This window comes from Monodelphis domestica, chromosome 2, assembly GCF_027887165.1.
Source record: "Monodelphis domestica isolate mMonDom1 chromosome 2, mMonDom1.pri, whole genome shotgun sequence".
Taxonomy (NCBI): domain Eukaryota; kingdom Metazoa; phylum Chordata; class Mammalia; order Didelphimorphia; family Didelphidae; genus Monodelphis; species Monodelphis domestica.
The window spans coordinates 486,480,423-486,624,601 of NC_077228.1; the positions used below are offsets into that span (position 1 = coordinate 486,480,423).

The 144,179-nt window shown below is 40.0% G+C and overlaps 1 protein-coding gene and 1 long non-coding RNA gene across 2 annotated transcripts; one reads left to right on the plus strand and one right to left on the minus strand.

Moving 5' to 3' along the window:
• Window positions 1-23,937: 23,937 nt before the first annotated feature.
• On the minus strand, window positions 23,938-116,679 carry NGF (nerve growth factor). The gene is made up of 3 exons (XM_007485243.2): window positions 116,450-116,679; window positions 38,343-38,483; window positions 23,938-24,822 (listed from the first exon to the last, which is right to left on the minus strand). The coding sequence occupies exon 3, from the start codon at window positions 24,808-24,810 to the stop codon at window positions 24,094-24,096; it is 717 nt and encodes a 238-aa protein (XP_007485305.1). The 5' UTR covers window positions 24,811-24,822; window positions 38,343-38,483; window positions 116,450-116,679; the 3' UTR covers window positions 23,938-24,093.
• On the plus strand, window positions 100,028-105,576 carry LOC103093726 (uncharacterized). The gene is made up of 4 exons (XR_001627309.2): window positions 100,028-100,270; window positions 100,458-100,536; window positions 102,202-102,270; window positions 104,027-105,576. It is a non-coding gene; the product is annotated as an uncharacterized LOC103093726 (long non-coding RNA).
• Window positions 116,680-144,179: the final 27,500 nt, after the last annotated feature.

Sequence of the window (144,179 nt, forward strand, 5' to 3'; positions counted from 1 at the left end):
AGGGAGAGAGAGAGATAGAGAGAGGAGAGAGGAGAGAGAGGAGAGGGAGAGAGGGAGAGAGAAAGAGAGGAAAGAGAGGGAGAGATAGAAAGAAAGAGGGAGAGGGGAGAGAGAGTGAGAAAGAAAGAGAGACAGAGAGAGGAGAGAGAGGAGAGGGAGAGAGAAGAGAGATAAGGAGAGAGGGAAAGGGGAGAGAGAGGGAGAGGGAGAGAGAAAAGAGAGAGGAAAAAGAAGAGAGAAGAGAGAGAAGGAGAGGGAGAGAGAGGGAGAGAGAAGGAGAGAGAAGAGAGAGAGAAGAGAGAGAGAAGGAAAGAGGAAGGGGGAGAGAGTGAGAAAGAGACAGAGAGAGGAGAGAGAGAGAGAGAGAGAGAGAGAGAGAGAGAGAGAGAGAGAGAGAGAGAGAGAGAGGGAGAGAGAAGAGAGAGAAGGAGAGAGGGAAAGGGGAGAGAGAGGGAGAGAGAGAGGAGGAGAGAGGGGGGAAAGATAGAGGGAGGGAGAGAGGGGAAGAGATAGAGGAAGGGAAATAGAGGAAGATAGAGGGGGGAGAGAGGGGAAGAGATAGAGGAAGGGAAATAGAGGAAGATAGAGGGGAGAGAGAGATGGAGGGATGGGGAAGGAGAGAGAAAGAGAGAGAGAGACTGAGAGAGAGAGAGAGAGAGAGAGAGTTGAAAAGAGTTAGTTGACATATTGCCTGTTAGTTAACTGACATAACCTGTGCAACTTTTTTTCTATCTAGTTTGGATAGTTAAACCAACTTCTTTAGCATGGATCTCAATGAAGAGGCTTGCTAAAATTTTGGTGCTCCATTCACTTCAGTGTTAAATACAATCTCTTTTTCTACAGCATCTCTACTGTATGTCTGCCCTCCAACTCATACAACAGCCATCCCTGTTCAAGGTCTTATCTCTTCTCACCTGGATTCCTGCCTCGTTTCTCCTCATTCCCCATCATATTCTAGAGGCACTAATGTGATATTCTTTTGATGCAGATTTTGTGAAGTCATGACTACTACTACACACCCTAAAACACCAGTGGTCTATTACCCCTAGAATAAAATACAAACTGTTTATCATTTAAAGTACTTCATACTGGGGTCTTCCTATCTTGCCAGTGTTTTTACACCTCCCCCTCCCTCTTCAAAGCCTGTACACCAACCATATTAATCTATTGACTGTTCCCTATACATGATGTTCCATCTCCCAAGTCTGTGTTTTGCTTGAATTCAGCACCATGTTGGAATGCATTCCATTCTCACCTCTTCTTCAAGCAATTTCTCATTTCTAGACTCAAATGAAGAACTGCTTTCTTCATAAATCCTTTCTCGGAGGCTCTTCCCTCCTCTGTGTTCAAGTGGCTGTCTACCTCCCCTTAAACTACTGTGTATTAATTTAGTCTGCATTCTCTAGATAATTGTATAGGTGTATATTGATTGCCTTGCCCATTAGAATGTAAACTCCTTAAGGGCATGGATGATTTCATTCAAGAATGCCTCCTCAGCACTTAGCAGGGTTCTTACAATAGTGATGGCTTAACAAATGTTTGCTGATTGATTGATTAAGCTAATGTCTGATTAATGGAAACATATTGTCCCATTCAAGAGAGGTGCCAGTCCTGCCTCTCTGGGCAAAGACCACATCTGGACCACTCTGCTAGAGTTGGGGACACCAAGGATGCTGGCGCACTACATTGAGTTGAAAGGAAGGTGACCAAGATAGTGAGGGATCTGAACATCATCCCTTATGAAGGTCAATTGCAAGGTCTGTGAATGTTTCAGTTGGTAATACATATTACACATTTTTTGATGGTGCTTCAAGTTTTAAGTCTTCCAAATATATTGGCTCATTTAATCTTCAAAGCAGCCATGTTAAAGAGGGATTCAAATAGTGTTATCCTTTCACAAATGAGGAAGTTGAGTCCTAAGGAAGTTATGTGCCTTGGCTAAGTAGCCAAGTTTAGCATCAAATGTAGGTCTAGTTCCAAATGATTCTCAGGCACCCTCAGAAAGAGAATAAAAAAGGAAGGGATAATGAGAGGAAATGTGGGGACTATCTTCAGATTTTGGAGTGGTCACTGTAGAAGAGGGAATAAAATGAGAAAGCTGAACTTCGAACGAGTAAGTAAAGTTCCAGAAAGATTTGGGGTCAATATAAGGAAAAATTACTTTTCCCTTTGTTGTATTTAATTGTTTCAGTTATATGCAATGGTTTGTAACCCCATTTGGAGTCTCCTTGGCAAAGATGGTGGAATGGTTTGCCATTCCTTGTCATTTTATAGATGAGGAACTGAGCAAACAAAGTTAAGCAACTTACCAGGTTTTACACAGCTAATAAGTATCCGAGGCAAGATTTGAAATCATGAAGATGAATCTGGCATTCTATCCAATGTACCACCTAGATGTCTCTACTTTGCAGTCAGGATTCCAAAAATCTCAGAACTGGAATGATTCTCAGAAGTCATTGAGACCGCCAATACTGGAACAAGAATCCCTTCTATATTCTATCCAATGAAGTGATCATGTAGCTTTAGAAAGAAAGTCTATTGAGGGAAACCATGAATACTTCAAGGTAATCCCTGCCAAGGGTACATAACTATAATTGTTAGGAAATTTTTTTCTTATGTAAAACCTAAATCTTCCTTCTAGTTTTGCCCTCTGGAAACTTTTGGGAAAACCTCTATTGAAGAAAACAAATAGAAAGAGAAACTCTATGAAGAACTTCATTCAATTCATGCCCACATTTATTAAGGACCTACTATGTGCCAAGAATTGTGATAAGCACTGAGGGAACAAAGAAAAGTAAAAGGCAATACCTGTGCTCTAGAGGCTTACAGTCTATAAGATAAGGCTATATCCAGGAGAACTAAGGAATGTTCAACAGAGGGAAGACATTACTCACTAGTCCTTAGTTTAGCTTTCTAAAAGAAAACATACCAATTTTTATTCCCTCTTCTACAATGGGCATTCAAAAATATGAAGATAGTTACCATGTTCCCTCTCATTACCCCTTCTTCTTGTTATTCTCTTTTCCAGGTTCATGGATATGTACACTGGAAATCAATCAAGAAGGGTTAAGAAAACTTTCCTTCAGGCTCCCTTGCTTTCCCTTCTGTTTTTCAGTTCCCTTTTGTTTGTTGTCTTCCCCCTTCACAAAGTTCTTTTTGCTTGTATTTATATCCTCAGGGCTTACTAAAGAGCCTGGCCCATAGTATATCCTTAATAAAGCTTGTTGCCTCTATAAGAACCTCCTAATTGTTTCTCCTGCCTCTAGTCTCTTCCACCCCCAGCCCATTCTCCACAGAGTTATCAAAATATTTTGCTGAGGCTCATGTCTGACTATGTCTCTTTTCTTCATAAGAATTTTCAGTGGTTCCATGTGGCCCATAGAATAAAATGCAAACTCCTCATCTTGGCATTTAAAGTCCTTTATGGTTTGGCTCCAGTCAACCTTCCTAGATTTATTTCCCATAACTTCCCTTCACTCATTCTATGTTTTGTCCAAATTATCCTATTTGAGATTTCTCAAACCCAGGATTTCATTTCTCTTTCCCTTGCCTTTGCACAGTCTATCCCACATATTTGGAATATATTCCTTCTCCTATTCTGCCTCTTAGGAAGGAAGGAAACAAGGATTTATTAAGCACTTACTACATTCCTGGCTCTGTCTATGTGTGTGTGTGTGTGTGTGTGTGTGTGTGTGTGCACGTCCATGTATGCACATGTTGTACAAATATTATCTTATTTTGTGTTCTAAAAAAACCAGGCATGTAGGTGATATTATTGTCCCCATTTTACAGTTGAGAAAACTGAGGCAGACAGAGGTTAAATGACTTACCCAGAGTCACACAACTAATCAGCATCCAAGGTTGGATTTGAACTTGGGTTTTGGTGACTCCAGGTCCATTGCTTCATGCAGCTTCTCAGAATAGCTCTTAGTTTGCCTTCAAGGCTCACAAGGACCTCTCCTGATCCTTGGCTTGTTCATACTCTTTCTTCTGTCTCAAATCGTAATTTATTTTGTTTTCCTTTAAAAGAATGTAAGCTTCCCAAGGACAGGAACTGTGTTCTCTTTCATTTTTCTATCCTTAGCAGCTAGTACAGAGTCTTGTACACAGCAGCATTTCAAAATACATGCAGAACTGAGGATGACCTCTCTCACCTTGGAAAAACTATTAAAGTTGATCTGCCTTACCTTTTCAAAACTGTCTCTTCCTCCACAATTTTTTCTGCCTTTGCTCTCTTTCTCTCTTGGTGTGTCTGCATTTTCCCAGTTCCTTTCCTGGTTCTTTTGTTCTGCAGCCCATTAAATATGGGCTTAATCCAAGTATCTCCATGCTTCCTCCTCTCTAATCCATCCATTTACTTCCAGACACCAAGGTAGTTGGAAGATGCAGAGAATTAAGAACTTGAGTCAACTGGGACCAGAGAGAGACCAAGCAAAATATTTTTATTCCTTTCAATTTGATTCACTTAAATTCAGCAAAATAGCCACTAAGTCCCTCCTACTGTCTGCAAGGAATTTTACTGGTGTTGGGGTTACAAATATAAAACTAAAACAGTTCATGGGCATAAGGGATTTATCAATCATTTTCTTCCTCCTACTCTTAGCCCTTGATGGTAAGGAACTTCGATTACTGAGGAAGGTATGGGGCTAGTTGAAATGTGTACAAAAATGATGGAGATCACTTAAAGATCCTCCAGGTGGGTTGTGGGTAAGGGTGCCTAATTCGGGATCCTGGACTTGTCACCATGGTGCTGAATTGGAGTCAGAACACCTAGTTTGTTCGAGTCCCTGCCTTGCCATTTAGTAGCCATAGAAGCTTGAGCAATTTTTGAGCCTCCATTTTCCCCATCTGGAAAATGAGGATGGTAATAATTATAATACCCAATGCACAGGTTCATTTTCAGGACCAACTGTCCCCTAGTGGTTGTATGACATTGGCCAAGTCATTCATCCTCCTTGGGTCTCAGCATGCTCATTTTAAAATTGAAGTGGTTGGGACAGATGACTACTGAGGTCCCTTTCATCTCTAGACATGTGGTCCAATGAGTCTATGAAATCAGTTAATACATGGAAAGGGCTTTATAACTAGAAAGTGCCATGTAAATAGAAGCTATTGTTGTTTTTGTCACTCTTCTATAGACTTGATATATGATCCCATGAGTCTATGAAATAAGTGAAAAGCCTGGAAAACACTTTGTAACTAGAAAGCGCCATGTAAATAGAAGCCATTGTTGTTTGAAAGGACCCTGTTGTTTTTGCCACTCTTCTATACACTTGAAATGGGCACTTGTCTTGGTTCAAAGGAAGCAGAGTTATGATGTTTACCATACTGAGTAGGGACTGGCGGTCCAACTCATGCCCCAGATGGCCTCCATATGCTAACAGTCTGATCTGTCTCAGTTCCATTGTGTATTCGGGATGCAGATTTGAAGAGCCCGATGGGTTTTTTTTACCCCCTTTCTTTATGCTTATACTCGCTCCATTCAGGATGTGTGTTCTGTATTAATTGTATCTTTATTGCTTTTCTTTGGACAAAGCTTCATTCAATCCACAAAACATTGGGGATGACTTTCTTTTTTTTTTTGACTCACCAAGTACACACAAAACCACAGGCCAATAAGGCGGTGATTAAAGGTCTTTATAGAATAAATCTCTCATTGACTAGAGCTTCACTTTCTGTTACCACAAGTCATCAAATCCCTTTGATGTGTGTTGGGCCCTCTTGCTCATAGACCTCAGCATTATCATCACTTAGCAGAGCTATGAATCTTAATACCAGTGTGAATGTTAAGTTTAGAAGAGGTCATGTCCAACAGGAGATACATAGAGAAGTCAACTTGGAGTTCAGGCTGAACAATAAGAAGATGAAGGGGAAAAAAGGAGCCTAAGTGAAGGGTAAGTCCAGAAGAGAGGAAAAGAAAATCAGCAAAGACTGGGAAATCTTTCCCAGCTGGATCTATGCTGAATTCCTGGACCAATGTCTGTAGCTGAGGTCATCCCTACCTTGAGAGGCAGCAGGAGATGCAAGGAAAATAGAACACATCTGACTTAGGGGCAGCCATGCACACACTTTGGCCCTTTGGTGCTTATTCAGTGCTGAATTATGGGGCAGGCTCCGAAAAACTGCCCAGTGATACATGTTTTCCAGAAATATATTTGTATGCCCTGACTCAAGATTGAGTTTATTGAGCGCCAGATTTCTGGGTGCAAATGCAAGCAATTCATTCCATCATCTGCATATTTGGTCTCACACAGGCAGACAAAAGAGTTGCTTTGAGCAATTATTATTGAGAGGGAAACTAGCTGTCCATCAGTTCTGATGTTAGGTGGTTTGAGTTCTTAGCAACAGTTTTCTAGCGAAGTTCCCCCTGGAGCAATATTAAGTCTCATTTTTCATGGTTTTCATAATCTTCCTCCCAAAATAGACCAATATTTTTTATTTAATGGATGAAATAGAGATGGTAATTTTGACAACAACTCTTATAGCCTCAGAGCTGAGCCAGTTAAAGAAAGAGCAAAGGAATGGAGATGGATTTTTTTTTCTTTTAAAGCCACATTCTTCAAATATGACAAACTGTAAATAAACCCTATAGTGTCGTCCGAGCCTGAGTAGAGTGTTGGAAACACCACATATGGGCACTGGAGAGCTCCAGTTTGAGTTTTTCAAAATGTTTCTGATCACTCCTGACATGGCCTGGCTGTTGGAAGCCATGTGCTTAAAAAGGAATGAAGACAATCTCTTGGCGGTTGGTGAAGGCTGCCAGTTTTACGCGCTTTATTTCGAAACCTCTCATTCGTCACGCCAGCAATTGCCCATTTTCAGATCAAGAGTTAGCATTTAGGAAGAGATTCTTGGGTCCTGGATAAATTGCTCCAGTTAGGGTGAAGCATTTTATTGTCTTTTAGTTGTTCGCAGTTGTGCCCAACTCTTTTTGAGTCCATTTGGGGTTTTCTTGGCAAAGATTCTAGAGTGGTTTGCACTCTCCAGCTCATTTTCCATATGAGGAAACTGTGGCAAAACAGGAGTGACTTACCTACCTACGATCACACAGCTAGTAAATGTTTGAGTTCAGATTTGAACTCAGGTCTTCTTGACTCTAGGTCTAGCACTCTATCCACTTTGCCACTTCGCTGCCCTTAGTTTTATTGGGCACAGGTTAAGGTTTATGTCAATTTAGAAGGGGATAAGGGCTTTGAGGGGGTTTTCTTGGTTCCCTTCTCATCTTTCAGGAGTGGAAATGAATCTTTATCCTCTAGTGAGCTCATATTGTCTTTTCCCCATAGAATATAAGTGCTCTGAGGGCTGGGACAGTTTTCCATTTTGTCTCTGTATCACCAGAACCTTGTAAATAATATGGAATTGTTGGAGGAATGCTTGTTGGGTTGGAAGGGACTTGCTCAAGTTCATATGAAGAATGAAATATCCTGACCTATGAGTTCTCCAGCTACTGCTTAGCTGTTCCTCTAAACCACTCATTCTCACCTCCACTAACAGAACACACTTTTCTAGGCCAACATCTATTACTAGAAACCGGGCTCACCTCCATAGCTCAGATGTATGAAAATGGAAGGAAGGAATTGGTTAATTCTGTTAAGAGTCTTTCTCTATCACTGAAGCATGCCTTGATGACATTTTGGCATTTTCTCCTGAGGACAGAGCACCACATTAGGTAGGAGACCTGTCACAGCCCCAAAGGACTAATGCAATTGTCCTTCTACAACATTTTGTAAGAAAATTAAGTTGAAATACTAATTATGGCATGGTGATGTTTTTCTTAGTATGTGTAAAGTAACAATAAATCATTTACATACTGTTTCCCATTCCCAAAACCATTACTTTCTATCTTAGACTCAATACTGTGTATTGGTTCCAAGGAGAAGAGCAGTAGGAAGTAGGCAATGGAGGTCAAGTGACTCACCCACAGTCACATAGCTAGGAAGTGTATGAGGCTTGATTTGAACCCTGGACCTCTCATCTCTAGGCTTGGCTGTCAATCCACTAAGCCATATAGCTGCCCCTATTCATGTACTATTTTCAGGTTTACAAAGTATCTACTTCAGGACTTTCTTTATGAGATACACACTTATTTGGAGGACCAAATTCTCCTATGACCATTAAGACATGATTCCTTACTTCACAGTAGCCATGTTACCATCTTCATAGCACATTAAGGTTGGCAAAACCCTTTGAATTCTTTAAAAATTTTTAAATTAATTGATTAATTAAGAGTATTTTTCCAGGATTACAAAAATCATGTTCTTTCCCTCCCCTTCCCCTAACCCCCTCCCATAGTCGACATAAAATTCCACTGGGTTTTACATGTATCTTTGGTCAAGACTTTTTTCCATATTATTGATAATTGCAGTAGGGTGATAATTTAGGGTTTACCATCCCAATCATATCCCCCATCAACTCTTGGAATCAAACAGTTGTTTTCTTCTGTGTTTCTACTCCCACAGATCTTCCTCTGAATTTGGATAGTGTCCTTTCTCATAAGTCCTTCAGAATTGTCCTGGATCATTGCATTGCTGCTAGTAGAGAAGTTCAATTACATTCAATTGTGCCACAGTGTATCCATCTCTGTGTACAATGTTCTCCTGATTCTGCTCCTTTCACTCTGCATCAATTCCTGGAGGTTGTTCCAGTTCACATGGAATTCTTCCAGTTCATTGTTTCTTTGATAGTATTCCATCCAGTAGTATTCCATCACCAACATATACCACAATTTGTTCAGCATTCCCTAGTTGAAGGGCATCTCCTCATTTTCCAATTCTTTTCCACCACGAAGAGTATAGCTATGAATATTCTTGTATAAGCCTTTTTCCTTATTATCTCTTTGGGGTACAAACCCAGCAGTCCTATGGCTGGATCAAAAGGTAGTCAGGCATTTAAAGTCTTTGGGCCTAGTTCCAAATTGCCTTCCAGAATGGTTGGATCAATTCACAACTCCACCAGCAATGCATTAGTGTCCCAATTTTGCCTCATCCCCTCCAACATTTATTACTTTCCTTTGCTGTCATGTTAGCCAATTTGCTAGGTATGAGGTGATACCTCAGAGTTGTTTTGATTTGCATTTCTCTGATTATAAGAGATTTGGAGCACTTTTTCATGTGCTTATTAATAGTTTTGATTTCTTTATCTGAAAATTGCCTATTCATGTCCCTTGCCCATTTATCAATTGGAGAATGGCTTGATTTTTTTTGTACAATTGACATAGCGCTTTATAAATTTGAATAATTAGACCTTTGTCAGAGGTTTTTGTTATGAAGATTTTTCCCAATTTGTTGCTTCCCTTCTAATTTTGATTGCATTGGTTTTATTTGTACAAAACCTTTTTAATTTAATGTAATCACAATTATTTATTTTACATTTTGTAATTTTTTCTAACTCTTGCTTGATCTTAATCTTAAATCTTTCCCTTCCTAAAGAGATGACATGTATCCTATTCTGTGTTCATCTAATTTACTTAGATTTTCTTTCTTTATATTCAAGCCATTCACCTATTCTGAGTTTATCTTGGTGTAGGGTGTGAGGTGTTGATCCAAGCATAATCTCTCCCACACTGTTTTCCAATTTTCCCAGCAGTTTTTGTCAAATAGTGGATTTTTGTCCCAAAAGCTGGGATCTCTGGGTTTGTCATAGACTGTTTTGCTGAGGTCATTTACGCCAAGTCTATTCCACTGATCCTCCTTCTGTCTCTTATTCAGTACCATATTGTTCTGATGATCACTGCTTTATAGTAGAGTTCGAGGTTTGGTACTGCTAGGCCATCTTCCTTCATATTTTTTTTTCAATATTTCCCTGGATATTCTTGATTTTTTTTGTTCTTCCAAATGAACTTTGTTATAGTTTTTTCTAATTCAGTAAAAAAGTTTCTTGGTAGTTTGATGGGTATGGCACTAAATAAGTAAATTAGTTTGGGTAGGATTGTCATTTTTATTATATTAGATTGTCCCACCCATGAGCAATTAATGTTTTTCCAATTATTTAGAACTAGTTTTAATTGTGTGGAGAGTGTTTTGTAGTTGTGTTCAAAGAGTTCCTGTGTTTGTCTTGGCAGATAGATTCCTAAGTATTTTATATTGTCTAGGGTGATTTTAAATGGAATTTCTCTTTCTAACTCTTGCTGCTGAGATGTGTTGGAGATATATAGAAATTCTATGACTTATGCGGGTTTATTTTGTAACTGGCAATTTTGCTAAAGTTAATTATTTCCACTAGCTTTTTGTTGGATTCTCTAGGATTCTTTAAGTAGACCATCATATTATCTGCAAAGAGTGGTAGCTTGATCTCCTCATCACCTATTTTAACACTTTCAGTTTCTTTTTCTTCTCTAATTGCTACTGCTAGTGTTTCTAGTACCACTTTGCATTCTTTTTCTCATTTCATCTTGGTGATCTGTGAAGTAGGTGTCTGCATTTTATAGATGAAAAAATGGATACTCAGGGAGACAGAAGTGATTTGTCAAGGATGATATAGATTTAGTAAATGTCTAAGGCAAAATTTGCAACCAGATCTTCCTCTTCAAAGTGAGTATTGCTTAATAAATTCTTGTTTCTTTTTTAATTCAGAGGACAAGTCACTTAAACTTATTTTGTTCTCAGTTTCTTCATTTGTAAAATGATGGAGTTGGACCACCTGGCCTCTGAGTTTTCTTCAACTATAGACCTATTAAAATACAATCCTAAAGTGAACACTATTCACCTTTCCAGGCTGCTATTGTTTTGAATTTTTATTTATTCTCTATTTAAAAATTTTCTTTCTTGTATTAACTTGTATAAATACTTCAGACTGACAACTGTTCAAGATGGCAACCATAATTGGCATAAAGGACTATGAGTGAATAAGAGGAGAAAAGGGGGCATATTTGAGAGATGTTGCATTGATGAAAGAGTACTATAGACAGAGATTTGTACACTCTAAACGATCACCCTAGTGCAAATATCAATAATATGAAATAGATCTTGATCAATGACATATGTAAAACCCAAGGGAATTGCACATTGGCTATGGGAGGGGGCGGGAGGGAGGGAAAGAGCACAAATCATGTAACTATGGGAAAATATTCTAAATTAATTAATTAAATACAATTTTCCAAATTAAAAAAATAAGTCTTACAGATATTACAGATAAGTAATAGTACAGGTAAGTCTTACAGGATGATACATAAGATGATAGCTCATATCATCTCTGTGATAGTAGACAAGTCCCTCTTTGGACCTCAGTTTCTTTATCAGTAAAATGAGAGGATTTCTCTACAGTGTATTTAAGATTCTTTGTGACTCTAAATTCCTCTGTAAGTAGTATTATTATGTCCATTTGGTAGATGAAGAAACTGAGGCCCAGAGACCAAAAAAAAAGTGGTTGTCCAGACAGTATGTATCCAAGTCCCAATTCTCAGCCAGGTCCCCAGGCACCAGATTTAGCCCACTTTCCACAGAGCCACGCTCCTTGTCAGCAGCCTCACTGAGCATTTGGCGAATTATCATTAGTGTCTCCAGGCCCTGAAGAATGAGTTTTTGCCTTAAGTAATCTCCTGGCAAGAGTTAAATCTAAGGTGCAGTCGATGGAATCTGGAGTGGGCTGGATCCAACAGGAGGGGCCGCCCGACTGGACTCAGACTCGGAGTATTGCTATTGCAATCAAAAGACAGCCTCAGTCCGAGTTCCAGAGCCCTTTGAGGGGGTGCCAGGGCTGACACATGTTTCCAATTACCAAATGGGATCTTGAGACAGTGAAAAGTTGCACTTTCATTCTGTCAAAAGGAAAGGAATGGTGAGGGCACCATCAAGGGAGAGGCATCTCTGGTCTGAAGGCTGTGTCCAGTAGGGGCAGCCAATGCCAGCCAAGAACAAGGACCCAGTTCTAGCCCCAAAGCCTCACCTTGGGAGAACTGGTCCCAGAGAGCATGCATGCCCCTCTCCCCTTGAGCTTTCTCCTAGGTGGGCTCTCTTTGCCAGCCCTTTGGGGACTGGGGATGTGCATGGAGGAGTCTGTTCCTGATATGTTTATTGTGGTCATTGTGTTTTTGGTAGCATCTTTATGTGTTCAGCCTGGAAATATCACGCATCTTAATGCAGGAGAATGTGACCTGCAGTTTAAAATGGAGGAGAGATCTAAGCCCTGACTGTTCAATGGTATTCATTAAGTTTTGGACCAAATGTTTCCGAGCTGATCAAGGACATAAGGTTGCCTTTTATCCATCCAGTGGAATTAGGTTATTAGGGAATATGTTGGAAAGACAACTAACACTGGAGTCAAGGGACCTTGGTTCAAATCTAATCCCTACTGCTTAGAGCTCATGTGACTTTAGGGAAGTCACTTTCAGTCAAGAGGACCTGGATTTAAATCCCACTTCCAATATTTCTTAGCTATGTGACCCTTAATCTCTCTCAAACTCATTTTCCCCAAGCTACAAAATGAAAGGGTTGGAGTACATTGCTCCTGAGGCTCCCTCTAACTATAGATCCACAGTACAACTATTCTCATGAACATAATCTATACTTACTTAAAAAAACAAAACAGCACTTACCTTCCATCTTGGAATCAATTCTGTGCATCGGTTCCAAGGTAGAGGAGTGGTGAGGGCTAGGCAATTGGGAGTTAACTGACTTGCTCAGGGTCACACAGCTAGGAAGTGTCTGAGATTAGATTTGAACCCAGAACCTTTCATCTCTAAGTCTGTCTCTCAATCCACATAGCTGGAGCTACCTAGTTGCCCCCATACTGACATATTAGTAATTATCGTTAATATTTCTATAACTCTTTGGGGTTTGTAATGAACTCATCAAACCTTGTCTCATTCGAACCTCAGTATAACACCATGATGTAGGTGTCATTATCCTCATTTTACAGACGAACAAATCAAGTCTGAACAGTTAGAACAAGAACCCAGTCCCAGCCCCAAAGCTTCATCTTTGAAGATGTGACCACAGAGAGCATGCATGCTCTTCTCCCCTTGGGCTTTCTCCTAGGTGGGCTCTCTTTGCCAGACCTTTGGGGACTGGAGAGGATGGAGCTGATGTGCATGAGGATCAGTGCTAAGGATTGCTAAGGATCAGTCATTATTACTGAGTGTCTGACATTCGAATTCAGGTTTTCCTGACCCTAAGTTTACCCATCCATCCACTATATCATACTGTTCCCATTACAAGGAGTATCTAGAGACTCAGGCTGGAAAGAGACTGTTCCCTACTTTCATACTCAGCAGATTACTAAATGATATAAATAACTTATGTTTCTCTAGTGATTTTCTCACAAGTCTGAAAGGCATGTAATTCAAATATTATTATCATTGTGATTATTCATGATAAGTGATATAATACTATAAGATATGAAGAGCATTTTAAGTACTGAGCCTCCCAACAACATAGTGAGATTGATGTAATGAAGAAAACGAGGACCATAGAGATGAAAGGACTTGCCTAGAATCACAATAAATATCTGAGGTAAAATCCAAATCCAAATCTTCCTGATTTTAGGTTCATCAATCTCTCCATGTTGCCTTGCCAAGCAGGGTTATTTCCAAATAGCAGATAAGGAAACTGAGGTTTAAAAAACTGTAGGAACATGTTTATGAATATTTACTAGCTTTGTGTCCTTGGACAAGTCACTTTACCCTATTTGCCTCAGTCTCCTTATCTGTCAAATGAGCTGGAAAAGGAAATGCCAAACCACTTCAGTGTCTTCACCAAGAAAACCCCAAATTGGGGCATTGGACATGACTGAAATGACTAACAACAACATGGCCCTAGGAAATTTTAGAGCTAATGCTAACACTCTGGATTTTGCACTCAAAATAAAGCACTATTTACAGAATGCCACAGTGTACTGACTGCTTGTTATATGTAAGAACTATAGGATCCCCAGAAGATCCCTTTGAGGCCATCTAGGGCAGGCCCTGTCACTGGACAGATAAGAAAACTAGGTTCCAAAGAGATCAGTTGAGTTGTTCAAACTCTGTGCTAGGTCCTATGGAAGACACAGCATGGTCTGTATTCTCAAGAAGTTTCCAGCTTAGTTCACCTGTCTCCTGGCTTGGGGTGGTGGTGGTGGTGGTATGGGGAATGAGGACAAGTTCTACCTAATGAGGAGAATTGGCTGGTGTGAGCAGGTCCATCCATTTTATTACTGAACATTTGCCAAGGAAAGAGAGCTACCCTGAGAGTTGTTCCCATGAACCCAGGTGAACTTGGGAAGTTGAGGACTTGTCAGCATCAGACTGGAGTATATTGGAGCAAAACAAATTCCGCGTGTTGGACACGTGGAACCTCTCAGAGCCAGTGGTTTATAAATCTGCCAAGTGGCCAGGGAGTAAACACATCAGGGAAGAAACATGGTACAGCTCCCCAGCAGCCGATGCACGCAAACCGAAAACAGACCCTTAGCAGCCATTTGCCTCATGGGAGCCATATGACTAGATTCAAGAAACATGCTTGAGGTGCCGAATAAGATGGGACATCTCAGCAGAGGCTTGTGGGAACAGTCCAAGCATTTCTTCCCTGGGGGAAGGAGCACTAGCTTTGGAGTCAGGAAGACATTCTTCATCACCCACTAATGATCCTATGTTTGAGCAAGGCTAATTAGCTGTTTGGTCCCTGCTGAAAATCTGTATCTACGTTATAGGTCTTCTGTTTTTAGGGGAAGCAGATTGCAGCAAAGTCTGGTCCTTTAGCAGAGGGGAGGTCAGAAGGACAAGCATGGGATATTAGTCAGAGTCAGGCAGCATATTCTTCTCATCTCTGGAAACCAGAAGTTTTGACTAAAGCTGAGAAAGGTTAAGAATTGTTTAATTTGGGAGAGTGAGAAGGGATTTGGATGCATTTATTTGAGCATTGGGGGAGATGCTTTTGAGGAAAGATGGGAAAAGAAGAAGAGAGGAATGGGTATTAAACTTTCAGAATTTTGGGAGAAAGTAGAGAGAAAGTGCCCAATGGAGCTGTTATTGGGAAAATTCCCTTTGTAGTGTAGTCGCTCTTTTCCACAGAATAATGTGAGATTTTGGGGTATTTTTCTAATATGGTTTGGACCCTGCACATTGCTGGTCTGTGTCTCCCAGGAGGTAGCCTGGGGTAGGTCTATAAACCAGAGCTCCTTCTAGTAAGTGGGAGCAAAAGACCAGGCAGCTGAAACCACCAGACCAGCAATTGTTCTTGGAATTCTCCAAATGGGGTACAGCCAAACTGATATCCTTCTGTGTTGTGTGAAAACATTTGCTCCCACGCTGGGACTCCAAGTTTCAGCTCAGGGCAAATTTTGCATTTGGGAAAGGTGGGGGAGTGGGGAGAGTCAGGGACCAGATGTTGCTCAGATCCTTTCACACCTGGTGGTGCTGGAATGATAGCCAAAGCTGAGGCCCTGGCAAAAATAGCTTCTTCCCTAAAATATACTTCTAGGGAAGGCCCAGGTAAATTCTTCTCTAACCTTTCACTCCAGGTGTTTCTGGAATTGTCTAGTTTAATTTTTTAAAAATACCTTTGAGAACTTTTTTTTTCAAAAGTCCCAATTGCCTTGGGTGCAAGACATATCCTTCTACAGCAGTGTGTGATAGTGTGACAGCTTGCAAGTGAAACCTGTCCCAGCCAGGAGCCTCCTGAGTGGGATTTCTCCCTGGGCCCCTTTAACCTTCTCCAGGATTTGTTAGGGCATGTCAATGCTACACAGGAAAGAGGCCCCAGCAGCTAAAACTGGGAAGGCCAGATCATTTGATGCTGAGAATCCCAGTTGCTTCTTACAAGCTGCAAGAAAAGGGGAAGTGAGATCTTAAAGTACTATGGAGTTCTCATTCTCTCTCTCCATGGTCCCTATCTCAATTAGTATCTCAGCACGGAATGTTCTTGGGTCTCTTTCACATAAATCTTTATTCTGGTTGCAGTAGCTTTGATAGAAAAAACAGGGCACATTTCATCATGTCTCTCAGACCAAGATCCCTGTTTCTCATCTGCCCAATTTAGTTCTGGGGTAGGGAAAGAGAAAGTTACAGAAAATATGAACAATTCAATGCATATATTTCTTGGGAAGATTTTGGCCAATTTTCATGGGAGAAAAATTGGTAAAAGAATTTCACTTAGGGAAAAAATAAGGAAGAATTGAAATGTTAATTATCAGTTTGTGTATTGTAAAAGTGATTTTAGGGTAAGGGCAGGAGAAATGAAAGGCACTTGGGCAAAATATTGCCTAAGGGGAAAGATACTGGCTGTTGTTTTGTCATTTTTCAGTTGTGTCTGACTCTTTGTGACCTCTTTTGTGGTTTTCTTGGCAAAGATACTAGGTGGAAGTTGGAGCCAAGATATCAGAATAAGTCAGAAACTCTCTGAGCTCTCCCAAATTTATCTCCAAATAATTATTTAAAATGCTTCAATATGAATTCTGGAGTGGCAGAATAAACAAAAGACTGAGGTGAAACAAATTTACTGGCTAAGACAATTTAGGAAGTTAGCAGGAAAAGTCACTAGAGTAAAGGAAGAGCAGAGTCCAGTGTAGATAGAAGAATCGAGTAATACCCTAGCAAACTAGACTGCCTTCTTTTCCCAACACAGCCCAGACCTATAGCTGGCCAGACCCCCTCACCCTGGCACAAAGTCCATGAGTGTCCAGTGCAAGAAACTTGGGACAGTGTTCCCTCCATCTCAGGAACTGAACTTAACTTTAGCATAAAGTTAAAAGTCATGAAACAAGCTTGAAAAATGAGCAAAAACTAAAAATGAAAAAAGAATCTGACTATAGAATGTTTCTGTGGTGACAGGAAAGATCAAAACACAAACTAAGAAGAGGACAACAATGTCAAAATAGCTACATGCAAAATGTCAAAGAAAGATGTGAAATAGTGTCAGTGCCAGAAAGAAATATTTGCAGATCTCAAAAAAAAGATTTTGAAAATAAATTAAGAGAGGTAGAAGAAAAATTAGAAAAAGAAATGAGAATGATGCAAGAGAATCATAAGAAAAAAAGTCAAAAGCTTGGTAAAGGAAACACACATAAAAAAGGAAAACAAGATGTATTAAAAAAGAACTCCTAAAAAAGTAGAATTGGCAAAATGGAAAATGAGGTACAAAAGCTCACTGTAGGAAATAATTTCTTAAAATTAGAACTGGGCAAGTGGAAGCTAATGATTCCATGACACATCAAGAAACAATGAAACAGAATGAAAAAAATGAATAAATAGAAGAAAATATGAAATATCTCAGTGGAAAAATAATTTACCTGGAAAATAAAGGAGAGTTAGTTTAAGAATTATTGGATTACCTGAAAACCATGGTCAAAACAAAAACCTAGACATGTGCCATTGTTTGGTTATTTTTTTGGTTAGATTTATCTAGTTCTGAGAGGGGAAAATTGAGGTCTCCCACTAGTATAATTAGAGCAGAGAGACACACATAGAGTAAAGATAATGGATTAAAGAAATATCTGCTATGCTTCAGCTGAAGTAAAAAAAAAAAAGATCATGGGTAGCAATTATGACTTCAGATAAAACAAAAGCAAAAACAGATCTAATTTTTGGGATGCAACCAAAACAGTACTTAGGGGAAACTATATCTCTAAATACAGATATCAATAAGACAGAGAAAAATCAGGTCAATGGAACATGGTGGACATGGAACTAAAAAAAAAACTAGAAAAAGAACAAATAAACACTAAATTGGAAATCCTGAAAATCAAAGGAGAGATTAATAAAATTGAGAGTAAGAAAGCCATTGAAATAATAAATAAGACTAAGAGCTGTTTATATGATAAAGACCAATAAGACAGATCAACCACTGGTTAATCTGATTTTTTTAAAAAAGAAAGAAAAACAAATTACCAGTAACAAAAATGAAAAGGTTGAATTCACCACCAAAGAAGAGGAAATTAAAGCAATCATTAGGAGCTTATTTTTTTGCCCAATTATATGCCAATAAGCCTGACAATCTAGGTGAAATGGATGAATATTTTAAAAATACGTAAATTGTCCAGATTAACAAAAGAGGAAAAATAATACTTAAATAACCCTACCTTAGAAAAAGAAATTTAACAAGCTATCAATGAATTCCCTAACAAAAAATCACCAGGACCATAGTGGTTTAACAAGTGAATTCCACCAAACATATAAAGAACAATTAATTTCAATATTAAATAAGTTATTTGGAAAAATCTCAATAGATACAGAAAAAGTTTATGACAAAAGACAACATCCATTCCTACTAAAAAATTCTAGGATATAGGAATAAATGAAGAATTCCTTAAAATGATAAATAGTATCTCTCTAAAACTATCAGAAAGCATTGTAATGGGGATAAAATAGAAATCTTCCCAATAAAATCAGGATGAACCATTATCACTTCTATTATTCAATTCTGTACTAGAAATATCAGCTGTAGCAATAAGAGATGAAAAGGAAATGGAAGGCATTAAAATAGGCAAAGAGGAATTATAACCAACACTTGTGGCAGAGGATATGATAGTATACTTTAGGAATCCTATAGAATTAACTTAAAACTAGTTGAAATAATTAGCATCTTTAGCAAAGTTGCAGGACATACAATAAACCCACACAAATCATCAATGTTTCTATACTTTACCAACAAACTCCAGCAGCAAGACCTAGAAAGAGAAATTCCATTTAAAATAACTGCGAACAATATAAAATACCTGGGAGTCTACCTGCCAAGACAAACCTACAAACTATCTGAGCACAATTACAAAACACTTTCTCCCCAAATTAAATCAGATCTAAACAACTGGAAAAAATGTTAATTGCTCATGGGTAGGCCAACCCAATATATTAAAATGATAATTCTAATTAAATTTATTTACTTAGTGCCATACCAATCAAAGTACAAAAAATTATTTTGCAGAGAGAGAAAAAAATAATAACAAAATTCATCTGGAAGAACAAATGGTAAAAAATTTCAAGGAAATTCATGAGAAAAAAATGTGCAGGCCTAACTGTACCAGATCTCAACTATTCTATAAAGCAGTAGTCATCAAAACAATCTAGTACTGGCTATGAAGTAGAGTGGTTTACTATTAGAACAGATTAGGTACACAGTACACAGAAGTAAATTTAGTATTTGATGAACCCAAAGATCTACATTTTGGGGACAAGAACTCACCATTTAACAAAAATCACTAGGAAAACTGGAAAATAGTATGGCAGAGACTAGGTTTGGACTAACATTTCACATTTTATACCAAGATAAGATCAAAATGAGAACATGATTTAGACATAAAAGGTGAGATACCATAAGCAAATTAGGGGAGCATTGAAAAGATTACCTGTCAGATCTATGGATAAGGGGAAAAATATGGCCAAACAAGAGATAGGGAACATTATGAGTTATAAAATGGATTATTTTGATTATATTAAATTAAAAGGCTTTGCACAAATAAAACTCATGCAATTTAGAAAAGAAGGAAAGTAGAAACCTGGGGGAAATTTACACAAAGCATTTCTTATAAAGGCTTCATTTCTGAAATATATAGAAAACGGAGTCAAATTTATGACTTCAAGTCACTTATGAGTACAAGTTGAGTAATTTTTAGGTGACAAAATCAAAGCTATCAATAGTCATATAAAATGCTCTAAAGCACTATTGATTAGAGCAATGCAAATTAAAGCAATTCTGGACATACCTATCAGATTGATTAATATAACAGAAAATGAAAATAACAAATGTTGAAGGGAATGTAGGAAAACTGGGACACTAGGATACTATTGGTGGAGTTATGAACTGATCTAACCCTTCTGGAAGGCAATTTGGAACTATAACCAAAGGACTATAAAACTATATATATATCCTTTGATCCAGAAATACTACTAAGACAACTATGTCAGTATTCCCAAGAGAAGAGGATCTATTTGTACAAAAATATTTATTGCAGCTCTTTTTTTTTTTTTAAAACCTTTACCTTCCATCTTAGAATCAGTACTGGGTATTGTTTCTAAGGCAGAAGAATGCTAAGGGGTAGGCAATGGGGGTTAAGTGACTTGCCCAGGGTCACACAGCTAGGAAGTGTCTGAGGCCAGATTTTAACCCAGGATCTCCTATCTCTGAGCCTGACTCTCAATCCATTGAGCCACCCAGCTGCCCCCTGCAGCTCTTTTAATGCAAAGAATTGGAAATTGAGGGGATGTCCATCAGTTAGGGAATGGCTGAAGAAGTTGTGGCATATGGTTGTAATGGAATACTATTGTGATATTAAAAAATGACAAGTAGGATGTTTTCAGAAAAACCTGGAAAGACTTACATGAAGTGATGCAAAATGAAGTGAGCAGAACCAGAACATTGTACACAAATAGCAATATTGTATGATGCTCAACTGTGAATGACATAGCTATTTGCATCAATACAACGATACAAGACAATTCCAAAGGACTCAAGATGAAAAATTCTATCCATCTCCAGGGAAGGAACTCATGGTGTCTAAATGTTGGTTTGAAGTATACTATTTTTCATTTTATTTTTTCTTCTTTGGTTTTTTTAATGTTCTTTCCACAACATGGCCAATATGGAAATATATTTTGCACAATATTACATGTATAATCTATATCAAACTGCTTACTGTCTTAGGGAAGGTGGAGAGGGAGGGAGAAGAAAGAATTTGGAACTCAAAATTTTAGAAAACAAATATTAAAATTTTTATATGTAATTGGGAAAAATAAAATATTATATGAAATATTAAGTGGCTTTCCTTCACCAGCTCATTTTACAGTTGAGAAAACCAAGACAAGCAGGGTGAAATGACTTGCCCAGGATCACACAGCTAGCAGGTGTCTGAGGCTGAATTTGAACTCAGATCTTCCTTACTCCAGGGCTCAGAACTTTATCCACTGTGCCATCTAGCTGCCTCAAGATTCTGGCTAGTCTGCTCTTCATCTTCCCATTCATTGGCTCCACAGGAATTATAGAGAGGTATTAGTGGTTTGTCTATGGTCAGACAGCTAGTATCTCAAACTCAGATCTTCTTGATGCCAGTTTCAGCATTCTACCTATTAAACTAAAATGCTCTGTGAATTTGGTTTCCCTACAATGTTCACTTTTGCTGCCACAAGTACTGTAACGTAGTGGCAAGAGCCCCAGATAAAGTATCTGGAGCCCTGAATTCTTGTCTTTACTCTTGTCTCCTGTTTATTTTTAAACAAAAAGAGCACAAAATCATTTTTAAGAAAACTCTGCCTTATTTTCTTGATTTTTTTTTTGCAATGGCTTTCCCCTTATCTACACAGGGGAATTGCTAGTTGTGTAACTCAGGACAAAAGAAAAAGGTTACTTGGACTTTCTTGGTTTTCTCATTTGGAAAATAGGGTAGTAATACCTGCCCCTGCTACACCACTGGATTGTGGAAAGAACAAGAAGAGCTTTAATAATGAAATAGCCAATTCTGACTTGTGAGCTCCAAGTCTGGTCAGATGCTCCCTATGTGACCCTGAGTAAGTCACTTTTATATCTAGGTGTCTGTGGCAACCTCACAGAGCTTATCTCCTAAGTTACTGGTGGATTAGAGATTCATGGAAGGAGTTAACCTTATGAAATTTCAGATCTTTTCTGGGACTGTAAAATGAGACGATGAGTATGAAAACATTTTTGCTCATCTGTTATACATTACACACGTAAGGGATTAGTTTGATCTGAAAAAAACGGGAAGGGGAAAACTTTGAATTTATTGGGGGACAAGAGAGCAGAATAGCCCCCCGGTGCTATCCTGGGATGAGTTTCCTCTTTTTTCCCTTCTCTTTTTCCTTCCTCTTCTCAGGGTCTTCCCCCCACCCCCACCCCTTCTTAACAGAAGCAGAGCCTGCTGCCATTTTTGTTACTTACTATCTCTTGAATGAGAGAAACTAGCTCAAGTATCTTATTTTATTATATGCCCATCAAGTCTCCAAAGAACTTATGTTACTACTGTTACAGGGATGATCTTTTGGTGGCAAGACAGTAACTACTGGAAGACTGGGATATTTGTAAGGATTTTTAGAGAGAGGTGAATTTTGATAGCTTTCTATAGCTAGGAAGACCTTTAAGGTCAAATGGTTTTTGTTGGATCTGAAGTTCCATAAAAAGTCACCAAAGGATAGGTTGAGAACCAAAGACAAGTCATAATAATCAAGGCGACTTTACCAAGATCTCAGGTCAACTGAGGTAATTTATATAACCTGAAAAAAATTTTTTTAACCTGAAAATCCTATAAATAAAAAGCTACATTATTATTATTATTATTAAAAATGTGACAAATCTAATCTGATGGAGGGTGGTTACTTTCATGTTTGGGCAGCTTTTCAGCAAAAAACTAAATTATTCTGCTTTTTCACTCCTTCTTTCTCCTCTCCCATGACTCTGGAAGAGAGTGAGGCTGATGACTTTGTGCAACTCTGCCTCACTTAAATGCAATTTGTGTGTGTGTCAAAACATCACTTTGTGATGTCATTGGTCCTCTTCAAAAATGAAGGAATAACAACATCTCCTTTCCCATTAGTTGTCTCTTAAATTTCTCTTTTAACTAGGTTGTACATTCCTTGGAGGTGTGGTTTAGTGAAAAAGGACTGGATTTGGAATCAGTGAATGTGTGTGAGTTTTTAAATCCTACATCTGTTACCTACTAGGGAGTGTGTGTGTGTGTGTGTGTGTGCGTGTGTTTGTGTGTGCCTAAAAATTAATTTAATCTACCTAGACTTTAGTTTACTTGTCTGCAAAATGAAGGAGTTTGCTTATAGCTGAGATGTTGAACATTCTTTGACTGTAGCACAAATCAGATTAAAATGCAATTAGAAAATGATTAATGAAATAAACAAAAAGACAATAGAATATAATGTTAAGATATGGTTTTCTAAGTCATTAGATTGGATGCAAGGATTTTTATGTATAGTTTAGGAGGCTCCTATTTCTATTTGAGTTTATCACCAAACCAGTTGCTCACCAAGATCCCTTTCACCTCTAAATCTGCGATTCTTCCAGGAATACATCATCCACAGTTACAGAAATATTGTCGAATGATCAAATGTGATGGATTTAGCTACTCTCAGCATACAATGATCCAAAACAATTCTGAAGGACTTATGATAAAGAATGCTGTCCACCTCCAGAGAAAGAGCTGTTGGAGTAAGATGGATGCAGATAGATCAAAGCCTGAAATTTTTCACTTGTTTATTTGGGTTTGTGTTTTGGGGTAAATGAACAATATGGAAATGTGTTTTGTGTGATGATACATGTAAAACCAAGATGGAATTGCTTGCCAGATCTGGGAAGGGGGAAGGAAGGAGACAATTTGGATCATATAACTTCAGGAAATTTATGTGGAAATTTGTTATTACATGTAATTGGTAAAAAAAAAAAAAAACCAATCCGTGATTCTTAGGGACAGAAACCTTTCTCTTCTCCTGACCTCTGACCATCTCTTCAGCACCCAGGATAGCGTTGTCTTCCTATGAGAAGCTTCACAGACATTCAGACATACTACAGTAAAGTCACTATTATCCATCCTGTAGCTTTGTGAGCACAAGAATGCAAAAACCTCAGATTATTTGATTTTTTTAGGAAATCACAAATGAATATAGATTTTTCTTCCAAATTATAACTTTCTGAAGCTGATAACTAGTTATTTACATTCTCTGTGTTCCTAACAGCTCAAAGGGGGAGAAGAGTTGGATTGGACCTTTTTTGGAAAAGCAAATTAAGGATTGTTTAGTTGTCCTAGTTATGTGACTCTACTAGCTAGAGTGGTTTGCCATTTCCTTCTCCAGCTTGTTTGACAGATGAGAAACTGAAACAGAGTTAAGTGACTTGCCCAGGGTCATAAGCTTCTAAGTGTCTCAACTCAGGTCTTTCTGACTCCAAGTCCTGTGTTACATCTTCTGAGGCACTTAGGATTAGAAAACAGAAAATCAGAAGAATCTGTCAATGATAACTCACTCGGGGAAAACTGGAAATTGACTACAATATGGTGATTGAAGCAACTGACATGGAGGATGTTTCCAAAATTTTTAATAAATAATGTTTTTAACTGTATAAACTATAAATACACCATGCAGTTTTTATAATTTAAAATAATTTACAGGCTGAGGTAGGGAGGGGCCTAGGAGAGTGTTGGAGGGCAGGGGGCCAAGGGCTCTCTCTGTCCAGGTCAGGGTCTGCCGGTCTTCCTGCTGAGCACACACACACAGGCGGTGTCGATTCGGATGAAGCGCCAAGCCGCCTGCTTGCCCTCCATGGTCAGGGCTTTGACGAAGGTGTGTGTGGTGGTACAGTATGAGTTCCAGTGCTTGGAGTCAATGCCTCGACACCCGCTGGACACGGGTTTGGGGTCCCTGCACTTTGTCTCAAAAAAATACTGTTTGAAGACGTTGTTGTTGATGTTGACCTCCGGGAGCACCGTCACCTCCTTGCCCTTGATGTCGGTGGCAGTGTTCTTGTCCCCGACCCACACGCTGACGCTGTCACACACCGAGAACTCGCCCCGGTGGAAGACAGGGTGGGCTGACCGCTTGCCCCGGTGAGTCCGGTTGAGGGGGGTGCTGTCATCGGCAAAGTCCATGTCCTGAGCATCCGCAATGACAGGTGGGGGCTGGGTGCTAAACAGCACCCGGGGTGAACGCAGCCGCCTCTTTTTAAAAAGCTTGGGGTCCACAGTGATGTTGAAAGTCTGCCCAGCTGCCCTGCTACCTACTGTCCCAGCTGGGGAGCTGTGGGTTGTGTGAGGAGCTGTGTTGGGGTCGTGTGGGGGCTTAGTCCGGTGGGGTTGGGGGATGGAGTGCCCTGCTGAACCATTGTCTTCTGTCTGGGGTGTTGCCTGTATGCCGATCAAGAAAGCTGTGATCAGAGCGTAGAACAACATGGACATCACTCTGTGCACCTGGGATAGAACAAAAGAGATTGTTACATGCATCGCCCTGGAGACTCCAGGTACCATTTCAGCATCCATGAGGAGCTGCCTCCCCCAAAGGGATGCTGTCTCAGTAGCCTGTGGAATGATCTGAGCTTTGCCCTTTTCTAGGGCAAACTCCCCACTTCATCCCCCTCCTCCCTGCCATGTCTCAGAACAGATTACATTCTAAATCTTGGCTGAATTTCATCCTCACCTCCAGGTCTCAGAATTTCTTGCTTCCTTCAAGGCTTACTTTATATGCCTTCTCCTATGGAAATCTATTCCTGATCCCTCTAGTAATAATAACCACTAACATTTATAGACTATTTTAAGGCTTGCAAAGCACTTTACAAATTTACTCTCATTTTTTTCAATTATACATTGAAACAATTTTTGACAACCACTTTCTGACATTTTGCAATTCAAATTTTCTCCCTCCCTCCCTCCCTCTCTGAGGTGGTAAAGAATCTGATCTGGGTTATGCTAGTGTTTTCATGCAGTACATACTTCCATATTTCCTATGCCATGACAGAAGACACATTAGATTCCTATTATTTTTTATGTAAGTGAATTCCAGCTACAAAACATAAATGGCAGATTTGGATGAATGCAGGTCAGGGGCTTCATAATTAGCATTGATTCTTGCCAATGGGTTCCATTAGCCACCTGTAAAGTTTTGTCAATTGTTTTAATTTTCTAAATAATAATAAAGCATGAAGCAAATAAAGTGAAAGATGTCATGCTTTGATCTGCAATCTGATCCCAACAGTTCCTTCTTTGGCTGGGGGAAGCATTTTTTTTAAATCATGAGTCCCTTGGGGTTATCTTGGAACCTTGTTTTGCTGATAATAGTTGAGTCCTTCACAGCTGATCATCATATAATATTTCTAATATTGTATATTTTGTTCTCCTTGTTCTGTTCACTTCACTTTGCATCAGTTCATATAAGTCTTTCCAGGTTTTTCTGAACTCATCCTATTCATCATTTCTTATGCTGCCATAATAGTATTCCATTACAACTTGTTCAGCCATTCCCCAATTGATGGACACCCCATCAGTTTCTAATTCTTTGACACTATAAAAAGAGTTGTTAAAATATTTTTTGACAAGTACATCCTTTCCCCTTTCTCTGCTCTCCTTGAGTTATAGACCCAGTAGTGGTATTGCTGAGTCAAAGTATGTATAATTTTATGGCCATTTGGGCAAATTTCCATATTGCTTTCCAGAATGGTTGCATCAGTTCATGGTTCCACTGACAGCCATTTCCTTTTAATCTTCACAATCCTATGCTACTATTTCCCCCATTTTACAGAGGAAGAAACTAAAGTAGAGGAAAGACTACCCAGAGTCACACAGCAAGCAAGTGTCTGAGGCAGGATTCAAACTCAGATCTTCCTAATTCTAAGTCCTGTTCTGTATCCATTGTACCACTTGGCTGCCTCTAGACCAGGCATTTATAAAAGTTTTTGTTATGTTCCCCTCTGACAGACTGATAAATCTATAGCTGTCTTCTCAGAATAATGCTTTTAAATGCACAAAATGCATGGGATCACAAAGGAAATTAATTATATTGGCAAAGAACTAGAAATTGAAGGGATGCTCATCAATTGGGGAATGGCTAAAGTTGTGCACATGATTGTGGTGGAATTACTACCGCTCTGTAAGAAATGATGAGCAGGTTCATTTTGGAAAAACATAGAAAACCAACATGAAATTATGAAGTGAAATGAGCAGAACCAAAAGAACATTATGTGGAACAACATAAATATTGTTTGAAGAATGCCTTGTGTATGTCTACTTCCAGAAAAGGAACTGATAAACAGAAATAAGCAAGACATAGTTTTATATATACATATATCTTTTTTGTCAAATGATGCCTTATCTAGTGTGAGGAGGGGAGGGAGGAAGGAAGTTACTTGGGCATTTTAATGTAATAAATGAATAAATAAATATATAAATTTAAATTTTAAAAGATAAATAGTTACCCCCAAGAAAAGCTCATAGACCCCAGATTACGAACACCTGCTCCAAAATGTAATATATACATATATATAGATATATAGATATGTAATTTTTAAACCCTTGCCATAGAATCAGTATTAAGTATTGATTCAAGTCAGAAGAGCAGAAGAGCTAGGCAATGAGAGTCAAGTGACTTGCCTAGGGTCACACAGCTAGGAGGTATCTGAGGTCACATTGCAACCCATGACCCCCTGTCTTCAGGCCTGGCTTTCTATTCACTGAGCCACCTAACTTCCCTGCTGTATATGCTTCTAATAATGACAGTTGACATTGAATAATACTTTAAGGATTGCAAGAAGATTTATAAACATTACTTTATTTGATCCTCACAAGCTGTAAGATAGGTTCTATTTGTATCCCCAATTAGTAGATGAGGAAACTGAGGCTCAGAGACATGATTTGCCCAATTCCACAACATTTTACATGAGGTAACATTTAAACCAAGGTCTTTCTGACTATAGGGACCTGCTTGTTTTGGGCCTTATTTTTGTTTCCCTAGAGCCTAGTACAGTGCCTTTCATATCATTGATTTTTAATAAAGACTTGTTAACTGTACCGGATTATTTAAAAAGGAAGGCATTTACCCAAAATCTTGGGGAAGACCATCATATTCTTATATATTCCAATTTCTTGGTCATCCCAAGGTCTACTGTAGGTCATTCCAGGAACAAGGGATGCTCCTAGTGGTCAGTGTAGACGGAGGAGTTGGGGACATTTCTGTGGCTTGTCGGCTGTGTTTCCAGCACTCTTCCCACAGACCATAAAAACTCTTAGACAACCAGTCACCAGATTGGGTTATTTGGGATTTGAGCTGTTTGCATTGAGAGCATTCATTTCCAGAGTTGGGACAAGGCTTGTGTGTTCTTGGGCAAAGTTTGAAACTCCATCTTCTCCCAACTCTTCAATGGAGGCTTTGAGCTTACATTGGCATATGTCTTCCTCACCTTATGATAAAACGAATGCCTGTCTGTTGTGGAGAGAGAAATTTTCTAGGGGCAAGAAAAGTGCATTTACTTTTTAAAAATTCCCCAAACCTGAGAAATGTCTTTCATTGTTCTCTTCTTCTCTGTTTGGTCCTAGGCAGCTAACTTGCCTGTCCTTCTAAGGCTGGCCCCTGCAGACGTGTGTGTCTTATGGGGCCAGCCGCCCTACCTCAGGGAGGATACCTGGCATTTTCCCACAGCCTCGAGCTGAGGATGTGACAGTGACTCCTTTTACTGTCTGTCTTTCTGTCTCTGGCCTCGTTTTACTCTAGGGCTCCAAAACCCTCATGGGAGGTAGATAAAGTCACTGGTTCCATCCATATTTCTGACCCTTAATACTAAAAGGGTCCTGTTCTCCTACCTGCCACTCTCAGGATAGAGCAGGGGTTCTTAATTTGGGGGGGGGATTGGGGTCATGGACTCTTCTAGCAGTCTGGTGAACCTCATGGGCCTCTTGGGAGGATAATTTATTGCCTGCATTCATAAACATTAGTTAGAGGCTGGTGAAAATAAAGCTGGGTCCAAGTTTCTAGACTCACCTTGCCCCTGAAATCTATACATGGAGTTCAGGTTAAGAAGCCCCAAGATAAAATTGCGCGCTAGATTGCAGAGCTGAAGTAACCATCAGCTTCAGAGATACATGCCCCCTTCTTCGGAGCACTTGGTCCACATCCCAAGAATCAGTTTCTATCTCTGTCATAACCGTCTTCCTGAACCGTACAATCTCAAGTTCAATCCATCCAGAACCCATCTAAACCCAGCTCAGAGACAGGATCATAGATTTAGAGATGGAACAGATTGTAGAGGTCATCCAGATTCAATCTTCTCCTTTATACAAGTGTGGAAACTGAGGACTACAGAGAATAAATGACTTGGTCAAAGTCAAATAGGTAGTAAATAACAGAGAAGAGATTATCAAAGGTCCTCTCCCTGGATCAGTCTCACAAGTGCTTTTAACTCTTCAAAGTACAGTACTTTTCACATGGATTTTCTCAATTAGAGTTGCAGAAACTGGGTTAGAAGCGACCTTCAAAGCTATCCTATTCATCTCATACCTGACTTAGGGAATCCTCTCTACAATAAAACTGACATCAACCAACCCTACCTGCCTGATTGGTAGGACAGTCAAGTGTTATTACTCCTGTTCGAAAGATGAAGGAGTTGATTCATGGAGAAATTAGGTAACTTGCTTAGAGTCATGCCCAGATAGAATGTGTCAGAACCTGAGAGACCATTCAGATCCCCTAGTGTTATTTCCACTGCACTACCCTGCCCTTCACAAGTCAGTAACCCTCTCCATTTATCAGTGACAAAGAAAGGATATGATCCACTCCCCCTCCTGCCCAGAGCAAACATCCGACTGCATTCAGAGTGGTTGTGAGCTTCCTGTTGGGAAGATTAACCAATCCTAGAGATAGATGTACCAGCTGAGCTCCAGGACTTCCGGTGGAGGGAGCAGATGCTATAGAGACACAGCTGGGCATACTTCTCCTGCCCAGCTACCCCTGTCCTTCTGACCACTCAGCCTCTTTTCATTTCACTCAGAAACTCTGCCTTCTCCTTCAGGGCTCAAACCCAATAGGCCATTCTTTATCACACCCTCCATAAAGAAGTTGGCTCATGCAGGAAGGGAACCTATCTCATAGCTCTGGGATGGGAATGGCCTGAGAAAATCTCCCTGGAATCCACTGGATTCCATTCCTTATTTATTTACATCCTCATGACCCAGTTCAGTTCATTGGCTTTTAGATATCAATAAGACTTTTAAATATATCAAATCATATATCAAAATGTCAGGATGCTGAAATTCCCCTTTGGGATTCAACTTTGTTCCTATATCCCAGCTTTATTGTTAGCTTTGTGACTACAGGAAAGTTCTTGAGTTCAAATCTGGTCTTGGACTCTTCCTAGCTGTGTGACCCTGGGCAAGTCACTTAACCCACATTGCCTAGTCCTTACTGCTCTTCTGCCTTAGAAATAATACACAGTATATATTCTAAGATGGAAAATAAGGGTTTGAAAAAAATAGCATCCTTCTGATTCATATTTTTCTTACATGCAAGATGCTTTCCCTAACTGACTCCTGGGACTGTTGTGAGGGAGTCATTTTGTAAACTTGAAAATATTACATAAATGCAATTATCTTATGACATCTAATAACAATAATCATAGCTAGGATTTATATATCACTTTGCAAAGTACTTCATATAGGTTCTCTTTAATGAAAACCCTGAAAGTTAGGTATTATCACCCCTGTCTTACAGATGAAGAAACTGAGGTGGAGAAAGGATAAGTAACTTACTCTGGGTTGCACAGCTAGTATATCTATGAAGTAGTATTTGAACTCAGATCTTCCTAACTTTGGGCAGCTAGGTAGCACAGTAGATGGAGAGCACTGGGCTTAGAATCAGAAAGATTCATTTTCCCGAGTTCAAATCTGATCTCAGACATTTATTAGTTGTCTGACCCTGGACATGTCACTTTACTTTCTTTGCCTTAGTTTCCTCATCTGTAAAATGAGCTGGAATACCAGTTCAGTATCTCTGCCAAGAAAACTTCAAATGGTGTCATGAAGAGTTGGACTTGACTGAAAATAATTAAATAGCAATTTCTTAACTTCATGTCTGGCATTCCATCTTCTATGACACCTATCATATATCGCCTTCATTGAATTCCTTCTGATGCTTTGCTTTTAGGAGTGGAGGTGACCCTGGGATCTTAGGGGCTGTGCCAGTGAACAGCAAATTCCAGTGGTTCCTACCAAGCTTGAAAGGTGTTGGGTTTGTGCCCAGGAACAGACTGTATTCTACAATCCAAGGGCCAGCTTGCTACGTCCAGAAAGACTCATCCCCAGGGACCTGGTCATTGCATGATGGACTCTCTTTATTTTTGCTCCAGCAACTCATGAAGATCATCTCCTAAGGGCATGGGGGTGGGTGGGTGGGTGGGGAGGGTGCAAACTGGCTGCAGGATATGCATTCTCATTCATGAAATTAGGGATCTTTAATTTTTATGGTCATGATTATAGGTTTCTCTCACCATACCTTCTCTTCCCTACTAAAAAAGCAGGGACTATGTCTTATTCACCAGATTACAAATTTAGAAGTAGAAGGGGCCTTGAAGGTCATTTAGTTCAACCTCTCCATTTTATTTAAGGAATCTGAGGCTAGAGAGATTAAGTGTCAGAGTCTCAGGTCACACAGGTAGAAATAAGAGAGGCAAAATTTAAACCCCAGACGTCTGATTTCAAAGCCACAAGGATTGGTATCAGAGGATGCAACTTGGTAGGTGCTCAATGAATATCCTTCAAATATATCAATGAATTGGAGATGGGTTTAGGGACTAAAATAAATCATTGCCTGATTTCTTTTTGGTCGTAATCTGATTACCTTCCAATTTCATCAGGGATGCAAATAATAATTTTGTAATAAGAATGCCCTAGAGACACCTGTGGTGGGCACAAAATTATGTAACTAGGGGCAAAGTGGAATGGGGTGGGGAGATTTTCAGATGGGGCCATGATGTCTGCAAAGAGGACAGTGAATGTCCCAGTGTGTGCACACATTCTGTGCAAGACACAGATTCTTATCTTGGGTAACTTGGGCAGATTTTTGGGAAAACAACATTCCAACCAGTCGTCCTTTTCCTTCTCCATTATCATTCTTCAAACAAGCCTGATTTGGCCTTGATACACTGACACACTGTCTGGAGTACAGTGTTCAGTTCTCTCCTTAAAAAAAAAAAAAGACATTGGCAAAAGGGACAGCATCTGAGGGAGGGGTCATTAATCTTTTTTTTTTTGTATCAGAGATTCCTTCAGCAGTTTGGTGAAGCTGAGGGACCTCATCTCAAAAATACTTTTTAAACACACAAAATGAAACACAGGATTACAAAGGAAACCAATTATGTTATGTTAATATAATATGCAATTCATATGTAATTAGTATGTAATTTTCTGCCATCCAAGCTCATGGACACTCCAAAATCAATCCGTGGGGACCAAATTCAGACTTTCTGACAGAACTGAGATGGTGAAGGGACTGAATTCCTACTATATGAAGTGCAGTTTGGGGAAGTTCTTAGGATAGGGTTTAGAGGTGTGTTTGTTTAATTTTCAGTGTGTTGGACTTGACACTATACAATCCCCAAACACTATAAATTGAAAGTAGATTTATTGTTTTGTTGATTGTCTAAAATTGAGAAAGTGATGAACAAAATAGTAATAATGCTGATTAAAATTGTGTGTTATACACACAATTTCTCTCCCCTACCCCAGGAGCTGGTTGTTAAACATTAACAACACATTTCTAGGTGACTGTTTTTGAGTATTTGAATGGTTTTTGTGTGGAATGGGGGTTAGATTACTCCTATTTGTCTCTTGAGGGCAGAATGGGCAATGGGTAGAAGTAATGTGGTTTAATGAATAGAGCACTGGCCTTGGCATCAGGAAGATCTAGGTTCAAATCCTGCCTTAGAAGTCCAATTGAATACCTGAGGGATATTAACATCTAGTTAGCAAAATTGGGACACTAATGCATTGCTGGTGGAGTTGTGAATTGATCCAACCATTCGGGAAGACAATTTGGAATTATGCCTAAAGGGCTTCAAATGACTGTCTGCCCTTTGATCCAGCCATACAACTGCTGGGTTTATATCCCAAAGTCATAATGAGGAAAAAGACTTGTACAAAAGCATTTATAGCCATGCTCTTTGTGGTAGCAAAAAATTGGAAAATGAGGGGATGCCTTTCGATTGGGGAATGGCTGAACAAATTGTGGTATTTGATGGTGATAGGATACTATTGTGCTATAAGGATTGATGATCTGAAGGGATTCCATGTGAACTGGAAAGAGCTTCAGGAATTGATGCAGAGTGCGAGGAGCAGAACCAGGAAAACATTGTACACAGAGACGGATACAATGTGGCACAATTGAATGTGATGGACTTCTCCATTAGTAGCAATGCAATGATCCAGGACAATTATGAGAAAGAATGATATCCACATCCAGGGGAAGAACTGTGGGAGCAGAAACACTGAAGAAAAACAACTGCTTGATCACATGGGTTGATGGGAATATGATTGGGGATGTATACTCTAAATGATCACCCTAGTGCAAATATCAATAATATGGAAATAGGTCTTGATCAATGATACATGTAAAACCCAGTGGAATTGCTCGTTGGCTATGTGTGTGTGGGGGGGGAGAAGGTGAGGGGAAAGAATATGAATCATGTAGCCATGGAAAAATATTCTAAATTAATTAATTAATTAAAAAATAGCTAGTTAGTAGATTATCCAGTTTTTGTGTATTTTCCCTTACTTTCTTCTTCCCTGCTTTGTTTTTGTTGGCCACATTCAACAGAAGTTGACCTTGGGATCCCAAGACATAGATCTCCTTCCCCAGTTTTAATAATAATGGCTAATATTTATAAGGTAGGTTGGTTGTTATACTTTGTTATGACTGCGGCTAATCATACTGACATGAGCTCAGAAGACTCTACCACCAGCCAGGCACAAATAACCTGAATAGGCACTCTCATGCTATCTCATTTTATCTTTACAATGACCCTGTGAAGTAGGTGCTGTTATTATCCCTATATTACAGATGAGGAACCTGAGGCTGAAAAAGATGAAGCAAAACTTGCTCAGGAAAGTTACTGAGGATGGGGGATCTGGGTGTCTTGGGGTATAGAAAGCCAGGTCTGGAGACAGGCAGTACTGGGTTCAAATCTAACCTCAGACACTTTCTAGCTGTGCAAACTTAGGCAAAATTTAACTTCCATTGCCTGGCCTCTACTGTTCTTCTGCCTTGGATAGTGTTAGTGTTCCAAGATATAAATAAGGTAAGGTAAGGTAAGGTAAGAAAGAAAAGAAAGAAAGAAAGGAAGGAAGGAAGGAAGGAAGGAAGGAAGGAAGGAAGGAAGGAAGGAAGGAAGGAAAGAAGGAAGGAAGGAAGGAAGGAAGGAAGGAAGGAAGGAAGGAAGGAAGGAAGGAAGGAAGGAAGGAAGGAAAGAGGGAAGGAAGGAAGAAAAGAGGGAAGGAAGGAAGGAAGGAAGGAAAGAAGGAAGGAAGGAAGGAAGGATTACAGAGGCAGGATTGGAACTCAGAACTTCCTAATTCTTAGGTTCTATCCATTTGACTTCACCTAGATTCTTACATCATATTGGCAACCTATAAAGGAGAAGCAATGAAACTCTTCATCATCCTGGTTTTATACTCATCAGCTTTGATCAGTTTTGACAGGGAGAAACTTGAAACTCTTAAAAGGTCAGTACAGCGCATTTAGCTTTGTTCTAGTCTTCCTAATTCCTGTTGTTGAGGATTCACTTCAATTCAATTCAACAATCAAGACAGTGACTGACTTTTATGGTGACCTTAAGAGAGAGAGAGAGGCCTTTAACCTCTGTGGGGCTTAGTTTTCTCACATATAAAATGAGAGCATTGTACTTGGCAATTGAGAAGGTCCCTTCTAATGCCAGATCTATGAGTCTGCGATCTCTCCATCATAAACAGCCATTGACTTGTCAGCACTCTATTCTACAGTTTAGGTTTTTAAGTCTTTACTGAAGACATCTACACATAGTTACAAGGGCTTAGTATTATATACTATATTTTGGCTTGCTGTTTCTATATGTTTATAATACATCCATTTGGTGCTTTAAATAAGACAACAGAAAATAGATATAATTCAAATATTATATTCAGATAACATTATAGATATGATATATAATATTATATATAATTTAATGGAAAATGATAATCCTGGATTTGTAGACATGCTAAAATTTAGAGTTTGATGACATCTAACCATAACAGAAACTTGTATAAAGTTAGGAATTTCTGACTAACACTTGCAATGCCCCGAGTATGTTTCTAATATGGAGGAAGTCAGAAGGAAGAGAGACTGGTTTTTACTTCTTACGTTAAAAGTTGGGATGGAAAAAGTTTTCTTGGGATAGTGACATTGTCCATTTGATATCCCTTATCTCTTTTTTCTGTTTACAACTACAAAAGATTCTTTAAAAAAAGAAGTCTGTGCCTTTATTCCAGAGATATTATTCAGAAGTCATGGTTGAAAAAGAAACATTCTCTCCTTGGCTGGTGGTAAACAATGGAAGGAATCATATTTGTTTGCTTATTCAAAGCAAAATAAGATGATGCACCAATGATTACTGGTCACCTGCTCCATCAATCAACCTGGGGCCTACCAAGACCTATCTGTGAGAGAAGCAGCTTGGACTATATTCAACACTGATTCTGGAGTCAGGAGATCTAGATTCAAATCTTATCTCTAGTATTTACTATCTTTGAGACATTGGACACAAAGAGGACCTGGGTTTCTTCATCTGGATAATGAGAAGGTTGGAAAAGATATCTACCTATGATCCTTCTAGTTCTAAAGCTATGATCCTATAAACATTGTGTTTACTTTGCCCCACCCTGGAATGGAAGAAAAGTGACCCAAAATGAAGAGGCAGGTCAGAATGCCCCAGTGGCCTGGTCCTACCTCCTTTGATCATCTCCTCATTATTCTGTCTGGAAGAGGCACCATCTCCCTAGCTTTGCAGCTGACTGGTCAGTTTAATCAGCCCACTCCAATCATTTACCTGCTCAAAAAGCCCTGGCAAAAAAAGTATTATCCTTCTAGAGAATCATGTCCAAAATCTACCTTACCTGACTAAGTCATGCAACAGCTGGATGGAACTAGGCAACTGGCCCACATATTTGTACAGGGCTTGTGGAGCTAATGGCACCAGAAGACTTGGCAAGGATGCTTAATGGGAAGGAGTTGTAAAAAGGAGTAAGAATTTCTGCTAAAAGAAGATAGGAACCAAGAACTATGTTAGTGATTCTCAGACCACAGATTGGACTAAAAAACCATAAAGATTAAGTGTTAGAGGGAGAGGAAATTCTTGCTATTAAATGCAGGTTTTTCTTCCTCTTCCTCTTCCTCCTATCTCTTCTTTTCTTCCTTTTTCTTCTTTTTCTGTCTTCCTTTCTCTTTCTCCATTTTAGAAAGGTTTGAATCACTTTTAAATCATTGTTCTCCTTCCTTCCCTCCTTCCTTCCCTCTTTCCTTCCTTCTCTTTCTTTCTTTCTTCCTTCCTTTCTCTCTCTCTCTCTCTCTCTCTCTCTCTCTCTCTCTCTCTCTCTCTCTCTCTCTCTTTCTCTCTCTCTCTCTCTCTCTCTCTCTCTCTCTCTCTCTCTCTCTCTCTCTCTCTCTCTCTCTCTCTCTCTCTCTCTCTCTCTTCTTTCCCTCAAAATTCCCTAATTCAATATTTCTATTTAAAAACCTAGGAATTAACCTGTGACAAAGGTTTAATTACTCAAATTTACAAAGAGCTAAATCAATTGTACAAAAAATCAAGCCATTCTCCAATTGATAAATGGGCAAGGGACATGAACAGGCAGTTCTCAGCCAAAGAAATCAAAACTATTAATAAGCACATGAAAAAGTGCTCTATATCTCTTATAATCAGAGAGATGCAAATCAAAACAACTCTGAGGTATCACCTCACACCTAGCAGATTGGCTAACATGACAGCTATGGAAAGTAATGAATGCTGGAGGGGATGTAGCAAAGTGGGGACACTAAGTCATTGCTGGTGGAGTTGTGAATTGATCCAACCATTCTGGAGGGCAATTTGGAACTATGCCCAAAGGGCTTCAAAGGACTGTCTGCCCTTTGATCCAGCTATAGCACTGCTGGGTTTGTACCCCAAAGAGATAATAAGGAAAAAGACTTGTACAAGAATATTCATAGCTGCGCTCTTTGTGGTGGCCAAAAATTGGAAAACGAGAGGATGCCCTTTGATTGGAGAATGGCTGAACAAATTGTGGTATATGTTGGTGATGGAATACTATTGTGCTCAAAGGAATAATAAAGTGGAGGAATTCCATGGAGACTGGAACAACCTCCAGGAAGTGATGCAGAGTGAAAGGAGCAGAACCAGGAGAACATTGTACACAGAGACTGATACATTGTGGTACAATCGAAGGTGATGGACTTCTCCATTAGTGGCAATGCAATGCCCCTGAACAATCTGCAGGGATCTAAAAAACACTATCCACAAGCAGAGGATAAACTGTGGGAGTAAAAACACCGATGAAAAGCAACTGCGTGACTACAGGGGTTGAGGGGATATGACTGAGGAGAGACTCTAAATGAACACTCTAATGCAAATACCAACAACAGGGAAATGGGTTCGAGTCAAGAATACATGTGATAACCAGTGGAATCGTGCATCGGCTATGGGAGAGGGAAAGGTGGTGGGAGGGGGGGAAGGGAAGGAAAAGAAAATGATCTTTGTTTCCAGTGAATAATGGATGGAAATGACCAAATAAAATAATGTTTAAAATAAAAAAAAAACCCTAGGAATTGACAGAGTAAAAGTGTGTCTACCTAGCCTCTGATAGCTGAATGAAAACTCAACCAAAGATGTATTTTTGTCTCCATGATGCCACCACATAAACAGATAGTTGAAAAATACGTAGATATTTCTGTTTACACCCAGCTTTTGTGCCCAATGTAAACATAGCTCAAATGCTCTCTGAGAAGAGCATTTATTTTTATTTTATTTTTTAAAATTTTATTTAATTAAGAAAAATTGCCCATAGTTACATGATTCATGTTCTTTCTCTCCCCTCTTCCCACCCCGCTCTCATAGCCAATGAGCAATTCCACTGGGTTTTACATGTGTCACTGATCAAGACCTATTTCTGTATTATTGATATTTGCCCTAGGGTGATCACTTAGAGTCTATATCCCCAATCATATCCCCATTGACCCATGTGATCAAGCAGTTGTTTTTCTTCTGTTTTTCTGCTCCCACAGTTATTTCTGTGGGTGTGGATAGCATCCCTTGAGAAAACCATTTAAATGCCTGGGAATTTAGTACAAGTGGCACAAATGCTCAGTTTGTATGTCCTTGGGCAGCTCCAACTCTATTGGTCCTCACCAGAACACATGTGTTCACTGAATTAATGGATGAAGAATCCATGATTTCAGTCTATAAGACATAAATCCTGAGATGGGTGAAGGGCAATGTTGGTGGGAGGGTTGGTTCTAGGTGATGTAAAGCTAAGAATCTCAAATTAGCCAAGTAAATCCTTTCCACCTGTCAAAGTCAGCTTTGAATGAATGAGGTGAATGAAATTGGGCTGTTTAAGAACAAAAAGCCCTGAATTCAGACACCAGGCCTGTGGGCTAGAAGTTTGAAGCTGGGATGGCTCAGCACCCTTGTGATGCTGAGAGATGTGGCCAAGAGAGAGTCTTCTCCCAGACAGTTTTGGAGACTTCTCCATGTGCTTGTGCTCATTATACAGACATGTCCTCTTACATCCAATTCATAATCTAGGCCCATGTTGAACAGCACTTGAGCTCAGAAACATTCCTTTTCCTCAGCCTGAGGCTCATTTCACAGCTAACCAGTCACCCTCTGGGGGTCTTCCCTGCAATGCCAGATGCTGGTGGTGTTTTGGATGATCCCATGAGCTCTTACCTCAGTGTGGCCTGGACAGAAAGCTGCTCCACAGGGAAAGCTTTTATTGGGTCCAGACGCTGAGCTGCGTTTGGGTCCAGCATGCCATCCAGCCCCCCCAGACTGCACAGCCAAGGGCCAGTGGAGCCACAGTCCAGGACTCTAAAGGAGGAAGAGCATCCATATCAGAAATAATATCTCATCAGAATCAGAAGTAAGAATTCCTAGTATTCTCAAACACCCAAATAAGGTTAGATTGCCCTCAAAGGACAATTGGACATTTAACTAGTGGCTTGGGATATTACCTAGAACTTTTTTTTCCCCTGGGGAGGAGTATGAGTAGAAGAGAGAAGAAGGAACAATTGGTGTTTTACTCCCAGAAACTCAATCCATTAGTCTGTGGATTGGCTTAGGCAATGTCCTTTGGAGGGAGGATTTGTCTGTGACCCTCGTGCCAGAATTAATTCCTACGGTTTGTTCTTGGGCATGGTCCATGAGTGCTTTTATACCCAACAAAACGAGTTCAAATCCAACAACAAATTCACATGACTGCAGACAGAGGCACCCTTATCAGATGACCAAAATGAAAATCATTTTGTACACTACACATTTGCAGAAATAGAGCCAACTTCGAAAAAACAGTAAAATGAGGGTAAATCAAACTGGAAAAAAATGCTCTGACAATTCAGAACAAGTCAGTGCTTTGAAGAAAACTCAGATGAGCAACAACAGCAAATTAAAACATGTGAGTTTTTGAGAGATAAGGGTAAAATTTTTACAGAAATATGACAGAAATCCCAGAGAATTGGGCCAAAGTTAAGTGTTAGTGATCTGGAGAGAGAGGGAAAGGAGAAAATGGATGAAGAAAAGGTAAGCATCATTTGGCTTTAAGTTGTAGCTACTGGAATGGAATGGGAGTTCTTGATGGGGAATTTTCCCCATAAATAATTATTGAAGGTTTAAATGGGGCTGGAGAATAGGAAGATATTAGAATAGCATTCATCTAGTCTCTGTTCTTTTCAGACCTGACAATGATCACCCCCTATCCTGCTTCTTTCATCATTACTTCTCCTCATTTGGGGGATTAATCTTTTCTCCCTGTTCTTAAGAAACCTGCTTGATACATATTTTTCCAATACCAACACATAAGAATAAAAAAAGGGATCTGAGAAGACTGTCCAGACACTATAATCATTTTTGTCCTTGGAAGCTACTATGGCGATTTCCTTTAAAAATTTTTAATTAAAAAAAAAAACACCTTACCTTTTATCTTAGAATTGGTACTAAGTATCAATTCCAAGGCAGAAGAGCTGTAAAGGCTAGGCAATTGGGGTTAAGTGAAGCCTCCATGTCTTCCAGACCCTCTCTCTGCCTTTTTGTCACCTTGCTGCCCCTATGGGGCTTTCCTTACAACACCTTAGGAGGCAGGTGATATTAGAGCTGCTGTTCCCATTTTACAGATAAGAAAACTGAAGAAATGAATGTCTTATAATCAGAAATTGGAATGCTTCCCTCCCCCTTTCTGCTTTAAGCTCTCAAATTTGGTTTGGCCTAAGGAAATGCCTCAAAACACCTCTGACTCTTAATTAGGTTTTAGGTCTAGAGAGAACATTTATCTGGCAGCCCTCAGAGAGAGTCAGATGCTCCTGGGGAAAGACATTGAATTCAGACTGTTCCAAGCTGGAGCTCGGTTTCTGGAGGAAGGCATGCTCTGGAGCCATGTGACTGGAACTATCAGGACTTATCGCCTCAAGAGAAATTGGATCTGGACAGTCATAGTTTAATGGACAAAAACCCAAACAGTTCCTCATTCAGAGTTCATGGTAGCCAAACCTGACAAAAGCATCCCCAGCTCTTCTACTCCTCAATCCAATAAGTTACTTCAGTGGGATGCTATTTTCTCGGTTCTGTTGCTGACCTTGGATGTCACCATGCAGTAAGATGAATCCAAGGCAGGATAGTAGAGTGAAATAGCATTAGAATCAGAGCCAGGATGCCTTGGGTCACTGCCAGCCTCTGACACTCAGGAGATGTGTGACTACAGCAAATTCCTTAACTTGCTCTTCAGTTCCTTCATTTCGAAAAAGAGGACCATAAATATCTCAGTAATTACCTCCACAGAATTGACTGAGAGGAACAGAGAGGATGATGGGCATCAAGCATGTTGTAAGCCATTAAAAGCTCTATAAATATCATCATTTCCCATGTCCCATCATCTATGCCTGGGATCTCAGTCTCCATCATTGGCTGATAGAACCCCTTGGAGGTAGAACTAGGGGATTCTACTTATGGTTGAATTTTCCACTCTTAACTATGTTTGCTCATTCTTGGAGGCATTTTCTGGTGGATGGCTTGATTCTAGCTGTGTCTCTCACTTCTCTGATTTGACTGCTTGGAGAGAGGAAGGGGTGTACAATCTCTGAGGGTTAGAGAGGCTGATTACTTAAATCCCCTGGGTCATGAGTAAGTTGAATAATCTGAATACTAACATCCTCTTTTGCCAGGGCATCTTTCCACCTATCATTGTACAAGGCTAGATTTGGCTTCAGTTTCTTTGATAAGGATCCTACAGAAGTTTGAATGTATTGACTGTGTGAACTTAGGTAAGTCACTTATCCATTCTGGGCTTCAGCTTCTTCAGCTGAAAAAGAAGGGGTTTGGAATAGATGATCTCTAAAGTCCATTTCAACTCTAGAGCCTATGAATTGTTAGGATGGAGCAAGGAGGTTGGAATTCCTGATCACTTAATCCTCCCAACACCTCACTGGTATAACACCTTAACCAGTGAGACAAACCATTTATTTTAACAAGAAGATTCTCCCTGATTTTTACAGAATGATCATGAAAAGGCTTTGAAAATGGCAAAATGCTCCATAAAGAAAGCAGTAGAGAGGGGAGTCGGGAAGAGCTGGGTTTGAATCCATCCTTCAACACTTTACTAGCTCTGGTCAAATCACTTAATCTCTCCAGGCTTCAGTTTCCTTCTCTGTAAAATGGGGCATGGTTGTAGTAAGGAACAAATGGTGTAACCTATGCAAAGTGCTTTGTAAAACTTACCAAGTTTTATATTTTCTGTTTACTGTTTCTGTTTACTACTACTACTACTACTACTACTACTACTACTACTACTACTACTACTACTACTACTACTACTACTGTTAATGGTTTCCCTGACATGGATCCTCAGTTCATCAGTGTAGTCCAGAACCCCAATAGTTGGTAGACCATAATTATGAGTCTCTGTTTTAATTTGCTAATATTTGTCTGGGTTATATTTTCAGACTATAGCATCCATTGGGGTTAAAGGAAAAACTAACAAAGCACATTGAATCTACCCTTCATTTTATAGATAAGAGAACTGAGGCCCAGAGAGGGAAAATAATTTGCCCAAGGTTACAAAGGCTGAGCAAGGATTTAAACCCAGAGCCCCTGATTCTAATTCCAGAGTTCTTTTCCAGGAAGGAGAAGGGGAAGCATTAATATAGAGCCCTATTTATATGCCAGACACTGTGCCAAGCTTTTAAAAATATTATCTTCAACAGTTTCTAATAATTATTAATATAATAAATACTATTTTAATATTAAAGAAAATTAATATTATTAAACTATAATTGGTGTTAATAATAATAATTAACACAATAACACTTTTAATTAATTGTTATCATTATAAATATTTAATTAAGGACCATTTAGTTCTTCTGACAATCCTAGGAAGTAAGCAGGGTAGAGATTGTTATGGTTATTTTACAGATAAAGAAACTGAGACTTAGAGAATTTGAATAATTGACCATAGACCACACCACTGGCAAATACTAGAGTCCAGAACCTGGAGCGTCTGTCTCCCAGGGCAGTATTCTACACACTCTTCTGTAAGAGAATGAAAACCACCCTGGCTTTACCTCTCCATCATACATATCCTTCCCTGTCCACATCTCACTGGGAAAGCAAGATTTTTTGCCTTGTGGTCCAAGAAACAAAGACTGAACTTTTTGGCAGCTAATCAGAATGCTGAGCTTTTTAGTGAGGCATTTAGTGGAGTTGTTTCCATCTTCTTACACCTTGCACTCTTCTCCCCAACACACATGCTCTGTGAATCAGGGACATTGACCTCCTTAATGCTTCTCAAATAAGACACTCCATTCTCTCCACTCTGGCCATTTTCACTGGCTGTCCCCATTCCTGGAACACTCTTCCTCCTCATCTCTGCCCTCCCGGTTTCCTTCAAGTCTCCCCTTAAATTCTACCTTATCCAGGAAGCCTTTTCCAATTCCCTTTCATGCTAGTGACTTCCCTCTGTTGATTGCTTCCTATTTATCCTTTCTATATTCTTTTTGTTGTTGTTGTTGTTGTTGTTGTTGTTGTACATAATTGTTTGCATGGTGTTTCCCCCATTACACTGAGTTCCTTGAAAGCAGAGACTGGCTTTTGCCTTTCTCTGCATCTCTAGAGCTTAGCACAATGCTTGGCACATAGTGAGGACTGACTATAAACACTGACAAATGAGCCCTTTGTGCAATAGTTGTTATCCTAAAAAATTGCGTGAGATTTGACTTCTAATTCATTCAGTTAAAAAATGTATTAAGCTTATTTTGACAGAGTGCTGGACCTGGATCAGGAAGACTTCTCAAGTTCAAATCTGACCTCAGACATTCAGTAGCTGTGTGACCCTGGGAAAGTCACTTAACCCTGTTTGCCTCAGTTTCTTCTTCTGTAAAATGATCTAGAGAAAGAAATGACAGACCACTCCACTATCTTTGCCAAGAAAAGCTTAAAGGGGATCATAAAGAGTCAGATATGATGGAAAACTGACTGAACCACATTAAGCCTATGATACCTGCTGTAAGGATTAATTAGTTAATTAGATTAAAGAACAGGTCCTGCTTAGAAGAAAGGTTTCCAGCTTAGGGAAGGAGTTTTAAAGAGAGTAGAATGTTCAGTGGGTTCCTTAAGAATTCCCAGAACCCCCTAGGAAAGGACAGCTAGAAAAAGGATCACTCTCTGGAGCTTCCTCTCTGGGAGAAAGTGTCTAGGGAGTTGGCTGGGATCAATCTTTGAAGATTTTGGTGATAGATTAATTAATCCTTACACTGCACAGCAGATGCTGGGGGGTAGATAATGAAGATAAACGAGACTTAAGGCAATTCAGAATGGCCTACTTGGTATTCTCTAAAAGGCACTGACTTGAGACCTTGCCATCAGCTGTATTACAAGATGAAGAGTATGAGTTCTGGGCTCTGACCTAGGATGGTACCTTGTACACAGTAGGCATTTAATAAATGCTCATTGACTGCCCAGAGTCAGAAAATTGTGGCCAGATCCTGCTTCTGATGATCTGTGTGTCCTTGGCCTTAATTTAGTCTCATTAGATCTCAGATTCCTCATCTGAAAATAAGGATGGTGGTGGAATAGAGGACCTCAGAAGTTCCTTCAAGTTCTAAATCAATGACCTTATGATCTCTGATCCTATCATCCCTCAAAAAGTCCATAATATAATCAGGAGAAGTAATAACAACAGAGAGAATTTGTAGAGAGAGAGTTGTAAGGGTTGCAAGGTACTTTACATATGACTCATTTGATCATCATCAATCTGTGAAGTAGATGCTATGATTATCTCCATTTTATAGATGAGGGAAAAAGGCACAGGGAGACCCTTTCCTAGGATCAAACTACTGGAGTCCGAGATAGAATCCAAACTCAGGTCTTCCTGTCTTCAAGCCCTGCACCCTTTCCACTCTGACCTCTCTCACCTGTCTCTATGAAGTACTATGAGAACAGATGTGAGAGAAATCAGTTCTCAGCTTTTAGGAAGGTGGTATTGGACCTGGGTTGACTGGAGCCAACTCCTCTCTTCCCCAACTGTTCACTCACCAGTTTCCTTTTTCCAGTGGTTCTCAAGTTGTGAAAGATAAATGGGATGTCAACAAATGGAGCTAGAGGTAGGTGGGAGAACACATTTCAGGTGGAGGGAACAGGTGTGGAGTTGGGAAAATGCAAGACATTTGGAGGACAACAATGTCATTTGCCTGACCTTTTCCTTCCCATTTTAAATGCACTAAGCCGACTTCTCAGTCACTTTAACAACTTCTAATGTGAATTTCTTAGTAGCATCTACAATTCTTTTGTAAAGTGATTTATGTAACCTAAATTTATCTCCTGGACAAATACTCTCTCTTTTTATAAAACCCCTATCTTCTGTCTTAGAATCAGTATTGTAAGGATTAATTTGTTAATTAGATTAATTAAATAATAGGTTCTGCTTAGAAGAAAGGTTTCCAGTTTAGGGAAAGAGAAAAAAAAAAGCAGAAAAGCAGTAAGGGCTAGGCAATGGAGGTTAAGTGACTTGCCCAGGGTCACACAGATAGGAAGTCTCTGAGGTCAGATTGGAACCCAGGACCTCCAAGCCTGTCTCTCTATCCACTGAGCCACTTCTCTGTATGAATGGGCAACTACAATCTTGTAGTCTTGGGTCTTCAGGGAGGTATGTTTGGTGGTTAAAAGAGCAAGCAAGAATGGAAATAATATTGACTCTGCCCAGTCTTAATAAAGGAATTGAGAATGAATTTAATACATCCCATCAACCAATGATGGCTATTCAACAAAGGCATTTGTTTTGGGAAGGTTCAAAGGGCCCACAATGGGTATGATTTCTTTCCTAGTGGTTTATGCTAGCAAAATATCTTCTCTGGCCTCTTTAGACAGATCAATCATCCAATCCAGGACTAGCAAGGCTTGCTGAAGATGAGAGAAAGGATGCAATAGGAGCAATTACATGTGAGGGCATGTGTGTGTTCACATATATATGTATATACACACACGTGGGGGTGATATATATATATATATATATATATATAGAGAGAGAGAGAGAGAGAGAGACAGACAGACAGACAGACAGACAGACAGACAAGCAGACAGAGAGCCAGAGACAGAGATAAAGCACCCTCTAGAAGGTAGACCAGTGGCTCCAGCGAAGTGTTAACTTGTTAACTCTAGGGATCATCCTGTTTTTTTATGGCATTATTAATGATGAAAAGCAAGAGCATGGGTTTGGAAAGGATTCAGGAAGGGTTCTAGTTTGGTCTCTGTGTTAATTAGCTGTGAAACCGTAAACCTAGCCACCTCTCCTTGCAAGACTTCTTGCTTCTCCCCATGTAATTGGGTATGGAGGAAAGGGTTAGTTGCAACAGCTGATCTCTATGTGAGGTTGGACTAACACTGACCCTTTAGCCTAGATGGGTCTTGATGATTTTATGTCAAGTTCAGCTAAGGGACTAAGACATATAGCAAATGTTTCAAAATGAATATCCCATTCAAGCCAGACCGTAATGGAAATATCAGGTTTTCTGCTAGTTGTTATATCCAAGGAATAATGGCCCTTTGACTGGAGCCAACTCCTCTCTTCCCCAACTGTTCACTCATCAGTTTCCTTTTTCCAGTGGTTCTCAAGTTATTTTTAGTCCAGATTGAAAGATCCTGCAGACCATCTCCCCTCTACTTTTTACCCCTTTCCTCTCAATGAATCCCATCCTTGCCCCTCCGATTCTCATTTGCCTTTCTGAGATATTCCTTAAAGGTATGATAGGAAGACTGATATTGCTTTTGATAAAGTCCTATTGGGAGGAATCTTGAGCAAATTGTTAATTTATTCCAGAAACACAAATAGGCATATGAGGATAGTCCCTGGAGTTATCTCAGAATTACCTAGACTGACATTTCCAACTCTTTTAAGACAGCACTGGATCAGAAGGGGGGTCTCATCATTAGAATAGAATTAGAATTTCTTTCTTTCTTTCTTTCTTTCTTTCTTTCTTTCTTTCTTTCTTTCTTTCTTTCTTTCTTTCTTTCTTTCTTTCTTTCTTTCTTTCTTTCTTTCTTTCTTTCTTTCTTTCTTTCTTTCTTTCTTTCTTTCTTTCTTCCTTTCTTCCTTTCTTTCTTCCTTTCTTTCTTTCTTCCTTCCTTTCTTTCTTCCTTCCTTCCTTTCTTTCTTCCTTCCTTCCTTTCTTCCTTTTCCTCCTCCTCTTCCCCCTCCTCCTCCTGTTTTGTTTTTAACCTTTCCTTGTATTCCTAGTGCTTATTTAGCACAATGCCTGGCACAGGGTAAGTGTTTAGTAAATGCCCTTTGATGGATTAATTTTTGTCAATTCAGAAGATTTGGGTTTGAATTCACACTCTGTCATCTGTTACCTGGGTTACTTATTAGCAATTTGGGCTATATAGGATCATAGATTTAAAGTGGAAGGGACCTTAGAGGATCCTTCATTTTACAGATGAGAAAACTGATTCCCAGAGAAGGAAGTGACTTGCCCAAGGTCACAATAGCACAGCAGCAGAATGGGATCTTAATCCGGGTCCTTTTCCTTCACATTTAGCATTGCACACAGCCTTCATTTCCTCATCTTCAAAAATGAGAATGTTATCCTAAGTGACCCCTAAATCCTATTTTCCTCAGATTAATTGTCTTTCTTTAATCTCTCTAGGAGGGTATATGTTAATGTACATGTTTGAAGATTACCATTGATGTGTATGATGCAATGTCAAAGGTTTAGGAAGACTTCACCAAAAAGACCCCCTTCAGGCTGTCCCTTTGTCTATTAACCTTTCTAGATGCATTTTTTAAAGTTAAACCCCTACCTTTTGTCTTGGAATCAAAACTGTGTATTGGCTCCAAGGCAGAAGAGTGGTGAGTGCTAGGCAATGGGGGTCAAGTGACTTGCCCAGGATTGCACAACTAAGAAGTGTCTGAATCCAGATTTGAACCCAGGACCTCCCATCTCTAGACTTGGCTCTCAATCCACTGAGCTCTCCAGCCCCTCTCTCTCATATGCCTTTGAAATGAATACTTGGGGGTAATGGCATAGTTCAGATGGTGGAAAACTTCTAAAAAAGAAACAACATAATCCCACACCTGGAGAAGGAAATGGCAAACTACTGCAGTATTTTTGCCAAGAAAACTCCAAGTGGGGTCATGAAGAGTTGGACACAACTGAAATGATCAAACAACAAAACATCTCCAAATTAGTAAATTTGAAGACCTCTGATGCTAATTCTAGGGTTCTTTTAATAACAATTCATTTAAATACAGAGTATGTTCCCTGTCAGATATATCCTTCTTGGGGTGTCGGTTTTGCCATCTCGAAAAATAGGGGGGTTAATCTAGATGGTTTCTAAAATCATTTCTAGTTTTATCATTCTGTGATACTAGAGATGCCTCATTATGCAGAAGGTTGAGACTTTTGTGGCAGAGGAAATGCTACACTAATGTATTTAAATATTATAATTCTAGGATCTATGATTCCATTGGTATGGGACACCCTCCATTGAGGTAGATCCCAGTGCACCGTCCATGCCATAGTCAAAAGTCTTCAAGAATTTTTGTGGCCAAAAAAATAATAATAAATCATCAAGGGGTGGCCAAACTTTTGGTGATGAATCTCTGAACTTAGTGGGGCTCACCTTTAGATGAACCTGCTTGGTAAGCTTGCTAGAACTTATGCTTTCTTGTTATAGTTTCCAAGAAGCCACGATCACCTCATACCATATCAATAATACAAGTAATAACAATAATATTGATATGGCACTTGAAGAATTGCAGAATGCTTTATAAACATTATCTCATTTCCCCCCATACCTTCTTTTATAATATGATGGGACAACAAAGTATGAATTTATTTGGAGCATTCAAATATAGGCATTAATATATTAATTATATATTTATAATTATTATTATATTGGTTATATTTATGTTTTAATTATTATATTACAATTGAATTATAATATATGATAATATAGCAATAATAATTATCATTACCATACCATACCCAAGGCCCCTCTTTTTTTTCTAGTTCTTATTCAGAGTATGTCGTTGTGGGAAGGAGAAGGATGATATTTGGGTACTTCTACTCCGGAGGCCTGATATGTCTTTTCAGTATAATCTGCCTTTTCTCTTTGTTTTTGGCCTAATCAGGAGTTCTCCAAGATGGAACCTGACTGTGAGGATTGCCAACTAGTGAGCTTTTTAGTTTCATGGAATTAGAAAAAAAAAAATCACTTTGGTTAGTTTCAGCTGATTGCAATGTTTGAGAAAATGCAACGTGTTTAACTATTTAGTGGTTTTGGCACGTCCAATAGGAAAATAGCAGACCTGGTACCAAGGCCTTGGGAAGGCTTTAAGAACTCAGAAAATTGCCTTGTTTTTCAACAAAATTTTTTTAAAAATGGACCGTTTCAGGGTATGTCCCTGTCAAAGAGAGCTGGTCCAATGGACTCCTTGGGGGAGATCCTGGATCAATTTCAGAAACACTCGCCAGCCGCCCTTTGGTTCTCCCAAGAGACAAGGGCAGCTTAAAGGAGAGGTCACTGTGGTTGGCTGACCTTGAAACTTTAGACTCAAAGGGGCTTTGATATGCCTGCAAATGGCCTGCTATTGTTCAAGGCTCTCCACAGAGGGGCTGTCATTTACCTGATTGGGCTCCCGGTCTGAGCAGCAGCCTACACTACAGAGAGACGGTCATAGAACAATGCCATTAATGTGGTCAGCATGAAGACGGCCAAACACAAAGCAGCCCGACATGAGGATTTTTGCATTTTTGTAAGACTACACGGCTGAAATAGTAACCCTCATAGTGTGGCCCATCAGCTTAGTAATACTAATGATATATCTATAATCTCTCTAGCAATGCCAAAAACAATCCAGCAATTTTTCAAACTTCTTTGAGACCCCAAGAAAACATTTCCTTGGTTCCAACTGGCTGATCCTTAAACCACAAGAAAGATCTGTTTCAGTTATGTTTTTGGCCTTCTTCTGCTCTGTACTTTGTGTACTCATGATGGGGTAAATGGCAGCATCCCATCAATAGGGACCACTCAGGTTAGCTGGTGGCAAGGTTTCCATTGGATGAGTCCATCTGTACAGCTTCACGTTGAAACCAAACATGGCATCTGGACAGCCTGCCCAGGTCTCTGCTCTTTATCCCCACTGGCCTGATCAGATTAAATGTCCTTAGCTTTGCCTTTTCTTTCTCAGTGTGAGGTATGTTTTCCAAGCAATAGGTCAAGCCATGTTACAATACATAAGCATATAATGCAATTCAGATGTCATTTAAGAAAAATCAAGGGAGGCTGAGGACTTGCAATCCTTAAAAAAGATCTGGTCAGAATCTAACTTAAAAGACACGGAGACTTTGGGGCTTTCTAAAAGCCAAGACAGTAAGTTCTATGATTAAAGAAAAGCAATGGAGAAGTGGTGGGACTTTATTTTGACTAAATCAGCCATGAGGCCAGCACCATTGTTTGGAGAGACATTCTATGGGTGCTGAATTGTCTGCTGGAATGATGGAGCCATGTTTCTACTGGGAAAAATCACAGAACATCCCTGCCTGTCTTCCACATTATCTTGTGTCCAAGGGAAACATTGAGGACCCATGCCCTGAGCCTGGTGAATATCACATGGGAGAAAACCGAGATGTTGGGACACAGTCAAACCAAGTTGTGACTTTGCCCCTACCCTTCCACCCCCATGATTCCACTGAAGGCACTTGGGAGCAAGAGTTGACATAACATCTTCGGCTCTTTTCCTGTTCCTTGCTGACACTTCTTGGCTTTTCCACTTACTTCACACCCAGAAAATCTGACTCAAGGCATGAAAGAGATAACTCAGTCCTGCTCTGCCCAAACATGCTTCTCAGGCAGATCCTGGGTAACTTGAGGCTAAGATAAAGGCCAGGGAAGGGAGGTCCTCTTCCAGAAGTGAAGAATTTCCTCCCATGGCTACATCTGTCTGGAGCCCTGAATTTTAGCAACTTCCTGTGTATCATTTTTTTTTTTACCAGCCTGAGTCTTAAATTGGCTCCTACTTCCCATCCAGTGCTGCCTGGGCTGGATGGAGAATGGTGGAATGTCAGCCAAGCGGTTAACTCTAATGAAGGACTATTTGAAGGGGGTATTTTTAAGCTTAGGTAAAACGGAGCTCTTTCATTATCTCAGGAAGAAAGGTCAGAGGAGATGGAAACCTGCCGTCCTTCAAGCATCACATGATTCCCATATAATTACATCTCAGAATATTCCCAATCTTCTAGTATTTCTCCTTTTGGGTTTCATTTGACCATGGCATCACGAACAAAAGGAAAACTGAACACCAGGGGAATTCACCGAGGGGTTAACAAGAGCCCCACAGTGTACGTCTGTCTCTGGAGGCCCCAAACTTTTTGAGTAATAAGAGAAGGCCAGAGATTGAGAGCAGATTGTGTTCTCCCTTGCCTCTTCAATGTTATGGTCTCCTCTCTACCCCAGTGCACACCTACAGGATGAAGAAAACAAGTCACCCATCACTGGTTTTTAACCTGGTTTAACATTCAGGAAAATGTGAAATTGTATTTTTGATTCTCAATCATTTCAATTCTGCATTATCTTATCTCATCAAATCTTAGGATTGTAGGATCATTGGAAGGGACTTCAGAGACCATTTAGTCTAACTTCCTCATTTTTCAGATGGGGAAACTGAGGCTCATGGAGTTGAAGTGACTTGGCCAAAGTCATTTTATAAGAACTGTAATTTGAACCCAGGTTTCTGACTCCAGGGTAAATGGTCTTTCCATTGTACCATGTGGAGGAACAATAGAGATCATCTAATCTACAGCCTTTGTTCGGCAGATGAGGAAATTGTAGGTACAGAGATTTATCCAAGGTCATACAGCTAATGTGAGAGCTGGGCTTGATACCCAAGTCTAGGGTCTACTGGAAATTCAAAGAAATTCAATCTGGTTCAGTTCAATTAAATTCAATTAAACCAATGAATACCCTTTGGCTTAGAGCACAGTGGTGGGCACTGAAGGACATACAAAACTTCAAGAAGACTAGTGCCTCCCTCATGGAGCTTACAGAGAAGACATATGCAAGGCTCCTATCATAGGTTGCAGTAAGTAGTAATAAGATTTGCTTTTAGAGAGGTTTTTTTAAAAGAGACACGAAGAGTGAAAAGGATGTAATAGCCTGGGCTGAGGAGAAAGGGAAGATCAGGGAAAGGCTTTACTTGGGAAGGAACTGTGTGAATTTGCCTTTAAAATACAGATCCATGGAGGGGGGATGGTCTTCCAGATCCTGGGTTTCACCCCCAAACCAGTCACCTTCCACCTCCTCAGGCCCAGAGAGACCCGTTGCTATTTGTACCAACATTTGGATGGAATTGTTGGCTGCACATGCCTGGTGTCTGCTCTCTGTAACTGTGGTACAGGCAAAGATCCTGCAGCTGGGGTGCCATTATCTGTAATCACCGAAAGATGCTGAGTAACCGACTTAAAAATTATTTTTGAAATGACCCATTTTTCTTCGTTCCTGGGCAGTCACATTGCTATTCGAGAGATGCACGACTCCCATCTAGCACAGGCTCCTGCTGGAGAGCGCCAGTGGGCAGTATGGCGTAACAGAGAGGGCACGTGACTTGGCAGTGAGGATGACACTCATCGCACCCCCATCTTGAAAGAGCCCTTGCTTTGGGCAATGAACAGGTTAATTAAAAACAACCACCACCACCACCAACCATGGAAAGACCTACATGAAATTACAAAGAGTGAAATGAGAAGAATATTCCAGAGAGCAGCAGAAATACTACTTGAAGAATAACTGTGAATCTCCCCTTCTAGAGAAAGAACTGACAAGCTGAAATACGCATGATATATTTATATTATAAATACATATTTTTTGTCAAATAATGCCTTCTCCAGTGCAAGGAAGGAAGAGAGGGAAGGAGATATCTTAGAACTTTAATGTAATAAACAAGTAAATAAATTATAAATAGGTGATATGAATATGATAAATATATGAAACCTTGCTTGATCTGCCCATCTCCACTTACTATTATTGTCTATATCTTGCCTCCTCTTTTTGATCAAACTCTTCTCCCTCCCCTCTAAAATACCTTCCCTTCAAGGAGATGAAAGATCATGAATCATGGAACCATGGAAAAATATTCTAAATTAATTAATTAAATAAAAATTTTCAAATTAAAAAGAAATAAAATACCCTCCCTTCTGTCTTAGAATTGATACTGAGCATTGGTTCCAAGGAAGAAGAGCAGTCATGGCTTAGGCAATTGGGGTTCAGTGACTTGTCCAGGCTCACATAGTGAGGAAGCATCTGAGGCCACATCTGAACCCAGGATCTCCATCTCCAGGCCTGGCTCTCGATCCACTGAGCCACCTAGGTGACCCTTGGCTAAACTCTTTGAGAAAGCAGTCTATGCTAGATGCTTCTGTTTCTCACCTCTTCCCATGTTTCAAGCCTTTTGCATTCTGATCTACAACCTCATCTTTTAAATGAAAATACCCACTTTGAAGTTAACAATGATTATGACTATTAAACTAAAAATGATTTTGGCTAGATTTAGTGGTTTTTCCTCAAGCAGCATCCTTATGGACACTGGTAATTATCCTCTCCTACTGGACACTCAGGGCAGTTAGGTTGTGCAGTGGGTAGGGTACTGGAATCGAGAGGGCCTGAATTCAAATATGGCCTTAGACACTTACTTACTGTGTGACCCTTGGCAAATCACTTAACCCTGTTTGCCTCAGTTTCTTCGTCTATAAAATGAACTGAGAAGGAAATGGCAGAACCTCCAGTATCTTTGTTAAGAAAACCCCAATATGATTGGGGATGTAGACTCTAAATGATCACTCTAGTACAAATATCAATAATATGGAAATAGGTCTTGATCAATGACACATGTAAAACTCAGTGGAATTGCACATTGGCTATGGGAGAGGGGTGAGAAGAGGGGAAAGAAAGATCATGAATCATGGAACCATGGAAACATTTTCTTAATTAATCAATTAAATAAAATAAAAGAAACCCAAATGGGGTCATGATGAGTCAGAAACAACTGAAATAACTGAATAACAACCCTTCTAATGTGCCTTCATTTTATTCCCCTCCACTCATTCTATAATATTTGTTATTCTCATAGTCTCAGATGGGACTCCATCTCCCAGATCCAGGGCTTCTCATTGGTGCCTTCCCCATGTCTGGAACACTCTGCACCTTCACATTCATTTTTATTGGCTTTCTTCAAGACTCAGTGTGACGGGGCAAATTGGTGGCTAGGTAGCTAGAGAACCAGACCTGGAATCAGGAGGTCCTGGGTTCAAATCTGACCTCAGATACTTCCTAGCTGTGTGACCCTGGGCAAGTCACTTAATCCCACTCTTCTGCCTTGGAACCAATACACAGTATGGATTCTAAAACCACAAGTAATGATTTAAAAATTTTTTTAAAGATAGTTCAAATCCTGGCTTTGGCAGTAAGCCTTTCCCAGATCAGGTTAGCCTACATCTATATTGTATGTGTCTTTTATATTTATCTAAGTAGTTACTTACAAGTAATACCACCCCTTACCTTAGAATGCGAACCCTTTTAGGGCAGGGATGTTGTTTTTACTTTTCTTTGTAACCCCAGTAATTTATCATTGTTATTGTTGTGTCATTTTTCAGTTATTTCCTCCTCTCTGTGATCCCATTTGGGGTTTTCTTGGCAGAGATACTAGAGTGGTTTGCTATTTCCTTCTCTGGTTCATTTTATAGATGAGAAAACAGAGGCAAACAGGGTAGTGACTTGTCCAGGGTCACACAGCTAGTATTTGCCACTTCCTTCTCTGACTCATTTTGCAAATGAGAAAACAGGCAAACAGGGTACAGTGACTTGTTCAGAGTCACACAGCTAGTATTCGCCATTTTCTTCTCCGACTTATTTGGCAAATGAGAAAACAGAGGCAAACAGGGTAGTGACTTGTCCAGGGTCACACAGATAGTATTTGTTACATCCTTCACTGACTCATTTTGCAGCTGAGAAAACAAAGGCAAACAGGGTACAGTGACTTGTCCAGGGTCACATAGCTAGTAGTTGCCATTTCCTTCTTCAGCTCATTTTACAGATGAGAAAACTGAGACAAATAGGATTAAGTGACTTTCTGGTCACACAGCTGGTAAGTATGTCTGAGGCTAAATTTGAACCCAGTTCTTCCTGACTCCAGGCCCAGAATTCCTTCCCCCCTGCCACCTGGCTGCCCCAGTGCTCAGCATGCTGCCTGATACAATGCTTGACAAATGTTGGCCAAAGGACACCAGTTCTGGGGTCCTGGGTAAGTCACTTACTCGGTGTGCCTCAGTTTCCCTATCTATGAAGTGACCAGATGGTTTCAATGACCTCTCAGGTCTTACTCCAACTCTCATTTCCCAGAGAGTGTTTCCATAGCTTTCTTCTGCTTTCTGATACCTTGCCACCAGTAAGTAGTTAATAGTTCTTTGGGTTTATGTACCTTCTGCAGGGAGATGGCCGAATTAAAAATATTACCCAATAGTGTAAGGCACTTGGAGAACCTCTGCACCAGCAGGCTCCCACCAAACTCCGTAGGGGCCAACCAGACTAAAATGTAATTAGGAAATGTTCAACAAAATAATATAATGCGACATTGTATTACATATAACAATATTCACATAGATAATATTAACTTGTGGTTTTCTAAGTCAGCCCAAGGGCAGCAGAGATCCATTTCTACTGGAGCTGGACGCTCCCCGGTCTACGCAGCCACTCGGCAAAGGCAGATGGCTTTCAGGCTGAGTTATTGGACCTGGCTGGTGGACAGTCGCATATTTACAACCCATGGTTACTGGAAAACCTCCTTTTCACTCTGGCTCGGAAAGCCAGGTCTGTAAACTGTAACAAGTACTCTGGAAAGTAGGAAAAAGCTCTCTAGGCAGACAGAAGACAGGTGGATGGAAAGCTTTTGGCCAGTGAACTTCTGATGAGCAAGGACTCTAAGGCATTAGTAGGCACCGATTTCTGCTTCAACTTGAGTGCATAAAAATGCACAAGAGGTGCTGTGGAAAACTCGCTGGCCTTTCTCTCGGTTTGTCTATTTTCCTTGTCCATATTTTCCATGAATGAAGAATTCGGCGCTCTGTCCCAGCCTCTGGCTGTGTGCTGGGTCCTCTGGAGAAGGCAACTGCCTCGTTGTTTAGTTACAACCCATGATGTGAGGCAGAAAATGAAAAACACACACACACACACATACACACACACACACACACACACACACAGACGATGAGGCTGAGGAGGTTGTGCAATCAGTAATTAAAACCATTTGTAAGCATTTTCCTACTCTGTCTGCGCTGAAATCCCTGCAGAGTCAGGGCTCGGGTCTGTGCAGGGGGTATGTGTTGGGGGCCTTCCTGTGACTGACCCCCAACTTCCCATCCTGAAGAATAAGGATGCAGGAGCTGCTGGTCCAGATATCTTTCTTCTAGAGGCTTCCAGGCCTTCCTTTCTCCTCCCCCATCCTCAATTCCCCAAATGCGTTCTACTTTCTGCTCCATGGAATGGCTATCATCCCAGGCAGTGGTGTGTTTATTACAGTTATTTTTAAGCTTTTTCTCCCTGGTTGGATTTTATTTTGAAGCAGAAGGCAGAAATCCAAGATACCAGAATTAATTGTCTTTGTAGTAGAATGGAGTTTCACTTAATAGCTCTCTTTTAACAGTATACTTAATAATAATGAAAAATAGCTAACGTTTTATATCTCTTTAAGGTTTGAAAGACACTTCAAACACATTCTCTCTCTTGGTCCTCACAGCTTGGCTTCTTTCTACCTTTCTAATCTTCTTAGATCTTACTCTCTTCTACTACTTCTAAAAACATTCATTATTTTCATTCCTATTTTAAAGATGAGAAAACTGTGATTTTCAATGATTATGTGACTTGGCCAGGTTCGTACACCTGGTAGATGTCAGAGATAGGATTTGATCCCAGGTCTTTCTGACATCAAGCCCTCCATCCTTCACCCAACTCCCTCTCTCCAACCAGATCCCTTGAAAAAAAAATATATTTTTAAGCCTTACCTTCCATCTTGGAATCAATAGTGTGTATTGGTTCCAAGGTAGAAGAGTGGTGAGGGCTAGGCAATGGGGGTTAAGTGACTTGCCCAGGATCACAAAGCTGGGAAGTGTCTGAGGTCAAATTTGAACCCAGGACCTCCCATCTCCACCCCTGGCTCTCAGCTGCCTGCCCCCCTGAAAATCTTAGGATTGGTGGGGCAGGATATTAAAGACCTGCCTCATAGATATTGACTGTGTATTATAAAGGAGTTGCTTCTCATTTGGGGGCAAGGCTTGGTTTAGAAATTTAAACAGTGCCCTAGAGGCTTTCCTCTGGACATTCTAATATTTCCTCGTCCCTAAGAGAGCCCCGTGGGTATGGTCTGGGGAGGTGGTAGTCTATGTTGTCCCTTCCTTTGGATGCATTTCCAGTTCATCTCTTTTTGTAACTGCATAAGTCTTCCACTGATAAGATGCTCCTGGAATGCAAATCATGATTGGAACTATGTGGCATCCTCCCTTGTATCTTCTATGAATCTTTTCTTCCCTTGAAATTTGGTTCTGAGATTGTGGTCTTTTCATCAAGAGAATATTGGTGTTAAAAACAATGACTTCTGTAGCTCTGGATCATTGAAAGGGTTCTATGGTTTCCAAATTGAAATTCAGTCCACTCTCCTATTCAAGTTTCTGGCTTAGTCTACTATAGAATTACGATACCTGCCCAAGATTTATGTAACAATATTTATACATAATATTACAAAAACTGTGAGTCAACTCAACACATTGTCTATCCAATTGCATGGTGATAGGCATTCTTCATCCTCTCTGTTTTCATGGTTAGGTCAGTTTCTTTTGAGCAAACACAGATTACATTAAGGAGGTCCTACAGCATTCTAGAATACAATCAGCCTGATGTCATTAAAAAACAAAATCAGGGGACATCCAGGTGGCTCAGTGGATTGAGAGTCAGGCCTAGAGACTTGAGATCCTGAGTTCAAATCTGACCTTAGACACTTCCTAGCTGTGTGACCCAACTACCAGCTCCATGGACCATGCCCATGGGGCTCTCTTAGGGACCAGGAAGTACTAAAATGTCCAACGGAAATCCTCTAGGGCACTGTTTAAATTTCCTGTGACTGATTTATGGAAAAATTTGGGCAAGAATCTTACATCAATGGTGTCAAACTCAAAAAGAAATGGGGCCACTAAATTGTACATAAGGATCCCTGCAGGCTACATATTGACTTAGAAAACCACATATTAACTTTATCCATGTTCCATTGCATTTTTATTTATGTTGTTAAGTCACTTAACTTCCAGTGCCTAGCCCTTATCACTCTTCTGCCTTGGAATCAATATTCAGTATTGATTCTAAGCTAGAAGGTAAGAATTTAAAAACATGATCTGGAAAACTTCACCAACTATAAGCAACATCAAAACATCAAAGATAAGATGACATACTTTCATCCAAGGTCTTGACCAGAGTCATGAAGGACATCATGCCGAAGATGAAACAAACCGGAAGAAAGAGACTAGAGGTGGTAACAGAGCATATAGATTTTTGTGTTATAGTTATGTTTGCATCTTATGCCTTCCTATACTGTAAGTTCCATGAAAGTAGAAACTGTGACAACTAAAATTCCTATCTCTGCCAGAGTCTAGCTGAGGATGGTACACAGAATAGATTCTTAGTATGTGTTGAATGAATAATTGGTACAAGGGTCTCAGACTTGTGAAAGTTAAACTTCTGGTGTTGAAATAGACTCATTTGTAATAACATCTGCCTTTCATATAGTGTTTTAAGGTTTATAACATATTGTACATGCATTAGCAAATTTGATTCCTACTTTCTATGAGGTAGGCACACAGATATTATGATTTTTCAGATGAAAAAACTGAGACTCAGAGAGTTTCAATAACTCTTCCTGGTCATAAAAAAACAAACTAACTTGGAAATAATTCTACAAACCCAGCTCTTTCTTGACTCTTAATCCAGCTCACTCTTCATAGCATCACATTTATGACAAATAATGATAGGGGACTTAACCTGTCTGTGTCTGTTGGTAAAGGGAGTTCCCTCCCTATACCAGTTTTATAGGTATGAGGAACTCCCAGATGAGGAAACTCCCTCTATCAATGAAAGCTGATAGTTTGTCTGGAACTTAGTAGTCTTAGAGAATAGCCTAGAGTTATTGTTAAGTGACTTTCTAAGGGCCATATGGCCAATATGTGTTAGAGGATAATGGAACCCAGTTCTCCCTCACTCTGAGGCTAGTTCTTCATCCACTCTGCCTCTTGTCAGTTAATTAAGCCTTTAAAGATCTTTCATCATGCAGTTCCATGCTACGTATTCCTCTTCCAACCCTTAGTATTCTCCTAGAGATAGCTGACTGCCTGGGCTATCCTGAGTCCCAGCTCAAATTCACTATAAGATTGTGACTTTTTGAGGTTTCTCTGAGCTCAAAGCCATCTGCAGCCTGAACTGTTTTGAAGTTAGGTCAAGAGTTGCACAAAAACAGAAGAACCACTAGGAATATTTGATGGCAAAAGCTCCCAACTTCCCTGGTCATTGGCTCTCCTTGCTTGAAGGTCAACTCCCTCTCCATTACATCCATGGTTGCCTCTCATTAAGTTCATGACTAGCTAAAACCACAGTCTTCTCACAGAAGCTGCCTGCCAAGGAAGCAGTTGGACTTGAAATGTGTGTGGTCTAGTTGCTTTAGAGGTAAGACAGGCTTCTAATTTCAATATGCCTCAAGAGTTGGGAACAGCCAATCAAGGTGGAGCTCTTGAATCCAGAGGAAGAGGAATCCAGTTGTTTGAAGGAGTAGAGCTTGGCCCCCAAAGCTTGTATGGACAAGGTGTCTACTCTTCTGTCTCAAGGTAGGGTTCTTCATCTTTATTTTGGAAATGACCCAATTGCTTTGACAAAAGGGAGTTGGGTTAGGTGAGAATGTTCCATTTTTGTAGATATAACATGTAGATACAGGTAGAGAAGTCACAGGAGTTGTTCAGAGGCTGAGCAAGTGAGCTGTCCAGCTAGTAAGTAAGCTTCCATTCTGGTGTGAATTGGCAGTGTTAATCTGGGATGTTTAAAGAGGAAGGATGGTGACCAGTGGTGGTAAATACTATGTCGGCTGTGACTCTGTGGTCTTTGGGCTGAATTGGTCTATCAGTGGGGAGAGAAAATAACTCAAGTAGAGTGTGAGTAAAGTTATATCTCCTATTATATGGGTAACCTGGGATCATATCTTTTATGTAGACTTCATCTGTGGGTTCCATTTTGTTTGTGTCTTCTATGTTCTCAGGAAGTTCTCATGCTGTGATTTTGCTTGGTACTTTCACCCAAACAGGGGATCTATTCATCAGAAGGGTGAGTTTATTAGAATAAAGTAATTCAGATTCAGCCGAGTTAGCATTTGTAAAGGTCCAAGACCCTGCGATTTAGGCATGTTACACTGAAAAGAACTTTGACTCTGGAGTGGACCTTGGTTCAGATTTGACCTCTGATGCTTAATACCAAGTGTGACTGGACAAATTACTTACTATTCCTTCAGTATCATCATTTTATGATAAGGATGTTGGACTAGATTAGAGATGTCAAGCTCATGACCCATGGGCTATTCCTGAGTGTGGCCTGAACCAGACTGAACTATAACTGGGAAATATTTAATAAAATCAATGACAATATGATGCAACATAGATAATGTTAACTTATGGCTTTCTGGGTCAAAATGCAGCCAGCAGGGATCAGTTTCTATTGGAGTTTGACATGACTGGCCTAGATGGCTTCAGTATTTTCCAATATCAGAACTATGATCCTACAATCATTCCTTTAATTGGATCTTTGAATCTGATATGAACAAAAGTAAACAGCTGAGTGACACAGTGCTGGGCTTGGAGTCAGGAAGACCCAAGTTCAAATCTTGCCTTAGACATTTACTAGCTGTGGCACCAGGCAATTCTTGTCACCTCTGAGCCTTTTCCCCTTATCTTTAAAATGAAGAGCTTGGTCTCTGAGGTTTCTTCCATCTTTAAAATCTGTGGTCCTATGAAATGTTACCATATAGAAGCACATTTATGTATTCACTAGACTTTTCAGCCTGTCCTTCACAGATGAATAAAAGACCTCAGGTACAGGTCAATGAGATACTGTCATTCTTACATGTATGATAGAGAGAGGGAGCCTGTTAAACTGGTAAGAGCAGTCGTTTGGGGATCAGATGATCCATTTTTTAAGCTTCAGAAGTTCTACCTTTTGCAAACTGTATATGACTCTGCTAAAATGTTACTTAATCTCATAGAGTCTTGGGGTACTCATCTGTAAAATAAAGATAGTAAAATAGCCTATGTCTGTTTCAAAGATTCAAAGCAATAATGTACATAAAAACATGTCATAGCCACTTAGTGAGAGAGAAAAGTTGATTATGAATGAAATCAACGGTATCAAAAATTCCCCAAAGTTCCTTTGTGGTTCCTCATTGTAATGTGGAAAATCTCTTGGATGAGAAAGCTATGCCAGTGGAGGGCTAGGATTGAACAGGTTCCTCCAAACTAAAAACCTAAACCAACCAACCAGTCAAGTGATCTAGTAGACATTTCTAGCGGTATTGTCCTAATAAACTCAGGGTATCCCAAACAGGATGAATTTATTTCCTACCAATCCCATCTTTCTCCCAACTATCCCTATTTCTGGCTGGGGCACCATCATGATTCTAATCATTTGGATTCTCCACCTCATCCTGCACTCTTCACTCACCTCCCTCCCTTTCCCCATATAAAATTAATTGTCAAGTCTTATTTATTTGACTTCCACAAAATCTCTTGCTTCTACATCCTTCTCTTTGCTCATCCGGCCACCAGTCTTATTCAGGATATCATCATTTCTTGCTTAGATTATTGATTGCAATTGCTTTCTAATCGCTCTCCTTGCCTCAGTTTCTCTTCTCTCCAATCTATCACAAACTTAGGAAAATAATTTCTTTTTTAAAAACCCATACTTTTGGTCTCTAAGTACCAATGCTAAGTCAGAAGGTTAGGCAAATGGGGTAAAGTGACTTGCCCGGGGTCACACAGCTAGAAAATAAATGTCTGAGGCCAGATTTGAACCCAGGTTCTCTTGATTCCAGGTCCAGCACTTTATCCACTGGGCTACCTCTCTGCCCTGTGAAATAATTTCTAAAGTGTATATCTGGCCATGCCATTTTTATCGTGGTTCAGTAATTTTCCAGTTGTGTCTGACTTTTTGTGACGCCATTTGGAATTTTCTTGGCAAAAATACTGGAGTTGTTTTCCTGTTTCCTTTTCCAGTTCATTTACAGATGAGAAACTGAGGCAAACAAAGTTAAGGGTCCTGTACAAGGTCACACAGTTAGTAAGTATCAGAGACTAGATCTGAATGTCACCATTAAGATAAAAAATTTCTGCTGACTTTAAGAAAAAATTATAAAGTCTTTTGACGTTTAAAATCTTTTGAAATCTTGTTCTGATCTGGATATGCTCCAGTTTTCTAGAACATGGTCCTAGAGCCTAACCCAATACTTTACATATGACCAGCTCAGGGTAGAGTATAGAGGGATTAACAATTCCCTTGTCCTGGATGCTATATCTCTTAATGCTAGCTTTCTCAATTTCCATATCATATTGCTAATTACTATTGAGAATGTAGGTTGCTAAAATCACACAATTGTTTTAAAAATTGGATTTCTATCTACCGCCTCCTACCTTATTTTGTGCCTGCTAAATTGATAGTTTGAACCCAAGCTTAAGGCTTTCAATCCATCCATATTACATTTCATCTTATTAGTTCTGTCCAATATCTTGGCCTTTCCAGATCTTTTGAGCTGCATTCTTTTTCCTTTAGTGCATTAGCTGTCCCTCTCAGCTGTCATCTACAAATCTGATAATCATGCATGCCATTTATGCCTTTATCGAAGTCACTGAAAGATGTTAAACAACCTCGGGCCAATCCTAGTTCTCTAGGACCCACTAATCTGGAAGTCTTTCTGGATTGATGTCAAACGATTGATGGCTACTATTTGAGACAGGCTTGTCAATTGGTTCCATGGGATTTCAGGAACATAGCTTTAGAACTGGATAGGACAACTGTTTCCTGGTCCATCTACCTCATTTTACAGATGAAAAAACTGAGAAAACTGAAGAATAAAGTGATTTCCTGGAGATAAGCATCACAGGAAAAAAGGAGCAGTGCTAGGATTCAAATTCAGGTCTTCTGACTGCAAATCCAGAGCTTTTCTACTCTAACACTTCTCGGAAGCCACTTAACTACCATCCTTTGTCCCAAATTTCTCTATCTTATCTGAGAGAGTAGTGTGTGAGCTTTTGTCCAAAATTGTCCTAAAATCAAAGTAACCATAGCAATATCATTCCCCTGATCTCCAGTACCTTCTCAGTAACTCGGTCAAGAAAAGGAAATGAGACTAGTTGGGTATGACTTGTTTTCACTTAAACAATGCTTACTTTTAACAATCACTGCTTTTCCCCCTAGCTATCCACTGATCATCCATTTAAAAATAATATATCCTAGGGGACAGCTGGGTGGCTCAGTGTATTGAGAGCCAGGCTTAGAGATGGGAGGTCCTAGGTTCAAATCTGGCCTCAAACACTTCCTAGTTGTGTGACCTTGGGCAAGTCATTTGACCCCCTTTGCCTAGCCCTTACCACTCTTCTGCCTTGGAATCAGTACACAGTATTGACTTCAAGATGGAAGGTGAGGGTTTTTATGAAAAACAAAAAACAAATCTATATGTGTGTGTGTGTGTGTGTGTGTGTGTGTGTGTGTGTGTACATAATGTGTGTGTGTATATATATATATATCCTAGCATTTTTCAGGGATGAAAGTCAAGCTTACTGGCCCATGGCTTGTCTAAAGTTCATACCTCAGAGAGGATGAAGAACCTCTAACAAGACACCCCAAGACCCTAAACTTACCTAGGTGGTATCCCCTAGTTTAAAATTATCTAGATAATCTTAAAGTATCATCTAGACCCAAGGAGTAGTCATTGATTCTGATTGGAGGGGATAATTGTTTTGCTTTTTAAACCCTCACCATCCATCTTAGTTGGGTGTATTGGTTCTAAGGCAGAAGAGTAATAAGGATTAGGCAATGGAATTTATGTGACTTGCCCAGGGTCACACAGCTAGGAAGTATCTGAGACCAGATTTGAACCTAGGACCTCCTGCCTCTAGGTTTGGCTCTCAATCCACTGAGCCATCTAGCTGCTCCCAGAATAAACTGATTAAACTGGGTATATCTGGGAATGTTCAAAAGATCTTTTGCAAGAAGGGAGGGGGAATGGTGACAAGTTAGGAATGTGACTTTTATTACTTAAAATGGTTTTCATCCATTTGGTGGATTTAATTCAATATTAAAACTCGGGATATGGAGAGTGCTTTTCTCTTAGCCAGGGAAAAAGCACTCACTAATTTCACATGGTGGAGAGTGCTTTTCTCTCAGTTAAGTTTGGGGGGGAAAGCTACAAAAACAAACCCCAAAGCTGACATGGCCACGTGTTGTCTGTTCGTATTTCCATTCATGGCTATGCAGTAAAAAAAAAATCTCCTACACTTACAGGAAAACCTAGAATATAATATCTTTGTTGAGCTTAATCAGAACCAGAGTAAAATTCCAGCCGCCAAGAATAGAAACAGACGCTAATGATTTCATTTTTGGTCCAAACTATACAGTGTTTGCTTTGCCGGCTTTGTTTGTCACTTTCTCAAACAAGGAATTATATGACTTTGGTTTGAGGGAGTACAAAAAACCAATCAACATAGAGAGGAAACGTAAAGAGATCAAATGTCAAAGGTCCTCAGGGAGAATCTTTTCAGAAGTGAATTCCTTTTTTCCTGGCATTTGTGTCAATGAGTCCATCAGTGGTGAATTAGCTTTTCCTTATTCTCTCAGCAGCCAGCACTGTATGTGAGAAGTAATACCACAAGGCCAAAGAAAGAATGCCTGGGGGGTGACTGCCATTCTTTTAAAAAGAGATGAATCACAGGATCATAGAATACCAGAACTGAAAGAGACCTCAGAGGTCATCTTGGGGCAATCCCTTCAATGAAGTATGGATTCTATCTACAACAACCCAGTGAGTAATCATTGAAGCCTCTGCTGGAACACCTTCCAGTTCAGGAATCTCACTATCTTCTGCATTGGCCCCTTCCCTTTTTTGATAGCTCTGATTGTTGGGATGGTCCTCCTCAGAATGAGTTGGAATCTGCCTCCTTTTAAGTTCCACTCACTGGCCATAGTCCTGTCTTCTGGAACCAAACAGAACAAGTCTGATTTCTTTTCCATAGAACAGTCCTTCAAATACTTGAAGCCAGAGACTGTTTCCACTACATCTTCTCTAGGATAAACACAGAGGTGTGCCGGAATCAGCTCTTACCAGTTCCTGCCTCAGTGTGAGCAGTTACATCTCAAAAACTGACAAATACTACAAATCAGGGTTTTGTTTATTGTCTAGATTTAAGAAAGTGATGGAGAAAATGTTAATAATGAAGATTAAATGTGAAAGTATGTCACAGTACATAATTTTCTGGAGAGCTGTTGTTAAACATTTACCAGTATACACTTGGATAAACACCACCTTTTTTTTTTTCAGCTGAATTTATTAAGGCATAGTTTTCAAAGCCCAGTGGTTTTTATTTGTGCTATCTCTAGTTCAGAACTGAATGTAATATCTCAGATATGACCTGGTCAGGACAGAGTACTCTGAGATAATTCCTGCATGATAACATTGTCTTTATGAATGCCTTAATTTGTCATCCTAATAAAAAACAATTTATGCTCAGCTTCAAAATCTCAAGTGATGGAAAGATCACTACCTCCCAGGGTGTCTTATTTCATTTGGGGACAACTCAAAAATCTTAGAAGTTCTTCCTTCTACTGAGCCCCAAATTTTCCTCTCTTTGACTTCTGAAATCCAATTAGATCACTAGTAATAAATAGAGAAAGACAGATCAATGAATTGGGGATACAATTAAAAAAATAGAAAAAGAATAAATTTTAAACCCTCAATTGAATACCAAATTGGAAAACCTGAAAATTAAAGATGTGATTAACAAATGTGAATGTAAGAAAACCATTGAACTAATAAATAAAACTAAGACTTGGTTTTATGAAAAAAAAATCTAAACTAAAGAGATAAACCATTGGTTAATACGATTAAAAAATAAATAAATACAATGAGTTCTTAATATTCAGACTCAATCGGACACTTATTAGGAATACCAGAATTGCTCTATGTAGGAGTGGGGATGCAGTAGATCTAGGGGTCAGTTTAAACTTCAACCAGGGGGAGAAAACTTTGAAACTTCACTCCTTACTTTATTGACTTCCAGTCTGCTAACTTCAGAAACTCGGTCCTCATGAAAGGAGGGAGAAGATAGGTCTTTCTTTTGTGGATCTTTAAACACTAAGCTTGGACCCTGAACTTCTACTTTTAGGACTATTCTTTCATTGTGCACCCCAAATCTCTTCTTTCCATTTTTTTATCTATTCATAAGATTTGAAGAATCAACTTTGTCTTATTGGGAATATTTGTGAATGAAAGTAAGAGTAGGAAAAAACAGAAAACAGGCTCTAAAGAAATGGTACGGCCCAGTCCTAGAGAGAAGGAAAGAACTGCTCAAGATCACACAGCTCATTAGTGGCACAGCCAAAAATGGAAGGACTTGAACTCTAGCTTCCCGATTTTAAGCCCAATGCCCTTCCCCTAAACCATGTGTTGCCTCTCGAAAAAGCACCTTTTTGCCCAGTAGAGCAATTACTGCTAAGTCAGCTAGTGTTCCTCCAAACCACAGCACAGCCTACAAGTCACAAATATACAAGTTGGTCATTAATTCTGAAGTTTGGACCCAGGCCCCATCGGGCACAAGCTGTGAACTGAGTAATGTTGGCACTGCAGCTGATCCTGGCAATGGCACTGGAATGGCTGAGTCTACTTAGGGGCCAGCCCAGGGCTGAGCTCAGGCTCCTGACTGAGGGAGCAGATGACAGTCTGTCTGTCATACCAATGACAGGTTCAGTGCCCATGTCACCATTCATCCTTGTATGGACCACATCCATACAGAGCCTGACATTTGTATAGACTGGGCAAACCACTTACCTTCCCCAAGATGAAACTTCTCTTAGAACCAAAGAGGCTAGAGAGAGACAAAGTCAGAGACAGAGAGACAGAGATAGAAACAGAGAGATACACAGAGATGGAGACAGAGATAAACAGAAACAGAGACAGAGAGTAAGCAGAGAGACAGAATGACAGAGAAAGAAAAAGATAGAAACCAGTCTCAAAGAGACAGGCAGAGATGAGCAGAAACTGAACAGAGAGACTAAGAAACACCTAGAATATAGAGACAGAGAAAGATAGAGAGGCACAGAGACAGACACACACACACACAGACAGAGACAGAGACAGAGACAGAGAAAGAGATAGCAGATAGAAAGGAACAAGACACCCCCTCTCTGAGAAAGGAGAGAACCTAAAAAATGAGCAGGTGAGGGAATGGGAAGACAGAGAGAACAGAAAAAGAAGTGGAGAGACAGAGAACAGTGAGCAAGAACAGAGAATGAAAACACATGCAGTGAGAAGAGTGAACATATACAAAGAAAACATAAACAGATCACAAAGAAGGAAGGAGGTAGGGGGAGAATGAAAGAGGCAGAGGGAGAGAGACAGAGATGGAGGGGGCGGGGGAGAAAAGGCTTTGAAGATGACCTCAACCTTAGTTCTAATGAGCAACGAGAAATCCCTTCACAAATCACAACCAGATTCCTCATCCACAGCCTGGGATTTACTGCTCCTCTTGAGGAAATCTCTCTATGGGCTTGGCACAGACAAATATGCACAGGGAGCAGGTAATCTTTGCCGCTTATGATTGACAATCACTCCCCAAAGACTCTAATCGAACTCTACCAGCTTCCATGACTGTTAAGCGATCTCCCTGAAGTTGCTGCTGTGATCACTTTGTAACAAGAGGATAATTTTTGCTGGAAGAATACCAGACCTCTGTCCAAGAACCCTGTGGCCACAACATCCATGTCTCTGGCAGAATAGCTGCGATGATTCCATGGTCTCGCCTGGGATTCAGCAACATCTTGGAATACCCAATGTCCTCAACACAGATATTATTAAGCGTTGCTGGACATGTAAAAGAATGAAGCTGAATGTCTTAATCATCATCAGATTCAGAAAAAGTCTAGGGAAGGAACTCAAGAGTAAAAAGGACAGAGGACAACGTCAGGGGAATTGAGGCTCTCCATTGATGCTTAGATCCAGATGGAAAAAGTTAGTGTGACTCCGTCTAATCAGATTCATTCACTCACTCACACACACACACACACACACACACACACACACACACACACACACACACACAATCTGGAACATTGATCCCAAATAGAATTCGATCTGTCTCTAGCATGTGTCCCCATGACTCACTATTCACTACTGTCATTTCCCCTAAAATACACCTGCTCTTTTTCTTATCAACCCATGATGAGGTCAAAAGAAGCCCTGAATGTTAAACCCAAGACCCCAGCCCTTCCTCTGCAGGTACTTCAGTAAGAGGAGGGAAGGACATTGACTAGCAAGAGTTCACAGTCAGGCAGCCATGATAGTAAGGGAATTGGAAACAATTTCACATAAAGATTATTGGAATGAAGGAGCTGGGAGTGTTAAGGCTGGAGAAGAGACAGATAAGAGGCTGAGAGAGACATATAGATGGAAGGAGAGACAGAAAGATATGGGATAAAATGAGAGGGAAAAGATGGAGGGATAGAGGGAGAAGGCAGTGTGGTATAGTTTTTTTTTTTAATCCTTGCTTTCTGTCTTAGTATCAAGGTTAAGAGAGAAGAGGGGCAAAGGCTAGGTGATGGGGGCTAAGTGACTTACCCAGGGTCACACATAGCTAGAAAGTGTCTGAATCCAGATTTCAACCCAGGTCCTCTCAACTTCAGGCCTGGCACTGTATCTACCTAGGTACCCTCAGGCTGAGTTTTAAGAGGCCAGGAAGGCACGTCAGGAGCCCTGGGTTTGAGTTCTGCCAACCTCTCTGGGCCTCAGTTTCATCATCTGTAAAATGAATGATCTTTGCTAGGTAATCTCAAAGATTCCTTCCAGTTCTAACATTCTAGAATTTTATAATATTGTGAAAAGACCAAGGAAGAACATGATGGCTGCTTTATTATTATTAATTTTTGGAAGGCTTGAATATACAAAATAAGAAATTTGACCACAACCAGTCTTTCTAGTCTCATTGTATATTACCCCAGCCAAAATGGTTCTCTCTCTCCCTTTTCTCCTTCCTCTCTCTCTCCACTTCTCTCCTTCTTTCATGTATATGTGCATATATATGTGTTATATATATATATATACATATGTTATATATAATAGAATGTATAATATAATATGTAAATATTATACAATATATAATAATATAATAATGTAAAATCTCTCTCCCCCTATCTCCTTTCTTTGTGGTTTGCACTGACCATACCCTGTTCCTGGAATACACTTTTCCTCACCCGTCTCCCAGAACTCCCTTCTCTCTTCTCAAGGCGAGCTTACGTGCCACCTTCTACACGGAGTCTTTTCTGGTGCTCTCCCCAAGAGCTAATGTCCTCCCTCTCTAACTATTCTACAGTATGTACAGAAAATAACAACTTTATTGTCTACATATTTATATACGTATTTGCTATTTCACCTTAATAGAACACTCCAGAGTAGGGATTACTTCATTCTTTGTTTTAGATCCCTGTAGCACCTAACACAGTATCTGGCACGTAGTAAGCGCTAATAAATGCTTGTTAATTGACTGACTGACTGACTGACTGATGGAGTAGTTTTGTTCTGTGTTGCTTGAGGGCAGAACCGAAAGGTGAGAAGGTCATAAGAGCTCAGATTTTGACTCAATTATAAAGAAACTTTCTAATAGCTAGATTTGGACAGCAATAGAATACACTTCCCCATGCAGACTAATCTCCTACAGAAAAAATAACAACAAAGTTTAATTTCAAAAGGTATTTCCTTTGAGCTTTCAGTTTTATTATTGAAAGGATTTTGGCATTAAGTGGAAGAGGGAACTAAATGGCTTCTAATATCCCTTCCACAAAGAACCATAGAATCTTGGAGCTGGGAGGGACATGAAGTCACCTGGTATCACCCAGACCTAAGTAGTCAATCTGTCAATGATATGCCTAACTATAGGTCATCGAGACTCCATTGGGGGGGAAAAAACCCCTCCAGTGATACTGAACTCACTGCTTAAGAATAATAACAATATCTAGCATTTATACATGCTTTAAGCTTTGCAAAACTCTTGTGTGTGTCATTTGACACTCACAACAACCATGGGAGGTAGGTGTTATGATTATGCCCAATTTGACTGCTAAGGAAACTGAGGTTAAAAGCAGTGACTTGACTTGCTATGGTCATGTAACTTTTCTCTTTTTAAAAAACGCTTTCCTTCCCTCTTTGAATTAATACTGCGTAATGGTTCCAAGGCAGAAGAATGGTAAGAGCTAGGCAATGGGGGTTCAGTGACTTGTCCAGGTCACACAATTAGGAAGTATCTGAAACAAGATTTGAACCCAGAAACTCTCATCTCTAGGCCTGGCTTTTAATCCACTGAACTACCTAGCTGCTTCCAGGTCATGTAGCTTTTTGAGGCTGTCCAGTTTGCTTTCATAACTGATATAAAGAAACGGTTCTAATTTTCAGGACTCACAACCTTGTGTTGAACTGAAATATGCTTTCCTACCATTTTGCCACATTATTTCTAGCACTGCAAGATGAGGCCAAGGCAATGATATAATCCCTCCCCATGACAACCCTTTAAATACTTGAACCTAGTTTGTAAGTTTCCTCTGTTAAAAGCTCTTTTCTCTTTTTCTCTGCAGCTTAACACTGCAATTCCTTCAACCAACTCTCCAATGACACAGCTTAGAGCCCCCTCATCATTCTAGTCAGCTTTCTCTGAACACAAATGTCAATGACCTTCCTAAAATGTGGCAACCCAGAACTGCGCATCATTCTCCTCATCTGTAGTCTGATCAGGGCAAGGCACAGTGGGAGAATCACATTCTCAGTTCTGTGTAATATGCTTTTAATAATTCAGCCAAGATGGGACAGTAGATAGAGCAACAGGCTCTATTTGGAGTCAGGAGGACCTAAGTTCAGTTCCAGCCTCAGCTATTTTCTAGTAGTGGATACATTATTTAATGCCCTGTTTGCCTCAGTTTCCTCATCTATAAAATGAGAAGGTAATGGCAAACCACTCCAAAATCTTTACCAAGAAAATCCCAAATGGATAAGCCACTTAATACCCTGTTTCCCTCAGTTTCCTCAGTTTATGGCAAACCACTCCAGTATCTTTACCAGGAAAACACCAAATGGGATCACAAAGGGTCAGATGTGACTGAAACAACTCATTAGTAACAACACAATTCAGCCTAAAGTCACATCAGTTCCCACTGTTGACTCACATTGAGCTTGCCCTCCACTAAGAATTCTTAGTTATTTTCACTTGAATTGCTCTCCTGCTCTGTCTGCCTCTAAGAACCCTTCTTATTTAGCACTTCTCATTTATCTTTATTCATTTATTCTTTTTAGAGTATTGGATATGGGGTCAGAAGATTTAAATTTGAATCCTGGCTTGGCCATGACCTTAGGAAAGTCACTTCAATTCTCAGGACCGTAGTTTCCTCATCTATAAAATGAGGACATTAGACTAGATCTGTCTTGGCAAACCTATGGCATGTATGCTGGCATGTGCTGGAGGGGGCTGCTCCCTTCCCCCTCTCTACATGCACCTGAAGACAATTCTCACATCACCCTCCCCTCTGCCCAGCAGCCCAATGGGAGTACTTTCTCCTATCCCTGTATGGGGTAAGGCTGGGGTTTCACATATGGTATGAGGATTGCAATTTGGGCACTTGGTCTCTAAAACATTCACCATCACTGGACTAAATCATCTTCAAGGTCCCTGCCCTGTTGGTTCCCATTTTGTTCTTCCAACCCTCATGTTATAAATAGAGTGGATAGCCATGTTATTGATGCTTTCATCCAAGATACTAGCAAAAGTATTTAAAAAATTAAAAAAAAAATAGTGCTGAGGGAGGATGTTTAAGGCATTCCACTAGAAACTTTCCTCTACATTGACATTGGTCTTGAGGCGTAATCATATATCCAGTTCCTAATCTACTTAACTGTGTTATTATCAATTCCATAGCTCAAATCTTGTCCACAAACAGATAAGAGGCTGCGAAAGACTTGCTAAAATCCAGGTTTACTAAGACTATGGTATTCTCCTGATTGTCCATTCTAGTAATCTTGTGAAAAAAGTTGACAATCTATGCTTAGGACCCTTCCAGTGAAAAGTGGATTAATTCTCACAGAATAAGTAGCACTTTCCTTGACTGGTCAGATCTAATTGTTAAAAATCATCTGATGGAGTCAAAATGTGGCCCTTGTAAAGTTTAACCATTCATTCTGTTCTCTGGAGCTACACAGCAAATGTTTGTTTATTAATTGTTTGGTTCTATAACTGTTCATGTGCTTTTATGTGCTCATCATTCTGCTTCATGGAGCTGATTACAACTCTTCCACATATTAAAAGATGGTTTAAGAGTTACCTCAAATAGAAAACAATGTTTACTTGGTAGGAATTTAACTAGGCTGGTCCTTGTACAAAAAGATGCAGTCTATCACTGGTCATGCACTCAAAATCCCTTCAGCTTAGTAGGGCCTGACAGATGTGAAGTGCATAGGTTTAAATCTGTAAGTGACTTAGGAGATCTAGTTCCAACTCCATCATTTTTTGGTAAACCCTTTATCTTCTGTCTTAGAATCAATTCTTAGTTCCAAGACAGAAGAGAGGAAAGGGTTAGGCAGTTGGGATTAAGTGACTTTTCTAGGGTCACACAGCTAGGAAGTGTCTGAGGCCACCTTTGAACTCAGAACCTCCCATCTCCAGATCTGTCTTACCATCCACTTAGACAACTAGCTGCCTTCAAACTCATTAATTTCTAGATGAGACAACTGAAGCATGGAAGTGAAGTGCCTCAAATCACTAAGGTAGCAAGTGGGCATATTCAAAACAATAGTGCCTATATCTGAATCCAGTGTTTTCCCCATAATACCACAATGCCTTTCTCTGTTGGCACAGCACTCAGATACCCAGGGTCACCTTCATGCCACAATGAGGCATCAGAGTAGGACTTTATTTAATAATGATTTATGAGTATCTTTAAATCTTTTCATGTGTTTCAGTTCTTTCTCCCTCATCAAACTAGGAGAGATTGGGAATTTTTCAAGGTCAGGAACTCTTTTCTTTTCTTTTCCTTTCCTTTCTTTTTTTTCTTTTCCTTTCTTGTCTTGTCTTGTCTTTTCTTTTCCTTTCTTTTTGGTAAGCTCTCTTCCCACAGTGCTTTGCTAAGGATCTGCCACATAGTAGAATTGAAGTGAATGCTGTGGGCCAATTAAGAATCTACAAAGCTATTAAGTGTCTCTCTTCTTCAATTTCCCCAGCCAGCTTTGATTTGTACTCTTCTGCCTTATTGTCAAAATTCACATGAAATCTGAATGTGCAGTTAACTCCTGATTATCTGCTTTACTATAAGAAAATAGTAGAAATACCATGAAGTCATGAAGATAAAATTTGGCCCTGGAAAAGAGTTGAGAAAATGTACCACCTCCCTTCCTTTTTTGCAAAGCTGGGGAACTATACATATAGAATATTGCATATACTGATCAGAGACAGTTGATTTATTGATTCATTTGATTAAACATTTTTTTCTTTAAGTTTAAAAAAAAAAGGAATGGCTTGGAGGATGTAGGCCAATCAAGTTCTGGGAGCTGGGAATCTTTCTAATATAGCATCTAGGAGGCTGAGTAAGAGTATCTGTTAAAGATGATCCAGAGTCCATGAATAGGAATTGAAGCTATGCCATCTAGATAGACAGAAGGAAGCAATAACTGGACTCAGCGGACCAAGTCAGTATCCTATAAGGTAAGGCAGCTCAAACCTGTTAAGTTTTCAGAGTAAGCATTTATACTTAAAAAATCTTGATTTATTGCTTTTTCTATAGTCTAGACTCATGTTTGCAAACTTATGGCACGTGTGCCAGAGGGTGCTGCCTCTTTCTCCCTCTCCATGAATACCTGAGAACATTTCACCTGCCCCTCTGCCCAGCAGCCCAGCAGCCCAAGGAGAGCTTCCTCCCTTCCCATCTGCTCTTCTTCCTTAGACGGAAAGTAAGGGTTTAAAAAGACAAACAGATCAAACATTTATCAGCACTTCTTTTTCAGAAATAGAGAAATCTTTCCAAAGTGGAAATAATATCTCCAATGGGGAGGTAGTTCCCAAAGAATGACAAAACTTTAGCATCAATGAAGATGAAAGAAAAGGAGAAATATGTGTAAAGGAGGCAGCAGCTTCCTTCTGTAGGAATACAATGAAAAGGTACATCTGATGTAAGTTAGTTGAGGAGGCAGGGTTGATATCTTCCCTAAATATGGAGACACACGGAGACATAGTAGCGATGACCATGGGGACAGCTGTTCTGATTTTTTCTCCAACACTACTAATTAGGAACAAATCTGTTTAAACCAATGTTGGAGCCAGCCATGATGCTGGCAATCTTTAGCTTGGCACGTGTGATTCTAGGGAAGTCAGAGAAATTGTTTTGTGACAGATCGATAGATTTATCGTTTAGGAAATTAGAATAGGGTCACAGATCCATGGGAGTTTTTGTATTGGCAAGGATCTTGGGGTTCCATCCTTCTCCGTCCCTCAGTGAGTGGCTATAACTCCTCATAGGGAGTTTGAAGACTGGAAAGGGTTGGTCTATGCATATTTATACTGATCAGGGAACAAGGACCTTAAGAGCAGGGATTTACCATGTCTCGTGAGCCTTGGGACTGTGGGAGCAAGTTGGAGTGTGACTCAGCTTTCTCAAGTCACAGAGGGAACCTACCTATGACATGGTCAGGAGTTCTGCAAAATAATATGTACTTGAAAGTCTCCTACTGAGACTTTCCTGTTGTCTAGAAGAGGGTAGAACTATGACACAGCTGACACCGATACTCTGAACGCCAAATTACAGTTACCAGGAGAGGGTGGTCTAGATACAGTCACAAAGTAAAGAGAATCGACACTGACTTTTAAGAGCTCACATGTAGATCAGCTACAAACTAACAAAATCCATGTGAAACTAATCAAGACGTTGGCTTTAGTCATTAGATCATGACAATATTCAGTGTAACTAGGGTAAAACCCAACCACCTCTTCACATGTGATCCTGTAGATGGGCGATTAGTGTGGAAAGTATCTGAAGGATTGTCTGTTTCCCGATATCACAACTGGAAACTACTCGGAGATGTAACTCAAGCATGTGACAAATCTAGCTGTGGATGCCAAGTTTGAGCTTGAAATTTATACACTGAGTTTACCGTGAAATTGGCAACAAGAAATTAACAACCTCACAAGTGTTACCAGTTGTGGCAAAGCCTAATCTGTATTAAATTCTGTAATGAATAGCTAAACAGCCTCTTGATTCTCAGGGATTTCCATGTGTCAAGTCAGAAACTTGGCTGTTCTCCTAATCCTTGGTCAAATTGTGAAGTTCTCAGCACAGACTGTATCTATAAGCAGAAAGTAAATATATTCAGTTTGCTGTGGCTTGTCTATAAGGAAGCATTCTCTTGAATGGCAGCATTAAGACAAATCCTAGCTAATCAGGCTGGATAAATTGTTGAATACTTCCATGATCCACTTGGTTGTTTGTGAAGAGGTAACACCGAAGTCATTGTGCGGCTAGTAGGGAGCTCAGAGGATAGAGCACTGAGCCTGGAGTCAGGAAGATCTAAATTCAAATCCAACCTCAGTTACTAGCTATATGCCCCAGGACATATCACTTAACCTCTGTTTGCCTCATTTTCCTCAACTGTAAAATGTTATAATAATAGCATCTACTTCTCAGGGTTGTTGTAAAAATAAAACAAGATTATATTTGTAAAAGTGGTACATAGTAGGCGATATATTTAAATGCTAATTCCCTCCCCCCACCACACCAACTCCCATGCCAATATTTATGACTTCTAGAAGGGACCACAAGCGGTCAGCTAGACCAGCCCCAAGTCAATCGAATAGTCCAACACATTTGTTTTGAGCATCCCGAGTCCAGTAATGATCTGGGTATTATGAGGGCTCAAGACATACGAGATCCTGCTCCCTATTTAGTTGAAGAAACAAGATTGGCACATGAGAAACAACTGGAGAAAATATATAAGATAATATGTTATGGCAAGCATCTACTACTGCCAGGGAGGCTGAGGCTAGTGGCTAATTTGGCTCAGGAACTCTGAGCAGCATACATTAGGGCTAATGTCAATCAGGTGTCTGCACAAAGAGAGAGGGGAGGCAGATAAATTTACACGAGCAGATAGATCCTGCAGAGAACGTCGGGGGTATGTGAGGTGGTGGTAGTCAGTCATCAGGCTGCCCAACTCAGAAAGAGAGCAGGTCAAATCTCACATGCTGATCATCAACAGTGGAATCTGGACCATGAATCCCATTGTGCATCCAGCAGGAGCAAGATAGAGATACTCGGATTAAAAACAACAATAACAACAACAACAAAACAAACCCAAACCCAAACAAAAAAGGGTAATATGCAATTGAGCGCTAGCCAGAACTGTCCAAAAGTAGGATAGGCCTTCTCCAGAGATAGTGGATCTCCCAACATTGAGGTCTTCAAGCACAGGCTGTCAACCACTTCTCAGGCTGCATTGGAGAAGATTCTGGCTCAGACGTAGATTGCCCAAGATAACTTCCAAGTTCTCCTGTTACTCAGATTCTGGAATGCTACACATAAGGGCCTTAAACCATAACTATCTCAGGAATTCAGAGTCTGGAAATATTAGTGAGGAATGGAGTAATCACAGGGAGGCTTCCAGAAGGAAAGGAAGCTTGAGCTGCGTCTTGGAAGTAATTGAATAACTACCCAAACCTTTGGAGACATCAACACAATGAAGTAGTGATGTAGGCTAGACATCATTAGAAGGAGGAAGAGGAAGTTTCTTGAACCAAATTCAATAAGAGGCAGGGAGGAATAATCAGTTTCCATTATGCTTGATTGAAATGGTTCCCACAAGTGGTCTCCCCACCCAGGACAAATTGAATAAAATCCGAATTTAACCACTGAAACTAGAATGAGATGCGAATCAGCATTTTTTATTTCTGTAATTTTTAAAAAAACTGTATTCTGGTTGGATATATATATACTTTGAGCTGCTTATTTGTGCTTGAAGAATTCTTAGGAAATCGAAGGACCTAATACCTTTGTTGCTCTGTGATTGCTGTGGATGTTGGGGGCCATCTTCTCTATGTTGCTATAGAGGTGATGACCAATTATGAGGATTATTATAAGGCCCTTTCTGGGATTTGCATCATCCCCAGAAATCTGCCCAGGACAGGATTGAGGGAGAATGTCTGGTAAGGGTGATTCTGAGACTGTTGAACAAGAACTGAAGTAAAGTAATCCAGACAGAGAGGAGGCAGCCACACTGGAACTCAGAAGACCAGGTCGGAGCATCCAATAAGGGAAACAGTTGACTCCATACAGTCAGTCACAGGAGGATTTAGGATCTGGGCTCTGTTAATGCAGGTACATGCCAAGAACTGTATTGTCTAGAGGGAAATTCTTTACCCCATTCCCTGGCCAACATCCCAGGCAATCCTCCACTTTGGAGCTGTTAGAAAGGAGTGGTGGTCCTGAGTGATAATAGCTGTGATTTTCCCTGAAAATAAACTCTACTTCCTTTGCCTTCCATAGCTTTTCTGTCAGATCTTCAAATGGTAAGAAAGGGTAGTGGGTACTAGACTAGTAAAATAAAAATCTAAAGCTGCCCATCTTATGTGATCCTGGGCAAACACTTAACCGCCATTTGCCTCAGTTTCCTCAAATGTAAAATGGGGATTAATAATAGCATCTTCTTCTCAGAGTTGTTACAAAAATGAAACAAGATTATATTTGTAAAAGTGGCACATGGTAGGTGGTATGTAAGTGCTAATTCTCTTCTCCTCCCACTCTAATGCCAATATTTATGATTACTGGAATGGATCACAAATGGTCATCTAGAAGAACCCCCAGTCAATCAAATAGTCAAGAAAGTTTGGTTTGAGTATCCCATCTGTGTCCAGTAATGATCTAGGTATTACGGGACCTCATAACACATACAAGACCAGCCCCAAATCAAGTAAATAGTCTATTGATTTCTTACCATCATTGAGACCTCTTAATTTGAATGTGATTTAGAACATGTTTTACCTCAAAACTTTCAAATGTCAGATTTACTTTTCAGATCAGTCTCTAGCAACCTATCTTTTATGATTTAAGAAACTTTTATCATAATTCAAAGCTTTTAATTACCTTAGGCATAGGCTAGATTTTATGCAAGGATCTAATGGAACATTTGGTAAATTTACATTTTTGTCAATTTGCAACCTAAGGAAATCAAAGAGGGAGGGAGGAAGTGAAATCAACAAGCAATTTTGAATTCAAGATAAAGAAAATGATAATTAGTGCATTTTAGGTCCTCTACCTAACATCACCCTTGACAACTCTACATTTAGTATGAATGAAAGATAGCATCTTAGATGCTATCTAAAATGCCCAAAGTATTGATGTTCAGCAATTGGGGGAATGGCCAAAGAAATTGTGGTATTGGAATGGAATGGAGAATTATTGTACTGGAACAACTGATGAATAGGATGGTAGAGAGACGTGGAAAGATTTGCATTCACTAGTGCAAAGTGAAACAACAGAGCCAGGAAACAGTATAGGCATTCACTACAAGAAAATAACAAGTACAAAACTAGCAAAAACCAATTTTGCAGTTACAAACCAGGTTGGTTCCAGAGAAGAGAAATGAAAAGACCTCTACTCCTGTTCTTTTGCAGAAGTAGGGAAAGGGGGTCCACAGGTGTGGAATATTGCACATAACATCCCATTTTTTAAAAAGGGGATTGATTTTGACAATTATTTCTCTTTTCTTTTTGTAAATTTTTTTTATAGCTCCCACAAATGAAAGCTTTCTAGGAGAGGGCAGAGGGAGAGTACATGAGAAATTTAGATGATATGTAAACAAAAGATATCAATAAAATCTATTTTTAAAAAGTGAGGAGCTAGAGAGTTTAGTTCAAGGAGCTAAATGTGATCTTTGGTGGGGTGGGCCTTATGACTGGACGACAGCCATTTTTAAAAAGCATGATTTGTTCTTTAGAACAAACAAATCAGATAACAGAGATGACAGAGTAGCATTGTACTACCTATTAAAGAAAAACAAAACAAAACAACTACACACATGGAGAATCCTAACCTGAGGCGGTCAATCAACAACCATTTACTAAATGCCTACTATGTGACAAGAACTATATGCCATCCTCAAAATATGGCTGTTCCCTATGCAGGAAACTTGATTGGTGCCCAGAAGCTGGTCTGCGTTTGAAGTTTATTCGGAAGAGCAAGGTGGTAGGGATAGAGGATGGGCTTGACCCAAGCTCTCTCAGTTAAAAAGATGCCGGCACAATGTCTGCCTGCCTTGAGAAAATGTAAATGTAAGCCTATCTCTTTGAATAACTTCAGCTATGTTCAGATTCCCCATTTCTTGTGTCTTGGCTGAACTTAGGCAAGATTTTTTCTGTTTTGCCCTTGGATTCAGCCTTTACATCTGGTCCTTAGACATACTTCCTCTGTCTGACCCCTTTTTTGATTTTGTCATCTTAGAAGTTCTAATAATGGGCTACCCCATCTCAAATTCTATATTATTTACCATCATTAGTAAAGACTGTACTCCTAGGAACAGACCAGCAAGAGTCCAATGACACATATAGATGGCTTTCAGCTCTTCTCCTCACCCTGCCTTGTCCTTGCCTACAAAAGCTACATGGCCACTCATTGGGGATATTGTCAAGAGGCTGTTGTGGTTCAGGTGTTTTAGATTCAGAATCTCCAGGACCCCATTTGGGGTTTTCTTGGCAAAGATATTGGAATGGTTTGCCATTTCCTTCTCCAGCTCATTTGACAGATGGGAAAATTGAGACAAACAGGATTAAATGGCTTGCTAAAAGTGTCTGAAGCTGGATATGAACTCAGGTCTTCCTGTCACCAGGAACTAACATTGTATCCATTGTTCCTGCTAGCTGCCTGTTGTAAAGAAGATTCTTGTTCAAGTATGGATTGAATGAGATGGTCTTATAGGCTCCTTCCAAATGTAAGATCAAAATGACTAAAATCAAGGGAAATCACAGAATATCATGACTCACTTGTGTAATGAATCTAATTATTGAGAACTCTGAAGATTCTGTGAGTAGTTTGGTTGGTCCAGAGTGTACTGCATTTAAAGGAGAGTGTCATGTGAGAAGACTGGGAAGGTAGGATGCTATTACGTGATGGAGGGATCCAAACATTGAACAAAGGCACTTGAACTGAGGTCCAATCAAAGACAGGAAGGGTTAATTAGAGAAGACTTCCTGAAGATGAATTTTGAGAAAGGTTATGAGAAAGAAGAGGCATGGAACAGCAGATTTTGTTTCCCCCTCAGAAAGATGTGTGAGGGTGGATAAAGTAGATCTCCATGAGCATGGGAAGCCGACATTCCTCCTTTTCCTGTATATCTAGGTTGGATGAGTGATGGAAGCCATTTGATGGAAAGTCACCTAATGAGACAGATGGCATCCATTACCTTAACCAACTAGTGAAAAACATCTATAGGAGGGATTGCCAAGGAACAGCTTCATGATCTTGGAGGAGAGGTCTAGAGGAGGGGCTCAGTGCAAGAGAAAGTTGATCTGTTTAAATGTTAAAATATAAATTCCTCTGGATATGGAATAAAATATGACTCTTTTCTTTGCCCTTAGGTCATGTTCCCCTCTTCTGTCCATGCTATGTTCTTCCAAGCTGAGTCTCTGCAATCCACCAAAAATTAATGAGCAGGGACTCTGTATAAAGCATGGACGCAGTCCTCTGTACGGTACAGTTCCTACCATCTGTGAGCTTAAACACTATCATCCCTGATCCAGAGAACAGTTGAATGCCAAAACAGTGAAATACTGACCTCACATATAAGCAGTGGATGTATAGAGAAGAAAATTTAAGTGATATAAGGCCCCAGTAGTCAGTCAGTCACATTTTACAGATGAGATCATTTGGGGGAACTGAAAAGCCAAGCCCCTTATTTCTAAGCAAACTCAAGATGGGGCAGCTAGGTACCTCAGTGGATAGAGGTCAGGGATTGAAATCTGGCCTCAGACACTTCCCAGCTGTGTGACCCTGGGCAAGTCCCTTAACCTCCATTGCCTAGCCCTTACCACTCTCCTGCTTTAGAACCAATATTTAGTATCAATTCTAAAACAGAAGGTAAGGGTATAAAAAGCAACCAAGATATTCTACCCTCTGTTTACCCCTCTCCTACTCTAACATATACCGGTTAATCATAAAATAAAATATTTTTCACATATGACCAGGAAAATATAGATTAGCTCAAATAAAATATTTGCATATACATATATGTATGTGTACATAACATATAACATTCCTCTAAATAACCTCACCTGCAAAATTTAAGGATCATACAACATAACAATTAAAATGCTACTTTGGGGATTTCCCCAAACTTAGGTGGAAAAGAATGTCTATTGCCAACAAATTTGAGTAATTTTGGATTTTCCTGATCATATAAAAATGACTTATTCTTATATTGATCACTGTATATAAAGTAGGGAGGAGTGAAGGAGTGAAAATATTGATTTTATCACCTGGGTATTTATACATGCATATACACATTTGTGACATGCATGTGTTTGTGTATCTATGACACATGATAAAAGTACATGGGATGTCTAACATAAGTACACACCAGCATATAAAACATGCAATAAACATGATGTGTTAGAAACATATGTGTGACCTATACATGCAAATTATGTGTAATGGATGCATGTATATACATGGATAAATTGTTTGATTAACACATAATATATATACACATATAATAATGCATAGTCAACTTTATAATGTGCATATACATAATACATATATTGCACATGTATACATAAATCTATTCTTGCATACAAACAAATATATATAATACAGTTTGGGCCACATTTCCTTTTGGTATCTTCAGTCTCACCAGGATGCTACATTTGGCTTCACCTGTATAGACAAGGGGGTGGATTAAATGATGCCCAGGACACCCTTCCTGCTCTTTTGATTCTCATTATGGTGGAATTGTACCAGAATCACCTAAAGTTTGGAGAGAAGATGAGAACTGCACCTGGAGCGCTCAGGGTATGATCTGGTGACCATGTCTTCCCATCCATCAACCTAGTGGAGTTTCTGGGTGCTCTGGCGGTCAGGGATCATACTCAGCATCACTTGACTCCAACGCTCTAGTTGCCCTTGGAATTTCTCCAATCCTGGATCAGGTCATGGTTTGACCTAGTGACTTTTGGGGTATGTTAGCTGGGTTAGTACTGTTATTTATCATTAGTACTGCTGGCTTCATTATAGAAAAAACAACAACAACAACAACAACTATCTATGAAGTCTGGAATTCCACCCACATATGGAAAACAAGGCTCCCAAAGAAAACAATGGTGGTGTGTTTGTCACCCACGAAGCACCCTTTCCGGCCAGTGGTAGAATTTTTTTTCTCCCAATGCTCTTCACCTGGGATTAATAAAGAACAGCAAGTGAGCTAATGTCAGGAGGGCCAGCTAAGAGATTACACAGCACAACATAAATACTTGGAACCTCTATGTAACTGGGAATACGTTTTTACTATTGGCAGAAATCCCATGTTTACTGAATGTTTGGATAATTATCAGCAAAGAGATCTTTATTTAACAATATTTAGACAATGAGTATAATAACATAAACAACTTAATTATTTCAACGTTAATAAGGAAAACATGCCTTCATCTCCAGACCAAACCCATTTAAATCAAGTAAATTGGTCTCTAGGGCTGGCCCAAAGCAGAATGTTAAAAAGTAGGCAAACCTGGTTAGCAGCATCCCTTATCCCTCCTCCCTCAAACTTGTCTCTTCTTAATTCCCACCTCACTTTCCTTTCAATGGCCCTTCTCCGGGTTTCCAGTACCCTCTTGTTGCTCCCTAGTGATCAATACCTCTCGTGGCTATTTCTGGATGGACACTCTTATATATTGTTCATCTCTCCTAATGGCCTCCTGCCATGCCACAGTTTCCAAATCAAAACAATCTTTTAAGATTTTGTTGTCCCAAATCAAAATGTATCCCTCCTTGGCTCCAATCTTTTAAGATTTTGTTGGGTAGCAGAACATGAAAATTCAGTCAGTTCTTCAAAGATTTGTGATTTTGTTGGGGCAAATCCCTTCCATTTTAACCCCCCACCTTTTCATCAGTTCAGCTTGCAAGCTGTTCACACATTAGGAAAATGTCTTTGTGAGTTTTGGTGGCCATCAAAGTCATCATTTGGTGGTCAGTCCTGTGGTGATGATCTGGAGACAATAGATATGCAGTGTTCTCAAAGCCTATCCACTTTGACTAATTAATGGGCAGGGTATACTATGAAATGCATTTTCTAGATCCATACTTTAACAACTCAGGCCCACATCTAATGCCATAGTGAAGCAACGAGGAATCCACTTGAATGCAGAGAACAAGCATAAAGTTAAATTTTTTATCAAAACTTAAAATAGATTGATTACCTCCTCCATATTGGTGCTTCCTCCAGTGGCATGGAATAAATCACACTTTATCATTCATGGCCTCTTATTCATGTGCATAAAGCATCCATGATGTGTCTACCCAGTGTCCTTGTGGTCCTTCCTCTATGCCTCCAAATACTATTTGGATACCCTGACAAGCAGGGGCCATGATCTCATACTTTCATGGCTGACAGTCTCCTTTTCCAGGCATACGTCTCTGATTATATTTTCACATAGATTCTGTGCTTGCCATCCATTGTTTGCTACTTGCCACTGCCTATTTACACCCACCATGCATCTCTCTATTGCCCTCTGGGTGACCTACCATTTGGAGATTGTGGTATTCAAGATTTGCAGCCATACGGCATCAGTGGAAGAATACTGGCGCTAGAAATATAGTTTTATTTCATTGAAGATGTATAAAGCATTCATCAGTTTCCCAGATGCAGTTCAGCCCACTCTTCTCTGATTTGATTCTGGGCCAAGTTCATTGTCCAGCTGGAGTCTCTCTCCAAAATATATGTCCTGATAGATTAGCTCAGTGGGTCTTCCATCCAAATGCATATTATAGCCTGGACAATAGGTATTCTTCACGGGTTTCGTCTTTCATGCATCGTCAGACTCAACTTGTTTGAGTGCATGTGAGTCTCAATTAGGAAGCCCTATAAGATCATCTGCAAACAGGGGCATCCTAGAGGACCGAACCATCTATATGGAATTCTTCTTTCATTTCAGAGTCATTCTTCATGAGAGTGGCAAGTGCTTTTAGCAAGTAAACATATATATATATATATACACACACACACACACACACATACACATACACACACACACACATATATATATTTTAACCCTTACCATCTGTCTTAGAATCAATACTAAGTATTGGTTCCAAAGTAGAAGATGGTGGGGGCTAGGCAATGGGGGTTAAGCGACTTGCCCAGTGTCTTGACACAGCTAGGAAGTGTCTGAGGTCAAATTTGAACCCAGGTTCTCCTGACTCCAGACCTGACACTCTACCCACTTAGCCATCTAGCTGCCGCTACCTTTCTTGTATATTGACTGATGTTAATAATCAGAGAATCATCAGAAATATCTATTATTGCCTCTCTCAAGGAATCTTAAATGACCTTAGCACAAGCATGAAGATTTCTTGTCAAGAGATCCCTTAAGGTTGAATTTTTCTCTACTTAGTTAAATGCTTTTTAGAAAATCAGCCAACATGTGACTATGGGTACTAGGCTTCAGTTTCCTTTTCAGTAAACTAGGAATAAAACAGGTAGAAAGCTTGGAGTCAGAAAGAAATGAGTTCACATCCGGATGCAGGTACTTATTAGCTGTTAACCCCTGTTTGACTCAGTTTCCTTGTCTGTAAAAGGAGGATATAATAGCACCTACTTCCCAGATTTGTTGTAAACATCAAATGAGGTAATAATTATAAATGCTTAGCACAATGCTTGGTACAGAGTAGGCACTATATAGCTATTATCAGCATTATCATCTTACTATAAGGACTAACTGAAAAAATGTATACAAAGCATTTTGCTAACTTTAGTGTCGACTAATATTCCTATCATTGTTGTTATTTATTGGCCACCATGTTCAAATTCTCTATAATCAGCTTGCAAATAGACATAACTCTTATAGTTCAGACAAAACTATGAAGTTGGAGAACTATATTTCTAAAGCCATCTCATGCCCCCACCTTTTTTTTACTCCATTCCTCCATGATTCCTCTCCCAGCTTCTCCTGTGTTCCAAACCTTTTCATTCTCTGCATTAAGCTTATTAGAATTCATTTCCTCCAGGTTCTTCTTGGTGGCAATCTGTGATACCAGGGTTTTTGTATTTCAACTAAAACTATCTGGAAGTAAAACATTAATTTCAAGAGACCCATCTTTCAGAGTGACCACCGTGTTTAAGATTGACTTTAACTGGGAGATCTGGCCTGGAAGGCTAGTCTATTTCATTCAGGAAATCAGATTACCTCAGTTTACCTTATATAAATGTTGATTGTGCATAAGTACTTGAAAGTTCTCTCACCTCTTTAGTTTGTGAACTCAGAGAGCTTTGTATCCCCAGTGCTTTGCCTAGTATATTATAATCACTTGATAAATGCATCTTCAAGCTTCAGAGAGAAGAAGAGGATACCTCAACCACCAGTTCTCCTAGTAGCATCCTTCACATTTTTACCAGACCACAAAACTTTTACTCCGCAAGGCTCTCACTTTTTCAAACTTATCAGCCCGAAGAACTGACTTTTCTTCCTGCTGGCTGCACTGTGCTCTGTCTGCCCAGAATCATTCTCTGCCACTCCTTCCTTCTTTCTAACTTTGCTTCAGTCCAAACAATAGGAAGTACAGAACTTGTGTATTTCACTGGCCCAAAGTTGAGTTTGGACAGGGAAATATGTACTTGTGTGGAGGGAGCCTTGGGTTCCTTTCTCCTTCTACACAGTTCAACACATCTCAATTTTGTTCTGTTTTCAAGAGGAAGATCGTAGGCTTGTCAAAGCACAGAGATTTTTAGAGCTAGAGGAGATTTGGGGTTTGTATAGCCCAGTGGTTCTTAAACTGTATTCCAAGGAACTATGAATAACTATAACTATGTTATTGGATTTTTAAAAGTCTTATTTTGTTTAGTATTAGGCATTAAAATAATTGTAGAGTTACACAAATAATTGTAGAGAAACAATTCTACAATTGTAGAATTACAAGAGTTTTGCAAAAGTTTTGTTTAATGTGAAGAATTCTTCCCCTACAAAAAGTTTGAGAACCACTGTCTAGCCACCCATTTTACAGCTGAAACAGCCAAGGCCCAGCCAGAGAGGTTCAAGTCATTTATGTAGTAATCATTGGGATTCAAGCCCAAGTTCTCTGACTTTCAAATTCAGCATTCTTTCCAGCACTACCCCAGGACAAGGGATTTCTACAGATCAAAGATATCTATTTCTATCCTTTGCTCCTTCAAATCTGCACCTCTCAAACACTTTTCACCACATGACTTCATGCCTCCTCTTTCCTCTTGCCTTTCAGTTTTCTGTGTGATATGTATACTCGTATAAACGTAGGAAAGAGAGCATTTTCAATGAGGATCTCTTCTCCCTAGACTGGCCTCCTCACTCCCATTTGCCAACACCACCACCCCTTCCTCTTTAAAATTCCTCTGGAAATCTGGCCCCATAGTGGCCATCTGCCCACGGAAGAACCGAGAGTAGCATGCATGGCGATGATGACTCTGGGCTTTAAAAGCTGCTAAAGTCTTGTGACTCTGAATTTTAACTATCTCCTCCCACCTGGTGTTTTTGGTTTTTAAAAATGATCTGAGCCAGATCTCCTACTCTAAGTGCATTCTAAGTGTGATCTGAGTGCAGCTCTCAGGCCTTGGCCCAATATTAATGAAGAACAATGTAAGCCTAGTAACCCCAGGCTGCTACCAAATTCCTGAGGGGTCAGAGGCTGACTGCTGGTCTCCCCATGGCTAAATGTCTCATACCCTGCCAGGCACATGTGGGCGGTTGATAAATATCATTAGATGATGGCGGCAATGACAAAGACCACAAGAACAGGCCCTTTCTTTGGCCATTTGCTATTTAAATTTCTAGGATTTTCTTGAACCCAAGGATAAGTCTGTGAAGAGAAGAAACCACTTCCCTCCTCCCATCCCCATTAAGGGAGAAAAGGGGAAAAGGACCTTTACTTGATCTGGTTGGCACCTCAATTGCCACTGGGTTGGTCAACCCCTCTCGTTGCCTCTTTGGACTCCTGAGACCTGAGCCCTAGATGATAAGTAGAAAATCTACAAGCCTTGGAGGTCCCCAGACTCCTCCACCTCTTCCCCGGCACAGCCCACAAACTGATGGATCCATTTTCAAACTGGAGTTTCTGTGCTATCTCTTTGATTGTATCATAAGTGGAAGAAGTGGATCTCAAAAGATTTGCCTCTAGGCTTTCCACTTCAAGAACAGTGAGATGCCCAGCCCTTGAGAGTGTGTCATGCCAACCAATTCTACAACTGAAGTCACTTAATGGAGACAAGTGGAATCTGTATTATTGATAAAGGAGGATGAGGGAAAGGAAGGAGGAAGTCTTAATAACTCCCATTGAGGAGAAAAACAAACCCAAAGCAACCATTAACTTTCTAGTTACTCAGTTTCCTCAATGCAGTTCAACAAAAATATATTAAATAGCATCTAGAATGTACCAGGCACTGGATGTTAGGCATTAGGAATCCACGTGTGCCCAAATAAGGAAATACAAAATATGAACGTAATAAATCCAAAATCATTTTCTTGGGGTGAATACCAAGAACTGGGAGGATCAGTAAAAGCCTTTTGGATGAGTTGGCACCTTGGTCTTGAAAGGAACCAGGCGGTATAAGAAGTGGAGGTGAAGAAGGGAAGCATTGCAGGCATGGGGAGATTTTTTTTGTCATGGAAGGATGAACATCAAGGAGGCCAGTATGACTAGAAGAGAAGGTTTCTGCCTAAGCCTTCACACTATCATTCCTTTCCTTTAGTGGTCTTGAAGTCTATTTTAGGTTATTCTCCAGGAGGCTTTACTGGTAATTAGAGGAACTAAAGTGAAAAAAAAAAGCAAATGAAATTTACTGAACACAAAATTGTCAAACCCCAGAGCATAAGAATCTCCTTTCTCCCTACTCCAATCACAGAGCCTGGCACAAGCTTCCTGGGTCAATTATCTCTGTTCTCCTTGATCTCCTCTCACCTAGGACTTGTGGCATGGCCAGACACAATATTATCATGCCCGTGCTCTGCATCCACCCTCCCCTCCATGTAAAATCTACGTCAAAGACGTCTCCCTCTCTAGCCTTTCCCATCAACTTCCTAGGCCGGGGTTTCTGAAACAACTTTCACATTAACTAAGATTTGCCTCTTTCCTTTTCCTTTTCCAGCCTTTGACTGATTGCGCCAAAGCCTCCTTGTTCCTCTATCACCATGGATACACCTTACTTAGGGTAGCTCACACAGGCACATACGGACAAGGTGATTCCTTTTGAAAGCCGCTACTTGGAAATTTTAGTCTCAAAGACAGAAGATACAACAACTCCCACCAGACAGAGAACACCTGGTCTCACCTTTCCCCTTGGCAGATCCCCCTACAGATCAGTTCTGCACAGCAAAGGGTCATCGCCTGCTTCAGCCATGACATAGACCCATATACAACTCCTGAAACGGAGGAAATCACAGGCAGAAAACAACCTCAGTGGTCTGTCACTGAGCAGGTGGGTCTACTTAATTTCTACCTGTGGGAAAGAGGTGCTGCATTTAACTATATCTTCAGCTATGCTACCACAGAGCCATTTTACTTTCAAAAATTTATTTCACTTTGAGCATTGTATGTAGGCATTAGAAAGATATTTGAGAAACACTGTGTTTTCAGCTCAGCTCAGCCATTAACTTGTGGTTAAAATTGGATCAAGTTCCTCAGTCTCTCTGGGAAGGCTCAGTTTTATTATCAGTCTAGAATGAATAAGCTTTAGAACTAGAAAGGGGTCTTGGGAGCCATTAAGTCCAACTCCCTAATTTTACAAATGAGAGAAAAGTGAGACTCTAAGAGGTGACTTGTCCAAAGTCACATTGGTGGTAAATGGTAGAGGCAGATTTTAAACTTAGATTCTCCTGATTCTAAATCTAATATTCGTTTCCCTGTGGTACAGCTGCTTTTTATAAACATAAAATGAGAGGATTAGATTAGACTGTCTCATGTCCATTCTAGCTCACCAAGTCTAGGAATCTAACTGGAAGAACAAATTGTCTCTTTTCTAAGAGATGAAGGAAGGAAGGAAGGAATGAATGAAGGAAGGAAGGAAGGAAGGAAGGAAGGAAGGAAGGAAGGAAGGGAGGGAGGGAAGAAGGTATGAAGGAAGGGAGGGAGGGAGGGAGAGAAAAAGAAAGGTAGGAAGGAAGGGAGGGGGAAAGAAGAAGGGAGGGAGGGAGGAAAGAAGAAAGGTAGGGGGAGAAAGGAAGGAAGGGAGGGAAGGAGGGAAGAAGGAAGGTAGGGAAGAAGGAAAAAAGAGAAAGAGGAAGGAAACAAGCATTTGTTAAATACCTTCTATGTGACACTGTGTTTGTTAAGCATGTTATAAATATGATTTCATTTGATTTTCACAACTCTAGAAAGATGGTGCTATTATTAGTCCTATTTTATAGTTGAAGAAACTGAGACAGTGGTTGAGTGATTTGCCCAGGATCACAGAGCTAACAGGTATCTGAGGCTGAGTTTAAACTCAGTTCTTTCTAACTCCCGGCCCAGTGCTCTATCCACTGTACCACATAAATGGAAGTGGAGGGGAAGAGAGGATGTTAAGAAAGTGAATATCTTACGAAGATTACTGTGCTGTGATCCAGAAATAGAATGTTCCTTAGAACTCAGCATCCTTACTTTAGAGATAAGGCAAAAAGCTCAGAGGTGGAAAGAGACCATCTAAAATGCAGCAAGCATCAAAGGTAGGATTCAAACCCAGGCGCCTAACCCTAAATCCCATTCTCTCTGCACCACACTGTATTATTTCTCACCATATTCCATTCTCTTCTCTCCTTTATATTCAAAGTCATGAGGGAATGAGGAAGCTCCTCCTGGGACCCAGATCTCCTCTCCTCTCAAATCAAAGTGAACATTCTTGCCAGTTGTTCTTTCCCAGAAGGGTGAAAGCCAGATATACTGGTGACTGATGCCAATTGGTTGGAAACTCCTTGTGAGCAAGAACAAAGTCTTCTTTCTTGAATCTTGGAGGTGCTTCCTACAATGCAAGCTGTTGGTTGATCAACTATAGAGCTGTTACCATCTTGAAAATGACTTCACTCTTTTTCATTTCTGTTCCATTTTGGCTTGTTGAATCCACTGTAGTGAGGCAGTTAGGTAGTGTAGTGGATAGACCACTGGGCATGGAGTAAGGAAGACTCAACTCTGTGAGTTCAGATCTGACTTCAGACACTTATGAGCTGTGTGACCCTGGTAAAGTCACTTAACCCTGGTTGTCTCAGTTCCTCACCTGTAAAATGATCTGGAGAAGGAAATGGCAAACCACTCCAGCCCCTTTCCCAAGAAAACCTCAGTGGAGCCACGAAGAGTCAGATACAACTGAAATAACTGAACAATGTGTTGAGATTCCTTTAGGGGCACGAGTTAAGCTAAGTGACCAATGAGATCCCTTCCAATTGTAAAATTCTGTGATTAGAGAAGGCCCTTATCAGAAGAGCAAGAATTGCTTGAGTAGCATTTTTGCTTCTACTGAAAGAAAAAGGGAGCCGCTGCCAGGGATTGTCTCTGGGTACTCAATGATGGGTAGGACTTGGGAGGGAGGGATCATGGGGTCATAAATTTAGAATTGGTAGGACCACAGAAGTCATTGAGCCAAACCTCCTTGTATTACAGATTTGGAAACTGAGGCATGCAAAAGTTAAATGACTTGTTCAGAATCACACAGTGGGCAAGTGTCTAAGGAAGAATCCAAACCCACACTTTTATGTCTCCAAATCTGACTCTAGCAATTATTCCATAACAATAGAGGTATTTTCTCCATTTGTCACTGCAACCCTTCCTTGTCTTCTCATTTTGCTGAGACCCTCGGGGAAAGAAGCTGTAACCTGGTAGTTTCCTGTTTTAACTAATTATTTTTTATGATACATATTATATAATATATAATTAACTAATTGTAACTAATTGCTAACTAGGTGCTAAGCTCACTACTGTAGGACTTCAAGCGCTCTGGTCCCCTGTACCCTTTGGCACCTGGAACAAAGCCCATGATACCTTACCCTAGTTGGCCCTGGCCCTTAGTGTTATGTGACCCCCTTCCATTTCCACTGTAAGGACTGGTGGAAAAGAGAGCAAGGAGCACTAAGAAATATTTAATTAAGTTTTAGACCATCTCTAAATATTAAAATAACTCTAGAGGACACTAGCAACTAGGTGGCTCAGTAGATAAAGCGCTAAGTCTCGAGTCAAGCAGACCAGAGTTGAAATCTGATCTCAGATACTTACTATGTTACTTTGGGTAAGTCACTTAGCACTATTTGCCTCAGTTTCCTCATCTGTAAGATGAGTTGGAAATGGCAATTGACTTCAGGATTTTTACCAAGAAAACCTCAAATGGGGTCATGAAAAGTCAGAAAGGACTGAAAAATTGACTGAATGACAACAGGGAACATTGGTATAAAATAGAATTTAATAATGATGATAATAATCATAATTAACATTTATATAGCATTTTAAGTGTTGCCATTACTTAGAAAAAAACCCAATTTACCTTCTGCCTTAGGACTAACACTAAATATAAGTTCTAAGACAGAAGATTGGTTAGGATTAGGCAACGAGGATTGTGACTTGCCCAGGGTGATACAGTTAAGAAGTATCTGGGGGGGGGGGTAGCTGGTAGCTCAGTGGATTAAGAGATTGTGATGGGAGGTCCTAGGTTCAAATTTGACCTCAGACACTTCCCAGTTGTATGACCCTGGGCAAGTCACTTGACCCCCGTTGCCTAGCCCTTACCACTCTTCTGCCTTGGAGCCAATACACAGTATTTACTCCAAGATGGAAGGTGAGGGTTTAAAAAAAAAAAAAGAAGTATCTGGGGTCAGATTTGAACCAAAGATGTTCTGTCTCCAGGCATGGCACTCTATCCACTGAGCTACTTTGCTGCCCCTCAAATTGCTTTTTATATGTGTCATTTCATTTCATCCTCATCCCAACTCCAGGAAGTAAAGTTTTTATTCCCATTTTATAGATGAAGAAAATGAAGCTGATAGAAATGGATCTAAAGCTAGAACTGGAGCTGCTCAGTGTCCTAAACCCTGAGCTTCCTTTATTTGTTGCTTAGGGCACTCTGAAAGAATAATAATAACAGCATTTCTAGAGCTCTTACAATGTGTCAGGCACTCTGCCAAACACTTTATAATTATTATCTCATTTGAGTCTCACAACAACCCTGGGAGGCAGGTGCTATTATTGTTCTCATTTGGCAGATGAAGAAACTGAGGCAGATGGCATTTAACTGACTTGTCCCAGGTCATCCTGGAGTGTCTTTCTGGCCACCTGACCCAAAGGCAAAACCATTCTGACTAATTTTCTGCATTCTGGGTACTCCGTTTCCTTAGATCAGGGGTTCTTCAGCTACGATCTTAGGACTTTTTCACAACTAAATTGATCATTGGATTTTGACGAAACTGGGTTTTTGGTAATTCATTGTATTTTGTTTTATGTTTTCAGAAACATTATTCTGGAGAGTCCATTGGCTTCTACCACCATGATACAACAAAGGTTCGAACCCTGACCCTTAGGATAAGCTCTGAATCTTCTTGAAAGGTGGACACCCTATGAGAGGAGTAACCTGGCTCAGGTTGTTCTCAGTGAGCTCTACCTCGATGTTTCTGAATATCTTGGCTTCCTGTTTGGATTGATGGAGGGCTGAGGGAATGGGAGTCAGTGAGGAGGGTAGAAAGAGAAGCAGGAGGCTGCTGAGGACCTGTCTGAAAGGACCGCAAGGGGCTCCATTCCATGGCTTGATCTCCAGCTGGCCCTGGAGCAAAGAGGTTTGCATGAATCCCAAAGTAAAAGTGAACAAGATGGTGAAGATGACAACCCTGAGGGCCGAGGGAGTGAGTAGCCTCAGCCAGGGGAAAAGCAGATTTTATGACTTCCCCTAGCCTGTGGCTTCCTGATGGGGGTGTGATTTATCTGGGACTTGATAGCTGCAATGAGGCCAATTATGGAAAACCTGGGCTTCCATCTACTGTGAGTCAGGGTTAATTAGACATTAGGATAAGCAGACACATCTGAATTTCACCATCATTAGATCACTCCTTATTCCTTGTAAAGCTCATGATGAGTCTTTGGTTATAGCTCAGGTAGGCTCGGTTTAAAGCTCTTTAAGGCTATGTGGAGAGGGCAGCGAGGTGGTTCAGTGTATAGAGAGCCACGCTTAGAAATGGGAAGTTCTGGGTTCAAATCTGACCTCAGATACTTTCTAGCTATGTGACCTTGGGGAAGTCACTTAATCCCATTGCCCAGCCCTTATAGTTCTGCTGCCTTGGAACAAATACACAGAACTGATTCCAAGACAAAAGGTAAGAATAAAAAAAAAGTCTACATGGCAAGCCAATAAAAAGAGGCGTGAACCAGCTGGTGGAATCTGGTGGAAATGAGGCTTGAACTGGCTAATCTGCTCAGGAACACGTTGGCATTCTGACAGCAAGAGGAGACAGAGTTGTGAGTAAGTGTCCTGGCATGATCTTATGGGCCAAAGACTCTAATTCCATCCCAGCCCCAACTCTAGGCTGACCAGGGCATTGGGATTCCTTGTGTCTCTGGGATGAATCATCAGAAATATCCCCATAGATGTGATTCCCTTGCTGGGCCCCTGAGCAACTGTTAACCAGGGACTCGGGGAAGTCTTAAGACTGAGGGAATCTAGAGATGGTAGTTCCTGGGTTCAAATCTGGCTTTGGACTTTTCCTAGATGTGTGACCCTGAGCAAGTCACTTAACTCCAATTGTCTACCCCTTGTTGCTCTTTTGTCTTGGAACCAATACTTAATATCAATTCGAAGATAGAAGATAAGGGTTAAAAAAAAAAGAACTAAGACTGAAACAGACTTCAGGAAAGAAGCTTGGCATCATGGATAGAATGCAGGCTTGAGTCAGGAATATTACTAGCATTTATATTAAGTTCTTTACATGTTATCTCATTTGATATTCATGAGATAAGTGCTATCCCATTTTGCAGGTGAGTCAGATAAGTGAAGTCTACACTCAGATTCAATCACAGAGCTAGTGTTTTGAGGTTAGATTCGAACTCAGTTCTTGTAGATTCCAAAACCAGTGCTCTCTGCTATGCCATTCAGTTGTGTTTCCTCAGTTGGGAGTTCCCTAGAATTCCCTAGAATTGCTCAAGTACCTATTCCTAAACCTCTGAAACAGTTACAAATTCCCAGCGTCTGTGGAAATGTTCTCACCTTTTCCAGCTCTGTTGATCCCAGCCTTAGCTTGTGACCCAAATTAGTATCAGGATCAGAACCACAAAAGGATCACAGAATAACCTCCCACCCAAACACAAAGTGGAATGGAAGCTCTTTTGGTAGGGAGGGGACAGCCAGGGTCCATCTTCATCAATGTACTGATAGTACCACTGCCATGGTCCAAAGATGCCCTGGCTCTGTATCAGACTCACTGTTGCTTTTCTTTGCTGCTTGACCTTTCAGGAAATGCAAGGCAAGGATGGGAACGGAAATCAGATGGTCTTTTGTGCCTTAACAGCATACCCAGTTAAAAGAGGGCAGTCACTTTCTGGTAGTAGAAAGGAAGCACATTACAGGTGCTATGAAGGCAAGAAGTCCAGCCGCTTCTCGGATTTGGGTTTTTTTTCCTTCCAGACTGAGAAATCTGATTTCTTTTCCTAACCCACTCCTACCCCCCTCTACTTCTAACAGTAGTCTCAGCCTTTCCCTTGATAGAGAAGACACGAGGTCTTTCTGGTTGATTCTCGGGCACAAAGTTTGGGGTTTATATTAAATTATACTTGTAAACGATTCTCCACACCCCAGAGCTGGTTCATCTTTCTCCCTGGTCCCCACACCCTGAATCTTTTCTTCTTCTCTAAACTGCTCTCCTCATGCTCCTGACCTTAATTAACTTAATCCTTTCTCTTCCTCTCTGACTCATCACTGCTTTTTTTTCCCCCTTCTTGTTGTTCAGAAGTTTCTGTTCCCAGACTCCTCCTTATCCCATCAAACACCTAAAGTCCACACTATCTTTCTTGTTCTTCTCAAACACTGCATATTTCCATCGAGCTAATTCTTCCAAATATATGACATTCCTTCCATCTCCCACCTCTGTGATTTGGCAAAGGTGATCTCCCATCTCCCCTTTCTAGAATGAACTCCCTTCCAAAACCCACTTTATTTTATTTATTTCATTTTTAAAACCCTTATCTTCTGTCTTGGAATCAATACTGTGTATTGGTTCCAAGGCAGAAGAGTGATAAGGGCTAGGCAATGGGGGTTAAGTGACTTGACCAGGGTCACACAGCTGGGAAGTCTCTAGGTCTGGTTCTCAGTCAGAGCCACCCAGCTGCCCCCTCTGCTTTTCTTTAAAGCCCATCTCAGGTGTCACCTCCTAGGTGAGGTCTTTCCTGATTCCCCTCCCCCCAGTGGATAGTGATCTCATCCTTTTGAAATTGCTTTATATAACTTAATATGTAATTTGCATTGAGTCATCTTTGTATACTCTGAGCACCCTCTACCAGCTTTTCTATCAATCTGTCCCCATCACAGTCAAGTAGAAGTGGATGAACAAGGCTAAGTAGTAGTTTGTATTCTCTTTTATTACATGTGTCTGGGGCAGACAGGCTGGTTGAAGAGCAAGTGGGGGCCCATAGTTAAGCTGAAGTAGAGTAGGCTGGATTACCTCCAGATAATAACCATAAACCCCTTTAATACCCCCCCATATTTCTCCTGAAAGCAAAGACTGACCAATTTGATATATACAATTTTGCTATTGCTTGCTATATGGCAAGTGAGACATGCACTGAGACAATACCAGATGAATATAAAATGATTATCACAGAGAGCAAAGGGGACATGCCTGGTGAGTTTGTGAGCCCGCTGCAACATATGACAGGTGAGGAACTCAATTTGTAATTTGAAGGAACTACATGATATTAAAGTAAGGTGGGCTGGGTATGTGGCAAGGGGGAGGGATAATCAGTGGATCACTGGAGGGCTGCCCTGGAATTCTCCTCATGCCAAGAAACTGAGGAAAGCCTTCAGCAAGTTGGGGTCTCTCTGTGACAAACTTATGGCAGGACATGCATGGGAGTCCCCCAAATGAGCAAACACCAATAGACTTGGAAACTGGAGGGAATATTCCAATTGATGAGATCCATTTTACCAGTGAGTCTACCTGTATGTATGTTATATACCCTTTCCCCCAATCAATAGAATTTAAACTTCCCAAACTGATCAATTTCAACTGCTTTTAACGACCCTAATTTTAGTATTATTGATTTAGACAATGATCAAGACAAGCTATGGAATTGCGAAAACCTGGGTTCTGGTCCTGTTTCTGGCAAGTACCAACTATGATTATGGAAACATTACTGAACCATTCGATGCTTGAGGCAATTGTCTTAAGCCACCAGTCATGGCCAAGTTGTTAGTTTACGCTTGTAGAAGAAGTTTCTATAGTTGCCATCTATTATATTACAGGTCCAGACACAAAAAGGGCCAAATTGCCCCCTACCACATAAATCGGTACCAAGGAAAAGAATCTAAGGATGAGGATGGATACTTGCAGACTTGAAGTACTCAAGTGCTCTGAACTGAAAACTCTTTGAACAACTGGATAAATTTAGCAAAATTTCACAAAACACTGAAATCTTTAAAACATTTAATGGTCTATTTTCTTTAAAGAAAAAGGCAAGGAGTGAATCAAATCAAAATAAAAAACATACTTGAAAACTCCACCCCCCCAAATATTTTCTTTCTTTTCCAAGATACAGAGCCGCTGACACATGGGCAGAGAATCTGGAGGCAGAGTTTGAAGTCTGATCTCTTTAAGAAAAAACTTTGTAATTAGTGACCTTTCTCGTAAAATAATAGACAACACTTTTGAATCTAGTTCAAAGGAAAGCGAACTCCTAGAATCATTCAATTTCATATGTGGTAAGAAATTCTCTCTCCTGGTGTGTCATATTCCGGGACAATTGACTCCATTTGCTTTTGCAAGTTTTGTAAAAGGGTGGGAATGAACTTTTTTTTTTTTTTTTGCACTGAAGGGAGTCAGCATTTGCCTTTTTCTGAAAGGCAGGTAGAAGGAAAACAGCCCAGGCCAACTCAGTAAAAAAGCACAGATGTCTAATAGCTTATTTACTTTCTCATTGGGGGCCCAGGCAACCTTCTCTTTGCTTGATGGGTATGAATCATCAGCTTTAAAATGGGAGCTTGGGTGATGTGACAAAAGTAATGAACGTTTTCTTTGCTTTCATTGTCTTGTTGTTCTTTGAGCATGTGGAATCCAAGTCATTTGTAATTGTGTAATTAAGAGGAGACCATTTATTTATTTTCAAACCCTTACCTTCCATCTCAATCAATACTGTGTATTGGTTCTAAGACAGAAGAGCTGTAAGGGCTAAGCAATGGGGGTTAAGTGACTTGTCCAAGGTCACACAACTAGGAAATGTCTGAGGTCAGATTTGAACCCAGGACTTCCCCTCTCTAGGTCTGGCTCTCAATCCACTGAGCCAACTAGCTGCCTCCTCATTCATTTATTTTTTAATGTGAGATGTCTTTTTTTTAATTATGAACTTAACAAATGTGAGTATTTCAATATAAAGAAAGCAGAAAAGGGAATCATGAACTTTTGCTATGTACTGGTTGGATTTTATATGGTAACAAAAATACTGTTTGAGGAATAATTTATTTTTGTCTGCCTCTAGAAAGAGAATTTTTATTTAATTCTTAATTTAAAAATATATTTATTTAGTTCTTTTATCTGCCTAGGAAAGAGTGGGTAAAGACAAGAATTCAGATTGAGTTTGGCTAGGAATATGTCATCAGTTTGGATACTGTTAATTTATCTTTGGTATTCAACCCTATGAGACTCTCCCTATTTTGAGAGCGCAGCTGTGGAGTAAGGGACATGGCAGAATATCCTCTCGACATGGAAGAAGGTAAGTGATGGGAGAAGATGAGGCCAGTCACTTGACATTACTTATGTGCTCCTGGAACTTAAATTGGATAATGTCTCATTCAGTCTGTGAGCTGGTATCTTCTGTTTGTCTGAGTGGACCTAGGATAAAAGTAGTATCACGTGATGGCTAATCAGTTATTTGACCGTGTGTAAAAGCACTGCAGCTATGTGATGGACTCTTCATCTGTAAAATCTATGTACTACTAATACCCTTAAGTGTTTGCATCACAGAGTTCTTAAGGATTAAGTGATATCACTTCATTTATTCATTCAGTAATCATTTATTAAAAGCCTACTCTGTCTTCAAGACTCGGTTTCTCAAGCTCTCACCTTCTGCAGGAGGCTTCTCCTAGTCTTCTTGACTTCTGAGATTACCTTCTATTTACAATGTATATAATTTGTACATACAGCATGTTTTCTAACCCATTAGAATATAAGCTTCTTGAAGACAAGAGAGGGTGTTTTTGCTTTTTTTCTTGTCCTTAACACATAATAAGCACTTAAATACTTATTGACTGACTTCCAGACACTAACCACATATCCCTTCCACATCTTAACTTTCCCCATTTTGGACCTGATATATCTCGGGTCACCATAAGAAGTTCAATTGGCATTTTGGGGGAGTTTTGTGGAAGCTGCAGATGACACACCAAAGCCCGGAGATGACACAAAAAAGTTTAGAAATTCAGAAATACGATTAAAAAAGATATGTATACAGTATTGTATAATATCAACATATTTTATCATTTAATAACTTAAATATATACAATTTCATTTTTTAGAGTTATAATAAGTAAAAATTTAAAGTTTATGAAAAGAATGCAAAAGCCAGCAGAAGGCACACAAAGGCTAAAAATGTAGAGATATTTTAAAAAGTTTAATAAATCATAATTGCATAAAATGTACTGTTCTATATATTTACAATATATATTTTACTGTTTAATAACATAATCGAACAGTTACAAATTTAAAGCATTTCTTCTTATAGTATTTTTTCTTCACTTTGTCCTACATATAGCCTATGACCCAATACTTAACCCAAATTTTCCAATAAGGTACTGTAGACAGTCCATAAAAGAAAAAGGAAAAATTCAGACTTCTCAGGTATGAAGAGAGGGCAAAAAAATTTTAGACAGATTTTCCAAATCCCAGGGACACCACTGTCCCTAATCCCAGTGATGTGGAAGGGATACCTGTCATCCTAGGCACTGAGGATACAAGGATAGAATAGTTCTTCAAGGAGAATAACAATCAAAACATAAATAAATTCAAAATACAATAATTAAAAAAAAACACTTCTGGGTTTTTAGCAAGTGAGCAGAGTACAAAAGGGATGGCCAAGTAGACTTTGTGTAGGAGGTATCACAAGCTGATCCCTGAAGGAAGTTTGGTATGCTAAGAAGAGAGGAAGGGTTGGCACCTTTCCCTCAGCCGGAGAAAGATAAAGATTGGGGTAAGAGTTAGAGTCAGTGAAGATCAAAATTACATCTGAATAAAGGAGAGCATTCCTTTGATAATGTTCAAAATTCTTGGTTGCTGATTTCACCAACCTATAAAAGGCAGAGAAATGGAAAATGGAATGTCATATTATAAGGAACAGCAAGTGGGACAATTTGACTGGAACACAGAGTGAGTAAAAGAGAACAGTGTGTAATAAACCTAGAAAGGTAGGCTGGAGACGTTGTGATGGGTTTTAAATGGCAGAGGAACTTATATTTTATCCTTTAAGTAACGGGGGATCACTGGAGCTTCTCGAGTAGAAGAATGATGTGGTCAGAGTTGTACTTGAGGAATATTACTGTGTAGCTATGTGGGAAGGGATGGCGTGGAAAGAGGAAAGACTAAAGGCAGGGAGAACAATGAGAAGGCTATTCCAATTGTTCTGGTGAAAGGTGATGAGGGTCTGAACTAAGATAATGACTATCTATGTAAGAAAAGGACATGGTTGGGAGATATGTTGTGGGAGATGGAATCAACAAGCTTTGAGAGTTGATTGAAAGTGTAGAAGAATTGAAAAAAAGTTGGATGTTGGAATTCTGGGTACGGTGAGGTCCTTAACAGATGGAATAAATTTAGAAGGGCTAAGGCTGGATATAGAGACCTAAATCTCATCTGTTTCACAATAGTAATTCAATCTATCAGAGCTGGTGCGATTACCAAGAGATGGAGAAGTCACAGGAAAGATCTCTGATGGGCACATCCAGATATGTAGTTGGGAGGGCCATGGGTGATGATTTAGTAAAGGAGAATTCATTCATTCAAAGGAATGACTTGATAGTGTGATAAACGATGAAAAGGTTTGCAATGTGCAAAATTGTGCAAAAACTGAAAATGCAAACTTAGGAATGATTGACAGTGGCATGTGACCAAGGGAGCCTGAGCCTGTGGATCTGGGAAGATTCTATGGACCAACAGTTTGTCTTCTGAGTGTATCTGCTCCCCTTGAATGATCTAGTTTACTCTCCTAAAGACCTTAAGAGAAGTTTGCCTGTGATCAAACTGAGGAAGGAGTTTTTCCTGTATCTGGCTGCTGGTAGCATCAGCCTTACTTGGACATCTAACAACAAAAGATCTTGGCTCTATTGGATTTTGGACTCCTGCTGTGAGATTGGGGTATTTGGTTTTATTGGTATTAAGTTTTTAGTTTAGTAACATAGTTAATATAGTTTAGTTAGTTTTAAGGATAAGAATAAGTATATCCCTGTGCCCTTATTCCTTTCCCTTCCCAAACAATAAAATAGATTTATTTAAATGTTTTCCTCTTGTGTTTCCCTTACCCCAAATCCTACCCTAACAATAGGTAGGAGAACCAGGAGAAAGCAATATCATGGAAAACCCAAGAAGGAAAATGGTCATCTGTGATTAGAAGATTCAGAAATGTAAGGAATCTTGAGCCTCACTTAGTCCAATTTTTTTAAAGATTAGGAAATTGGGAGTCAAATTCATATAGACAGCACAGTCTATCTAGATTTGGATCTGAATGAAGGAGTGATGTTCAAAACTTTTGGGGGGCAGCTAAATGGCTTAGTGGATAGAGAGCCAAGATGGGAGATCTTGGGTTCAAATCTGGCGTCAGACCCTGGGCAAGCCCCCATTGCCTAGGCCTTGCCTCTGTTCTGTCTTAGAAGTAATACCTAGTACATAGTACTGGTTTGAAGGCAGAAAGTATAGGTTTAAAAAAAAGGATTTTAGTAGCTGATTTCACCAAGACTTGCACCCAGGATAACACGGAACTTCCCCTGTTATGGGAAAAAAATTCTAGGCTCAGGCTCTGGGAAGAAATGCCTTTAAAATTATGACAATGTCAACATTTTAATAGTATCTGAGCCCTGTTGGCCTTATAAAAATATACCAGGAAGCAGGGAGGGGGGAATGTGATTTTGTGGGAAATTAAAGCCCTTTCACAGACATTGCCACCAGGCAAAGATGCAATCCTGCCTCCATCCTAGACATCCACCAGCCTCCTCAGCCCTATGATAAGAGATTAGGCAGCTTCTGATCAACTGTGAATTTTGCTTCTGGAGAAGTTAAAACAATCACAGAATTACAATCACAGTTTTTTCTACAACTAAAACTGAAAAACTTTTCAAAGGAAGCATCATGAGATTATAAATTAGGAGCTGTGCTCCAAAAAAAAAACAAAAAAAACTGGACTTTTGAGATCATTTTGTCCAAACCTCTCATTTTACAGAGGAGGAAACAAAGGCTAAGGTGTGTTGCCTAAAGTCAAGTGACTAGCCCAAGGAAGAGGATGGATGGTAGATTCAAGATTGACCTAAGTATTTTATCCAAGTTACTAGACTATCAAAGACCATCAAATGTAGCATTTGAACCTAGTTCTTCCTTGGGGAATTAGGTGGCATAGTCCATAGAGTGTTGGGTTTTGAAGACCTCAGTTTAAATGCAGTCTTGGATACTTACTAGTGGTGCAACCTGGGCAAATCACTTAACCCTAGTTTGGCTCAGTTTCCTCATCTGTAGAATAATCTGGAGAAGGAAATGGCAAATCACTCAGTATCTTTGTGAATAAAATCCCAAATGGGGTCACAAAAAGTCAGACATGCCTGAACAGTGACAGTAACAGCTTCCTTGACTCTAACCAGCACTCAACTACCTAAAAAAGGAGCCCTTTCCCTAAGGAAATGGAAGGGCAAACAAAAAAAGTGAATTCAGAAGAATTTTTTCCTACACAATAATAATTATACCTAGCATTTAAGTAGTGCTTTAAGGTTACCAAAGGACTTTACAGATATGATTTCATTTGATTCTCACAACTGAAATAGGGGGATTTGGGGGAAGGGAAAGTTTTAAGGAAGGGATCACACAATTGTATAAAACAGTTTTATTAACAAAAAGGGCAAGAGAATGACAGGGGATGAGGAACCAACTTAGTATTACCCACCCAGATATTAACTCACTAAGATTTCTAATCTAACTTAATCTGACTACAAAAGGGTTAATTAAGTTGGAGAGGGATTTGGTAAAGGAAAGACAACCAGGGCCCCAAGGGATTCTCACAGACAAGATATTCTCCTTTGATCCAGAGAAAGATGTCAGCACCTCCAGAAGAAATCCAGTTTCTCTTCGTAGTGTGAACAGCAGGAAACAGGCAGGTACCTCAAGACAGCCACAGAGAGGGAACTGAATGGCTCTTCCTTGGTCCACCCACGGAATACCAAAACCAGCTATCCTCTCAGTATCTTGAGAGCAGAGAACAGAACACAACTTCTGTCTCCTCAGGAGTCCAGCACCAACTTTTTTTTTAAATAGTATTTTATTTGATCATTTCCATGCATTTTTCATTAAAGACAAAGATCATTTTCTTTTCCTCCCTCCCACCCCCCGTGGCCAACGCGTGATTCCACTGGTATCATATGTGTTCTTGATTCGAACCCATTGCCATGTTGTTAGTATTTGCATTAGAGTGTTCATTTAGAGTCTTTCCTCTGTCATGTCCCCTCAGCCATTGTAGTCAGGCAGTTGCTTTTCCTCGGTGTTTCTACTCCCTCAGTTTGTCCTCTGCTTATGGATAGTGTTTTTTTCTCCTTGATCCCTGCACACTGTTCAGGGACATTGCACCGCCACTAATGGAGAAGTCCATTACGTTCGATGATACCACAGTGTGTTTGTCTCTGTGTACAATGTTCTCCTGGTTCTGCTCCTTTCACTCTGCATCACTTCCTGGAGGTTGTTCCAGTCTCCATGGAACTCATCCACTTTATTATTCCTTTTAGCACAATAGTATTCCATCACCAACATATACCACAATTTGCTCAGCCATTCCCCAATTGATGGGCATCCCCTCGTTTTCCAATTTCTGGCCACCACAACGAGTGCAGCTATGAATATTTTTGTACAAGTCTTTTTGTCCCTATATCTCTTTGGGGTACAGACCCAGCAGTGCTATGGCTGGATCAAAGGGTAGACATTCTTTTATCGCCCTTTGCCAGCACCAACTTTTAACTGCTTTTTCAGTTACTGTCTCTTCCTGTCCAGTCCCAGGTCCTTAAGAGTTCCAAATGGAATTGTGGTCCTCGCATCTTCTTCTTGCATTTTGCAAACTCCTTTCTACATAACTATTTGAAGTAGAAATTATTATTTCCATATCACAGATGAGGAAAGTGAAGCTAAAAGACATGAAATTCCTTTCTCAGGATCATCTAGCTATCTTAATCAGGATTAGAATTCACATCTCCCGAACTCTCAGTCAAGCGTTCTATATACTATGCCAGCTAGCTGCCACAATGATGGGAAATGAAAGAAAGAATGGGGGGGAAATATGAAGTGCTAACCATATGTCAAGCACTGTAATAAATCTTGGGAATACAAACAGAAAAAGTGAAGCAGTCCCTACTTTCAAGGAGCTCCCACTTTAATCTGGGAGATAAAGTAGAAACAGATTTCACATAGAGCAAAGAAAATGGAATAACTTAGAAGTTCTAAGGGCTCAGTAGCAGGAGGGATTGTAAAACCTGGTCTTTGGGCTTCATCTTTTTTGATGTGAAGCCAAGCCACCAGAGAAGTCTTTACAGAAATTCTGATTCTGGTATAGTTGAATAATATGCCACTATGCAAAGAGATAAGGACAGCTGGGTGGTGCAGAGGATAGAGCAGTGGGCTTGGAATTAAGAAGACTTGTCTTCTTGAGTTCAAAATTGACCTCAGATATTAATCAGCTGTGCATCACTTTACTCTGTTTGCCTTAATTTCTTCATCTGTAAAATGAGCTGGAGAAGGAAATGGCCAACCCTTTTGTATCTTTGCCAAGAAAAATCCCAAATGGGGTACAGAGAGTGGGACACAACTAAAACTTAACAGCAATATGCTGAGATTTCCATGGTTCTCAGTTCTCTCTTTCTTTCTAGATAGGCAACCGCTTTGCTACTGCATTATTTGAGACAACCGTACGCTTTGGATGATCCTCCAGATCAGAGACATCAGAAATCAAATCTTGAAAGGATTAAAAGATCTGACAAATCGATCCCTTCAGAAATAAATTCTGGCCAGGAAATCAGCTAGAAAATGTGATCACTAGAATCATGCACCAACCAATTTCTTTTTTTCTTTTAACAACTGCATGATTTTGCTTAATGCTCATTTGCCTCCTACTCTGAATTTTCCAATTACAAAGGAGATGATTTTTCTCTGCTTTGGGAGCCTGTAATGTAAAGTACTAATCTTCTCTGACAGGACAGTGAGCAGCCACAATCTAATAATAAACATTTAAAGAAAAGAAAGCTGAATGAAGTCCAGAACCTGTCGAGAAATATTAGAAAGTATTTTTGGTGAATTCAAACTTTCTTTTAAAAAATATACCACATAGGGCTTGGGGGAGGGGAAGGATAGATTTCTGGATTCTCTGACCAGTTGGCATATGGGTCGAAGGCTCCACTCTGTCTTCGTTTTCTACAGAAGTGTGTCTTCTCACTTTTTTGCACATCACAACTCAAATCTAAAATTAGGTTTCTTTTCACTGGAATGTAAATGCCTGTGTGTGTGTGTGTGTGTGTGTCTGTGTCTGTGTGCACATGCGCACCCATGCCCTGGCTTATTATTGTAGGGATGATTTTGTTTCTGTAGCCAGCAAAGATGCCAGCTTGTAGCAGGATCAGCGGCTACCTGAACCAGATCTTTATTGGGGGGGAGGGCAGGGAAAGGAGAAGAGGTGGAAGAAAGTGAAGCCCAGAATCAGGTGCCTGCTTGGGCTCAGAGCTGATGGATGGCCCACACAGTGACTTCACTCCAAGCAATGTGAAAGCTAATTGAGAAAACATGTTCCAGTGATGTCTTCATGGAAAAATCCAGATTGGGGCATTTTTTTTTATTCCTTTAGAATTCCTTGAATATTTGTTGTGCATGTCTTTACAGCCTCCTGGATCATTACCCCATTCTGCCCCAGAAGGACTAAGATTTCCTGCCTTATCTGAAGTTAAGCCTGTGAGGGATGGGACTCCCCCAGAGGGCTAATAGACCAGTGGTAGGGTATGAAGCAAGAGGAAAGAGAATCTGCTCTTTTGGTGCCTTTCTGTGAAAAGAGGGAAGATCACAGCTGAAGTTCTTGGAAACTCATTTTCTCCTCCTACAGCCCTCTTAGTCACCTCCTACCCTTCCACACCATGGCTGTCTCTTCATGATGACTCTCCTCCATAGAATGCCTACTTTTCCTTTTCGCCCTACTTCTATCAAAGTCCTCTCAATCATTCGAAGACCATCTCCTCCCTGAAACCCTCCCTCCAACAACTCCCATCAACTGAGGAGATACTTATTGAGCTCCTGCAACTAGTCAGTAAACAAAGGGAACAGAGAAAGAGACCCTGCCTTCAAGGAGTTACATTGTGGTGGGGACATATGCCATGCACACAGATAAATGTAACCCAGGTAATGGAATAAATCAATCAAACAACACACATTTATTAAATAGTGCCTTCTCTGTGCCAGGTACTCTGCTAAGCACTGGGGATGCAAAAAAGGGGCAAAACACAGTCTCTGCCTTCAAGGAACTCATGATCTAATGGAGGAGACAAGCAAAGGAATACATACAAAGCACATTATATACTGTTCAGGATAAATGGAAAATAACAGAGGGGTGTGTGTGCGCAGCTGGGTGGCTCAGAAGATTGAGAGTCAGGCTTAGAGATGGGAGGTTCTGGGTTCAAATGAGGCCTCAGACACTTCCTAGCTGGGTGACCCTGGGCAAGTCACCTATCCCCACTGCCTAGTCCTTACCACTCTTCTGCCTTGGAACCAGTACACAGTATTGACTCCAAGAGAGAAGGTAAGGGTTTAAAAAAAAGAAAATTAAAGCTGGGGGGGGGGGGGATTCATGAAGGACTAATTAGAGGAAAGGTGAGGGGGAAAGGGAATTATGTAAAATAGCACCTACTATGTTCTAGGCACTGAGGGGAATAATCATTGACATAGCACCTACTATCTGCCAGGCACTCTTTTAAGTACTTTACAAGTATTTCATTTGATCCTCACAACAATCAAGCAAAATAGGTGTTACTGTTTAAAAGAAATAGTACTTTCTGTCTTAGAATCAATACTAGGTATCAGTTTCAAGGCAGAAGAAGGGTAAAGATTAGGTAAATGAGGTTAAGTGATTTGTCTAGGATCATACAGATAGGAAGCATCTGAGGTCCCATTGGAACACAGGAACTCCCATTTCCAGTTCTGGCTCTCTATGCATTGAACCACCTAGTTGCCCCAAAGGTATGTTCTTTGAGGACTAGAACCTTGTCTTATTTTATTTTTAAATCCTTACCTTCCATCTTAGAACCAATATTGTGTGCCCCCTATGTTTCTTGGTCTATTGGATAGTACCTAGCATAATACTGAGTTTTTAAATTGGTACTTGGTAAATACTTATAGAGTAAAATTGAGCTGACTGATGGAAATTCAGCCTGGTCTGATATCATGGACACTTCTTTTTCTGTTGTTTGCTTTTATAATCAGTTCACCCTTTGGCTATAGGTTATCATCTATCAATGAAGAACCATTGTCTTAAAGCAGTGGAGATAATTATTCTATGATTGTTTGACAAACTTTGTATGGTATGCAGCTTTCTTCCTATCTGAGAGTATTTCTTCCAATCTCTTTCACCTCCATAAAGGTCAAAAGGAAATAGTCATATTGTTGGATTGGGTAAGGACCTAAAATAAGATGATAGGATTTAGAGCTGAAAGAGATCATGGAGTCCACTACCTACTAAAAATACCTACAAATGCCTTCAGTCAAAATGGCAACTTTCAAAGAATTCAGTATTGAAAGGAAGATGTTTTATCATTTCCAAAATAAAATCTGGGGCAAAAACTACATCAGAACATCCACTGATCTTTCACCTAGATGTCAAGGGGCTTGTAGAGATTATTTAAAGTAGGGAATACAAACCAACCAGAATGTTAATCCTAAAATGTCAAAATATGCAACTGAGTAAATAAAAATGATTTCTTCTGCCAGAAATACCTATAGTAGATTTATCCAAATTAGGGCATCTAAATGGAGGAAATGGAGAAGGGGAACAATTGTTCCAGGGCTTAATTTTAAATGGAAAGATACAGAAACCTGCCTTTTCATTCTTATTTTTCTCTCTATCTGAGCCTTCTAACCCTAAAACATGGGGTTGCCATTGTATTCCCACCAGTTCCTCCTGCGTAATCTGGAGTAGTAGATAGGTGCTGGATCTAGAGTCAGGAAAACTTGGGTTCAAATCCTGCTTCGGGCACTTATAATCTGTTTTCCTGGTCAAATCAATTGCTTTATTTGGGCCTCATTTTCATTATTTGCAAAATGACTTGAACAGATGAACCTCTAAGGTCTCTTCCAGCTCTAAATCTGTGGTTCTATGCTCCTGGCCCCTTCCAGGTTTTACCCACCTTTAGCATCTTGAATGCTAAAATGCAGTTATAGGATCCAATGACACAGAAGGAGAAAGAGCCTCAGGAATCACTGGTTCAGACCTCTCATTTTACAAAGGAAAAAATGGAAGTCCAGTGGCCTCCAAATGTGAGGCAATTTGCCCAAAGAACTATGGCAGATCTAGGATTTGACTCCAAATGAAGGATTCTTTCCATTGTCTCATCCCTTATGCTACTCAAAGCACAGGTATCCCCAGTATATAGCACAGGTAGAAAAATAAAAGTTTTTTGGCACCTGTCAATCTACGCTTTTGCTCTGAAGCCAAGTTTCCTTCAGAAAAATCAGCAAACATTCATTTTTCCATGCTTCATTGCCAAACCTTTAAAATGATCTTGACTCATGTTTATTGAGGGTGAGGTGAAAAAGGGGAAGAAGGAGGGTCAGAGACAACAATGACTTATTGGCTCATTATCTTTGATACTTTGGTGAATCTGTGATCTCACTAATATGGATACTCCCCTCTAATCATGTAGGATACAAGCCATCCATGTCCTCTCATCCTGTATGACTCAAATCATCATTCACTTCTATATATCCTCCACAGGTGGGTCAACCCAACATTCTGGAGGCCTTCCTCTAGATCACAAGATCATATATTTGATGAATCATATAAAATACAAATAAGGGAACAAAAGAAAAAGCAGAATGGGACCCAGACAAGCAAAGCAGTGTCAGAACTACTGTATTAGATTTGAAATGTATATTTTTAAAAACTGTATGTAATGGAGACTCACACTTTCATATGTGGTCCTCTTTTCTGTTCTTTGAATGTAGAAATGTTCATGTTTGTTTATGCTTGTCAAGTTCATAGTAATAAAAGAGAAAATTTAAATTACAAAAATGGAAAGGGACCTTAGTGGCCATCTAGACCAACACCCTTTTTGCAGATGAGGGGAACTGAAGTCCAGAGAGCTGAACAAAGAAAGCAACAAAACCAAGGGGCAAAGTAAAGATTCAAACCTAGATGCTCAGAGTCCAAATCCTGTGTTCTTTTGAATACACTACATTCTCTTGACAATGAGCGGGTACCAATGGAGCATGTTAGTTTTTACTACATGACTGGCCCACTTTCTTTTCAGGGATACACTTCTAGGATATTCTTTAAAAGCTTAACAAATGCTTTTCATTCATTCATCCTTTATGTTGCTTCTCTTGTGAAATTCTTAGATATTATTATTTATCATCATAGATCTAGAATGGCTAGTTCTTTTGATCCAGGTTTTTCATTTCTCTTGAGAGAGATGGGCATTCAAGGTAAGGAAGGAGATACAACTAATTCTAGAAAGAGAAGTCACAGCCATCTGAAACACACCGAGGCAATTCAGCACATCTGAACCAGATAGCAAATATTTTGTGGTTACTTGGAAACGATCGCTGTAGTATAACGGGTTGTAAATTTCCTCATAGTAAAAGGCTACTGTGGTAAGTTTGGCCATCAGAACCCATTCATCCACCACCACATCATAGTCAAGTCCTTCTACTTCCAGGGATTTTTGGTCAGACAAGACCACTGCTTGGCTCTAAGTCTCTCAAACTTCTCCTTAGCTTAAGAGTAAACTGACAGGGAAAGTCTGAGTTTCTGACTCTGGATCAAAGATGAGAAGATGGAAGAAGAGGAAGAGAAGAAAAGGGACTTGATATATTGCAAAACCAACTGGACTCTTGAATAATTCAAAGAAAATTCAAAGAAACGAGAGGATGATTAGGAGGAAGTGTGATGCTGAGGGGAGAGATCTGGATTGGAGACTGAGGATCTGGATTCAAATCTCAGCACAGCTACTTGCTACCTATATTGAAAGCCATAATTAGCAATTCTTTTGTTTAAGGAAAGCACAGCCAAAAGTTGGAAGGGAAAGCTCTAGGGGGCTCCAAGTTGGGCAAGACACTGCCCTTTGGAAGCAGACAGAGACCTTTCATAGGATCCTGCTGGTGAAGCTGGTACGTGAGCAAGGAGCTTCCCATCTTACTAAATTTCTTTTTAATCTCATTAATTGAAGAAACAGTCAAGTCCACCAGCCCTGTCCATCCCTAACTCCCATTCGTCTTCTCTTCTCTGTTCTTATGAACTATCAAACACCTCCTACCTCCCTGGAAATCTGCTCATCTCTGAGACTGTGTTTCTTATTCACTTTTCAAAGATGAAGAACCAAAGAAAAGTCCCTCAAGCTACTTCCTTCTGAACTATCCTCAGGAAGGTAATGGATAGGGGGAGGATGAATAACTCTCAGGCAATTTTCCCAGCCTCCCTATCTTGGAAAACAAACAAACAAACAAAAAACCCTTTACCTTCCATCTTAGAATCAATATTGTATATTGGTTCTGAGGCAGAAGAGTGGTAAGGACTAGGCAATGGGTGTTAAGTGACTTACTCAGGGTCACATGGCCAGGAAGTTTCTGAGTCCAGATTTGAACCCAGGACCTCCCATCTCTGGGTCTGGCACTCAATTCATTGAGCCAACAAACTGCCCAAGACTTTCTCTTAATCATAGAAAAGTTTGAAAATTAAATGGGACATTAGGGACTCTCATTGATTCGATTCTAACAGCTTATACACATTTTTATTCATGTTGACCAAGATGGATGAATGTTGTATTAATTGGCCTCAGTAGTAGGGAAGGTTCTGCTTGGCTAAAGTCTCAAAGGAGAGACTCCCCTGGTGAGTGACTGCATGTGATCCAGGATAGGATTTCCTCCTCACATCAACATGGTAGATACCCAGGAGCCAGACAGACTGCTTATTTTTTTTCTTTCTCAACATATGGTAAAAATGTTGAAAAAGTGCCATATTATGACCTCTTCTCTCCCCATGTCTCTATCACATTCTTCCTCTCCTCCCTCTCCCCATATTCTCTGGTTTCCATCTCTCTTGAGTCCACCACTAGTAGACAATGGCATACCTTGAGGGTAGAATCTGTACTGGATTGAGCATAGATGTCATTCTTGGGTGGTGGGCAACACTTGTGGTTAGGAGGTACCCCAAGAGGACCTGGATTCCAAAACCTCAATCAAGTGATTCAAGCAGTCACTGTTTCCTGGTGATTTTTCTTTTTAAATTTTCTTTGCTTTTCTTGCTTTAGTTCTGGTTTGGTTCTGCTGCTGGGTTCAAAAATGGAGAACTTGACTGGACCTTAGAGACCACCCTCATCAGCTAGAAGCTAGAAGGTAGGCAAATGTCCTAATTTCAAGAGATATATGGGTCAAGAGGACTGTGATACACATCAATATTCAATGCGAAAAAATGTCCTCATCCAAGGGGAAGTCTTTTCACCCATTGAATATTGATGTGTATCACAGTCCTCTTGACCCATATCTCTTGAAATTAGGACATTTGCCTATCTTCTAGCTTCTAGCTGATGAGGAAATGAGACTCTGTTACAATCTATAGTTTCTTTCTTTTTTTTAACCCTTACCTTCCATCTTAGAATCAATATCGAGTATTGGTTCCAACACAGAAGAGAAGTAAGGGCTAGGCAATGGGGGTTAAGTGACTTGTCCAGGATCACATGGCCAGAAAGTATCTGAGGCCAGATTTGTATCCAGGTCCTCCAGACTCCTGTTCTTCTACTGCTGCCTAGTTGTGCCCGAAACTGTTCTTTAAAACTGCTCAGGGAAAAGACTTCTTCTGCACATTAGTTAAGTATATGAATGGGATGTCTATGAACTCAGATCTATTATATTGAATGAATGAATAAAAAAAGTCACAACTATTATGCTTAATGCTAGGAATCCCACCTCAGGTATCTCTTCCACATTGCTGAGGTTAGGGTAGTGGTGCTCCCAAGAGCTGGAAAATCCAAGTAAAAAATTTTGGCCCTCTTCATACCAGAGAAGTCATCTGAATTTTTTCTTTTTCTTTTATGTGGTGTTTATAGCACAAATGATCAAATTTGGGTCATGTATTTGGTCATAGGCTACATGTAGGTCAATGTGAAGTAAAAGTATTATATGAAAAAGAAATTAAAAATACAAAATAAATGTGAAAATTTCAAAAATGAAACAAATTTGAGAATAATATTGTATAACTGCATGTATATGTTAAAAATAACAATAGTATGTATATTTTATGTATTTATGAGTTATTAAACTTTTTAAGATAGCTTTCCATGTCTAGCCTTTCTGTGCTATTAGTTTTTGCATTCTTTTTGCAAACTTTAACTTTTTATTTATTTTAAATAAAAAAGGAAATTACATATATTTATGGTGTTAAAAATAAAATATGTTAATATTATACATGACTATATACATACATATATATATGATGCATTTCCAAGTTTCTAAGCTTTTTCTGTGTCTGTTAGCCTTTCCACATCACCTGTGGTTTCTGCAAAATTTTCCCCAAATTCCCATCTAATTTCTTATGCTGACCCATGATATATCAAAATGGCGATGGGGAAAGCTTCCATGAGGGAGGCATACCTGTACTGTACCACAAGCAAGAGGCAGCTAGGTATTGTGGAGTCTGGGCCTAGAATCAGAAAGACCTTCAAATCCAGCCTCAGACATTTACTAGCTGTATGACTCTGGGCAAGTTTAACCCTGCTTGCCTCATTCTCCCTCTCTATACAATGAGCTGAAGAAGGATATGGCAAACCACTTCAGGACCTTTGCCAACAGAAACCACAAAAGGGGCCACAGAAAACTGGACACAACTCACCGCCACCACCACCACCACCACCAGAAGCAAGAGACAATCTGTCCTCAAAAAGTTTACCCATTTAATAAGACAGAATATGTCCCAGGTAGGGTGCTTTGGTCTGGGAAGTCACAAGACAGATAATTGATAAATCCTTTCCAGGGATGGTAGAGTTGATTAGATTATTGTACCCAAAGCTAGGAGTGGAACTCTGGGGAATGGGAAGGGTATGCTTCTGGGTCTGGGTCCTCCTAGAGATGTAGAGCATTCTAAATGAACAGCATGATTGAGGCAAAGACAAAGGGTAGGTGGGGAATGAGATGGTACCAGATGAATATGAATGGAGAGAGAACCATGCTGGGGCTTGATTTATAGAAATGTGACCTGGGCTTATGGCAGAGTCATACTTGTACCAAGACCAAACTCAAGTTATGGGGTAGAGAGAGATATAATAGATAACGAAGGCATAGGCTGCATAATTTCTTCTCTGTTGTGTTGGCAGGGAGCAGTATAATTCAACAAGATGGTTTCTGAGATTCCTTCAACTTCTCAAATCTGGTGATTCTCTAAGCCCAACTATAGTGGTGCCCAATGGTCTATGGGTTGAGAAGGAAAGTAGAATCTCAGAGACAGGTACTACGGAGAGTAATAAGATGATGATGCTACCCACTTCTAGAGGATAGTGAAATGAGGCACAAAGAAGAAGTACTTTGCCAGGTCCTCACCCTGATGCAAAGGTCCATCTGTCCCATCCTAGTTATGACTCTAACTGTAGGTCATCCATTCAGTAGCTTTCCAAAATAGACACAGTGGTTATGAAAGCAGAACAAATGAGGGGGCAAAGCCCAGCTTCTAATGAGCAAGGAGAAAGTTTGATGTTAGCACCTTTGGTGAGTCCCTAGACAGATTTTCTAGAGAAGGGCTCTGGCTTCTAATGTCAGCTTTTGATTTTGGTGTCTGTTAGGGGCACTCCTCATCTATCTCTCAGAAATGAACCCCTTCATAGGGTGATGAGCACTTCCCATCCAGTCCTTAGTGCTAAACCCTTCATGTGGTGATCAGTGTAATGGAGTGGCTGAACCACTTTTCTGTAGTGTCTGCTGTGGTTGAAGCCAAGTGGCCTCTGGAGTGAGAGCATTCCATGGACATGGTATGAGTAATGCTTGACACCCAATTTAAAAAGCAAACTTCTCAAATTTTTTCAGTAGTCTATGCTCAGTAACCATGAGCAACTTCCCTCAGGCTCTTGCCCTGCCCTCCTGGCAGCTGGGGGCCTTCCTCTTGCCCAGATTCCCAATTCCATCTCAGTCCAGTGCTCAAAGGATTGGGCAGGAAACAACTGGCATCAATGGATCTGGAGTCGACCCCTGCTCTTATTGAGCCCACTGGGAAGATTTGGGGTGGAATAAGAAGAGCAGGGATAGAGTTCTTCATTCTTCCAGAAGTGATCAGGAAAGAAGAGTTGCTAGAGATGCCCCAGGTCCTCTGTTTTGAAAGGACTAAGCAAAGGAGGATATAGCAATAATTGTTATGTGCTTAGGGCCTTGTACATGGCAAAAACATTTACTATCTAATGGGTGATACAATATGAAAATAACAAGATGCATATGGGATAAATGGGAGATAACCAATAGAGGGAAGGGGCCAGCAGTAAGAGGGATTAGGAAAGGATTCTTTTCGAAAAAAGAATTTTAACTGGGATTTAAAGGATGTCAGAGAATCCAGGTGGTAGAAATAAGGAAGGAGAGTAACAGGCCTAAGGAATAACCAGGGAAGATGCCTGGAATGTGGAACCGGAAGGGATCTCAGAGGTCATCTAGTCCAGTCCATCTATTTTAAATGAGAAAACTGGGGGCCATGGACATTAAATGGTTTGCCCAATATCACACAGGTAATATGTATGAGGGACTATTTTCATTGTGCCAAGTTGCTTCATAACTGTTTATAGAATTGACTTGAACTAGCCCTCCTCCCTCTACTCCCCAAAAAAGAGAAGAAAGAAATGGAGAAATAAGGAGAAATTTTGCCAGCATTACTTCCTTATCACCTTTCCTTCCCCCTTAACATAGTCCTTAGGCTTCATCTCACCATTTAGGGACCTCTCATCCATTTCATGGGGGTAGCTGGGTGGTATAGTGAATGTAGTGCCTGATGGAGTCAGGAAAGTAGAGTCAGGAAAACCTGAATTCAAAACCAGCCTCAGAGACTTCCTAACTGTGTGACTCTGGACAGTTCACTTAATCCTGTTTGTCTCAGTTTCTTCATTTGTAAAATAAGCTAGAGAAGGAAATGGCAAACTACTCCAAGTATCTGCCAAGAAAACTCCAAATGGACACCATGAGAAACAATATCCATTTCAAGTCTGCTCTCCAAGGTCATTTTATCAAGAATATATCTGCATAAAAATGTAGGGGTGAGAGTAGGAATTCAGTGATTTGGATATGGAGAGGCTGGGAATCAGCCTTCATTCCAAGGTAGGTCCTTGAGGTCTATAAGGGATTGGGGACTTTCATTTTAAGTCCAATAAAGGGAATACACCTTTTTTTTTTTTCCCATGCCAGTTCCCTCCCTGCCTTTTTACTATTAGGATTATTTGTGTGAGTGAGTGTGTGTGTGTGTGTCTGTGTGTGTGTGTGTGTGTGTGTGTGTGTTTGCTGCTCAATAGCGACCAGCTAGGAAATGAAATGTGGGCTGCCTATATTGATACTTGGAATGAGGTAACAAAAGAAGCCCATCAAGTTGGTTGAACTTACTGCTCTTTTGGAAGTCCCAGAGTTCACCTGACAAAGGGAAAGAGGGAATTGAGTAAAAGACTTGTAAGATCAGGGCGTTGTCCAATCTTTAGCACATGGTAGACATTTAATAAATATTTGTAGAATTAAATGGGACCAGAGATTCCTTCCCCAGGGCAAGTGGACGGGGGAGGGAGGGTATCTCTTAAAGAGTCTTGGTTTATATTCTCTGGAGGAGCTACTTTAAGCTTTTGGCTACCATTCATTATTGCAGTCTAGCTCCTACTTCCATTACTGGGAGTCCAAAGTGGGAATCATGACACACCCCAATCGGTGAGTGAGGGTCAGAGGCCCTAGATCCGCAGAGATATTGATACAGTCATTTCCTAATGGATTTCCTTAACTTCAGATTACATATTGACAGAGTAGAGCCAGTGAAGATTCCACTTCTTTTGTTTCCAGCAGGGACGTGTACTTCGTTTCTCTTAATACCCCAAGCACCCAAAAGGCTTTGCTGTAATCGACTTTAATGCCTGAAACACCCATAAATTATCCTCCAAACTGTTACAACTTCCAATCTGGAACGACTTGGAAAAACCAGCCCGGCAAGCAAGGCTCTTTTTTTAATCTCTCACTTTTTAGGAGCACAGAAAGTTGTAGCAGTAAAACCCTGTTCATCACAATCTGGGAGTTCATGTTCCTAAGGAAAAGAGTAGCTTCAATCAGCCTGAATGGAGCTACTCTCGGGCGTTTTGTCCTGACCCCTGAAGTCTTCTCTCTCTCTTTTTTCTCCTCTCGGTTTTAGCAGAAAAACGTGGTGCCACCTCAGCCAATTCTCCCCTGCACCTGGCAACACCCGCCGGGGAAGGATGTCCCGAAAAAGAGGAGTTGAAGCCTTGGCGACCTCGGCCAGGCACCTGAAGGTGCCCGTGGAGTTTTTTAAAACGAAAAGGTTGCCGTAGCCCAGCCCAGCCCTCCTGCCATTTCTTGACAGTGGACATGCCAGCGTTCTCATCCCCAGAACTGAGCCTTTGACCTTGGACACCACCAGCAGAGTCTGTGAGCCCAGGCTATGAGAGACCTGATTTCTCCAGTAGAGAAGAGGCAAAAGGGGGACGAGAAAGTCAGTGCTCCACCGACTCCTGTGCCTTGAGAGGAGCTCTTCTACTCACCTGGGGAGCCCCCGGGACCGCGCAGCCTTCGGGCAGTAGTGCTCCTTGCCCGACATAACCCACTCGCGTGCAAAACACTCTTACCTGCCCTCCGGAGCCTTTTACGCGATCAGAGCCAGTGGCCCCCGCCCCCACCCCTCCCAAAGTCGTTCGCTCGCTAGCAGGTTTCCCTCCCCAGGCGCTGCGTGCCCGCCTACAGGCCTTGCGGGGGTCGCCGAGCAAAGCGCGGCTAAGGCGCACACCGCCGAACCACTGGAGCCTGGCAAGGTCCGCGTCCCCACAGCCCAGTCCCGCTCCCCAGCCGCGCTCTCGGCAGTGTGCCGGTCGCTTCACTCACCTCGGGCTGCGCCTCTGGATGCCGGTAGCCTAGGGGTTACCCAGGGGGTCGGAGATCTCGCTGGACTCGCGTCCGTAGACACTCTCCCAGGCGAACACAGCCATCCACCCAGCCCCAGGTCCCCGCCGTGTGCGCCTCTGTCCGTGCGCTGCAGTGCCGGTGCTCTGGGGCAGCCCTGACTCACTCGGAGCTCTGCTCCCCTCGGGCTCGCAGCGCTTTCTGCTGGAGTGGCTGGCTCATGCTCGAGCTCCTTAGCATTTTTTTATTTTAGTCCCTCCCCTTTCAAAGCTGCTCAAAACCTCCTCCCACCCCCCACCCCCCTTTCCTGCCCCCACCCCCACCCTAGCACCTGCTCTGACTGACTCGGAAGGGTTGGCTGCTCCTGAGGGGAAGGGGCCCGAAGCTAATCCAGGTTTCCGAGCCTCGGAGGGCTGAGCGACCCCAGGTCGGTGCCAGTCCTAGAAAGCCCGGAAAGGGAGCAGAGACTTTGGTCTCTCTGTGGCACCATCTAAGGCTGTGTCTCTAACGAAGGACGAGAGACAGGAGTTTTGAGAGACTGAGGTTCTCAGTCATCTAGTGCTGGGCATCGCGTTTGATACAGACGGGAGATTTAATCTTCAAACTCCCAGGCCCTCTGGTTGCCCTCTTCCTCCCAGGGCCAATCTGCTAGCCTCGGACCACCTGAGCCTCTAGGATGGGCATAAAAAAATGGGCATCTGCACAATCTGCACACCTTTCCGGTTTTTGCAGGTTAAGAACTCTTCTTTCTCGACGTGTCAGAGCTGACCTCAAGGATAGACACTCGGAGGTTAAGATCCTCCGGGTGTACCGCTAAGAAGGGGTCCCAACTGGAGCCCTACCTTGGGGGCTGCTAACCTGGGCCACAGGGTTCCTGGAGAAAAGGCCCTGGGTTTGGGAGAGACCTAGTGATTTCAGAATGGCCACGGTCCATTTGCCAAGAATGGTCCATGCTAAAGTGGGATAGGTCTTTTACCTTTAACTAGAGTGACACTCCCTCTCTGTCCACACATATGCCTCAGACTCTGCCCATTGCCCCATAGCCTGAGCGACTTCTCTTTTGAGCTGTTCTCCACACTCCTTCCTAGTTTTCTTCTGTCTCTTTGTGTGTGGAGCAGTTTTGGTTAAACCCCAAATCTGTGCCTTGTAGCTTTCCTTTGAAAGCCAAGTTGGATGGGGGCTTGGTTGGTTGCCTGGGTGCAATAAAGCCCCACATGACTCAGCCACATGATCACTGCTCCAAACAGTGCCAAGGGCCTGCTGGCACACCACCCACTGCTGTGCCAGGTTTTCACTAGTGTGAACCATTGAAGGGCCAGGGTTATCACCCCTACTGGGCCTCTGGGAGCTATATTTTAATCTAATCTTTACAAAATACTATTCCCTCCTGGATTCACAGACTGTCAGATTGTGAGACTGGGCAGTGAATAAGGGCAAGGGGGTCATCTTGTTTGGCCTTGTTGAAGTATAGCAAAAGGACACATTATTGAGAGCCAGATGTCACCCTCTCTCTCTCCTCCCAGGTGCCTGCAGGTGGTGGAGAGAGCCACATTCCTTTGATTGATCTCTCTTGGAGTTCTTTCTCAGAAACCCCAGTGAGGCCCGAAGGGGAGAGAAAAATGAGATGAGCCTCTTTTCCAAGACCCTTACCTGCCACACCCTGGTACTCCAGGCTCTCATGGTATTGGGCAGAAGGGACGGTGCCTCCCTTAGCAGACTGAAGTTAAAGTGGCAGTTAAAGTTAAAGAAGCTCTCAGTTAAAGTTAAACAAGACTCAGTTAAAGTGGCAGCTTTGTTCACAAAGAAGTCTGAGTCCATCTTTTTCTTAGTGCTTATTGGGACTGAGCCAGAGATGAACAGGTCTATCCTAACCTGCCCACCTGTGAAGGCTGAACCCTGGAGCTTCCCTTGCCAGTTGGCTAAACTGATGAAGAAAGGAGTGTATTGTAGTAGTGACCAAAGCCTGAAAGGGGATTCAGAGCTTACCTCCATCTTTGCAGCTACTGGAAACAAGGAATATCAAAAAGTGAAGAAGTGTTGGGTTCCATTGCAAGAGCCCTGAATTTTCTGTTGTCTGTATCCCTGGTGCTGAATATTGCTAGGTGGTGCAATAGATGGCCTTAGAGAAATGCAAATTAAAACAACTCTGATGTACCTCCTTATACCTAACAGACTGGCCAATATGGTAGCAAAGGAAAATGATAAACGTTGGAAAGGATATGGCAAAATTGGGACACTAATGCATTGTTGGTGGAGTTGTGAATTGGTCCAACCATTTTGGAAGGCATTTTGGAACACAAAGGACTTTAAAAGAATACATGTCCTTTGATCCAGCCATACCACTGCTGGGTTTGTATCCCAAAGAGTTAATAAGGAAAAAAGACTTGTACAAAAATATTTATAGCTACGCTCTTTGTAGTAGCAAATAATTGGAAAATGAGGGGCTCTCCATCGATTGGGGAATGGTTGAAGAAATTGTGGTATCTGATGGTGATGGAATACTATTGTGCTGAAAGGAATAATGACCTGGAGGAATTCCATGTGAACTGGAACAACCCCCAGGAATAGATGCAGAGCAAAAGGAGCAGAACCAGGAGAACATTGTACACAGAGACTGATACATTATGGCACAATTGAACATAATGGACTTTTCTACTAGCAGCAATGCAATGACCCAGGACAATCCAGAGGAATTTGTGAGAAAGAACAATATCTACATCCAGAGAAAGAATGGTGGGAACAGAAATGCAGAAAAACAAACAAACAAACAAAAAACAAAAACATGATCAATCATGTAGTTCGATAGGGATTGGATTAGTTAGAGTTTTGATGTTAAAAGATCACTCTACTGAAAATATGAATAACATGGAAATGGGTTTTGAACAATGATACATGTATAATCCATTGGAATTGCTTGTCAGCTCCAGGAGGGGGGAGGACAGGAGGACAGGAATCATGAATCATATAACCATGGAAAAATATTCTAAATAAAAAAATGTGATAAAAAAAAAGATGGTCTCAGACCTTAGCTATGTAATCCTGGGCAAGTCACTGACCTTGTTTGCCTCAGTATCCTCATCTGTAAAGTGAGGATAATAATAAAATCTGCCCTCTAGGATTGTTGGGGGGGGGTAAAATAAGATAATTGTAAAACACTTAGCACAGTTTGGCACATAGTAAGGACTAAATAAATGTTAGCAAGAGATAGCTAAGGTTTCTATCCTCAAGAAAACCTTTCATATTCTAATCTTATACTATACTCCTTAAATAAATGACATTCCTTTTTCCACCTCTGTGCTTTTGCTCTGGCTGTTATCCCAGCCTGGAGTGCTCTTCCTTATCACAACCTTTAGTTTCACAAAAAACCCTTCTTCTTTCTAAACTCTACTCAATTGTGACCTCCTGTGGGATGTCTATTCTGATTCCTCTACCCCTCCTTTCCTTGGAAATTACTTTCATTTACTTTGAATATTAGTGGTGGCAAACCTATGGCACTGCATGCCAGAGAGGGCATGCAAACTGTTGCCTGTCAGAGTTCATTACTAGAAAGGCATAAGGACTCCAGCAGAGCTGCTCCTTTCCCCTTCTCCATCCTGCCTGAGGATATTCCTCACTTTACCTGCCCTTTTGCCCAGCAACTCAATGGGAGCACTTCCTCCTTCTTCTGACTGGGGTAAGGGGGTGAGGATGGGGGGAATGGCACAGTACAGGGTCTCTAAAATGTTCTCCACCACTGGTATATGTTCTCCCACCACACCCCAAATTATATGATCTTTATAATTCCTTCTAGTTCTTAATTTTATCCTGATTATTCCATGGCACAACTGGGAAAACTAAGTCACAAATGATTGATGCTTTTTCTAAAGCCTTGCATCAAAGAGAACTAAAACCCATTTTTCATCTCAGATTTCCTATTCACTTAGTATGATTGTACTGTACCTTAGAATCATAAATTCAGAGCTGGGTACTGGAAATCAGCCAATATGAGTTCCTCATTTTGCAGTTAATGAAATTGCAGATCAGAGAACTTAAGTGATTTGTCCAAAGATACACAAGTAGTAAAAGGTACAGAGTGGGATTTGAACCCAGGTCTTTTGACTCCAAATCTAACACTACATATTAGTGAATAAATAAATTACTTAATGGGCACTATTATTTCATTTGATTTTCCCATAATCCTTTTCCCCCCATAATCCTTTAAAGAAAAAATAGTGCAAGCATTATTAATACAATTTTACAGATGGAGGGAATGTGGCATAATAGAGAGAACCAGCCTCAAAAATAGGAAGACTTAAGTTCAAGTCCTGTCTTTGACACTAGTTGTGTGTGGGACCTTGGGCAAGTCATTAATTTCTTGGTGTTTTAGGGTTTTCTCTAAGAGTATTGATTTCAGAGAAGGTAGTCTTTTATAATGGTGGAGGGAATTTCTTATACCATTGAAGTCACAGATCCTATCTTTATCCCTTTTTAGATGATTAAAATTAGGCTCAGGGAGACTCAATATTCCATAGCTAATAAATGACTCTCTGGTACTCAAAATAAAGGTCTTCCAAAGACCAGTCCATCATCCCTTTTATTAAGCCATGGTGAGAAATTGAATGGGATTTGAGGTAGATGTTAAAACAATTATGTCTTCATTTTTACTTTATTATCAGCATCAACATTATCCACACTTATGTAGTACATTGTTGCCTCAGTATTGACTGCAACAATCCTCAGAGGTACATGGTACTAGTACTGGATTCAGAGAATTAAAAAACCATGTCTAAGATGACACAACTAAGGACGAGAGCCAGGAATTAAACCAGGGACTCCCTATCACCTCCAGGATTAAATAAAAAAATCCTGTTTGGCATTCAAGGTCTTTCATAACCTAGCCTTTTCTTAACTTTCCAGGCTTCTTACACTGTACTCCAGCCATTTATTCTTCCATCCAGTGACATTGGCCAATAGCTATTGCTTTAACAAGACACTTCATGTCACAGCTTTGGGAATTTTCTTTGGCTGTCCCTCATGCCTGGAATGTTCTTCCTTCACATCTTTGCCTTCTGGCTCCCCAGCTTCATTCCAGTCCCTGCTAAAATTCCCCTTTCTAGGGGAAACTATTTCTAAACCCTCTTAATTCTAGTGCCTTCCCTTTGATAATTATCTCTTATTTATGCTGCATATAGTTTACCTATATTATATATATATGATTGCTTGTTTTCTCTCCCATTAGATTGTGAACTCCTTGAGAGTGACACCATCTTTTGCTGACTGAGCTATCTCTTTTCTGTCAAAATTCTCTCTCTCTCTCTCTCTCTTTCTCTCTCTCTCTCTCTCTCTCTCTCTCTCTTAAAAAATAACCCTTATCTTCTGTCTTAATGTCCATTCAAAGAAGAGCAGCAAGAGCTAAGCAATTGGGGTCAAGTGACTTATCCAGGGATACACAGCTAGGAGGTACCTGAGGCTAGATTTGAACCCAGAATCTTCATCTCCATGCTTGGTGCTCTATCCACTATGCTACCTAGCTGTCTCTAAAGTCAGTCCACTCTTTCTAAGCAGCCCAGAACCATATGGGTATTGAGGATCTGGGTGGAAGAGGGTAACCCAGGGATTAGAAATTGGAAGATTTCTCCCACTAGTCACTTTTGTTTGGGTGCTGTCTTTATTTCTCAAGATAGACTTCGCCATGTCCGAGATGGGTTTTTTGCAGAGCAGGCCAGTTCAGACGGGAACCTTATAAATTAGCAGGGTTTCCAGGTGAAGGCAGGAGGCTCAAGAAACACCATAAATGGCCCTTTCTGCATAGATATCTCATAGTCAACATTGTCCATTAAGAAATTTATCACCTTCAATTAAACAAAGGCATTTTCAGACAATACGATATTATTCAGTTCATCACTCATATCATGTATAAACTTGTCTAAAGGCACCAGCTCCAAACCTTTATAATAGCTGCCCAAGAATTTGGGGATGAATTTAAACTTTAGATGAACAGGGAGGTCCATTTTTAAAGGCAGAGCTTCCAAATGTGGCCCAGGGAGGATTATCTTGAAGGACTAAAAGGAATTGGAAGCCAGAGGTTTGGGTTCTCTTTTTCATGCTATCTGGAGTGACTCTAGGAAAGATGGGAACTAAGGGCTGAATAAAAGGTCAGCCCCCTAAACTACATAGTTTTCTTGGAATACTGTAGAGGACCTACTTAGCTCTGGTCCTCACTAATTATGTGGCTGTGGGCAAGTTTAAAAAGAAAAATAAAAGAACTAGATTTTGAGTAAGAAAATGCAGTCCTCATTCCAACCTGCTACTTACTACCTGAATGACCTTGTTGGACAATTCCTTTAACCTCTCTAAGAGTGTTTCCTCATCTATAAGATGAGAAGGTTAAACTAGAGATCCCTTTGAGGTCCTTTTCAGCTTTGAATCTCTGAAATTTACTCCCTCTGAGCCTCAGTTTCTTCACCTGTACTTCATCTGCAATATTATACCTCAAAGGATGGCAGAGAAGAACACTTGTTTACTTACATTTTTGTTGTTCTGAAGAACTACTGAAGTAGTGTCTGGCTCTTCCTGACCCCATAGACCATGGCATGCCAGGTCTTTCTATCCTCCACCTTCTAGAAGTCTGTCCAAGTTGATATTTGTTAATTCCATGATTCCATGATACTGTCTATCCATCTCAGCCTCTGCCACCACCATTTGTCTTCATTCTTCAGTATCTTTTCCAGTGCATCCTGTCTTCTCATTATGTTGCCAAAGTATTTAAGCTTCAGCTTCGTTTTTTTTTACCTTCTGATGAATACTCTGAAATAATTTCTGTAAGTATTGACTGATTTGATTTCCATGATATCCAAGGAATTCTCAAAAGTCTTCTCTATCACCACACTTTACTCTTCTATATTCTCTAAAGTCCCACCTAACTGGATGACTTGCTGCTCATCATGTGGCACTCATTCCTCTGTCTCTTGTCTTTCTACAGACTTCTATTCTTCCCACCACCACCCCTGCCCCTAGCTCATGGTACTTTCTTATCTAAGGTTACTTGGTATCTGCTTTATATGCAGTTTGAAGATACATATACCAATACTTATATGCATTATTGTGTTTGTTTAGTCATGTCTGACTCTTTGTGACCCCATTTGGGATTCTCTTGGTAAAGATATTGGAATGGCTTGTTATTTTCTTCTCTAGCTCATTTTACAGATGAAGAATTGAGACAGAGTTAAATGACTTGTCTAGGGTCACAGTTACTAAGTGTCTGAGGCCAGATTTGAACTCAGAAAGATGAGTCTTCTTGACTTCAGGCCTGTCAGTTCATCCACTGTGGCACCTAGCTGCCCTATATATATATACATACATACATATATATATGTATATATACATATATATGCATATATACACAAACATATTCATATATAAATATAAATACATATATGTACATATACTATGTTTCTAGAATTGGACATGTATTTAGACTCTAAGGGGAGAGACATCACATGTATATGTGCACTGACATAAACACATGTTGTCTCTCTCCCCTTAGAACCTAAGTTCCTTGAGAGCAGGGACTGTTTTTTTTTTTGGCCTTTATATCTCTAGTATCAAGCACAGTGCCTGGCATATAATAGTGCATTAAATTTTAATGGTTTGACGAAAATATATGAAAATTATAAGTAATATGGTAGTTGTTGATTTAAAGTATTATTGCTCAAGGTCAAAATGACTTTTAATAGCTTTTATTTCCAAAAGAGGTAGAAAGCATGGAAGTAGAGAAATACAGAAAGTTAGAGAATACATTTAACCTATCTAATATAGATATCTAAATAAATATCTAAATATTTCCTCAGTGCTCTACTCAGCTGAACTTAAACTCTCTCCAGAAGACAGGAAAGGAAAACCAGCTATTCACTCACCCAAGTTCCCTCCAAGAGGTAGGTCAAGATCAAGACGATGACTTGAGCTGAAGATGACTCCTGAGGCTGACTTTGTTCTTGAAGCCCACTTCCTTCTTGGAGTGGACATCCCTAGCCCCAGAAATTCAGGGCCTTTTATAGTGACTTCTTGTCCCTTCCCCTTTTCACAAGGGCCATTCACAGCTTCCAAATTGCCCAGCATTTCCCAGGGGGTAGTGTTTGTGGGAACTGCTTTTCACTTTCTGGAGAAGTGAGTATTTATCAAAAGAATTCATAGATTCCTGGCTGACTGAGGTATGAATTCTCATTTCCTGGCTGATTGAATTGAAGGGGGGGAGCTCCTCCACCTAGTGCTAAGTAGGATGTCCAAGCTTTTGTTGATTCAATTCAAAAGTAGACAGAGGAGAGTTAATCCTGTCTTCACAGGATTCATATAATCCAGTGAGGTATTAAGTAGTGGTACTTTAGTTATTGTTAACCAAAGTGTTAACTCAAATAAACAAAGGGAATAAAGAATTCCCTTTCACAAGTGTAAACTCAAAGAGAACAAATAATTCCCTTTTACAGCAAGCACTTAATGTTTGCTTGCTTGCTTGATTTTAAATTATCATATAGATATCCCAATATTTTAAGGATCTGTGATTTCATCTGGACAGATAGTCCTTCCCCTAAAACATTTACACTAAATTCTTCCATACCTTAACAGATAGTGTTCATTTTAAACCTATCCCTATTTTTACCAATTAAAACTTTCAGTTTGTGGACACCAGATGATGAACCATTTTGAACTCAGTGAGCCTTCTTTCTGAATGAGAGGCACAATCTATTGCTGGATGCTTATCTGAGGCCTTTTCAGCTTGGCAGAACCTACTAGAGCTTAGATTCCACAGAGAGAGCTTTTGAAAATTATCCCTCTGACATGATGAGGCACTGGAGGAAGCACTGTCGGATCCTACCATGTAAATCTACGAGCTTAAGTTAGAGGTATTTAGAGTTGAAAAGGGATTTAGGGGAGCATTTAATCCAAACACTTCATTTTACAGGGGAGAAAACAGAGGTATGGACCAGTTGGGTGATTCACTCAAGAGTCATAAAGATTGTGAATAGCAGTCTTGGGATTCAATTCAGGGATGTGCTAAAACCAGATAGTTACTTGATTTTTCTATGTGGGCATTTGCACCTCAGAAGTCAGTAAATGGTACAAATCAAGGTTTGATTTGGTTTTTAAAAATTGATTGTTTAGACTTAAGAAAGGGATGAAGATGATATTAATAATGCAGATTAAACTTCAAAGTGTGTCTTGCATACATTCCTGCCCCATTCCACTTTGTTGGCTTTAAAATTTTTCCTGTATAGCTTTGATTTAAAATTGGATCCTCCTTGGCTTTTTTTGTTGTTGTTTTTGTTTTTGACATTGCCAAAAAGAGTATCTTAAATTAGTTGAAATTCATATGGAAAACACCAGGCTTTTGATAGGTTACAGAGAGAACTTGGTTATATATTGTGTGGCTCTTCAGAGGAAGAGAAGAGATTACCAGCCAGTTATATCAGCTTGAGTAAGTGAGGCTCCATATCTGTTGCTAATAATAGTCGCTAACATTAAACAAGGGCAGCTAGGTGGCCAAGTGTATAGAGTGACAGGCCTGAATTCATGAAGACTCATTTCCTGAGCTCAAATCTGACCTCAGACACTTGGTAGCTGTGTGACCCTGAGAAAATCACTTAATCCCATTTGCCTCAATTTCCTCAGTTGTAAAATGATGTAGAGAAGGAAATGGCAAACCACTCTAGTATCTTTGCCTAGAAAACCCCAAGTCACACCACGAAGAGTTGGGCACAATGGAAAAATAACTGAACAGCAACAATATGAATAACAACATATAACACTTTAAGGCTAGCTGAATGCTTTGTATTCATAGGAACCCTTTGAGGTGGATATATTTTATTTTACAGATGAGGAAACTAAGGCAGAGAGAAGTTAAGTAGAGTTCAAATCTTGTATGTGATAAAGGTGGGATTTTAACCTCAGTCAAACTCCAACTCAAAGACTGTTATATTCACTGCTTCTTCTTGGACCACTGAATACCTAAATGGAGAAGGGAAGAGTTGGAGGTGAGGACTTCAAAGCCAAAGTCTGGAGCACATACTAGGATGCAAATTTGTTCAATGTAAGGCTGTGAGATAGTCAGGATGAAGCCAGGATAGCAGACTAGAGCCTGCATTAAAATGTGTCAATGTAGAAAAGGCATCTCAATACCCTTCATTCTGTCCTATGTAAGTTAATTAACAAGTTTTGTTTTTGGTAAGAGAAGCATAGATTTAAATAGTAATGCATATATGCTTTAGTAATAGCCACTCAAATAAAGCATGTCTTTACCATTTAGGACTACTGAGTCATAATACCAAAATTCAATCTGGGGTATGGAACACAGGTGCCCCAAGAGGTATGCTTAGCACATCTGACCCCCTAACCCTTTGGAGAGAGAGTTGAGGGACTCTAGTCAGGATCTTCTTCTGTAGCATTTTCCATCCCCAAAGAAAGGAAATGGAATAAATATTTATAAAGATAAAGGTACTACATAATGTGCTAAGTGCTTTTATAAATATCATCTCATTTGATCCTCACAACAGCTCTGCAAGGTAAGTACTATCATTCTTCCCGTTTTATAGGAAATGGAAGAAGATAGAGGATAAGTGAATTGCCCAGGTCATACCCGTCTGAGGTTGGATTTGAATTCGGGTCTTCCTGCTTTCAGGACCAGCATTCTATCTACTGTGTGTCAGTTGACTCTGACACTCAGTTGCCTGTGAATTTTCCCTTGGTTTTTTGGTTAGGAACAATCTACTTAAATAGACACTTAAATAAAAATTAGATACTTGATAAATACTGAAATTGAGTAAAATTACACCTTTTAAAAAAATTTTCCACAGCACCTAACACCAGACTTTGTTCACAATACATGCTGATATAGTATATGCTATCCTGATTAAAAAAAAAAAAGATGTTAAACTCAGAAAGCATAAGGCAACAGGCATGGCTTGGAACACTGGCAGCATTCAGCAATATATTATTAAAGGGATGGTGTATGAACATTTAGAAAAGGAAGCAGTAATTACCAAAAAAAAAAAAAGGCTCCAGCAAGAACAGTTCATGTCAAACTAATGGAATTTTCTTTTTTTTTGACAAAGTTATTGAAATGATAAGATCAAGGTCATTATGTGGTTTACTTAGACATTAGCAAAGAATTTAACAAAGCTTTTTGAGATGGGAGGTGTTATAATAAAAACTGTTAAAGGGAAGTTTTTAGGGAAAGGTTTCAGGGAAGGGTGACAGAAGATAACACTAATAAAATATATAATAGGGGTATATTTAATTAAATAAGGATAAAGGGAATTAGAAGGGGATTTAGGGAAGTACTACTACTATGAACCCACCTAGGTATTAAACTCAAATAAACCTTAACTTAACTAAAACTAAACTACAAGGGATTAGTAATGTCCACAGGGCCAGATTCTCACAAACTCCAGATGGTTGGGTCAAACGGCAGAATCAAGATGTAGTGTCCTCACAAGGTCCAAAAAGGGAGAAGGTTCTCACCATTCACAACGTGAAGGGGAAGGATCACTCAACCTTATTTGATAATCCAAAGTTCTTGTCAGCTCCTCAATTGGTTTCTTCAGGGAGACCACTAGGCACACCTTCCAGGCTGATTAGCTTGAGAGAGAGAGAGAGAGAGAGAGAGAGAGAGAGAGAGAGAGAGAGAGAGAGAGAGAGAGAGAGAGAGAGGAGAGAGAGAGAGACTTTCCAACTGCCTTAGAATCCTGACCCAGCCAAGTTCTGTGGAATCTTGATCTTGCACCATCCCAGGCTGCCAGACTGCATTGCTATGCCCTGCTAGAAATCCTTTCCTACGGAGGCAAGATGATAACAGGGTTAGGTGGATGTGGAGCTGATTGAATGACCATATCTAAGAACTAGTTATTGACAGTTTGATGTCAGCTTGGAGGAAAATCTCTATGAGAAAGTCACTACGATATGAACTTTATACACTGAACAAACTTTACAAACTTATAAAATGTTTATCAAAGATTTGGATGATATGTTTATAAAAATTCTTTGGATGACACAAAAATAAAGGGGTTAGCTAACACGTTCAGTGACAGAAGTTGTTTGTTTGTTTTTTAAATGGCTTTGGTTGAGCCTCATCCTTCTCCTCTGAAGAAAGATTCTACACTCCCCCTGGCAGTCTATATTGCCAAGACTATAGGAATCACTGCCTTATCAATCTCTAACCACAAACTGGATGGCAGTATAACCCACTTCCCTTTATAGCCCACTTTTTTCTCTCCAATTATGCAACCTCCTCTCTACTATTCCTTTCCTCCAGAAGACAATGCTTAATATGTGGGAGAATCAGAAGACTGAGTTCATGTTCATCATTTCAGAAACCACCTTTGTTTATCTGTTGGTGTTCCTCATGGAAGTATGTTTCCCCTAAAGCTTTAGCTACTTATTTCCTATTTAACCCTTGATTGTCCTTCTTTGTCCTTTTACCTCATCAGACAATCTTCCTTCCATCATGAAAAAATAACCTAAAAACATATATGATTGATATCAACCCTTAGTCCTATTTTGATGATTGTACCTATTTATCTTTCTTGTTCTATTTGGGGATGTTTATAGTTAAGATAATTTACTCATCTCTATTTTGTTGTTTTTGTTTTGTAGGGATGCTCCAAATGCCTTCTTCTCATCAACATTTAGGCTCAAGTTTGTAGGATATGTTGTTTGGGGTTGCAATTGAACTTTATTGCTTTTTGGAATACATTATTCTAATCCTTTCTCTAATTTTTTCTAACTACAGAATATTTTTTTAATATTGAAGATTTTACTCTTAGTTGTTTATATAATTTGTTGCTTGCTTTTTTAAATTGTAAATTTGATAACTACACATAGGATTATGGAGCTTTATTTTGGGAGCAATTTGTGGCATTCTCTGATCCATGTTTTGTTGACTGTATTCTGAAATTCTATACAGTTTTCATGTATTATTTCCTACATGTTGGTATTCAGTCTTTTGTGTTTGTCATGTTTTTCTGGGAGACCTGGGATCCTCCATTTCTCTCTCACATTCAGTTTTCAAGGTTACTCATATTAGCTTGACTGTATATAATTCATGGGTTCTTGACCTTTAACATTGTTTCTTTTTGTTTCCTTCTTCCAAAATTCCCTTTATTTAAGCATTTTTTGTTGCAAATCTAATTTCTTTTTTATATCTTTTACTTCTTTCTGGAGAATCTCTATCATGGATTACTATTAGCTGCTAATTATACCTCTAAATTCTGCATTGAGAACTCTCTTTTCTACATGAAGAATATTTTGTTCTATATTCATTCAAAATTTGTTTCATGAAATTAAAAAAAAATCATTTTGGATTTTCTTGTTATTCTATGATATCTGGACCACCAATAGGATTCTGTTTTTCATCAAGCACTATTGGTTAACTGTTCTTCATATTTGCTAATCATACTTTAATGTCTGTGGTTTTACTCATCCTTCCTTCCTTTTTTTTATATCTACTTGACTGATTTAGTTTGGTGATCTTGGCACTTAGTAAGGCTTTCCCTTATGACATCATTGTTGTTTCAGCTTTAAAAAGAATTATATTACATGTTTTTCAATTGTTCAATATTTGTCCTTCATTTCCCATCCCTCCCTCTTTATACTGGCGTTATAGCCCCTGTGGTTTGGTGGCAGAGATATCCAAGTCCCTTTGTTTGGGAAATATGGGGTTTCCAGTCATGGTCCTTCCCATGAGTAACTTTCAAATGACTGGACTGGCCCCAGCTGATTTTCCAGTTCTTCTCTCTAAAGCCTGTTGCAACTACCTGGGAAAAAGCCATTTTCAGCCTCTCCTCCCTCCCTCTCCCCTTCTTCTCCCCATTCTTCCTTTCCTTCACAAGACTGGGCATCATCATTGTCTATTGCTTCAGGACCAGCATATTGAACTAGTGGTCATAGTTCATAGGGATGACTAGGCAGTCATCAGTGTGACTAAGCATTGCCAGCTCTTGCTGCTTCTCAAGGAAAGGGGAATGAGGGTATGTGGGCAAGAATAAAAGCCTTGGAGGTTGGTGGTCTCTACTCTGAAGAGCCTTCTGAGTGCCAGGCTAGTCCCAGCTAGGTTTCTACTCACCTTTCCCTCAGGCCCAGTGCAACTGTCTGTTTAGTCTCAGTTTTAGCTTGTTTGATTCCCCCTTTGCTGTGGGAAAAACACACCAAAGTCTGGAGCAAGTTCTCACTCCCAGAATGGGAGGCTCAAACCTCCATTCTTGTCCAGAAGTATGAAAATCTTTATTTGAAAGAAGAGGTTTGGGGTGAGGAAATGGCCCAAGGGATGATGGAGTAGCCTTCCATAGTGGAATGGCCTCCTAGCTGGTGGAGTAGCCTGAGGAGTGGATTAGGGGATGCATATTTATTGAAGAGTTCACCCCAGGGGCAGCTGGGTAGCTCAGTGGATTGACAGCCAGACCTAGAGATAGGAGGTCTTGGATTCCAATCTTACTTCAGACATTTCCTAGATGTGTGACCCTGGGCAGGTCACTTAACCCCCATTGCCTAGCCCTTACCACTCTTCTGCCTTGGAGACAACACACAATATTGATTCCAAGACAGAAGGTAAGAGTTAAAAAAAAAAAAAGAATCCCTCCCCTACACACACACCTTCTGGGGCTGTCCTAGTAGAGTAGGATAAACCTCACTATCTTCCTGGAATGCCCTTATCTAGGTGGAGAATGTAGGGAGGGTATAGTACAGTATAAGATCAGTATTTACTGACTTAAATACACAACAGAACAGAACAAGTGAGTAATACTATGCAACAGTACAAGACTGATGTAAAAACAAAATGGAACAGTTTAAGATCATTTATTATGATAAATAATAAACAATAGTTAAATGCTTAGTAACACAGATTTGCAATTTATGCTTAACTAGTGCTAACTGGTGAAAAATTCAAGACTCCAGAATATGGAGGTCCAACTCCTGTCACATTGTTATGCCCATTTCTTTCATCTCTGCTCACCTCTTTTCCTTCACTAGTCTGGGAAGCGTGAGTATTTTCTACTTCTTGTTGGAAAGGGAGGGTATAGGTATTTAAATAGAATTACAGAAGCAAGAGAGGGAAAAGCCTGCTATTTAGATGGTGTTCCCCATGGAAGTATTTAGATTTGGGCAATGAGTGAACAAGTATTAAAACTGAGACCGCTAGGTGGTGCCATAGTGCATAGAGTGCCAGGCCTGGAGTCAGGAAGACTTGTCTTAAGTTCAAATCCAAACTTAGATACTTAATAGGTGTGGGACTCTGGGCAGGTCACTTAACCTTCTTTGCTTTAGTTTCCTCATCTGTAGAATGAGTTAGAGAAGGAAATGACAAACCTACTCCAGTGTCTTTGCCAAGAAAACCTCAAATGAGGTCATGAAGAGTCGGAATGATTGAATTGATATTAATTCATGAGATTTTTGTCTTGGTCATTTAGGTTCTGTTTTCTTATCTTGTGGATTTAAATCCATTTCCCCCCATCTGAATCATATTTCCTTTGGAGGAATTATGGAAATTACAGTTTGAAGAGAACTGCAAAGAGTCATTAATCTGACATCTTTGTAACATGTGGTTTCCCCAATATCCCAAGAAACTAGAGCAAAGGATCACATCTAATAAGATAGCAAGATGGACTTGAAAACATTAAAATTAGAGCATTTGGTTCAAGTCATAGTTTTGCCAATTATTGAGAAATTGAAGAAGTCAGGGATCCTTCTCTGTAAGGTAAAGGCTATAATGATCTCTAAGTTCTCTTCCACATTTAAATCTATGATCCTAAGATGAAATTCATTAGAAAAATGTAAAGTCTTATAACCAAGATTGGGGAGATGTGGCAAAACAACAGTTCATAAGGAAAAAAAATCTAAAAGCTAAATTTGAGTTGACTTGACTGTCAAAAAAATCTAGTGCAATCTTGAGGCATATAGTAATGTTATCTGGAACCACCACAAAATTTCTCTGAGGCTTCATTATGATGTGGAGAATTGTAAAAGTTAAAATTAAATCTCAATAATAATACTATTATATTTTAAGAGATTTATTAATGATCATTAGAAATCAAGGAATAAAGAAGATACAAAATAAAGACCACGTGCCCATGACTGGTTAGCCATTTTTTAGTCAACCCCACTTACCACCATCAATGCTGATTCTACCAACAGCTGGAGCCTCCAAAGCTCACACCCTTTATCCTCTGTCTACAGGAAGTACATAATGACAGGAAGTCAGTGGGCTCTTGGGATCTGGAGTTCTTTTTTAGGGTAACAGATTTTCATTCATACATTCCCCCCTGAGACCCACAGAAGACTAGTCTCCCCAGTGGGTCTTGTAAGCATACCAACTTTGACATTGCAATAATTTGAGGATAAGAGGAAAAGAGAACAAAACCAATATTTCAGATATATTCTTGCTTGGGGATAACTCCAAAATTCCATGTTCCACATCATCCCCAAAGCTCCGGCCAAGTTGAAAGAATGAACAGAGAACCTAAAACTATGATTGGCAAATTATGCACTGAATAAATTATGAATGAGTTAAATAATTACATAAATTACGTATTTAAAATGGCCTAAATTCTCCCTCTATCCCTATTTTATCTTAGAAGCAGGCCCAGAGGAGAACTACACACCTCACCATTTGATATGCTTTTTGGACATCCACCTATACAGGCTAAGCCTTTCCCCCATGCATATACATCATTATTAGGGGAGATACTACTGTTGCTTCCTATATACAGGAATTACTCTCAATCACATCTCAAATGCATAGAGAGGATCAGATGACTCCAGGAAGAACACAACATGTCAAAACTGCATGAACTCCATGAATCTGGAACTGTAGTACAAGTCAGACCACTAGACTTTTCATTTCATAACCTGAACTCAGGAGACGAGATGTATATTAAGAATTTCCAGCATACTGGAGCAACTCAGCCTTCCTGGAAAGGGCCATTCCAAATATTGTTAACTACTCCAACATCTATAAGGATTGGAGATAAGGACTCTTGGATTCATTGCTCACATGTAAAGAGAGCATCTTCTGTTGAGACTGATTGACTATATCCTATCAAATTCATTGGAGATAATAATCCATAGACAAGTGGTGTAAAATTGAGATTTGAACTCAGGACTACAATCCCCACAAGCCTTTGCTCCACTTCCCCAAAATGCTTTGTAATCTCACACAATTCTGAGGTAGGCCAAGATCGAGGAAGGATTTAAGATGGTGGCAAAGGTTTTTGGCTCTTTCTCTCTCTTGGACTTCCATTTTGGGGCAGACGTGGCTCTTTCCATAATGTAGGTGAGGTTTTGTCTAGGCCTCTGGCCTAGGCACGTTTTCCTTATCCTGTATTTTCTTTAATCTTTAACCTTTAATAAACCTCTAAAAATCTAATACTCCTTGCAGAGAGAAACTAATTTCTACATGCCACAGTCTCTCCCCATATCCCTAAATTTTAACTATTACAGTGGATACTGTTTTTGGAAACACATTGAATTCCTGAATTTTTTTCCTTATTTTTATTATTGCTTTTCTTTTATTTTGACTAGAAGATTTGATTTTTTTCCTTTTTTTTTTTCATTTCTTGTACTTGTAAAGATAATATTAGGGTTGTGACTTAAAGATCTAGAGTTAATTGGTCACTGGGGAACATCCCAAATAAAATACCCAAGTCAGTCTGGAAATTTATGGTAATTTAATTAATATAGAGGGAGGGAATTTAAGGAGAAGGAGGGAAGAGGATATAGGATTCTCCTGCCTGGCCTGTGCCGGGGAAGTTTTAAAATCCCTGCCTCTAGGTTTCTGAAGAAGATTAAAGGCTTCTAAGGGGATAAAGTTGGAAAAGCAAAGGGGGGAAATTTAGTCAGAAACTCACCACCGTATCAGACAATAACTTGTTGCCATGCTAAGATGCCAAAAGGCCAGCATGCTGCTCTCAGCTTACTCTCCTCCTCCAATCAGCGAAAGAGTGTGTCTTGAGAGGCGAAAAATTCCAAATATATAGACCTTTCACCCTTGTGTCTCCTCCTCTAAATTTTCACATCTACCAATCACATCAAAGGCTTTCTCTAGGACTGCCCATACTTTTAGTTCTCATCTTCTTTGATTAGATTATATCTTTTGAGCTACTTCACACTTCTTTGTTAAGCTCATCTTTTGTTAGTTACTTGACCTTTTTGTGATTAATTTAACCTTTATAGTTACTTAACACCTTTTTTGTATTAAGACCTAAAAATAGTCTTAGCATATAATGTTCTAACTTCACTATAAGGTGAGAACCAAGTACCTTCATTGTTCAATCAGGAGATTAAAGCTTTATCTTCCCCTAAAGTACATCTAAGAAGGGTGGAGTAATTTCCAAGTTCACATACTTAAGGTACATACAATTATATATTTTTTTATTCTGCAGTAATATAAGTTTAATATATGTGTGTGTGTGTGTGCTATAATATTAATGCATACCCAAAAGCTTTAAACTGTGGGAACCTGCCATTTATTGATAAATGTTATGGGACTGTGATTAATGTTTGTATCTGATTCTAGGAAATGGAATAAAAAAGGAGCACAGGCTTAACCTGAATAGTGCTAAAAAGAGCACACAGGTCAAAAAGAAAGAAACTAATCTAGGTAGGATTGATGCACTTCTAAGCCATTACAAAAGGACTTGAGCCTGGTGTGAGACTCGAGGTTTCGACACTTGACATATGTTAAGTTGTAGGACTTCCTTGAATCCACACTCTTTGTGAAATGCTCACAGACAAGTACTGAAGTTTGGCTATCATCCTGGCTCCCCATATCACTGAGAATGACAAAAATAAGACCAGAGAATGACACTTCCCTATCAAAATAGAAATCTAGTACTTTTTCTTTCTTATAGTATGGCAACTTCCTGTAGTCTTAGCTGCAAATAGGTAAGTGAAATATTACTGCATTCTGTCGTCAGACTTATGGGATAGAAATTACTTTAAATTGGACCCTAACACAAGGGCCTGTTAGAAATTTATTGGACCCTAATACAAGGGCCTATTATGAATTTATTCTTGTTTACTCAAAATACATATACATAAATTTTGATATTTTGAATTATTTTTTTCTTTCTCCCAAAAGTTTAACTTTCTTCTATTTTTTCTTGATGTTTTTTTTTCTCTTCTTTTGATAATTGACTCATACAACCCCATAACTCAACCTTGCATCCTGAGCTGAACTGGGTGTTTCTCCACACCTACTTCAGTGGGGATTGTATTTTAATAAAAATTCAAGATTTTGAAATTTTTGTTTAAGAAAGATCTTCAAGGAAAGAAATTTCCTAACTCCTAAATTCCAGAGAATGAACTGTTTGCAGAAAGATGCCTGAAAAACTACACTACATCAAGAAGATTCAGAATGAACTTTGGATGTGGTTGATTGAACTGAAGTTTGATTGAACATTTATTTGAATGTATACTCTTATGCCAAAAGGGGACTGCTCCGTAATTGGTTTTGTCAATGAGTCCAGCAAACATTGGCTTTGCTGTCTTTCTCTCTTCTATTCCCCTCTTCTATCTAACTATTATAGTTTCCTCTTAGAAGGTGAAATTTTGTATGCATCTGCAGTTAGAAGAATTTAGAGGTGCAAGATGATTATGTTTAGTCATCAATTGGGGAGCCTCTCCCCCAATCATCATTGGGGGGATTGTGAATTTTAGATTTACTCCACCCTGCTTAGTCTAGCAATGAAGAATGAATACACCCCTACTTAAAGATTAAGTGTTGAGAAGGATGGCCTATGACAGACATGTGCTAGCAAATGACAAATAAGAAACGACTGACAGACCCCCTAGGCTGTCATAAGTCAAGCTTACATTACCATTGGTACATGTGAGATGCAGGAAGTGATGTAAAAAAAGTCTATATATTCTCAGGACTTCCTCTTTCCGGGCTCTCTTTGGCAGCGGAGGAGTTGAGCTCCGGGTCTCTCTCTCTGAGATTTTGGGTTCAACTAGCGGTTTGGCTCATGGCAGCATTTTGGCTTCTTGGCGTCTTGCAGTGGGTTAGGTGAGGTGTCTTCCCTGAGCTCTCTTGGAGTTTAGGCTGATTCCTTTTTTCCTTTACCTTTCCTAAAATGCTATCCTCCTAGGAGGCCCTTCATCTCAGAGGAGGCCTTGTGGCTGGAAGCTGAGCCAGATTAAATCTTGGACGAGGCCTCATGGCTGAGGTCTCTGAACTCCCCTTGGCTCAGGCTAGACCAGAAAAATCTTATACCCTTTCCCCTCTCTCTTCTTCTTAATTCCTTCCCTCTATATTAATTAAACCACCATAAAATTCCCAAACTGACTTGAGTATTTTTATTGGGATTTGAATTAATCCCTAGAGACCATAAGTATAATATATTAGTCAAAAACCCCCCAATTTACCCCTTACAAGGTGACCACAAATTAAAAAAAAAACTGTTTTTTTCAATTACACATAGAAACAATTTTTGACAATTGTTATTCAGCATTATGTAATTCAGATCATCTTGCTCCCTTCCTCTATCCCATTCCCCCTGAGGTGATAAATAGTCTGATATAGGTTATATAGTTCTCTCATGCAGTATACATTTCCATAGTCTTTGTTCCATGAAAGAAGACACATAATAAAAAAAAAACTCATGAAGAAAATAAAATAGAAGATAGAGTGCTTTGATCTGTAATCAGATTCCAATAGTTCCTTCTTGGATATGGTTAGCATTTTCATGGTTAACATTTTCATTTTTTCTTGGTGTTATCTTGGAACTTTGTTTTGTTGATAATAGTTTAAACCTTCACAGATGATCACAATGTAATATTTCTGTTATTGTATACAGTATTTTCCCAATTCTTCTAACTTCACTTTGCATCAGTTCATATAGGTCTTTTAAGGTGACCATGAATTCTTTTAAAAAATTCCATGAGAGTACAACTTCTGAAAGTTTTTGTTTTTGTAATAATATTAAGCCTTCAAATACAATTTCAACAAATGACTCTACTTTCTGAGTACAAGACTAGCAAAGGATGAAGAGACTCATTGTCAGTAGGCTAGTCACTTGGTAATGAATCTTTTGGCCATCATGATCCATGGAAAAAGAAAAATACACAAGAATTTTCATGTCTTCCAGCCTCCCTTTGAAGCAGATAGGAGATACAGTGAATAAAGTATTGGTTGTTGTTATTATTCAATCATTTCAGTCTCTTTGAGACCCCCTGTGGGGCTTTTTTGGCAGAGATACTGGAGTGGTTTGCCATTTCCTTTTCCAACTCATTTTAGAGATGATGAAATTGAGGCAGACAAATTAAGGGACTTGCCCATGGTCACACAACTTAAGTATATGAGACCTGATTTGAACTCAGATCTTCCTGACTCTATGCCAGATACTTTATTCATTGTGCTATCTAGCTCCCCCCAAGATCATTGAGCCTGGTGTTAAAAAGACCTGAGTTCAAATCCTGTCTTGGACATTTATTATCTGTGTGACCCTAGGGAAATGATTTAAACTCTGTCTGCTTTAGGTTCCTCAATTGTAAATAGAGATGATAATAACATCAATCTCACAGGATTATTGAACACAGGATATTTGAAGGTCAAGTAAGTTAGCATAGTGCTCAGCTCATAGTAGGTACTTAATAAATGCTCCTTCCTTCTTTTCTACCTCTGCAATGATGGTGGTAGAGTGTTAGAAAGGAAGGCACAAGATACCAATAATCATAGTTTTTAACAAAGCATTATATAGCTACTTAAAATGTCCTAAATCATAATTGAGTAGAGAAATGCATATCAAAATCACTCTGAGATATCATCTCATACCTATCAGACTGGTTAAAATTATGAAAGGGCAAAATAACAAATATTGGAGGGGATATGGAAAAATGGGGACACTAATGCACTGTTAGTGGAACTGTGAATTGATCTAATAATTGTGAAGTACTATCTGGAATAATGCCCCAACAGTTCTAAAACTGTGTATATTCTTTGACCCAGCAATATCACTATTAGGTCAAATTATGCCTTCAGGAGGGGTAGTATTTCTGGTGTGGAGGGCTTGTCGTGCCCTCTTAGGGCAGCTCTCCAGCCTCTGACCCTCACCTGACACCCAGCTCTCACATGCTGCTAGCATGCGGCAGTGGCCACACCCCAGGCAACGGCTTCGACAGGCCGGCCAAACCTTGTGAGGGTAGCCATTGGGTTGTAGACCCCTGGTGAACCAAGGCTTTGCTCACCCAACATGTGAAGACTGCTTTGGTTGAACAGACGGAAAAGCCAATAAGAAGGTTCAAGGGCTGAGATGGCGACGCAGCAAAGCACTGTGGAGTGCTTAGGGTGTGTTGGAGCACAAAGAACAACACGGCCATCCAATGCAGCTGAGGAAGTCTCCAGGTGTAACGATTTTTCGTGCCACTGGACACAGGCTTCCAATGCTGAGAGAGTGGGACTGTCTCTGTGCATCGACTTTTCCACTTAAATCTCCTTCATGCACAAGTGTCTTTGTGCACACTCATCTATACACCATAGATGAAAATGCACAAAGACAATTGTTATCCTCCGTTTCCTAAAGACTACTACTAGTGGTGGGGAGGGAAGAGAAGGAAAGAGATACCTGGGAACTTTAATGTAATGAACAATCAATAAAGAAGAAAAGAATATCTATAAATATTAATGCATCTATTGACAATCCAAATGTGAGATCTCTATCTAATCATCAATAAGTTGACATATTGGTAGAGGAAATGAATCTTATCAATGTTTATGTTTCAATGTAAATAACACCAGCAGAAAAGAAGTTGTAAATAAATGGAAGAATAGCTTATCAGTACTCTTTAGAGAAACAAATAAAGGAGTTGATAGTTTTTGAACTGTGGGTCCAAAGTCAACAAAAGATAATTTCATGAAATGTTTTGTCAACTCACATCTCAAATGCATAGAGAGGATCAGATGACTCCAGGAAGAACACAACATGTCAAAACAACCAAAAAATCCTGAACATTATAAAGAAATGATACATGCCATTCTGAAAGGCAATTTAGAACTATGCCCAAAGGGCTTTAAAAGACTGTCTGCCCTTTGATCCAGCCACAGTGCTGATGGGTTTGTACCCCAAAGGGACAATAGGGGAAAATATGTGTACAAAAATATTTATAGCCACGCTCTTTGTGGTGGTAAAAAAATTGGAAAATGAGGGGGTGTCCTTTGATTGGGGAATGACTGAACAAATTATGGTATCTGATGGTGATGGAATACTATTGTGCTGAAAGGAATGATGAACTAGAGGAATTCCATGTGAACTGGAAAGACCTCCAGGAATTGATGCAGAGTGAAAGAAGCAGAACCAAGAGCACAATGTACTCTGTGGTAAAATCAAATGTAATGGACTTTTCTACTAGCAGCAATGCAATGATCTAGGCCATTTCTGAGGGACTTATGAGAAAAAACACTATCCATACCCAGAGAAAGAACTGTGGGAGCAGAAACACAGAAGAAAAACATTTGCTTGATCACATGGTTCAATGGAGATATGACTGGGGATTGTTAGATTCAAAATAGTTTTGAGTGTTAAATAGTTGTAGATAAGAGAGTGGGAGCCATAAAATGTGATAATTAAAATGTTTCGGAACAAGGGAAATATATAACAATTATGATTGCTGAAATATGTTTTCTACTGTGTCTTGGTTTTATATAAATATAAGATGGTCGCCAGGGAATATATTCCCAATTTATGAATATGCCCAAGCCAACTGGGTTTTATAGAGAAATTTAATTTATAATACACTGATTAATCAATAGAAAAAGAGAGAAAGTAAGAAAGGAATAAGAATGAAGGGCCTCAAGCCAATAAGGCCTAGACCTCAGTCCTAAGAGATAAATCAGTCAGTTGGTTTTATCACTCACCCAAGATCTCTCTAGGTAAGGCTTCTCATGCCAACCTCAGGCTCCACCTTCAAGAGAGCCTCCTTTCAAGAAATGTTTCCAGAGAATCCTCCTCCTGACTCCTCCTGAGTTCTCCTTCCACAGCCTCCTTTAAGACCTCTCCAGGAGCTCTCCCTCCAGGACCTCTCTCCTCTCAGTCCTCCTTCAGAGCACAAAACCCTCTCTCCAGTCCCCCTACCCTGCTATCTTTAAGCAAACAATCTAAGTTCCCTCCCCTCAGTTCTCACATCTACCAATCACTGTCGATGTCTCCCCTGTGCCAATGGTGGCTCTAGCTTAACCCAGGACTGCCCAGAAGTCTGTCCCCTTTGCACATGTCTGTTGAAGGTCATATTCTCAAATAATTAAATCTTGATCTTTGCTGCAGCCCTTCCTAAATCCTGTTGCCCTGAGTAGGGTGGAGATTGTACTTTCCAAGACCTGGTTCTGTCATTCCAAGTATCTCTATTGTATCAATTCTAAAATCAATCATTACTCAAAGAACTTCCTGTTCTATGCTTAAGCATAGGTCAAAGCCCTTTCCATTGTTTAGCAAAAGGTTTCTGTCCTAAAGTAGTCTTAAGTAGGGAAGAGAAGGATCCTCCCATGCCAAGGAGTTTCATATTCCAATAGAGTTCTTACTATCAGTAGGAAATTTTTTCAAGTATGAAATTTCCCAATGGGGAAATTTCCAACATTCATAAGTCTAAGAAATTTTAAGGTTTACAGGATGTAGACTCTAAGTGATCATCCTAGTGCAAATATTAATAATATGGAAATGTCTTGATCAATACATGTAAAACCCAGTGGAATTGCTTGTTGGCTCTGGGAGGGGAGAAGGAGAGGGGAAGTAAAGAATATAAATCATATAACCATGGAAAAATATTCTAAATTAATTAAATAAATAAATTTATTTTAAAAAAAGAAATGATACATGGAAATTGCATAGGACTTAAATAGCAAACAAAATGTCAATTGAAAGAATTCACAGATCTCCTGGGGTGGGTGGGTTGGGATGGGACCTATGCTTTAAACTCTAAGACATATAGTAGTTAAATGTAATTAATTAAATGATGTACAGCAAATGCATTAAGTGATCAAGAGAAAAACCTCCAAATATAAAGAAAAATGTATTAAAATGACAAAACCCATTCTGTATCTACCAGAAACTAAAGAAGAGAATGAAATAAAATGTTCAGAAGGAGCAAGGAACTCAAGATATAACCCAAGGTGTCATGCCCTGCAAATCTGAGCCTATCAGTTAAAAAAAATGCTAAGGCATAGCTAGATGGCTTTGGATAGAGTCAGGTCTGGAGTCAGGAGATCCTGGGTTCAAATTTGATCTCAAACACTTCCTAGCTGTGTGACCCTGGGCAAATCACTTAACCACATTTGCCAGCCCTTACTACTCTTCCACCTTGGAGATAATACTTAGTGTCAATTCTGAGACAGAATGCAAAGATTAAAAAAAAAATAGGTGTTCAATAAAAGAGAGACATTTGAAGCATTCCTACCAAAAGCAAAACAAAAACAAAAAACCTTACAGACATGAGTAGATTATTGATTTTCCAAACACCTCATGCAACAGAAAAAATGGCATATAAATACAGTCTTCAAAGAAAGCCCAATAGCAAAATAAATTACTCCAGAAACTAACATGTGGAACGTATTATGTAAGTTTGTTCTTACTCTTTTTCAAAAAATTTTATTTTATTATACAGTTTATGTCATAATAATAAAAATGATTTTAAAATACAGATGGTACCCATTCAACACATTATATTTTTCTTTTCTTTTTTTTTAAACCCTTACTTTCTGTCTTAATAACAACTCCTAGACAGAAGGGCAAGGGGTAGGCAAATGAGTCTAAATGACGTGTCCTGGGTCACACAGTTAGGAAGTATCAGGCCATATTTGAACACAGATCCTCCTGACTACAGGCCCAGTGCTCTATCTGCTATGCCATCTAGCTGCCCCTACATTATCTTTTTTCAATTAATACAATTAATACCACTTATTACAAGTAATAGTAAATCAATTATAATTCTAAATAGGGTATACTTAGGCAATGAATTGAAATTGTGCCCCACTGCATAATAACAAATTATATAGAAACAAATGTAGAATGTCATAACATAAATATTGCTTGTTGTTACTATTTTTCTCTTTTATTAATCTGTTCCTTCTCCTACCCTCTCCAATGAACATTTTTTAAAGATCTTATTACAAAGTTGCATATTCTGTCAAAACAAATGTCTACATTGACCATGTTCAAAAGTGTATCTTTCTGCATTTTAAATTCATCACTCCTTTGTTAAAGTTGAGGGATGTGTTTCATCTTCTATCTTTTGGACTCATGAATTATTTACCTTTTCATTGATCAGAATTCCAGAGTATTTCAAACTGTAGTGCTCTGATCACTGTGTATAAAGAGAGTTCTTCTAAGCTCTGCTCACTTTGTTCTGTATCAGTTCATAGAAGTCTTTCTTCTTTCCTCTGAAACTGTCCATTTCACAATAATATTCCATTATGGTCATATATCATGATTTGTTTAGCATTCCCCAATTGGACACTATCCCCTTAGTTTCCTGCTGGGAGCCATCAAAGACCATGCTTTTTGACATGGTTCATGTGGAAACCGGGGACTGCAAAGCAGTTCCCAAGAAGAATGGAAACACCCACTGAAACCCACCTAAGTGACTTTCATTATTAACCTCCCCTTATTATTGGAATTGCTATGATTATTATTCTTTCTTAGCCCCAGGAAAAATAGAGGAGAGCAACATGCTTGCAGGGTTAATATAAATGTCCTACTCTGTCCCCCTAGGATATTACCAGGAGATCCTACTTACAAAACTAAACCTTATATACCCACTTAGATAGGACCCTCTTTTCTAGGCATAAAAACTGGCAAATCTGTGCTCTGAGTTCCCTAACCTATATCTGGGTCATGTTGATTCTAGCCTCTGATCCTGCATTTAGCAATAATATTTTGTTGACTATCTCCCTAGGCTTTCTGTCTGTTGTTAGGTTCCATGGAAACATGTATGTTGAGAATGAAATTGTGTGCCAAGTAGATGTGTGATCATGAGGGTATAAAATAAAGCCAGGCCACAGCCAAGGTGGGGCAGTTTATCCTGTGAAACCTGTGCTGTGGGTTGAATGTGAAAGTTGTGAACCATCCATCATTCCGCTGACACTGTCCCACTTCCAAGACCCCATCCCCTGTGGGAGGCTGGCCCACCCCAAAGCAGTTTCCAATTTGGGGCTACCATGAAAAAGACTACTTTGACCTTCTTATGGTGTAAGCCTAGTAATGGTATGGTTGACTCAAAGGATATTCCTATTTTAATATCTTTGGGTGGCATTGTTAAAATTCCTTTCTAGAACAATTGGTACAATTTGCAGTGGAATAGCTATTTTCCTGCAGTCTCTCCAGCACTAATCATTTTCCTCTTTCATAATCTTTTTCAGTCTGATATATGTGAAGTAGAACCCAGAGTTTTCTTCTTTTAAGTTTCTCTGATTATTACTTATTTGGAGTATTTCCCCAAATGTGTGAATATCTTCTTTTGAAAACTGAATGTTCAGGGACAGGTATGTGGCTCAGTGAATAGAGAGCCAGGTCTGGAAATGGGGAGTCCTGGGTTCAAATCTAGAATCAAACACCTCCTGGCTTTGTGACCTTGGGAAAGACATTTAACCCCAATTGCTTGCCCTCACCACTCTTCTGCCTTGGAACCAATACTAAGACAGAACATAGGGATAAAAAAAAAAGAAAACTTCCTGGTCATATTTTTTACTATTATCTAGCAAAGA

Coding starts and splice junctions, on each gene's coding strand:
- NGF (XM_007485243.2), bottom strand. CDS start 24,810: ATGTCCATGTTGTTCTACGCTCTGATCACAGCTTTCTTGATCGGCATA.